General features: G+C 52.7%; 37 protein-coding genes and 1 non-coding gene across 38 annotated transcripts; 17 read left to right on the forward strand and 21 right to left on the reverse strand.

Annotated features, from left to right (window-relative positions):
* The first annotated feature begins 226 nt into the window (after positions 1-226).
* Positions 227-1176, forward strand: P170DRAFT_441106 (putative alanine--tRNA ligase). Its single transcript, XM_024850231.1, has one exon. The coding sequence runs from the start codon at positions 254-256 to the stop codon at positions 1076-1078; it is 825 nt and encodes a 274-aa protein (XP_024698951.1). The 5' UTR covers positions 227-253; the 3' UTR covers positions 1079-1176.
* Positions 1177-1354: 178 nt separating this feature from the next.
* On the forward strand, positions 1355-4087 carry P170DRAFT_369717 (ankyrin repeat protein; the record flags this gene model as incomplete). The annotated part of the gene is made up of 7 exons (XM_024844925.1): positions 1355-2829; positions 2900-3272; positions 3325-3585; positions 3632-3712; positions 3765-3794; positions 3846-3968; positions 4019-4087. 7 exons carry the CDS (start codon positions 1355-1357, stop codon positions 4085-4087), a joined length of 2412 nt encoding a protein of 803 aa, XP_024698952.1.
* A 762-nt stretch (positions 4088-4849) lies between these two features.
* P170DRAFT_459297 (polyketide synthase) lies at positions 4850-13059 on the reverse strand (the record flags this gene model as incomplete). The annotated part of the gene is made up of 18 exons (XM_024851859.1): positions 4850-6418; positions 6452-7988; positions 8022-8257; positions 8297-8966; positions 8997-9355; positions 9386-9474; positions 9517-9641; positions 9699-9827; positions 9858-9929; positions 9963-10184; positions 10215-10789; positions 10843-11479; positions 11557-11713; positions 11772-12208; positions 12255-12523; positions 12590-12734; positions 12790-12965; positions 13002-13059. 18 exons carry the CDS (start codon positions 13057-13059, stop codon positions 4875-4877), a joined length of 7437 nt encoding a protein of 2478 aa, XP_024698953.1. The 3' UTR covers positions 4850-4874.
* Positions 13060-13691: 632 nt separating this feature from the next.
* Positions 13692-14566, reverse strand: P170DRAFT_430692 (uncharacterized protein; the record flags this gene model as incomplete). The annotated part of the gene is made up of 3 exons (XM_024847969.1): positions 13692-14365; positions 14428-14446; positions 14525-14566. The coding sequence occupies 3 exons, from the start codon at positions 14564-14566 to the stop codon at positions 13692-13694; spliced, it is 735 nt and encodes a 244-aa protein (XP_024698954.1).
* Positions 14567-15331: 765 nt separating this feature from the next.
* On the forward strand, positions 15332-16790 carry P170DRAFT_513988 (uncharacterized protein). Its single transcript, XM_024855165.1, has 3 exons — positions 15332-15713; positions 15772-16222; positions 16294-16790. The coding sequence occupies exons 1-3, from the start codon at positions 15500-15502 to the stop codon at positions 16700-16702; spliced, it is 1074 nt and encodes a 357-aa protein (XP_024698955.1). The 5' UTR covers positions 15332-15499; the 3' UTR covers positions 16703-16790.
* A 1189-nt stretch (positions 16791-17979) lies between these two features.
* P170DRAFT_368643 (NRPS-like enzyme) lies at positions 17980-21353 on the forward strand (the record flags this gene model as incomplete). Its single annotated transcript, XM_024844872.1, has 5 exons — positions 17980-18276; positions 18345-18583; positions 18652-18814; positions 18885-21110; positions 21174-21353. 5 exons carry the CDS (start codon positions 17980-17982, stop codon positions 21351-21353), a joined length of 3105 nt encoding a protein of 1034 aa, XP_024698956.1.
* A 388-nt stretch (positions 21354-21741) lies between these two features.
* Positions 21742-24409, reverse strand: P170DRAFT_459299 (uncharacterized protein). Its single transcript, XM_024851860.1, has 4 exons — positions 24170-24409; positions 23373-24109; positions 22778-22888; positions 21742-22723 (listed from the first exon to the last, which is right to left on the reverse strand). The coding sequence occupies exons 1-4, from the start codon at positions 24375-24377 to the stop codon at positions 21821-21823; spliced, it is 1959 nt and encodes a 652-aa protein (XP_024698957.1). The 5' UTR covers positions 24378-24409; the 3' UTR covers positions 21742-21820.
* A 22-nt stretch (positions 24410-24431) lies between these two features.
* On the reverse strand, positions 24432-27814 carry sey1 (dynamin-like GTPase SEY1). Its single transcript, XM_024850232.1, has 4 exons — positions 27405-27814; positions 26823-27257; positions 25010-26754; positions 24432-24953 (listed from the first exon to the last, which is right to left on the reverse strand). The coding sequence occupies exons 1-4, from the start codon at positions 27503-27505 to the stop codon at positions 24664-24666; spliced, it is 2571 nt and encodes an 856-aa protein (XP_024698958.1). The 5' UTR covers positions 27506-27814; the 3' UTR covers positions 24432-24663.
* Positions 27815-28003: 189 nt separating this feature from the next.
* On the reverse strand, positions 28004-28955 carry P170DRAFT_441116 (uncharacterized protein). Its single transcript, XM_024850233.1, has one exon. The coding sequence runs from the start codon at positions 28856-28858 to the stop codon at positions 28169-28171; it is 690 nt and encodes a 229-aa protein (XP_024698959.1). The 5' UTR covers positions 28859-28955; the 3' UTR covers positions 28004-28168.
* A 116-nt stretch (positions 28956-29071) lies between these two features.
* Positions 29072-30939, forward strand: P170DRAFT_417907 (kinase-like protein; the record flags this gene model as incomplete). Its single annotated transcript, XM_024847185.1, is given in 3 exon segments — positions 29072-29197; positions 29246-29948; positions 29966-30939. 3 exon segments carry the CDS (start codon positions 29078-29080, stop codon positions 30937-30939), a joined length of 1797 nt encoding a protein of 598 aa, XP_024698960.1. The 5' UTR covers positions 29072-29077.
* A 198-nt stretch (positions 30940-31137) lies between these two features.
* On the reverse strand, positions 31138-32040 carry P170DRAFT_480618 (uncharacterized protein; the record flags this gene model as incomplete). The annotated part of the gene is made up of 1 exon (XM_024853796.1): positions 31138-32040. One exon carries the CDS (start codon positions 32038-32040, stop codon positions 31138-31140), a length of 903 nt encoding a protein of 300 aa, XP_024698961.1.
* A 666-nt stretch (positions 32041-32706) lies between these two features.
* On the forward strand, positions 32707-32778 carry P170DRAFT_t202. Its single transcript has one exon. It is a non-coding gene; the product is annotated as a tRNA-Ala (tRNA).
* A 164-nt stretch (positions 32779-32942) lies between these two features.
* P170DRAFT_468451 (translation elongation factor Tu) lies at positions 32943-34891 on the reverse strand. The gene is made up of 5 exons (XM_024852556.1): positions 34656-34891; positions 34566-34594; positions 34230-34492; positions 33476-34155; positions 32943-33401 (listed from the first exon to the last, which is right to left on the reverse strand). Exons 1-5 carry the CDS (start codon positions 34819-34821, stop codon positions 33223-33225), a joined length of 1317 nt encoding a protein of 438 aa, XP_024698962.1. The 5' UTR covers positions 34822-34891; the 3' UTR covers positions 32943-33222.
* Positions 34892-35146: 255 nt separating this feature from the next.
* On the reverse strand, positions 35147-36347 carry P170DRAFT_441118 (putative translation initiation factor IF3). Its single transcript, XM_024850234.1, has one exon. It carries the CDS (start codon positions 36013-36015, stop codon positions 35299-35301), a length of 717 nt encoding a protein of 238 aa, XP_024698963.1. The 5' UTR covers positions 36016-36347; the 3' UTR covers positions 35147-35298.
* A 360-nt stretch (positions 36348-36707) lies between these two features.
* P170DRAFT_430700 (guanosine diphosphatase) lies at positions 36708-38344 on the forward strand (the record flags this gene model as incomplete). Its single annotated transcript, XM_024847970.1, has 3 exons — positions 36708-36822; positions 36883-38227; positions 38287-38344. 3 exons carry the CDS (start codon positions 36708-36710, stop codon positions 38342-38344), a joined length of 1518 nt encoding a protein of 505 aa, XP_024698964.1.
* Positions 38345-38736: 392 nt separating this feature from the next.
* Positions 38737-39026, reverse strand: P170DRAFT_441120 (uncharacterized protein). Its single transcript, XM_024850235.1, has 2 exons — positions 38997-39026; positions 38737-38926 (listed from the first exon to the last, which is right to left on the reverse strand). Exons 1-2 carry the CDS (start codon positions 38997-38999, stop codon positions 38744-38746), a joined length of 186 nt encoding a protein of 61 aa, XP_024698965.1. The 5' UTR covers positions 39000-39026; the 3' UTR covers positions 38737-38743.
* Positions 39027-39042: 16 nt separating this feature from the next.
* P170DRAFT_441121 (uncharacterized protein) lies at positions 39043-39976 on the reverse strand (the record flags this gene model as incomplete). Its single annotated transcript, XM_024850236.1, has 1 exon — positions 39043-39976. A coding segment is annotated over exon 1 (506 nt), but the record flags the coding sequence as incomplete, so codon positions are not given.
* Positions 39977-40003: 27 nt separating this feature from the next.
* P170DRAFT_441122 (eukaryotic translation initiation factor 4E) lies at positions 40004-41359 on the forward strand. Its single transcript, XM_024850237.1, has 2 exons — positions 40004-40850; positions 40963-41359. Exons 1-2 carry the CDS (start codon positions 40391-40393, stop codon positions 41199-41201), a joined length of 699 nt encoding a protein of 232 aa, XP_024698967.1. The 5' UTR covers positions 40004-40390; the 3' UTR covers positions 41202-41359.
* Positions 41360-42469: 1110 nt separating this feature from the next.
* P170DRAFT_468456 (BOD1/SHG1 domain-containing protein) lies at positions 42470-45098 on the reverse strand. The gene is made up of 2 exons (XM_024852557.1): positions 44866-45098; positions 42470-44765 (listed from the first exon to the last, which is right to left on the reverse strand). The coding sequence occupies exons 1-2, from the start codon at positions 45079-45081 to the stop codon at positions 42594-42596; spliced, it is 2388 nt and encodes a 795-aa protein (XP_024698968.1). The 5' UTR covers positions 45082-45098; the 3' UTR covers positions 42470-42593.
* Positions 45099-45250: 152 nt separating this feature from the next.
* P170DRAFT_441124 (putative NADH-ubiquinone oxidoreductase 14 kDa subunit) lies at positions 45251-46039 on the forward strand. The gene is made up of 2 exons (XM_024850238.1): positions 45251-45408; positions 45508-46039. Exons 1-2 carry the CDS (start codon positions 45375-45377, stop codon positions 45741-45743), a joined length of 270 nt encoding a protein of 89 aa, XP_024698969.1. The 5' UTR covers positions 45251-45374; the 3' UTR covers positions 45744-46039.
* A 173-nt stretch (positions 46040-46212) lies between these two features.
* Positions 46213-47065, reverse strand: P170DRAFT_441125 (uncharacterized protein). The gene has a single exon (XM_024850239.1). It carries the CDS (start codon positions 46998-47000, stop codon positions 46623-46625), a length of 378 nt encoding a protein of 125 aa, XP_024698970.1. The 5' UTR covers positions 47001-47065; the 3' UTR covers positions 46213-46622.
* Positions 47066-47103: 38 nt separating this feature from the next.
* P170DRAFT_417917 (cation efflux family protein family) lies at positions 47104-48876 on the reverse strand. The gene is made up of 2 exons (XM_024847186.1): positions 48450-48876; positions 47104-48356 (listed from the first exon to the last, which is right to left on the reverse strand). The coding sequence occupies exons 1-2, from the start codon at positions 48762-48764 to the stop codon at positions 47286-47288; spliced, it is 1386 nt and encodes a 461-aa protein (XP_024698971.1). The 5' UTR covers positions 48765-48876; the 3' UTR covers positions 47104-47285.
* Positions 48877-49006: 130 nt separating this feature from the next.
* On the forward strand, positions 49007-51729 carry dscA (ubiquitin-protein ligase dscA). Its single transcript, XM_024850240.1, has one exon. It carries the CDS (start codon positions 49195-49197, stop codon positions 51595-51597), a length of 2403 nt encoding a protein of 800 aa, XP_024698972.1. The 5' UTR covers positions 49007-49194; the 3' UTR covers positions 51598-51729.
* Positions 51730-51751: 22 nt separating this feature from the next.
* P170DRAFT_441128 (glycine decarboxylase subunit H) lies at positions 51752-52841 on the reverse strand. Its single transcript, XM_024850241.1, has 3 exons — positions 52688-52841; positions 52536-52598; positions 51752-52422 (listed from the first exon to the last, which is right to left on the reverse strand). The coding sequence occupies exons 1-3, from the start codon at positions 52827-52829 to the stop codon at positions 52106-52108; spliced, it is 522 nt and encodes a 173-aa protein (XP_024698973.1). The 5' UTR covers positions 52830-52841; the 3' UTR covers positions 51752-52105.
* A 205-nt stretch (positions 52842-53046) lies between these two features.
* P170DRAFT_441129 (mitochondrial 37S ribosomal protein bS6m) lies at positions 53047-53712 on the forward strand. Its single transcript, XM_024850242.1, has 3 exons — positions 53047-53124; positions 53186-53217; positions 53335-53712. The coding sequence occupies exons 1-3, from the start codon at positions 53101-53103 to the stop codon at positions 53642-53644; spliced, it is 366 nt and encodes a 121-aa protein (XP_024698974.1). The 5' UTR covers positions 53047-53100; the 3' UTR covers positions 53645-53712.
* A 579-nt stretch (positions 53713-54291) lies between these two features.
* Positions 54292-59980, forward strand: P170DRAFT_450874 (acyl-CoA thioesterase; the record flags this gene model as incomplete). Its single annotated transcript, XM_024851150.1, has 7 exons — positions 54292-54531; positions 54589-55396; positions 55826-55903; positions 57616-57705; positions 58981-59081; positions 59306-59887; positions 59939-59980. 7 exons carry the CDS (start codon positions 54292-54294, stop codon positions 59978-59980), a joined length of 1941 nt encoding a protein of 646 aa, XP_024698975.1.
* Positions 59981-61368: 1388 nt separating this feature from the next.
* Positions 61369-62347, forward strand: P170DRAFT_430713 (uncharacterized protein; the record flags this gene model as incomplete). The annotated part of the gene is made up of 2 exons (XM_024847971.1): positions 61369-61468; positions 61659-62347. 2 exons carry the CDS (start codon positions 61369-61371, stop codon positions 62345-62347), a joined length of 789 nt encoding a protein of 262 aa, XP_024698976.1.
* A 5315-nt stretch (positions 62348-67662) lies between these two features.
* P170DRAFT_59523 (uncharacterized protein) lies at positions 67663-68653 on the reverse strand. The gene has a single exon (XM_024855292.1). It carries the CDS (start codon positions 68500-68502, stop codon positions 67990-67992), a length of 513 nt encoding a protein of 170 aa, XP_024698977.1. The 5' UTR covers positions 68503-68653; the 3' UTR covers positions 67663-67989.
* A 387-nt stretch (positions 68654-69040) lies between these two features.
* P170DRAFT_480636 (uncharacterized protein) lies at positions 69041-70196 on the reverse strand (the record flags this gene model as incomplete). Its single annotated transcript, XM_024853797.1, has 2 exons — positions 69041-69167; positions 70114-70196. The coding sequence occupies 2 exons, from the start codon at positions 70194-70196 to the stop codon at positions 69041-69043; spliced, it is 210 nt and encodes a 69-aa protein (XP_024698978.1).
* A 1891-nt stretch (positions 70197-72087) lies between these two features.
* Positions 72088-73795, forward strand: P170DRAFT_441135 (chitin synthase export chaperone). The gene is made up of 3 exons (XM_024850243.1): positions 72088-72602; positions 72709-73280; positions 73334-73795. Exons 1-3 carry the CDS (start codon positions 72365-72367, stop codon positions 73517-73519), a joined length of 996 nt encoding a protein of 331 aa, XP_024698979.1. The 5' UTR covers positions 72088-72364; the 3' UTR covers positions 73520-73795.
* A 1024-nt stretch (positions 73796-74819) lies between these two features.
* On the reverse strand, positions 74820-76605 carry P170DRAFT_441136 (uncharacterized protein). The gene is made up of 3 exons (XM_024850244.1): positions 76506-76605; positions 76217-76365; positions 74820-76125 (listed from the first exon to the last, which is right to left on the reverse strand). The coding sequence occupies exons 1-3, from the start codon at positions 76545-76547 to the stop codon at positions 74979-74981; spliced, it is 1338 nt and encodes a 445-aa protein (XP_024698980.1). The 5' UTR covers positions 76548-76605; the 3' UTR covers positions 74820-74978.
* Positions 76606-77328: 723 nt separating this feature from the next.
* On the reverse strand, positions 77329-79934 carry P170DRAFT_369525 (arrestin family protein; the record flags this gene model as incomplete). Its single annotated transcript, XM_024844912.1, has 3 exons — positions 77329-77997; positions 78070-79133; positions 79196-79934. The coding sequence occupies 3 exons, from the start codon at positions 79932-79934 to the stop codon at positions 77329-77331; spliced, it is 2472 nt and encodes an 823-aa protein (XP_024698981.1).
* Positions 79935-82901: 2967 nt separating this feature from the next.
* On the reverse strand, positions 82902-84000 carry P170DRAFT_430717 (uncharacterized protein; the record flags this gene model as incomplete). Its single annotated transcript, XM_024847972.1, has 3 exons — positions 82902-83678; positions 83752-83877; positions 83935-84000. The coding sequence occupies 3 exons, from the start codon at positions 83998-84000 to the stop codon at positions 82902-82904; spliced, it is 969 nt and encodes a 322-aa protein (XP_024698982.1).
* Positions 84001-84896: 896 nt separating this feature from the next.
* On the forward strand, positions 84897-87184 carry P170DRAFT_59620 (nuclear and cytoplasmic polyadenylated RNA-binding protein pub1). The gene is made up of 5 exons (XM_024855293.1): positions 84897-85472; positions 85561-85665; positions 85734-86381; positions 86457-86589; positions 86658-87184. The coding sequence occupies exons 1-5, from the start codon at positions 85095-85097 to the stop codon at positions 86825-86827; spliced, it is 1434 nt and encodes a 477-aa protein (XP_024698983.1). The 5' UTR covers positions 84897-85094; the 3' UTR covers positions 86828-87184.
* Positions 87185-87859: 675 nt separating this feature from the next.
* P170DRAFT_441142 (PIG-Y family protein) lies at positions 87860-89439 on the forward strand. The gene has a single exon (XM_024850245.1). It carries the CDS (start codon positions 87998-88000, stop codon positions 89168-89170), a length of 1173 nt encoding a protein of 390 aa, XP_024698984.1. The 5' UTR covers positions 87860-87997; the 3' UTR covers positions 89171-89439.
* A 4-nt stretch (positions 89440-89443) lies between these two features.
* P170DRAFT_450879 (glutamine amidotransferase subunit DUG3) lies at positions 89444-90831 on the reverse strand (the record flags this gene model as incomplete). Its single annotated transcript, XM_024851151.1, has 4 exons — positions 89444-89763; positions 89866-90598; positions 90661-90756; positions 90817-90831. The coding sequence occupies 4 exons, from the start codon at positions 90829-90831 to the stop codon at positions 89444-89446; spliced, it is 1164 nt and encodes a 387-aa protein (XP_024698985.1).
* Positions 90832-91309: 478 nt separating this feature from the next.
* On the forward strand, positions 91310-94715 carry P170DRAFT_393580 (dynamin-related GTPase MGM1). The gene is made up of 3 exons (XM_024846026.1): positions 91310-91737; positions 91806-93830; positions 93889-94715. Exons 1-3 carry the CDS (start codon positions 91440-91442, stop codon positions 94326-94328), a joined length of 2763 nt encoding a protein of 920 aa, XP_024698986.1. The 5' UTR covers positions 91310-91439; the 3' UTR covers positions 94329-94715.
* Positions 94716-95412: 697 nt separating this feature from the next.
* On the reverse strand, positions 95413-97851 carry P170DRAFT_59972 (alternative NADH-dehydrogenase). The gene is made up of 4 exons (XM_024855294.1): positions 97300-97851; positions 96851-97189; positions 95818-96786; positions 95413-95760 (listed from the first exon to the last, which is right to left on the reverse strand). The coding sequence occupies exons 1-4, from the start codon at positions 97637-97639 to the stop codon at positions 95687-95689; spliced, it is 1722 nt and encodes a 573-aa protein (XP_024698987.1). The 5' UTR covers positions 97640-97851; the 3' UTR covers positions 95413-95686.
* Positions 97852-103390: the final 5539 nt, after the last annotated feature.

The raw sequence follows: 103390 nt of genomic DNA on the forward strand, positions 1-103390 counted from the left end.
AGTCCCAGGTCAGATTTTGTTGTGGATTAAAATATATTTACCGAAAAAATAGCAATAACAATGGTATTAAAGAAGATAAGAAAGAAGAGAGAAAAGAAGAAAAGAAAGAAAAAGAATAAGAAAGAACATGGTTCTACACGGATACGCGTGGTGCCAAGTCCAAGTACGAGTACGAGCGATCAAAAGTTCGCGCCGAGATCCTCCAAGCCGTACTTTCCCCTCATCAGCCATCGTCAAAAAAATCCTCATCGCCATGGCCGCAGCAACTCGCACTTTCCTCGCCTTCCAGCATAATGCAAAACTCCACCATCTACAGACCGTGGTAGCGAGGGTTCAGTCGTTTGCCTCACTCGAGGAGTCCAACCGTCTGCTCTTCAAACAGGGCGGCGACGAGGATCATGTCGTCGTCACCGAACAGACCATTTTTCATCCGCAAGGGGGCGGCCAGCCTTCGGATGTCGGCGAGATAACCAACTCGTCCGGCGTCTCCTTCGTTGTGGCGTCGGCGCGCATGGATACCGTGCACGATGGTCAGGTGCTGCATTTCGGTCGCTTCAATCAACCCCCGTCGTCTCCGACCCCTCGGTTCTCCGAAGGCGAGACCGTCCAGCAAGCAATTGACGTGGAGAAGCGCATACTCTACTCGCGCTTTCACACCGCGGGGCATGTTCTCGGCTCAGCGGTCCGGCAGCTTCTGGAGAAGGAAGTGGCAGACTTTGACGAGTTGAAGGCGTCGCATTTCCCCGACTCCGCCTCGTGTGAGTTCCAGGGCCTCATCGAGGGCAAATGGAAGGAATCAATTCAGAAGAAGGTGGACGAGTTTGTCGCGGCCAAGATGCCGGTGCAAATTGAGTGGTGGGATGAAGACGATTTCCGGGCGCGGGGCTTGGAAAAGTTGATTCCGGATCGCAGTCTTGTGCCAGCCGGCGAAAAGTCGCGCGTGGTGAACATCGTGGGCGCCGAGGTGTATCCCTGTGGAGGCACGCATGTCGACACCACCGATCTCTGTGACCCTACGACGGTAAAGAAGATCTCGAGGAGTAAGGGGACATCAAGGGTGAGCTACACGGTCACATGAGGAGTCGGCCAGGAATTTGGAAGTACATACCTACATAAAGAACCCAGTACATACATACATACGGAGTACATATCCAATAGAGCACAGGTAGAAAAAATCACTCAATTGATCAGAGAAACACTTACCGAAAGAGGATGATGACCCTTGGCCTCTCTGCCAATAAGCAGCCCGCTTCCACGAGGCTGAACGAAGGCTGACAGGCCAAAGGATTCAACCCCCTTGACCTTCCGGCGCAGGCTTGGCTGCACGTTCAGTCACTGCGAAGCGAATCGAAACATGAAGGAGATCGACTCCGTTTCATTGGCGCTCGAGGCTCCCATCAGTCGGTTAATGCAAGCGGCGCAACGGGGGGACATCCACCAGGCCGAATCGCTCCTCCACGTTGTGTCGGCCGACGTCAGAGACCACACGGGCCGGACCGCGCTTTCGTGGGTTGCGTCGCGCGCTCAAGCCCATTCTCCCACCATTCGGGACCGCGCCGAACAGCTCATGCAGTTTCTCTTGGATAAAGGCGCGGACCCAACCCTCGCCGACCTGCATGGCGAGACGCCCTTGCATTGGGCGGCCAAGGCCGGTGACCACCAGATGGTGGATGCGTTCTTGCAAAAAGACCTCATTCCTCCCGATTTGGTGGATAATCGAGGTCGCACGCCCTTGTCGCACGCCGCTGGAGAAGGCCATCATCGGGTGGTGGAACTGTTGTTGGCAACGGACAGAGTTGATCCCGACCGCAAGGACGCGCGCGGGAGAACGGCACTATCGTGGGCAGCCGAACACTGGCACTTTAAGACGGTGACTGTGCTGATTGAAAACGATTCCAACGTCGACCTTCACGATGATGAGGGTCAGACCCCTCTAGGCTGGTTTATAACCAGCACGTCGAAAAAACATGGCGTGGACCCGAATCCACGCATGGCACAAGTGGATTTCCAACGGTGGTTCAAGGCCTTGGGTCCGACAAATGGCACAGAACCTATGACCAGGACTCGCCGGACTTTTCTTTCCTGGGCCTGCGAGCGAGGCGATAGTCAACTGGTAGAGCGTCTGCTGCAGACTACCTGGGCGGACCCTAACTCCATTGACCGGTACAGAAAGACCCCGTTGATCTATACCATCGAACAGAGTCACTACGAGATTGTCGATTTGTTGATAGCAGGAACGGAGAGGAGCCAGAAACGGGATATTGTGTCGTTGCGAATTATGATCCAGGAAGGCCGTGCTCGCTTGTTGAAGCCATTCCTGGAGCGATATAAGCCCAGCTTGGAGACCGAAGATGACTATAGCTCGGTGCCCTTGATGCGCATTGCACTGCAGCAAAGCGACCGAGTCACAGTCACAGTACTCCTGGAACATAAAGCCAGTATTCAGGATTTGGAAAACGGGGACTGGTTCGGGCCCTGCAGTGCACATAGGCCAAACACCGATCTCTTGAGGTCCCAATTCGATTTCTCGGCCAAATCAAACAACTTGGGCGCCAGAAATGGCGCCACCTCTGTTCCAGTGATGAAAATGGCCATTCCGGACGACGACCGTCCTGTATTAACGGCATTGCTAAACCATCGCGCCCGAATCATGGACCTCCAGGAGGACGAGGATGACTTTGCACAGTATAATAAAGGCACTGAGCCCAGTATAGCTGTGAAGATTGTGGCTCTGCGTGACGGACGCAGAAAGGCACACTGGATCTTGGGTGATGATTTGGATGAGGAGGTCAGGAACATACCGAAAACAACAGAAGAGACGCATCTTATGTGAGTGACTTCTCGTGCAGTTTCCATTCTCGACGACCCTGCATTCTCGTTCTGACTATTCTCTGACAAGCCTCTTCCGAGAAAATTATGTATGGAGAACGCACTATCAAAACGGCCATCAACCCAACGAGTTGCGGTTCTCGTTAGGAAATAGAAGTCCATGTAGGACATTCACTCTTTCCATCCAAATGAATCTCAAGATGGCGAACGAGCATACAAACAAGCACGATGATCAAAATTCCGACGGCAATGAGGAATATAGCACACGACTAATCCAATGGTCAGTTTTGGAAGCACCGACGAAATCAATACACTATTTCAGCAATCTCCCATACGGCTATATCCCGCAAAATGATATGGATCTGGTGCAACTTTTCCTGCATACATGGCGTAAAGATTGGATGACCTATTGCCAGGACGCGCGGCGTCATCTGGCACAGCTTGTCAGTCTACCTAACAAGCCCGAGTCATGTTTCGCGCTAACCACCACTCCAGCGCTCTCATCAATTGACAGCAAGGGGCAAGGACGAGTTGCTAATTGACACCGTAGCTGAAAACATGCTCCGATGGACTCGTATCCAAGGCACATTGGCTGAACAACTCAACCAGGCCCGCGAGTTTGTATCGCAATATCAACGGTTTAGCGAAACCCGCCAGTTTAGCGAGCAAATAAATCGGACAATCGATTCGCTAGAGCGCGAGGTCTCAAATCAGATTGACAAGCTCGAGCAGACCTTTCGTGACCTTCTCCAAATCGTAAGTGATATGTTACGGATGGAGATAAGCAGGGCTAATGGGATAGGAATTTGCCTGGACATCGATCAACGAAGCGCACCGGTCAACGAGCCTCGCAACTAGTATGAAGAGGCTGAGTTGGATAACGGTTCGATTCCCGCCACAGATTTGAGCCTAGGATTGTGACTAATGATTCCTAGTTTATCTTCCTTCCGTTGACTTTCGCCTCGGTAAGCCGTTGAATCCAGTGAATCCAATTGCGACATTTCTAACCTGCATAGAGTCTATTTGGCATGAATGTGGACATTCTAGCCGACAATCCGTCGTGGCGCTGGTATCCTCTTGTCGGGGGGACTCTTTTGCTGCTGACAGTAGCTACCTGGCTTGTCTCTAAGTTCACCCACGTAAGGAATCTCGTCAGAAACTGGGAGTGACACCGACTAACAGTAGGCAGATGGACCGATGGGTGGAATCGAAGGCTCAAAGGCTCAAAGAAAAGTCGGACTTGGTGCCACAACGATAAACGGTCTGTTCTCTGATGTCTGGTACGATAAGATTATCAATGAACTTGGCGTGCTATATGGATGAGATGGATGTGTGTCGAGGAGGCTGCAGCCATTCCCCTCAGGACAGGCACTGACCCACTTCTGCCGAGTACAGGGCAAACGCCAGCCCCGGGCACGTACCTATAAACTGGTCTCTCATTCACCCTTGCGACGCGTCGACGCGCTCTACGGCAATTTTTCCCATTGGTTCTGTTAAGGGTGGTGGATTTTCGCGATTCGCTGCAATCCAGGGTTGGCTAGTGACACTGATTGGTCCGTTCGAGGGCAGTCACTGTCAGGGGACATTTAGAGTTGATCCGGGCTTTTCTAGAAGGACTATATGTAGATTTAGTCCATACTTCTCTTCTGTGGGAGAGTGAATCTCTACATAGCTTTCCACACGCATCCTTAACCTGACCCTATTTGTCCTGGGATCTGAAAGGCCACAATATGCAGACGACCCGACACGTTCCATGCTAGCTACACCTTCAACCACTGCTTCTGGGTGCAGGTGATAGGCAAAATGCTCACAGAATACGGTCAGAAACTTGAAGAAGGAAGGACGTAGATACTGTTGCTTGAATATTGCCACGATGCCAAATGACCGCGGTTGGGGTCTCTACCAATCGGAATCCATGGGGTACAAACAGTGTTTGCGCGCAATTAGAAAGAAAGTCTACAGCATCAGGCTATTCATGGGGGGTCCTTTCGCTAAATCAATCCAGTCCTTTCATTGATCTGCTAAGGTACAGCATTATTCATAATTCAAACCCATTCAGGATGCTTGAGTTGACTTCGCGTCGCCACCAGGATATCCACCATCGCTAACGTTGCGCCTCCCATCACTTCCAGAACGGCCAGCTCAGCCACAAACTCCTTTCTGATCCAGTTGCACAGTTCCACTGCCAGGAGCGAGTCAATTCGGAAGGTATGAAGAGGCGAATGTATGTCCACCTCCGCATCCTCGGGGATGACCTTGTAGGAATGCGTTAATTTATTAATCAAGGCCTTCGCCACGACCTCTCGCCCTTCCTCGAGCGAAGTTGCTTCGGAGAAAAGCTTCTGGAATTGGACTTCTACCTCTTTCGAGGTGTCATCGGTGGTGATGTTATCCATTTTCAGGTGATTGAACAGTGGCTTTTCCAGGAGTACATTGCCCACAAATCCGTCACCCCCAGGGGCAAGGCCAACAACCACCTGCGAAGTCTCTGGGGTTAGAATGGGTCGATCCGGGTTGCAGTAGTGGTCCAAGAGACCCAAAAACTTTGGACGAGAAACAGGTAACAGCGAACCGTTGCCGTAGCCGACGACTTTCTCTAGTAGGCCGGGTGTCTCCGCTAGCAATCCGTCGTCGCTCATGACCCCTAAGTCTAGTGAAACAGCCTTTTGTCCTTTGGAGACGCGGTATCGGGCAAGTCCATCGGAGTAGGAATTTCCGGCGCCATAATTCGACTGACTGGGTATGCCAAGCAGGCCGTTGGCAGAGGAAAGTAGGATGAAGAAATCAAGGTCCTTTGGAAGATTCATTTCGAGGTTCCAAGAACCACGAACTTTGCAGCCAACCGCTGTTTTCCACTCCTCGTAGCTCATCCGCTCGAATGGTTGGTCTCGAAGAACCATCGAGCCTTGAATGCAGCCCTTGATTGGAGGCATTGTCTGCGCCACTTCGTGAATGACACGACTGACAGATGCTGGGTCGGCCACATCACACGGAGGTGTTTTAACTTGTACGCCTTGTGCTTCAAGCTCATCAACTAGGGCGAGCGCTGCTTTTGTTTTAGCTCCTGAACGCCCAAGAAGAACCAAGTGTTTGGCGCCCCGAGCAGCCATCCAACGCGCAGCAACTCGACCAAGGCCTCCCAGACCACCCGCAACAAGATATGTAGCGTTTGCGTTGAGATTGAACGAGGCCCTTGTGTCGAGGATGGTTGGTACACGTGCCTCCGGGGAAATCTCTAATACCAGTTTCCCTATTATGCCGCCACTCTGCATCAAGTGGAAGGCGTCTTCAAGGTTGCTGGCACTTTCGAGTTGAAGTGGTTTGTGCAAATGCAGTTTTCCTTCGGCAAAAAGATCGAATATCGCCTCGACTCCTCGTCTTGCAGCGTCGGGTCTCTCGTGCATCCAATTCAAACTGTCAAAGTATGTGAAAGATGCTTGTCGGCCAGGCTGTGCCATGGGAAGGCTCATCGAAGACAAAGAGTCCCTGCAACCGAGGTCCACTAATCTTCCGTAATTCCCAATGCATTCCCAAGATGCAAGAAGAGCTTCACCAGCCAAGGCATTGAGCACAACATCCACGCCACGCCCTTTTGTCTGTCGTATCACAGCCTCGGCGAAACTTGTATCTCGACTGTAAAAGATATGATTCGCAGGGATTTCGTAAACGTCGGTGAGGATTTGCTTCTTCTCCTGGGTACTTGTGGTGGTGTAGACCTCCGCACCAATATACTGGGCGATCTGAATGGCTGCCTGGCCAGTACCGCCAGCTCCTGCATGGATTAGAATACTCTCACCCCTTTGAAGGCGAGCAATTTCGACGATAGCTTGCCAAGCCGTTCCAAACTGAGCTGGGATGCTAGCTGCCTCAGTCATGGAAAGAAAATCCGGGATCCTGCATGTCGAATTCACTCCACTCTTGACTGTGGTTTTGAACTTTCCTGGACCGAATGCCACGACCCGATCACCCGGCTGATACCCAGAGAACTCACCTGCTCTGGTTACTGTTCCTGCGCACTCCTGCCCAAATGCCGTCTTGGGATCTTTTCCCAGAGCAATCTCACAATCGCGGAAATTCAATCCAACTGCATCCACATTCATCTCCACCTCATGCGACTGAATTGTCTGCTCTAGGTACTCGTTGCTATCGGACCAATGCAATGTTTCCAGGAGACCTGGCATTTTATACGCGAGTTTGACGGATCCGGCATCACCCAGCGACTTGGTTGCAGACTGGCGCGGAAGAGATGCTGCATGAAGGTCATCGGTCAAGGATTTGCTTGACTTGACGCGTGTCACATGAAGAATCCCCTCAATCTCCATAAATTCAGGCTCGTAATTCGTCTGCTCAAGGTCAAGAATTTCGTGTGTGAGAACACGCATAATATGCGATACCGGATCGCTGCTGATTTGGTTGTCCAGATCAAGAGCAAGTGTAGTCATGCGCAGGTTCTCATGCTCAGCTCGCAGAGTTCGAGCCCATCCATCCGCCATGGTGTATTCAGGCTTCTTGGAGAAGCATCCACCACCCGCAGTTACCCAGAGGATAGAAGTGCAGTGGGTTACCGCATATTGAATTTGAGAAAATGCTTCCTGACTCATACCATCCAGCAGCGGGGTCTCCGTCTCATGAATGAAGATCAGTGTCGTGTTGACAAAGGACGGGAGTGCAATACACTTGCTCAGGTCGCCGCCAGCGATGTTTGACTCCGACTGCTGTGCCTTCAGTGACTTCGTAGTCTGTTCGTACAATCTTCTTTGTGCCGTAGAACTCTCATCGAACACGAAAAAGACGTTCAGAGGCGCCCGTAGGGTTTCATTAGAAGCAGTGGTAACCAGGACAGAATTTTCTTGACATTCTGCGTCGAGAAATTCTGGAATCTCCATATCCGCTCCCGAGAACCCTGTGTCCTTAAAGGTTGTATCCCATTGCGTGCCCGTCATCGCCGGGCTCCAAATCCTGTTGTCCTCTTTTCCTGCCCACCAACCTTCCATCAAACCGGCAACAAATCCAGACCGAATAATTTCTGGGCGGGTGATCTCAAACAAGGTCACTTTTCCACGGGGCTTCAGAAGCTTTCTCACGTTCCTCATTGTCGCACAAATATCAGGAGTGGCATGCAAAACATTTGCCGCTACCACCAAGTCGTAAGATTCTAACTCAAACCCTTGGGCAGTCAGATCATCCATTACATCAAGAACCCTGAAATTCATGCGTGGAAAGTCTTTGAAGCGCTTGGCGGCGGTGTCGAAGAAAGCCGGGGAGATATCGGTGTAGTCATAGGATGCGTACAAGGGGCTACCAGGAGAGATCCCACTTCCCTGAGACAAGGCCTTCAGGATATGGGCTGTTGTTCCTCCCGTTCCGGCCCCAATTTCGAGAATTCTCATGCCTGGGTTCAGCTGTGCTTGAGCCCTGAGGTAGAACCCTAGAGTGTCAAAACATCCGTCCCGATCATTGGACTCACGATAGAAGTTGCTCATCATGTCATCCTTCCAGAGAAACTGTATGGGATCCTGCTCCCCGCGCAGAATTGGAAGCAGGTTGGACCCTGTGTGTACAAACGCATAACCCTGGGCGTTTGCGACAGACAGCCGATCACAGGCAGATTTGAAGTACTCGGTATCATGTAAAAGATACTTCCATTCTGGGCGACTAAGTGGAAGCTCACCAGCCTCAAATTTTGACCGCTGAAGTCTCGCCCAGTCGATATATCGTTGTATGTGGGGTAAAACTTTCTCCGGGTTCACATCGCCCAAGTTGTCTAGCGCTTGACTGAGGAATCTGAACAGAACAAAATTCACATCTCTGAAATATTCCAAGGGCGCTGGGCCGTCCGGCCGACTTTGCGCACAATATCTCGCGAGCCGGTCAGGGTCAAGTAAATCCAGTGCTGGGAAATGATGGAGATGGTGAACGGTCAATTTATCATCATTATCACCAAAAGACTCCCATGGGCTATCTGCAACAATTGTGGACTGCAGACCGTGGACCTTTGCAAGCACCCGAGTTCTTTGCTCATCCATAGCACAGATATCAAATTCATGTCCTCGGCTATGGAGAGACTTGACCCAGGTAGAAGCATGAATGACAGCGGCAGAAGGATGACTGAGGCCCTCTTTGGCAACCCATAGATTCTGGATGCCTGTGGGAACAGCAGTAGGAACTCTTGCTTGTCCACCCTCCGAAAGAGCCGCAGCAGTGAGATGGAGGATGCCATCTAGGGTTGTGGGATGAACTATGTGAGGCTGTGGGTGCTGATCGGTAGGCCAAGAAAAGATCTTCAATGAGGATCTCGCCTGGTGTTCCTTGCTGCATTTGCCGTTGAACACGGTCTGGAAAGTCGGTCCAAATTCGAATCCACTTTCCTTAAGGCATTTGTACATTTTCTCCTCGCTGAACTCCATGGCGCAGGCTTTCGAGAGCCGATTATCCTGTTGCATGCAGTCCGCAAATTGTTGGTTTTCTTCTGAAAAGTCATCACTCATCGTTTGATACTTGACTTTGATAAATCCGTGGCAGTTGTCTTGCCAGGTGTCATCGTCGGCCAAGGAACAGAGTCGAAACTCTAGCCACGGAAATGCAGAGCTGGTACCGTCTGTCAATGTACGGAGATGCAGGTTGGTCTCAACCCCGTCAGCTGTTCTAGGAACTGTTAGAGCACATTGGAACTTTACGTTGCGCAACTGAAAAGCTTCAACCTTCTTGCCAGGACTGGACATTTGGTTAGCAGCTTCGATCGCCATGACAAGCATGCCCGCTGCTGGGTAAATCAAAGTTCCATTGATGACATGATCTTCAACCCAGGGCATCTCTGAAATTCGTATATGATGGCGCCATCGAGCTTCCAGTGGATTCCAGTCAGTTACCGGCTTTCCAAGAAGATCTAATTTCCCTTGATCCGCGATTCGAAGTCGTCTACTGACTCGGCTTTCACGCCAGTAAGAGGTTGAGTGGTTGAAAGGGTATTCTGGTAGGTCAGTGAGCACAAGGGCGTGCTTTGACCCAGGGTTGTCCAGTCGGTTAACCCTCCCAAGATCCACTGGAAGGCCAAGGCAATGGAGGCGGCCTAACGCATCCAGAATGTTATGGGCCGCGTTCTGGCCTCGTCGAATAGCGGGACTATAGCTAACTTCCTGGCCCCACGAGAGGGTCTCAAGCAGGTCGCGAATTGGACGTTGCAGAGTCGCTTGGGGTCCAACCTCAAGCAAGACGTTTACTCCGAGCTGTGAGCGATGACTGCCGTCGAGCTTCTTTCTGATCTTCCGACCGGACTCGGTACAGATCTGAAGGAGCGACTGGGCAAACTGCACGGGGGAAGTGAGATTATCAACCCAGTATTGCGGTATGCGCAGCTCTCTAGAGACAACTTTTTCGCCCGTGACTGAAGAAATCATGACACAGCCATTGGAATTCTTTTCCATGGGCTGAAGATCATTCATCTGTTCTTTGTAGACAGAAGCAATTCGATCCATATGGTACGAATGGTAGGCCACTGGAACTTTCAGTTTTCTAGAGAAAACGTTGCATGATTCGAAGAGATCTTTGAGGGTGTCGACCTGGTTTTCATCTCCAGATATTGTCACGCTCTTTTGGCTGTTTATGCAGGCTACTTGAAGACCACATCGGCCATGCACCTTGGATACCTCGTCAATATAGCCATGTGCATCCGCCTCGGATAAACTGGCCGCAATCATCGATCCGGCTAGTTGTTGCGTCTTTGATAGCTCCGTAGCACATACACCTCTAAAGTATGCAATGCGCATAGATTCCATCGTTGAAAGAGCCCCAGCCGCATACGCTGCTGCAATCTCACCAGATGAATGTCCAATCGCTACGGCAGGATTTATTCCCACACTGTGAAGCAGATCGACCAGTGCAATTTGCAGGGCGGTGTTCGCTGGTTGTGCTATCTCAGGATCGTTGATTCTGGATGATGTGTCTTCGCGAAGGAGTTCGTCTGTTGTTGTTCAGTGTCATTTTCAAATGCTTTGGGTGAGGGGGGTAACTGACCTTGCAAGGACCAAGGACATCCAAAACTTTGGAGATCATGGCCACATTGCCAGATGCTATTTCTGAAGACAGGATAGTTGAACAGTTCACGGCCCATCCCAGCCCACTGTGAGCCTTGTCCTGTGAATACAAAACCCAGCACAGGCTTCTCGATGGCTTGGTAAGCCTCACTCGTCTTCCGTCCCACATCCTGGAGGTCCTTCAAGCTAGACGCTGTCCAGAAGCTTCGATAGGGTAAGGCGCTTCGGCGGGTGTTCAGAGTGTGAGCTAAGTTTGCCGTATACTGGCAAAGCTCATCTGGCGAAACTTCAACGGTTTCAAAGTATGATTTGTATGCAGCAGCAACATGCTTGACCCCAGCCTTGCTCGCGGATGACAGCACCAAAAGCTTCGGCAAAGGCAAGGTTGTTGAGGGAGAAGCCACCGAGGGCTTGTCCAGTTCACTCAATGCACCGTTTGAAGATTTAGGTACCGGAGGGTAGTCAACCGTGGTGTGGTTTCCGACAAGGCCATGACTTCGGAGGTAGTTATAAGCATCGTCCAAGACAACGTGGGCATTCGAGCCCCCAAAGCCAAAGGAGTTGACAGACGCACGACGCAGGCCAAGCGTGGGCCATGGCGTTGGGTCATGCGGCAGCTGCAGGGATGCGTGGATGAGTCAGCCGCCTATTTCCACTTCGTCCGCTCTCCTTCAGAAACACCAATCCACCTTACCTTGAGGCCCAGGAACTCCAGATCAATCTTGGGGTTGAGCTTCTCGAAATTGGTATTGGGCGGGATCAAGCCGCTCTCCAGAATGAGTATCGTCTTGATGACGGCCGCAATACCACTCGCACCCTCCAGATGGCCGATATTCGATTTCACCGCGCCCCTAACAATTCGAGGTTAGCAGGAACCCAAGGCAAAGATTCGATGTGGCTTATACGTACAAAAAGAGAGGGTCTTTCACAGTACGAAACCCACGGAATGCATCACCTAGTGCATTGCATTCGATCGGATCTCCGACCTGCGTGCCAGTGCCGTGAGCTTCGAAGAATCGAGTCGGCTCCATGCTCAGACCAGCCCTGGCGTATGTATCACGGATCAAATTGGCCTGCGCGGCGCCGCTGGGCTGCATAATACCAGATGGCGTGAGGCCATCTTGGTTCGATCCGGCCGAGCGGATGACAGCGCGAATGGTGTCGCCGTCTCGAATCGCATCCGCAAGGCGCTTGATCACCAATGTTCCGGTACCTTCACCTCGCCCGTACCCATTGGCACGGTGGTCGAAGCTGTAGCTGCGGGCGTCTGGCGATAGCATGTTGACGTTTGAAAACGCCTGCATCATGTCGGGTGATAATATGAGATTGGTGCCGGCCACAACACCCTGGATTTCGTTAGCGACGGCGTGGAAACGAGCTTGGGCTAATTACCATGTCTGTTTCTCCGCTCCGTAAACCCTGACAAGCCAAGTCCATGGCTATGAGGCTGCTCGAACATGCGGTATCTATATTCATACTTGTTCCTCGGAAATCGAAGAACCAGCTAAGTCGGTTTGCATTCATGCTCATCTGCATGCCGACCACGTCATAATCTGCAGTCATCTCTACATCCTTACATGCCATCAGTCTGTAATCGCCGTTAAAGCAGCCGACATGAACGGATGTCTGAGACCCCACTGCCTTTTCCATTGGAATGCCCGCTATTATACGGTTAGTGCAAATGAACTCGAAGCATGGTGTCTGAAATCTCCCAGGAATTACTGTACCATTTTCCAATGCTCTATATGTGACTTCCATGAGATGCCGATGCTGCGGGTCCAGCGCTGCAGCTTCATCTGCGGAGAGAGAAAAGAAGGGGGCATCAAAGAGGGACACATCTTCTTTCAGATAATGACCTCCTTGAGCGGAATACTGTGGTCTGGTCAGCAGCTGAAAATCAATGATCTGATTGCACACCAATCCATACCTGTCCTCGTCTCCTGCCGTCAGGATGCTGCCATTGGGAAATACTAATCCGGTCTTCTGGTGTATCTGACACGGCGCATCTTTTCTCCATCATCATATTCCAGAATGCTTTGGAGTCTGTTGCGTCTCCGGGAAATCGAAAGGAGTACCCGACAATGGCGATGGGGTCCAGCCTATCTGTATCCCCGGGGTTTACTTTGCCATTAAGGTCACCTAGACCATTGTGCAATGCATCTGACAGGTCACCATAATCTAACATGATAGGAGCCATATTGAAGTTATGAGGAAGTGCAAGGAAACGTTCATGTGCAATGGTTACAAACAAAAGACCCCCGAGGTGGCCAGGGAAGAACAGGCTTTAAGAAGGAAAGAAAGATACCAAAAGACGTCCTTGCGCCTTCACTCCATCGTGAAAGGACCAGCGCGTACTCAGTGCGGCTCATTCAACAATTCAGCCGAATCAGTCGCCTCCACTCTATACTACGTATGTACCTACTAGGCAATAGTCCTGTGGCTCTTGCGGGGACTACCATCGGGTCTCTCGCCCGTCACCCGTTGCGTTTTCCGTCCGCAGAACGAGATTCGATGTCCAATCCGATCTTCATGAACCTTGGTGAATTGTTGTTAACATCTACTCCGGAGTAGAACCATTCCCCTAAATCCCACCACTAACTTCTCCACCGCGGCATATGCTGGCTCGACCGTTAGACGCTAAACCCTAGCGTTGCGCGCTAATTCATTAACTATCGGTTAGTGACATGAGTGGACCGACATTTCACCTGCCATCGGCATAACTTCTTCGCTGATCCCTGGAACCAGTGCAGTACCGAGACCCACTTCCATCCACTACAGGTTGAAAGGGCTTATCAATGGGGCTATTTTACACTGACAGACTCTACTCCGTTATGCCGCCATCACCGCCCTTCCAATGGTTCTGCGAATTACCCTGACGCTTGCCAACAGTTCGTCCTTAGCCCTTGCGGCTGGAACGGCATGGCCTTCCTCATGGAGAAACACCGTGCGTTCTTTCGGATCACACAGCGCAAATAGCGCCTCGCTCCCTCGGCAGTATGCCATATCAGCACGGCCCCAAATATGTGCCGTAGGAAATCCCGCCAAGAGTTGATCACCGTCTCCCTCCGCGTTCAGTAATCTAACCTGGTCGTGCTCCAGCCCGACGGGGTCAATCGGGTTTGCACCGGACAGGAATACGGCGCATTTGAATGGCAGGTGCTTTTCTGGGTGGCGTATGGCTTGCTGGATCAAGTAGGTGGCCGCCAAACTAGCACCCATCGAAAAGGCCATGATACCGTCGTAGGGACCCTCTGCCTCTACAAAGCTCGACAAATCTTCCAAGGCCTTGCGAACGCTTTCCGCTGATTCAACGGAGAAATAGTCGAAGTAGGTTTGCCTGGCGGGGAAGAAGGCCCGAAGCTCTTGCTTGCAGATCAGTTTTCCGAAAGTAAACCAATGTGGAGAATGGCCGACAAACATACCAGGGGCCAAAGGAGCGGGGATGGTTCCCTCGACAAAGTCGTAGGTGTGGACACTGTTGTCGAGCTCATGCCTAAGAGCCGCTGCGAAAAATTTCAGTCACTGACCTTGGTGTGCAGAACAATAGATGACAGGGCAAACTCACCGATCTGGGACTCCAGAATCTGGGCAATTCACCTTCGCTTAGCTACTGGTCTTGTACAACTTTTCATAAAGGGGGGGCCCAAGGGTTAGCTGCCTACCTGGCTGGTGGTGCCTCTACCGTGGAAACAAAGGAATCGCATCGTGGTTGAAGGATGAGTATTGGGGAGATGAATGTTCAGGCTCAATTTCTCAACATCTGATGTCTGAAATAGGCGCCCACAATAGCATCTATTAAGTTTGATTTACGATGAGTTCAACTGAAGAACAGCCTCAACCACGAGTTCCACTGGTGATTCCTCCTTGCTCCATACGGACCAAATCCACCCGCGGGTGGAGCCGGAATTGTTACCCAGTAACCCAACGGGCTAGTCACTGCGGTGATTCCGAAATTTGAAGCTGCAGAACCCCGGCCCATCGACTATACTTGCTAGTACTACGCCATACAAGGTAATGATCTTTTGGCCCCTGCCTCGCCGTCTCCGTGCGCCTCCATGGTGTACGGAGCAAAGACCAAGGGGTATGGAGTATACTATTCCCAGGCGCTTATCTACATTTGATAATGATTATCTCTTGCCTTTCTCTGAAATTTTGAACCACCCACCACCAATGTTGATCGGTCGGTTTGGCCCCTTGCCCTGTGCTGAACGCGCTGAAGAATTTATAATAATGACTAACAAACCACGCACAGCCTGCTCTGGCTATGTCGATTGGGCTCTGGCTATTGCGAACATCTTGCCAAGAGGCAAGAAAAAGGAAAGAAACAAAGCAAGTGCGAGAAGCCTCCTCATTATTGACTCGACTGGCCCCCAAACTCGCAATGCCTTAGCGTAGGTGCGAGTGAGGGCAGGGGATACCATTGATCCCATACATTTTCGCCCCATTATCTGCTGCTGACCTGCGGAAAGCCTGACAGAAGTCATGTCGATCAAAGACGCGATTCAATCTTATTCCTAATCAATGGGATATGTATCTTTTCTCCCCTCCTCCTTGTACGCACCCATCTTTTCTCTCTTCCTTCTCCCCCGCCTGATCGATCTGGGATTATCCCTGGCCGATGATTTGAACCTATCACTATGGCTAGTGCCACGAAATTCTCGCCGGGGTATCTGCAGGAGTCTCAACAGGGAACCATCCTCGGTGTCACCGTACTTTTCATCATTCTTGAGACACTGGCGGTCACATTCCGAGGCGTCTCCAAACTGATCGGCCGCCTGAACTGGGGTTGGGATGACGCGTTAATTGTTCTTGGGTTCATCCTCTGTACTGTGATCAATGGTTGTTCCATAGGTATGTTCGACTCTTCGGCTAGCAGAATCAAGGCGTGCGCGGGCTAATTTCTATCCAGCGGATGTGCACCATGGCGGCGTCGGCCTTCACATCCAGCGCGTTGCCAAGGAGAGCCCCGAGAAAATCCCCATCCAGGGCAAATTCATGTTCGCCTTCCCACTCATCTACTTCGCTGCCGTTGTCCCTCCGAAAATGGCGATCATATACCTTTACCTCAGTGTATTCACACAAAAGCCCTTTCGCGTCATCTGCTACGTGGTGACCGGCATTATGATTGGAAACTGGATCGGAACTACCGTTGCCTCCTTTTTGTCTTGTCAGCCGCTGAGCTACTACTGGACGCAGGAAGGAACTTGCTTCGATATCAACAGCTTCTTTCGCTGGGGCGGGTTTTCCAACATTGTCACGGATGTTATTATGATGGTCCTGCCGATGCCGGTGGTCTGGGAACTTCATGCATCTACTCGCCTGAAGCTGGGTATTCTGATCACCTTCTTGCTTGGTAGCTTGTACGATATCCCCCCCCCCCTTCTCCTCTACTCTCTGCTGCGATTGCGGTGCTGACATGTATTTACTCCAGGGGTCTCATCGCCTCGGTCATCCGGTTTGTCAAATTCTACGTGACCGACGCACAAAAGGACTTGACCTGGGCCGGGGGTGATCTTGTTCTCTGGACGGTGGTCGAATGCGGTGGCTACTTGATCGCCGGATGTCTGCCCACATACCGGCCATTGGCGCGGTTTGTCGGACGTAAGCTGCATCTTACGAGCGACGGGAGCAGCGGAGGAGATACCACCGCCCAGCACAACACGAGTGGCAGCAGCCGACGACAGACTAGCAAATTCCAGCGCATGGTCAACACCACTGACGATGAAGAAGATGCAATTGGGCTGGTCAGCGTGTCTCAAGGGAACGTGCTGGCGGGGAAGCACGATGCCACAGGTGGTCCGGGACAGATCGTGGTCAATCACCATATCGACGTTCGATAAGGTCGAGGAGATGAAGGATATTTCTCTTTCTTTTTCTCTCTCTCTGTCTCTTATTTCTCTTCTTTCTGTCAATTATTTTCTTTTGTCTGGGTTGGATTCGAATAAGTATCGTAAATCCCAATACAAAAAGTCTATGTATACCGACTGGACCAAACTCAAGAGACTGTCTTCCCCTTTTTCTTTCTCTATCTTCGTATCTCTCCCCTGATCCCTCTCCATCAGGATTCACTACTCCGTACGCGAGAGAGGTCAGTGTCGATCGACAGGGCCTCAGGTGTCAGTCACCTGCAGGGGCCACAACCCTAATTGGAGCCGAGGATGTCAATCTTTCCCTTTCTTTCTCTTCCACTCTCCCTCGCCCTTTATTCATCCTTTCGATTCTCTTCTTCTCGTCCGACAGACTAAGGTTGTCAATAATTCGGACACTTTCCTTCCGTTGACCCGCCCCTTAATCTTGAATGGGGTTTGTCCGCCCGAGCCCCAGAAAAGGTCAAGCAATGGCCCCCAAACCTCTAACGCAGGCGCGTTTTCTCTAGCCCAACTGTCTAAGGATAGCCGAATGGTGCCGTTTCTTAGCGGTACTTGATATCATTGGGGTACTTTACGGACTACTATGAGGGTCGTCCGGGATTAGAGTCCTTTTAGGATTAATTATAGCTGGGGGGAGCTGAAAACGAACGCCAAAAATCCTGGCGATGGCGGTGGATCTCAAAAACATCCTTGTGAGCTGCAACCTCACAACCAACAAGTGGGTCCGAGATCCACTACTAACGGCGCTAAAACAAAGCCTTGCTATCCTACTCCAGATCCCGTTACGGAGTGGTCCCGCGAACTGGTCGTGCTGGCAGGCTGGCAGGCTAGCACGCTGCCTGTGCAATCTCAATTCTCGCCCCCAAAATTAGCGATGCCTTCTCAGTGGGCCGATCGTCACTCCACGGACGGTGCGGATAGCAGAGGGCTGAGCCATGTCCTTTGTATGAGTTCCGATTCCGCGCCAAATTCATGCTGGCGGAGCTGAGAAACGTTGGCCCCTAGTTACCGATGCAGCAAATAATCCATAATTCCAGTCGCATCATAGAGGGGCTATGCTGACGGACGGAGGACACGGCCGGCTTTGACGGTCGATGAACACCTGTTATTGTGCACGGTCATTATAAATATCCTCTCTTCGCAGCCAAGTTTCTTGGTTGGGAGATTAAGCATCTGCTCCTCACGCCTTCCCCCACTTTTCATTCCTTCGCTGTATATCCGCCTTTCATTTTCCTTGGTCAGGTACAATGACCGCCCAAGATATCACCTTCAATCCCCGAACGGAGCTCCTCCCCAATATTGTCGACCACTATGCCAAAGTGAAACCAGACGCGTTATATGCAGAATATCCCAAGTCTCCCTTGACCTATGAGCATGGATATCGCCAGGTCACCTTCCGAGACTTGGCCAATGCGGTCAATGGCGTGGCCGCCTGGTTGACCGAGAAATTGGGACCTGGGAATGGCGAAATCCTGCCATATGTCGGTGCTAACGACGTGAGATACCCGGCCCTCGTGCTGGGTGCTGCCAAGGCCGGATATGTCGTATGTGAATCTATCCCCCCCTCCTCTCTCTCTGTCTGTGAGTCCCGACAGATAGTTGACTTCCTTAGATGTTTTATACGTCTCCTCGAAACAGTGTCGTAGCCCATGAGAGCCTATTCAAGGAATTAAATTGCACTAAATTCCTATCACCTACCCCGCGTCCTCCTCCAGTAACTGCCATCCTGGATGCTTTCAAGATGGACGTTCTCGAGGTGCCGAGTGTAGATGAGCTGTTGAACACCCCCTACCCCCATTTCGAATTCTCGAAGACGTATCCAGAGGCGGCCGGGGAAAGACTTGTGGTGGTGTAAGTTGCTCCTTTGTTAACATGGACAATCTCTTGAAACCTGGCTGGATTCTTAACTGCTCCTCTAGGCACACATCAGGCTCGACCGGCATTCCCAAGCCGATCTTTTGGACCCATGACGCTGGCAACAAGAACATGGAGATGGGCATTTTAGACGCACCGGAGGGATTTGAGGCCCAGGATCGTTGGATGATGACCAAGAGGATCTTCTCGGCACTACCACCGTTCCATGTAAGTGAAACTTCTTTTACTCTCCCAGCACACAGATGAGTCCATGTCTGCAGGTCTGACGAACTTTCAGGCGGCAGGCTTGGCCATGCTATTGTTTCTTGTTATGCCTGTAGGCGGCACGGTCATCTGTCCGACATCCGCTGGTCTCCCATCCGCGGCAGGTCTGGTGGAGGTCATGAAACACACACCCGTTGAGGCGGCCTTGGTCGCTCCGTTTATGGTCCTGGAGCTGGCACAGAGCCCAGAGCTTCTCGAATATTGCAGTCAGCATCTAGAGCTCCTTGCGTATGCCGGCGGAGATCTACCCCAGGCGATCGGCGACGCGGTGGCATCCAGGGTCCGCCTCATCAACCGATATGGAGCCTCGGAGATGGGCCTGCTGAACCTGGTTCATTCCGACACCTACCGAGACCGGCTCAAGGACTGGAGATACATGCACTTTCACCCTGCCCTAGGAGCCGAGTTTCGCCATGTGACTGGAGACGAGTACGAGCTGGTCTTCGTGCGCTCTCCTGAGCGGGAGCCCCATCAAATGATGTTCACCCTGTTCCCAGAGCTACAAGAGTATCACACACGGGACCTCTTCATCCGGCATCCGGATGAAAGCAAGGCTGACCTCTGGCGCTATAGCGCCCGAGCAGATGACGTGGTAGTCTTCCTCAACGGGGAGAAGACGAATCCCGTCTCAATGGAGCAACACATTACTGCTTCCAATTCGGAAGTGACTGGGGTTCTCGTTGCTGGTGCCCAGCGGTTCCAGGCCTCTCTCATGATCGAATTTGGTGGTAAGGATCTAAACCCCAGCGAACGAGCCGCTGCTATTGAAAAGCTCTGGCCGAGTATTGAGGAGGCCAATGCCGTCTGCCCGGCACACGCTCGCGTCGCGAAAACGCATATCTTGTTCACCACGTCTGAAAAGCCGATGCTGCGCGCCGGCAAGGGTACAATTCAACGAGCTGGAACTTTGGATCTGTACGCGCAGGAGCTTGAATCCTTGTATGCGGACGCAGATCGATTGGCGTCCCACACAGATGGCGAATTGGCCGGTCCGGGTCGAGTCAACGATGCGCAAGTGGTGTCGGACTTCATTCGACAGTCCCTAGTTTCCATCGCAAAATGGGATAATCTCAGCGACGAGGACAACTTCTTCAACCTGGGATTGGACTCGCTGCAGGCCATCACAGCAGCTCGATGGCTCAAGCGCGGCTTAGACTTCCCCAGCTTTACCACGAATCTGATCTATCTCCATCCGTCAGTTTCGGAACTAACGCAGGCTGTTCTTCAGCTCCAGCAACATCACGAGGCTTCCGAGGAAACCAAGAAAGATGCACAGCTTCAGGCTAGAAGCAGCGTACTGCAAGAATTTCAAGACATGCTCAAAACCTCCGAGGCCCAGACGGTGGTCCTGACGGGCTCCACCGGCACTCTGGGTACATACCTATTAGACTCACTGCTGAACAATCCCTCAGTGGCCCACGTCCACTGCCTGAACCGAAGGTCTGACAGCCGTGCCATCCAGCACGAGAAGAGCAGTTTCTATGGCTTGGGCTCTTCCCTCGATTCTTCCCGCGTCAGCTTCTGGACTGCGGATCTCTCGCAACCAGACCTCGGTCTCAACGCCGACGTCTTCAAGACCCTCCAGAAGACCACAACTCTCGTGCTCCACAACGCCTGGGCCGTCAACTTCAATCTTTCCCTCTCATCCTTCAAGCCCCACTTGGCAGGGGTCGTGAATCTCGCCAACTTCAGCTCGTCCGGCACCCAATCGCCCCGTCTCTTCTTCATCTCCTCCATCAGTTCCGTAATGGGCCATCGCACCGCATCTGCTGTGACGCCAGAGGAAGTGATCCAAACGCAGGGGCCGGGCCCTAACAGCTACGCCGACAGTAAATATCTCGCAGAGCAGCTGCTGGACAGCGCCGCCCGGGAGCGTGGTCTCCCGGCCTCAATTGCTCGAGTCGGCCAGATCGCCGGCGCAGCGCGGTCCCCCGGCCTCTGGAACAAGTCCGAATGGTTCCCCAGCTTGGTCCTCAGCTCCCTCCACGTAGGCGCCATCCCCGACTCCCTCGGACCCGCCCTGGACCGAATCGACTGGGTGCCCATCGACCTCCTCGCCGAAATCCTGGTGGACCTGGCGCTCCAGAAACCCTCCTCCCGGGGTCTCGTCGATGTCGCCCACCCACTCAACCTCTCGCCCACAACCTGGGAGGAAATCCGCCCCGTGGTCTCCGACGCTCTCTCCACCTTCGCCGGAAAACCCCTTGACGTGGTCCCCTTTTCGGAGTGGATTTCGCGCGTCCGCCATAGCATCGAAAGCACCGGCGGAAGCCACAAGTCGCTCGATGCCGACGAACTTCAGACTCTGCTGGCACAGAACCCGGCGGCCAAGTTGCTGGATTTCTTCGAGACGTCGGCGTCCACCTCCGAGCCGGGCAATGTGCTGGACACGCAGAAGACAGCGCAGCGGAGTGAAAAGCTACGGGCTGTGGACGCGATCAAGCCTGAATGGATCCGCAAGTGGGTTCAAGAGTGGTTGTAAAATGCCTTTCTCTTTATCTCATGTGATATTGGCCACAGGGACATGGTTTACAGACCCAAATGGTGAGAATAGGGTTATGTTTGATAAATAGGTCGATGGATAATTTAATAAGTCTAGCGGACTCAGCTTGGTCATTTGGATTTGCGCACCAGTTTCGTTTCATTCTTCAACACTGTAATCAAAGAACGACACATGCAGTGACATCAGTCGTATCATGGATGAAACCATCTTCTTGAAGTGCCCTATCAATCCATGTTCAATCTGGTATTTGTCCTGGTTTTATTGGCAATCGAGGTTTATCGGGAAGGGACCTAGTGCCATGTCAATATCGTCTCTTGATCGAGCAAGACAATTATATATTCACTTTCGATGCCAAGAAGAAAAGGAAGAAAATAAAAAGATGGTAAAAATCAAAAGTAATCTCATTATATACATGAAAAAGAAACTCTCTCCCCAAGGAAATCATTCTATCGTTCATACTCCTCATGAAGCAGGGCATCCGTGTTGGCAAACCCCTCGACCAGCTTCAGTCCGCGCAATCTCTCCTGCTCGATGCGCTCCCACGGCCACTCGTCCGCATCCCACGACTCGACATTCGCCTTGCGTTCCGCCTGCAGCGTCTCGCGCGCCGTCGGCGCCCCGTCCTCCAAATTCAGCACCTCGCGCACCAACGACCCGTCCACACCCGACGCCGAGGCCGCAAGACCGTCGCCCGCCGGCGTCCCTACCCCCGACGTCCCCGGCGTCTCCGACACAGCAGACAACTCGGTGCCCTCCGGACGTGGCGGCAGGAAGCCACTAGCGCGCATCACCCGCTCAGGGGGAACCGTCAGCCGACCCTTCTTAATGACATATTTACTCAGCGCAGACGCAAAGAGCGTACGCTTGCCACCCTTCCGCGGGGCCGGACGCAGGAAGAACGTGAGGATATACATCCACTTCTGGTCCCAGGCGACGAGCTTGGACTCGATGTCGTAGCGCTCGAAGGGCTTAATTTCGCGCTTAAAGCTGCAGTACACGGAGCCGAGGGCGATGTAGATAGCCTTGCGGGTGGGCGCGGGCTTACCCTCGATGCGACTGGCGGCGAGGAGCTCCTCGTCGAGCTCCTTGCTGACGATGGTGGAGCCCGGGGTGTAGAGGCGGGTGGCGAGCGCGGTCCGCGCGATGTCGAGGTCGGAGAAGTAGGTGCTGTTGGACTTGTGGAAGTTGTAGTCGGTCTCGAGGATGGGGGCGCGCGAGCTGATGCCGTAGGTCGCGAAGGCCGGGTGCGTGGGCTTGCCGCTGTGGCTGGCGATGGGGTTGCCTTTGGGGAAATGGGGGTAGCCGGCCTTCCAGCGGATGTTGGAGACTAGGTGGTGCAAGATACGGATCTATGATTGAATTAGCATTTATCCCGGAAGAGAGGTGTCATGGGTTAGACTTACATGCCATACAAAAGGAAGGTTCTTCAAATTGATGATGGCGAGCACCAGGGCCAGCGTCTTCCAGGACAGGATAGGCGGCAAATTTGATAGGAGCTCCTGCGGGCTCAATGACTCTAGAAGACCCATTTTTGAAATAGCAAAAGCGCCAACTTGTATAGATTCAATGAATTATGAGAAAAATCGGGATATGCGCCGAATCCGAGCCCCTGACCGCCCTGCTTGCGACAATAATGTTTATTTGTCCCCGCGGGGATCCGTTCGGGGTGGACAAAGACAGCGACGCGAACAGGCAAAAGAGCGACACGACTACGGCAGACCGCAGAATGGCGAGCCAACAAAAAAGGAGCGACGAGAGCAAGAACGAGGCCAGAATGCGGAGGGAAAAGAAGAGAAAGTGTTGGGAAAGTCAAATCCCCATCCAGGCCGAGGTCCGTCTCACGTGCCGATAGCTTATCGGTGACGCAACCAATGCAGAGTGACTAACTATACAGACAGTCTCGGTTGCAAAATAAACACATATCGCTATACAATCTCGCTGGAAAACATCCCCTCTCGGCCCTTAGAATAACGCCATGCAGTTCGGAGGGCTAGAAACCCCCTGCGCATGATTCAATGGGCTGCTCGACACGAAAAACGTCCACCGCCCCAATTGCTTGCACGTTTCCGCCAACCCGTCGAGATCGAACATCTCTCCGATCGCAAGACCCCAGCCCGTCAGCAGGTGGTGATGCAGGTCAAACTCCGGGTTCAATGGCGGGAATACCTCGAAGCTCACCGCATCCGAGGCCACCGCCGCGAAGTGATTGTCCCACATGAAGCGCAGCACCTGTTCACTCTGCTCGATCCCGGCATGCTTGGGCATCGACTGCTGGCTGTATGCGAGCTTCTGGCCGTCGTCCATCGAGTTCCAGGTCTTGGGGAGGCCGACTCGGAGGAAGAAGATGTCGCCGCGCTGAAACTCGATCTTGCACTCGCGCGCGATCTCCAGGACGTCGTCCAGCGACACCGCATGCTGGCTGAGCGCATTGACGGAGATGCCTTTCTTTTCGGCCCACGAGAGGTAATCAATCAGCACGCCTCGACCGGCAATGCCCTTCTTGGCCCAGTGTCCGATGCCGATGCGCGACGAGTTGGGGTCCTGGATCTCCTCTGCCGTAGTCCCGCCGTAGAACACCCGCCGGCTCGGGTCCTGGTCCGTCGGCGCGGGTGCATTATGGTGGCGCAACCCATCCCACTGGGATGACTGCTGGGGATTAAAGTGGTATTCATCGTCGAAAGCGACGCCCGGCATAACCCATTTAATGCGGTGCTCAAAGGGTTTGCGGCCGAAACCTAGAAAACCGGTGAACAGACAACATCCAGCGCATCATCCGTCCAAACAAAGCAACCTACCTGGTGGGTTCAGGTTCTGAAGATCCCAGTTCAAGCACACCCGTTCCCCCGTCAGGATCTGGGTCTGCGCTGCTTTGGCTACGATCTCGGGCGTGAGAATGCGCAACATGCCGAGTCCCTCCTCCGGCGACCCGGCCGGAGCGGGCCAGTATCGCCGTTTGTCAGGCAGGTCATCGTATGTTGCCGGCAGGTCGTTGATTCCGGACATGGTAGTGGGCTGTCTAGAGATGGTGGGGAGGGGCAAGAGTAGAAGAAGATGACGATGAAGAAGAGAAAGGAGGAGAAGCGAAAGGCGTGAAGTGGGGAACAGCGGAGTAAGTCCGACGCCAACGCCTCACATCTTCTACACATGACGTCGATTCCATTAATCTCTCTCTATCTGCGCAGACAATGAATGCACCGCTTCTACTCGGTCAAATGCTAAAATTCCAGCAGGTAAACAATACACAGAAAAGACACGATCCCGACCCTTATACAGTTCTATTCATCGCAACTTACAAGTCATCCTCCTCCGCCACCTTCCCCTGCTTGTTGAGGTTCGACATCTCGTGCTGCTCCCCTGCGCGTCCTGAGCTGCCTCCCGGGGTCGACATGGCAATGGCCTGTCGCCCCGTGTCTGACGACTCGAGGAACTCTCGCAGGCGCTTCTTGCCCTCGGTCAAGGCCTGGTTCGACGCAGCTTCGGTCATCTTCATGATGGGGCCCCACAGGTTCAGTTGGTAGGTCACGTAGGCTCCGATCGCGCAGACAAAGAGCAGGAAGAAGTAAGCCGGGTTACGGAGAACTGGTCGATGTCAGTAAGTTTCCTGGATAGGGAATCCAGAGGGAGAAAAGGCTTACCAGTCAGGATCTCGTTCCAGCCGAGGGCAAGGAGAATACCGTAAAAGTACAGGGGAACTTGCGTCATGCCGCCGATGGCGCTGCGTTTCGCCTCGACGTACACGCCGTCTGCGGCCTTCTTGAACCGGACGGTGAGCTCCTGTCGCTTCGCATCGCTAAGGATGGTCATCTCTTCCTCCAGACTCTTGCCCTCTTCTTCATCAACTCCGCCAATGGGCGGCAAGTCTTCCTCGTCGGCCGCGGTGGCAGAGCTGGGCGTATGTCCAACCCAGCGGTCCAGCGGAGGTGCAGCAGACGTCTCGGCCAGACGGAATTTGGAAAGGAGCGGGATCAGGGTGAGGGTCGATTCACGAGCGCGAGTGTAGATGCCTTCGATGTCGTCGGTGGGACGCCAGATTCTGGGGACTCCGGCCTCGTCGTAGCGGAACTTGTCCTCGAAGTTCTCGCGAAGCTTCAGTAACAAGTTACCCTCGATCATCTCCTCGTCGATCTTCGCACGCAGTACGCCCCACGACTTCCTTCGGAGCCTCCAGAGACCAACATCGACCTCCTCCAAGCTGGCATCGAAGCTGCTAGCGCGGTCGGTGAATCTGCGCTCGGCGTCAAGAACCGTTTCGACAAACACGTTCCACACCCGATCCCAGAACTGCTTCTCGATCGGCTTGTCGCCGGCTTCCGGAGCACCGCCACCAGCCCGACCCGAGCCCAGCGCGTTGAACTCGAGGCCTACAGACTCGCCCAGGCGGGAATGAACCCACCGCTCAACCCGGGTCGCCAGGCGTCGCATCTCATCCCGTCGCAGCCGAGCACTAACTTCGGCGAGCTCTTTTTCATACAGGGCCAATTCCTGCTTGTAGTCACTCCAGGAGGTACCCTCCATCACGGTGGCACGTGCAACTTCTTCAAATTTCTCCATTGCCTTCTGCGTCTCCTCGTTGACAATCTCGGCAAAGTCGTAGCCAGTGCCCTTCTTCTGTCCTGACTTGACTGCCGAAGACACTGCCTCGCTGAACTCGCTGATGCCGGACTTGTGGGTTGCGTTGAGCTGGCCTTGGAACAGTGCCTTCAGACGAGTATCGACCTTGCCTTCCAGTTCGGCCCGTTTGCGCTGATAGACGCCCTTGTGGTACCGACTGGCGGCAGTCTCGAAGTTCTTCAGGGCCTTGGATCGCGACGATCGCATCGCAGCTCCTAAACCTCCAAGGATCTCGGGCTCACCGAGACGAGAGGCTTGAGACTGCTTGTCTTCGAACGGAATGATGGCTTCATCGAACGCAACCATAACGTCCCTCAGGATCTCGTCGCAACGGAATTGCGCCAGTAATTCTTGCTGTGTGGGAAGATCTAGATCCTTATTGTGGACGATTTGTTCCCAAATCCCCTCTGCGTATCTTGAGAATCCATCCGCCGGGATGCGTCTGTGATACTCCGGGAGGAACACGCCTCCTTCGGAGAACTCGCCCTTCTGGGCATCCAAGCTGGGGTCCTTCTGGCCGTCCCGGAAGCGCAAACTTAGCTTCTTCGTCTCGGTCACAAACTGCTCCGGCTGGTAGCTTTTATGCGGAAGGCCATAGAACTGGAAGTCGAAGTATTCATGTACGTTCGCATTCTCCAGGCCGGGGGGCTTGGATATCGAATCCCACAAGCGGGACATATCTTCCATCAGGGTCTTTTCCAGGTTCTTGAGTGGTGTGGTGCCGACGAAGTCACGAATGACGAAAAACAGGAGGGATCGGTGGGTGGTACTAGAAACCGAGTGTTAGTACAAGTAGCATACGAAGCGCCGCGTTTGCACATTCAGGGGTCCACATACTTCTTGTCCTTCAAAAACAGCTGCAGGTTGACCTCAAACACAGTTTTGAGTAGTCCCATGTTTGCGCCTTGGTACAGACCGACCTGGTGCTCCCAGATGTTGACAATAAGGACTTCACTTGTCGCCAGCGCAAAGAGGGCGGACTTGCGCTCAAAGTCCTGGTCCTCGCCTCTCTCGCGGCCATCAGTACCCTCGACATCCATAACTAGGATGTTGTCTGCCATCGTGGATTCATCATTCTTGTTCTTGGACATCCAGATACCCTTGGTGGTCTGTCGTCTCTCCAGCTCGGACATGACCGAGAAATGGGTGCCGAAGAGATGGTTGAGCAGGGTGGATTTACCGGTCGACTGCGAGCCGAAGACCGAGATAAGGTGGTAGTTGAAGCCGGCGGGGGTGACATTCTCGATTCCCAAGTACTGGGACAAATTCGGACTGGACGTAAGCTCATATTAGCTCTGGGTAAGAAAACCCCTGGAAATTGACAAACCCCCAGTCGCATCATTGCGCTGCGGAAGCAAGCCCCAAGCAAGGCCAGTGGATCAAAAATAAAAAGGGGACAATAGTAAGAGTGAGGCATACTTGAATTCCTTGTCCCCGTCGATCACTTGCACGCCATGCTCGTAGGCCGTCTCATCGCTACCTTCGACCCCTATGGCGGCAAAGTGGCCATTGGTTGCCATGTTGGCAGGGTGGCCGTCGGGCTCCTACCTAGTCGTAAGGATTTCAGTGTTGAGAATAACCTCCGTTCCGAACACTCGAGGTGCGAAATTCGTGGGTCGCGAGGAAAGAAGCACTGTCCGCGGCGGATTTGAGGGGGTTGATTAGGAATAACGTCAGGGTGCGGAAGTGGCGAAGTAGAGATGGGGCGAGGCCGAATGAATGTAAGGGGAATCAAACGAAGCGACGGTAAGCTGTAGGCCGAAAAATGGGGAGTAGAAGCGAGAATCACAAGACAGCTGTCGGCAATAATGATCTGATCTGGTGGCCGGCGTCGTGTGGCCAGACAGGAGATCGTTGTCCGGGGCACGCCTCGTCGCCTGAGCGTCCAGGCCCCGACTCCCGACGCTCCTTCCGCTTCAGGACTAGTGCGCCCCGTGATCGTATCAGGTAAGGCGTGTTGTCGCCAGATTAATCAGGCACTCCGTGTTTCATCCATACAGTGACGGTGGATGCACTTCTTTCTCCTGAGATCTTCTATTTGAATCCTACCGTGCTTGCCTTTATCGCTTTATACTCATACATGATAAATTTCTATCTACAACAAATATGACTGGGAACCTTCCAGAACCATCCCCTCCAATTCACTGTCCATGCACAGCTGTTTGTCGGGACTATCCATTATCTCAGCCATCCACATTTGCACGGCTGAAGAATGGACTGGAAATATAAAACGGGCGCTCGGATGTTTCCTGAGAGCTGGACTGCTGGCCCTGTCGATTACCCAGTAGCGACTGCATTCGGGCCTGAAACATCGGGTTCTGCGCCAGCTTTCCGACCTGAACTGTAGTCTTGTCGTTGAATCGTGCATCGGGCTCGCCTTCGAATGTCGACTCAGGGCCAGCTACCCAGGTTCGCCCGGTCCGAAGACAACTATCTCGCATCTCGTCGGCACTTGAGTTGACCATGCCTCTCCAGAAAGCCCCTTCACCCTGCTTCAGGAGGCCGGCCTGTTCCAACATCAAAGCCGCCGCAGCCACCCAGTCCTGACAGTTGCCAATCCCGAATTCAGGAATGTTGGATTCGTCGTTTCCAAAGTCTGTAAGGAGACGGATCACACGCTCTTTTGAGTCGTTGGAGAAAGTGGCAATCTCACAGCGGCCTCTTAATACCGGATCTTCGAGTGGTTGGGTGCGTGGGTCGTAGATGAAGTCCGTGTCGTTTGGGTTACGAATGTGATGCATTTTGCAGGTTGGGGAGCCAAACTCATATACTGCAATCCCCATGTGAGATGGACCGTCACCGAGAGTGGCGTCTCCACGTCCGTAGACATTGATGGACATGCCATGTGTGGCTGTGGGGGTTGAGGTGTCCATGAGCGATATCGTAAAACAAGAATGCTACCAGGGTTTGTTATAGCTCACTGCGTGAATTACTCGAATTGAAAAGAGTGTGTTTATGCGTACGCAGTGGAGGTTGGCACTGGGTTAAATGCAGAGGGTTGCCTAGTAATATTACCTACCCCTCACTTATTATAGTGCGGCGTAGGCAATTGGCAACTTACTTCCCTCGTGTTTCTTTCAACGAATCCTCGAATGTCAAAATCTTGGATGGGAAGCATAGATTCAATTGTCACCAAAGCTGGACATGGCGAACTTTGGGGCTTCGACTTGCGGAAATGTGATCGCAAGGTGCTGGAGGCCATTATCCAGAAGGTAAGTGGGATGGACCACCAAAACAATCATAAGGACTGACTGGTGTAGTATCGAGACTGCAGTTCCACCATTCCTTCATTGCGGGATTCCGGGGCAAAGATCCAGCTTGCAGAGAGCCTAGAATGGCGACGCTACTCATATCCACGACGTGTCCTTGCTAAGACAAGATCTTTTCTACTAGAACTGGGACTGTTCCGTATCACTCTCCATCAAGGTAGCTATGTGATGTGGGTCACAATTGATGAGGACACCCTGAATTCATCTGCGCTCTTGAATTCAAATCTAGCGTCATCTGAAGGATTTGTGAACTTGGGCATTACCGCCATGGAACTGCTGGCCGACATCCTCTTAGGCCACCCACCTAGTGAATCCTCTGCAGATGATCATCGTGCTTCCTGTGTGGTTGAATTTAACCTACGTGATATTCCCAAAAGCCGTGACATGAAGTACAGCCTTCGAAATAGGATACGCACAGCTATAGCAAAGATGGTGTCTCTAATTCGTTCTTACTACCCATCCTTCATTAGCAAGGCATACATCATCAACCCTTCCGAAGAGTATCTTGCGTATCTGGATGTTCCAGAGCGTCTTTTAAGGGAGACTGTACTGTTACAAAGCCCCAAAGATCTTGGACTCCATCTTGGATCGCAGGTACCACCTGAATATGGCGGTTTCGGGAAGTCATTATCGGAGTCTGATTGCCTCAGGACCTTTTCTCTTGACTCCAAGATGCACGACAGTACAAAGGAAAGTGCAGAGTCTCGGGAGAGGCGAGCCTCTCAACGATTGCCACCGAAAATGAAAAGGATGGAACGGAACCACTGGTCTCCAGTGGTAGCATCGCCCAAACCACAGATGATCCAGAGCCGGAGGAGCCACAACTACGCTTGATCTACTCAGAAACCATCGGCCCACCCACCATTGTTCTCGATCCGGAGGACTTGGAGGCGAGTGAGGACCTCTGTCCCAACAAGATGGGTGCTCGTCTTGTACTCGCAGATTCTGACATGCTGGTGAAATTCGGGCATGGCGTCCGGTTAGCAGAAGCCGAAGCTTTACACCTGGTATCTGTCCGCACGGCAATACCAGCACCGAAACTTTTGAGCGCGTATATCCTAGACGGCACTGGTTATATCGTCATGTCTTATGAAGCCGGTGAATCTCTGGAAAGTTACTGGGACCACTCCTCGAGCACGGAGCAAGAGGATATCATACAGCAGCTACATAGCTACGTCAAACAGTTGCGCGAGATTAAAGGTGACTTCATTGGGGGAATCGATGAATCTCCTTGCCGTGATGGGATCTTTGAAGCAGGTTACGGAGACTACAGACAATACAGCTATGGTCCATACTCCTCGGAGCAAAGCTTCAATGAGGGAATGGTCCAAGCTCTGCGAGATCGCCTGCATCCCAAAACGCTTGAGCGTAACGATGATCCCGAATCTGTGTTTTTCACCGGTGAATATACCCTCTACCAGACTGTTAGGGCACTAAAGGATCATGAAATTGTTTTCACTCATGCTGATCTACACCCGGGCAATATCATTGTTCGGTCTGATGGTACACCGGTTATCTTGGACTGGGGCCTAGCCGGCTTTTGGCCTGCGTACTGGGAATTTTATCGTGCCATGCACAATCCTACCTGGAGGAGATCGTGGGATCGAATGGTGGAAAAGTTCATTCCACCATACTATATTGAATATGGCGTCATGGGTAGGGTGTTCTCTGTCGTATGGAATTGAGAACTATTTCTACTAGCTCTTGAAATTCTAAATCTTCCTTCAAAACTTTTCTTACTCGGGATATCTAAGAATAACAATCTTTGGTTTCAATGTTGGTAATGAAAAGAAACAAACCAAAATAAAACAAAATCCTAGTACCATTTGTAGTAGAACTAAGGCGGCATCGACCTGAAACATAATCGAGGCCGCAAAAGCCACTCAAGCAGGATGATGACCCTCATCCATCGACTCCAGGTATTGCGAGATGACCGGTGGCAGGGTCTCGTCGAGGAGCGGGTCTTCAGGCATCTGGGGGGGACGAAATGGCTTATAGCGACCCTCTAGGGTACCATCTCTGACCTCTCGATAGTGCAATAGACAATCCCATCGCACCATATCCCGCAAAAGAACCACGTTCGCCAGGATGTCGAACAGAAGCTGTCTGTATTCTTTGGGGATCTGGTGTTTGAAATACCAGGTCCCCGCCTCCTCCGTTCTATGGAACTGGGTGGATAGAAGGATGGGGATGCCCAGTCGCAACGTATGTTGATCTTGTTCGAGATCCAGCCACTTCTCGACAGTGCAGATGAAATACTCATGCAGACGCGGGATCAGATGTCTCAGGCCAGTCCCTTCATCCTGGAGGGAGTACTTGTATTCTGCGGCGGAGAAAATCAACACGTTGAAAGAAACCAACTTGTCGAGGTATTTGGCCTTCCACTGGCTGGAGCAGCAGAGCGCCTTTGTCAGCACTGGTACTTGGGCTGGGATGGGAGTACGTAGCTTCGCTTTGATGCTTCCGCCGGGTCTTGTCTCGAGAGGGATGTAGCCATTATTCTTCAGGACCTCGGTGGCGCGCTCTGGATCGGACACCAAAACAGGGAGCTCGGATTTATCTGACGGGAGGCCGGGGAAGTCCTGGAGGTCATGGCCCCAAATCTTGCAGGGTATGCCGGCCTGACGGAGCAGAATACATGCCCTGTAGGGGTGTTGTGGCGACGATTCATCCAGTTTGCTATACTTTTGGTCAGCGTGGGCAAGATCTCGCAAGGACTTCCAGGCTGGGTGGAGTTCTCGACGCCACCTTGGCGAGTCATCTTCTGAGAGGATAGCAGGAGGCATGGCGCTTCTTGGAGAGGGCGACAAACAATGGTTACACTGAAGTTATGCTCGAACGCCTTGGTATGGTGGTTTGACCGATATGGAATTGCCGGGGAGGGTGTATACTTATATTGTTCTAAGAGAAATAGGATTTCTGGTACTGACGGGGATTTCCATCTAGGATTCTTTGATCTTACCGAAAGATCCCTGGCGTTATTGCCGGATTCCACTCTGCCATGGGAAGCCTTTGTTGCTTTTGGACATAGTTAACTCAACTTACCGGTACGAAATAACGATGCACGCACGGGCTCCCTCGGAGCCAGGAGCTGCTTGTCTGAATGAGGGGTATTTGCATGATGTGCATAGATTAGCTATTAGACCTGGCCGAGTTCTAAACCGGCCGTATGAGCTGGGATATATACTCCCGAAGGAATATAAAAAGTTAGCATAGAAAGCCCTAAGCCAAAGTTTGCATTCCCAAACCGCAAGAACAAGCGCACATAACCGTAACCCATGCGCAGAAAGATAACAAAATGAACCGAAGGTAACTTTCCTTGCATCCTCTTTCAACCAAAACTATATAGACCACCGAGAAAGCTATCGAGCACACTGGTCTTCCCAGACAACATACGCCAACATTAAGTGTTGCCTCATGTATCCCTTACTAGAGAGGTCTTTCAAGCAATTGGGGATGTGGTTTAGTGGTATAACGTTCGCTTAGCATGCGAAAGGTCCGGGGTTCGATTCCCCGCCTCTCCATCCCAATTGATTTTTTGTTTTTGTCTTTCCGCTTGCCGGTGTAATTCATAGTGGATCGACATCTTTTTTTGCGGTTCGTGCCACGGGACCGAAAGTTGTGCATATCGTCATTCCTGTCTATCGTCTTGACCTACACCTCCTAATACTAAAACCAAAACAAGACTATTCAAGATCATTTGATTCGTATTCAATGATAGAGCTGAAATAGAGGGGAGATATAACAAGGAAAAAAAGAAAATTCTACATGTTTTTAATACAATACATAGATCGACATCACTCAAAGAACTCCGGTGTAGTCCACGGTCGTGGTGTATCAACATTCCCCGGATGCCTTCGCTCATTCCCGCGCTGCAAAATTAGAGAGACCCAGAAAGAAAAAGCCGGTTTTGGTTCCATATTACATAGCAGCCAATTAGTCGGTGCAGTCTAACGCAGACTGGTAATTTAAATCACACGGGTGACCAGACCAGTGGCAACGGTGCGACCACCCTCACGGATGTTGAAGCGCTGGCCAGCCTCGGCAGCGACGGGCCGGAGGGTGCTGAGGATCATCTCAACGTTGTCACCGGGCATCACACGGCGGGACTGATCCTCGCCGACGAAGGTGAGATCGGCAGCCTCGTCTGGAATGCAGAGTTAGCCAAGCTTCACTACACTGACAACGCAGCGGGGAGCAAGCAAAGAAGTAGGGACTTACCAGCAGTGCGGATGAAGACCTGGGGACGGTAGTTGGAGCCGAATCCGGTACGGCGGCCACCCTCGGCCTCGGTCAGGACATACATGGACACAAGGAACTTGTCGTGAGCCTTGGTGCTGTTGGGGGCAGCAACGACCATTCCACGGCGGACATCCTCACGGCGGACACCACGGAGCAGAAGACCGGAGTTGTCACCGGCGCGGGACTCGTCGCAGGACTTCTTGAAGGTCTCAATGTCGGTGACCTTGGTCTTCTTGGCATCCTTGCTGTTTCCGACAATCTCGACCTCGGTATCCTTTCTCAGGACACCACGCTCGACACGGCCCGAGACGACGGTACCACGGCCGGGGATGGAGAAGACCTCCTCAACGGACATGAGGAAGGGCTTGTCAAGGTCACGCTGGGGGGTAGGGATCCAGGTGTCGACGGCCTCGAGCAGGGAGTCGATACGCTCGGTACCGATCTCGGGGCGACGGTTCTCCAGAGCACACAGGGCGGAACCGAAGATGATGGGGGTCTCCTCACCCTCGAAACCGTAGCTGGTGAGGAGCTCGCGCATTTCCAGCTCGACGAGCTCCAACATCTCGGGGTCCTCGACAGCATCGACCTTGTTGACGAAGACGACGATCTTCTGGACACCGACCTGACGGGCAAGCAGCAAGTGCTCACGGGTCTGGGGCCTGTTTGTGGATGATTGTAAGCATGAGTTCTGCGCCCGCAGTTTGTGCGGAGTTTCGGGGATCTCAAAACGTACATCTGACCGTCGGAGGCGGCAACGACGACGATGGCACCATCCATGTTGGCAGCACCAGTGATCATGTTCTTGATGTAATCAGCGTGACCGGGACAGTCGACGTGAGCGTAGTGGCGGTCCTGGGTCGAGAACTCGATGTGGGCGGTCGAGATGGTGATACCACGCTTACGCTCCTCAGGAGCCTTGTCAATGGCACCATACTCGAGGAAAGTAGCAAGGCCCTTGGAGGCCTGGTACTTGGTGATGGCGGCGGTCAAGGTGGTCTGAATTGGAACGTGTTAGGGATGGGAATCCGGATCATTTCGGGGAATTCGAGCGAGACGTCGTGGTCCTTACCTTGCCGTGATCGACGTGACCAATGGTACCTGTAAAGTTTCCGTTTAGCAGGTCGGATCGAGATATCGAAGGGGAGAAGGGGATGCCTACCGATGTTGACGTGAGGCTTGGAACGCTCGAAAGCAGAAGCCATGCCACGGGCAGCCAGCCTGTCTTTCATGAAAACATGCTGAACAGGGTTAACAGCACGAGGGCGCAGCAGGGAGGCCCTGCTGGAGCGCAGGAGGAGGTTGGCGGAACGGGAGATGTTCGACATATTGACTGCCCTGCGATGAAAAGACAGACGACGGAACAACCAAAGGAAACGCGATGGAGTGGAAGAGACGGAGCTGGACTGATCGAAGTCGAAGAAGTCGAGACGCCGAAAAATTTAGGGGCGGACGCTTAGTCATCACCACCGCCAATCAGGTCCGCGGAATTGCGGAGCCAGGTACCTGAGGTATCTACCTTCTCCAGGTGGCCTGCTCAAGGTACAATGTTTGGGGTTCAGATTGGCTCTAGTTCGCAGTGAATTTTTGATATTCATTATCATATCAACAAATTCGGAGTGGTGGTGAGCTTGAGACTACAGTAGTATGCATTGTCTGTCCGTCTGGCCCGGGCCGCCGCGACCATAACAATGAGACCGACCTCTATAGAGTTTCGCGTCGCTATGATATAGTTCTTTTGCTTTGTGTGGAATTGTTGCAAACATGTACAGTACATCGATTCACCCAAGAAGACACCCTTAACCTCAAGTATCCTTTTTCTTCACCACGAGAAGAACATGCTTGCCGGGGTCTCCCTCCATCGGCCGAACCTGCATGGCATTCGCTTCCTTGACGGTCGTAATCACACTGTCCATCAGATGCTTGATCTCCTCCACGTTGGGAGACCTTTTGCCTCTCTTCCGGGTCAAGATGATCTCCACTTTCCGGCCCTTGTCCAAAAAGGTCGTCAACTGCTTCAGCCGATGCGCGAGATCATGCGCATTAATGGCCCAGTTCAACTCAAGCTGCTTGGTCGACACCTTGGCAGCATGCGCGGCTTTCGCCTTTGCTCGTTCATGGTCGCGCAGTGCGATCCGGTTCACGATCTTGCAGACGGTGGGCCGGTCAGGCAGCGTAGGAGACACCTGCAGGAGGAAATTCTCTTTGCGGTTGAATGACCTGAGCACATCGCGGAGTCTGGCGGGAGGGTTCAGACCGCCCGCGTCATTCACCACTTGGATGATGTCGGCCTCGATGGCTTCATCCCTCAATTGATCTCCTGGGTCTTGATTGGGAGGAGGAGAAGTTGGCGACGACCGTGCAATAAATGGCGACCGAGGGCTGGCGTGGTAGAGGCGGGATTGGTTGAGAGTAGGGGCCGCGAAGTGACGGAGAAATTGGGATCGAGGCACTTGCAGCGGAGTAATAAAAACGCGGCGAAGAGCCTGCGTCGTCGAAATGAGGTTGCGCATGTGCTTCATGATGGATTCGAGGGGACCTGCCCGGTCGGGGATATCAGAGGGAGGGACGGGGGGTGCAGCGAATCCTCCGTCGAGAGGGCGAGACGATCAGGGCGAGACGGACTGGAGCAAGGGCTGGAGTGGAATTGACAGTTGTGGAGGAGAGCGTTAAGCGTGCGATCGTTGGAATGTTCGGAGGAAGCTCAGGAAGAGGAGCAAGACGCAAGCGGGTCAGCCACCGACGGGGCCTGCGCCACGGCGGATCCAGACTTCCAGACTTCCAGACGGACGCTCTTCTCTCCTGACACTCCACCAACTTTCTTCCCCTTCGCTGTCCTTGCCGCTTCTCTCTTCCGCTCCTTTGTTGGCCTGGTCCGGAGGCTTTTGAAGGATCCATGACTCCGTTGCTTTTCGGTCGTTAATTGATTTTTCTCTCGCTGCGTTCTTTCGGTCGATTTCGCCCCCCAAAGAATAAAAAAGTTTAACACTTTCCCCCACAAGGCGCTTCTCCGGTCGAAACGCCACATTGCCCTGTACTTCGTCTGGCTCGTATGTCGACTGGCGTTGACGGTCGACATCTTCAAGACACTCATTCTTTTCCGAACCCGCCTTCTAGCGCAAGTAGGCGCCCTGCGTCGCGGGCTCTCGATCCTGCAAACTCGCCGGCCAACGGTTTACCCAACAAACCGCCACAAAGTCCGACCCAGGTGACCATGGCTCAAAGTCAGAGATCTCGGTACCTGAAGACAGGAGCCATTATTGGCGCCCTGCTGTTGATGATCCTATGGCTCTCGCCCTCGAGGCCAGTAACGACCAGTCTTCCCCAGGGTGAGTAGCCGATTCTTGCCGGGTGAAACTTGTACTATGCTAACGAACGAGGGATGGCAGAAAAACCATCGAGCGGCGTCGCGGGAGCGACGGAAAAATGCTCGAAGCCTTACGACTCATCGAAGCCTTTGATCCAATATGCGCTCATGATCGATGCTGGCAGTCAAGGCTCTCGTATCCACGTCTACCGATTTAACAACTGCGGCCCTACCCCCGAACTTGAGCACGAAGAATTCGAGCAGACTGAAAAGAAGGCGGGTGGCTCTGGCCTGAGCTCGTACAAGGAAGATGCCGAAGGAGCGGCCAAGAGTCTTGACCCTCTCATGCAGGTGGCCATGAGAACTGTCCCTGATGAATACAAGTCTTGCTCCCCGGTCGCCGTGAAGGCCACTGCCGGACTGCGGATGCTTGGACCAGAGATGAGCCAGAACATCCTGGAAGCGGTCCGGACCCGTTTGGAGACTGCCTACCCCTTCCCCGTTGTCTCCCGTGAGAAGGGAGGTGTTGAGATCATGGATGGCTCCGACGAAGGTGTCTACGCCTGGATCACCACCAACTACCTTCTTGGCAAGATTGGCGGCCCCGATGAGACCCCCACCGCTGCCATCTTCGATCTGGGTGGTGGATCTACTCAGATCGTCTTCCAACCCACCTTCGAGAAGAGCCAGTCTGGTGGTATGCCAGAGCACCTGGCCGAGGGTGATCACAAGTATGACCTTCAGTTCGGCGGACGACACTTCGAACTTTACCAACACTCCCATCTCGGATATGGTCTCATGGCCGCCCGCGATTCGATTCATAAGTCCATCGTCGAGTCGATGCTGGCCGCTAGCCCCGATGATTTGAGGTGGATCAAGCAGCCCATCCCTAACCCCTGTATCGGCCCTGGCATGGAGCGTGAGATCAAGTTGACCTTCTCCAGCGAGCACCGCCTCGGAAAGGAGGTTACTGTCAAGATGATGGGTCCGAAGGAAGGAGTGTCCTCGGCTGCGCAGTGTCGCGGGTTGGCCGAGAAGCTGCTGAAGAAGGATGCCGAGTGCAAGCTGGCCCCCTGCTCCTTCAACGGCGTTCATCAGCCGTCGCTCGAGAAGACCTTCGCCAGAGAGGATGTGTACATCTTCTCCTACTTCTTTGACCGCACCAAGCCTCTGGGTATGCCCGACTCGTTCACTCTGGAAGAGCTGCACCAGCTCACCTCCACCGTCTGTGGCGGCGAGGCGCAATGGGGCATCTTCGAAGGCATCGCCGATGCGCTGCCCCAGCTGCGCGACCGGCCGGAGTGGTGTTTGGACCTGAACTTCATGCTGGGCCTGCTCCATACGGGTTACGAAATGCCTCTGTCGCGTGAGGTCAAGATCGCCAAGAAGATCAAGGACAACGAACTGGGATGGTGTTTGGGTGCCAGGTAAGATTTCTAATTCTGATTTCTCCCATTCTTTTTCTCTCATACTGACAAATTGCCAGTCTGCCCTTGCTGAGCCAGGAATCTGGCTGGACCTGCCGCGTGAAGGAGATTTCCTAAGGTCGAACGAGACCCGGCGGCCCGGTGATGTATAGCTATTTAATTACCCTTGGATGGTCTCTACCATCTGACTTTCCCCTTTCCATGCGAATATAGGCTAGACCATGCGCATGTTTGCATTTTTCTCTCTCTTTATTTCTGCTGTGCAATAGACTTCTTTATCCGGTCTGTTTTGTGTGTATGGTACGGATTCAATGTGATCAATGTCTTGGAGATTGCTGCAGGGCGAAACGATGCAGACGAGGATATAATCGAAAGAAAAACTTTTATATGGTACACAGTCGACCTGAAACCAAGGGATACTCGTACAGATAGACTCTGTACCCCGTGTAGATAAACCCAACCGATGAGCGCCGTTCCATGCAATTTATGTAGTCTACCACCCCGATCGATAAAATTCTATAGTTCTTGGATCGTCGGCTTCTTCGACGAGGGCTCCTCGTCGTTGCCCATTAATGTATCCATGACGTTCGAGTCCGATTCTTTCGAGCGCGACTCCGAGTCTTTCTTGGGCCCTTCAGACTTTTCGCGCTTGTCCTCATCGTCGGAGTGCTGCTCTTCCAAGACGCCGAGACCTAGATTCTACCCCAGACCGAACCAGATTAGCATTACCATCCATAAGAGACCGACAGACAGAAAAAAAAAGACACACCATCTCAATATACCGGCCCTCACTCTGGTCGTCGACCTCATCGAGCCTCAAATCCATGCCCCGGCCGGCGTCAATCTCGCGCTGCAAATCCTCGTTGGCGGACTTCATCTGCGGCAAAAAAGCCGACAAGCGCGACATCAGGCCCTGGTCGTCCTGGACGCGATGAATCCGCGGCTTCGCGCGCCCCGAGACATGCGGCATGCGCTGATCAGCGTCAGCACCAGCACCAGCACCAGCACTCGCATCCCCGTCGTGGCTTTTGACGTCACTGTCTAGCCGCCGGGCGTGCTGGTCGTCACTGCGCTCGGCATCGTCGCTGTCGTCGCCGTCACTATCACTATCACTTCCCGAAGAGGAGGTGTAATCGTCCTCGTCGTCGTCGTCAGCAGCGCCGGGGTTAGCGCCGTGTGTGACGGGGTTGGCGCTGACGGCGGCGTCGCGGGGGCCAGAGGAGGGCGAAATTTGGCGCCGGGTGTGCTGGGCTGTTGGCGGCGCGCGAGTGCGGTGGGCAAGCGAGGTGGAGGAGGGTGATTGGCGCTCCGTCTCGGACTGCGGGCGCTTGCGAGCGTCGGCCATGATGAGCGTGCGCCAATGACGAGAGCCGGACAGGGAGGGAAGAGAGGGGAGGAGGGGGAAAACGGGGGACGAGGATGTCGCGCAGAAGGATTTCTTTGGCTTTTCGGAGGGATCGGGCGAAACGCGGCGGAGGTGGGTTTTGGGTGGGGATGGCAGGTGGATTCGATGCAGGAAGACGGAGGGAGGATGAATTCTGGCGAGTGGAATAGAAATGAAATGAAAGAAAAAGGAAATGGAAAAGGAAAGGAAGGGAAAGGGATGAAACGAATCACGCAGATCGAATCGCCGTCTGTGCTGTGATTCTGTGACGGCGGGAGGTTTGTTCAGCCCCGCCAGCAGGGAAGAGCGCAGTCACTCTGACGGAGGACTATATTATATCGACGCTGTCTCTGTTCCGGACTCCCTGTGCTCTTCCCTGTCAAAGAGGTTGGGTTCATTCACAGTGTCATTGTCTGGTCCTCCATTGAAGGTATGGCCTGATTGTTCGTCCCGTCCTATACTTCCTTCATACTTGGCTCCAGCTCGCTCCACCACTCTTTCACTCGTTGTTGTCCTCGTTGCTTTGTGTTTCTTTATGTCGACTATACTATATAACACCATGACTCAAGACTGACCTCTAATCGCAGATTTGCTTCTCGTTCCGTGATACGCCTCCATCCCACCTCCTGAGCTGCACCTCCATCGAAGGGCCAACTGGCATGAGCATCGAGAACCACATCACCAGCTCTAGACTCTATACAACACCCTGATCACAAGTATACTCTCTTTTTTCGAATATCTAGAACCAAATCCCCCGCCAACCACAAAAAAAAAGGACAATGCCCCTCCCCAAGCTCCACATCAACGACGCCAGCCCCGTCACCGACGAGCTCGCCAGCCCCGAAGAGCCCACGATCACGCCCATCTCACGCAAGTCCCTGCACCAGAACATCTTCGGCAAGCTGCGCCCGCTGCCCTTCCAGTACCACTGGACGGTCTGGTACGACAAGCACTCGGACCCGCCCGGCGACTACGAGAACCGGTTGTACGTGCTGCACGAGGACGTCGCCGACATCGCCACCTTCTACCGCGTCTACAACAACTACCCCTGGAACAAGGTGCGGCTGCGCGACACCGTGCACATCTTTCGCAAAGGCGTGCGTCCCGTCTGGGAGGACCCCGAGAACCTGAAGGGCGGGTGTTGGCGGTTCCGCGTGCCCAAGAGCAAGGCGCAGGCGTTCTTCCATGAGATTGCCATCCTGTGCATGGCGAATGAGTTCCAGGCAGTGTTGGAGAAAGGTATGTATTTGTCTCTTCTCCCCTTTTTCCTTTTCCTTTTCGCTTCCTCGATCAGCGATTGTTGCAGGTTGGGGGCCGGCAGAGTGACGATTGGCTAATGATGGATATCCAGAACATGACCACGTCCTGGGCGTCTCGACCTCCGTGCGCTTCAATTCGCATCTGATCTCGGTCTGGAATAAGCTTGGGTCTAATGAGAAGTCGATCAAGGTCCTGGAGCGCACCATTCTCGATCGGCTATCGCCTGACCTGCGGCCCACGGGGTCCGGGTCCAACTCTTACTTCTATAAGCGGCATGATGAGAATGAAGGATATCAGGAAGCCGTGGAGCAGCTGGCCTTGAAGAATTGATAGTATATGGTTGTCTGTCGAGGTTGCTGAAGCTGATTGACGGATGGCTGTTTGTGTTTGTCTTTGTTCCCTTCTCTTCATCATGCATCTTTATCTTTGCATTTCTCATCCGAGATTCTTGCGCGTTACTGTATTAGTAAGGGCCTTATAAATTTCACAATGAATATATATATTTAGATAATTCTTATTCATAATCAGAAAAGTAATCTCCATGACACCTGGTGATACATTCAAGACCATGAAGAGAAGACACAGGCAGATTAATTCGGCCCATTTCAAGACCCTGGACTGGGTGTGGGATAAACCAAAGACAAGCTTCTGCCAGTGGCTCGAAGAGTGGGGCGAGATATACTAGATAAATGGCCGAGTTGGACTGCCTATCTCTTCTATCCTGCACTGCTAATTATGTTTTAGGCCGGGAGTGGAAAATCTACTGGAGTCTGTCAAGCCTCTTCCTTTAGTGAACCTGAGCTTTCTTGGGAAGGAGCCGATGGTTAGAGACTATGCTTTCGACCAACACGTCCAAGCAATCACACCAGATAGTCTATTGGATATTTGCCAGACTTGGAGGCCACGGCTGCAAAATAGATGCGGTGACCTTTTAATTATTCACGCCTGCGCGGGAGCTTCTTGCCAGCAAACTCACCCCAAACCAGATGAGATATCTAGATAAGGTAATGGGAGAAGCTCAGTTGCGAGCTTAGAGCACGAGCCAGGGCTGGATCAAATGGGTTGGCTAGATGACCGCCGGTAATCCTAGCTGAAGGTATTTCCTCCCAAGGTTGGTATAAGAAAGTGAGGCATACAAGTGCATGTTGCTTGCATAAATTGAAGCTCCCCAATGGGAAATCTATACCTGATTCTATCGTCCCGGAACTGAACATAAGCCAGACGGGTTTGAGACTTCTTTGGAATCCTTTCAAGATCATCATCCCTTCGGAAACGCATCTGGAAAACGATACCAGCCTCATAGATAGGCCCACTCCTTGTCCTAATCGATGTGCCGTTGAATCTCAACATTGAGAGTAAGTGCCTGATATGACAGATTGTTATTACCCTCAGGCGATATGCAAACGACGGACGGCTTAATTTCAGAAGTTGAGAGGGCTCCACAGGTCTGCTGTCGTTTCCTCCAGATGTCTCTTATCTTCTTCTCATTTTTCTTGTAGGTAATCCTTTGCTCGTTCTTACTATGCATAGGGCATGTGGATAGTCATGAGCTTCAGAAAGCGAGGATGAACGTAATCCATCATTAGAATTATAATTCGGTACTTCCATATGATACAGATCCCAATCCCAATCGCTAAATAGTGTACATCCAATAAGAAAAAGTACAAGACATGTGTGCCGACTAAGCGGTTTCATCGAATGGCCCTTTTTTTTTGGTGCTGTCTATCGGCTGCGACTCCTGCGCCGACTGGGACTTCTCCTGCGCGGTCGTCGGTCGTCTGCGTCGCGATTGCGCTCCGGTTCCTTGTTGTCCGGTTTTCGATCTCGTTCTCCTCGTTCTCCTTGCTCTCGCTCCCCGCCGGGGATGTATCGATCGGCTTCCCCGTAGCGCGGCCGCTCTTCGCGCTCTCGTTCCATGCGTTCGGGAGATCGTACGCGACGACGGGGAGATCGGCTGCGGTTGCTAGTCGGGGGCACGTAGCGGTCGATGTCGAGGGTGCTGGGCGATCGTCTGGGCGATCGTCTGGGCGATCGTCTGCGTGATCGTGATCGACGGCGCGAGCGTGATCTCTTTCGGGGTGAAGGGGATGGCCGTGAGGTCTCAGGTTCACGATCACGATCACGATCACGGGTGCGTTCCCGAGGGTCTCGATCCCTATCTCTGTCCCTATCCCGGTCCCTATCCCGGCTGTCTCGATTGTCCCGGTTGTCTCTGCTGTCCCGGCCGTCTCGATTGTCCCGGCTGTCTCGATTGTCCCGGCTGTCTCGATTATCCCGGCTGTCTCGATTATCCCGGCTGTCTCGAGCGTCTCGGTTGTCTCTGCTGTCTCTGCCGTCTCGATCCCTCTCGCGATCCCTATCTCTAGGTCGGTCCCGCTCGCGCTCGCGGTCACGGTCACGGTGATTGGAGCGAGAGCGAGTGCGTGAGCGATATCGAGGACGAGATCGGGAGCGAGCGTAGTCGCTGCGACGGCGACGGTAATCATCGCGATATCGGTCCCTATCCCTATCCCTATCCCTATCTCGGTCTCTGTCTCTATCCCTTCGATCCCTGTCCCTATCGCGGTCTCGACTGCGATCCCGGCGAGTGTCGAACCTTTGATCCCGATCATCGCGATTGCGATCTAGATCCCGCTTTTTATCCTGATCATGGCCGCGCGTAGTGGATCGGCTCCGACTGCGCCGAGCCGGTCGGTAGCTGCGATCGCCATATCCCCCTCGGAAATCACGGATTGCAAGTCTATCGTCGGTGTCGCGGTCCCGGGGTCGATCGGACGCGTCCCGCGAGTCTCGACGACCCTCCTCGAACCGAGATGTATGCCTCCGCCTCGAGCGGCTCCGACTCTCGTCCCGTTTGCGAGTAGTTTGCGGGCGCTCGTCTGCCACCGAGCTGCGTTTGTGATGCGTGACAGACTCGCCCGAAATGCCTTCGTCCTTCGCCGAGGGCATGGTGTGTTTGGTTTCGGAGGAACTCTTTGGTCGTGCCGAGGCCGTCTTGAGTCCGTTTTCGATCGCTTCGGCTTCCTCGAAGTCAAACTCTGGTTTCTGTCGGGCTTTGGCTGCCAGCTCTTCGCCTTCTTTTAGAAGGAGCTCCAGAGCTGCTTCCTCCAAAGACTTCTCATCCACCGGCGGGGCAGGCGCGGCAGTAGGGAGTGGGGCTGGCGTGGGCTCCTTGGGGGTTGCGGAGGTGTCTTTTCGGGAGTCGCGATGGCGAGGGGAGAGTCCGCGGTCAGAACGGTATCCGGAGGAACGATCGCGACGGTATCGGTCTCGGTCTGAGTCTCGGTCTCGAGTGCGACTGCGGTCACTATCGCGATACCGATCATAGTCGCGGTATCTGTCGCGATCCTCTCGTCGCCGCCGCTCATATCGTTCCTGACGTTCTTTCTCTCGCTGCTCGTCCAGCAGCCGTTGTTCGGCGCGGCGTTTTTCTTCGCGCTCTCTTCGGCGGGCGCGGTCCTCTTCTTCCTTTTGGCGCTTGATCTCGCGCTTCTTGCGGTCTTCCTCCTCCTTGCGCTGCGCCTCCTCTTCCTCGATTTCCTTCTGTTTGCGCAAATACTCCTGCCACTCCTTTTCGCGCTCGTCTCGTTTCGCTTTGACCTGAACGGCGTAATCCTCGTCGGTCTTGTTCCCGGCGCGTTCCTCTTGGGCAGCAGGTTCCTCGCCAATTTCCTGACGTCGGATGTCGCGCACAGAATCTAGAATCGTGGGAAGGTGATTGGAGGCCAGCGCATCAAGGGAACGCTCGACGGATTTGTAGACATCGCTGCGGTCCACGGCACCTTCGATCAGGGTCGCGGCTTTCCCGCGTTCACGAGATAGAAGCTCGGGTTCGCGATCGATCTCCGATTCTGCTAGTTCGACCAGTGATTTAGTAAAATCCGCTTTACCCTCCTAGAAGCGAAGGGCATTAGCGCCGAGACCGTAGATCGCGATATGTAAAAAGAAAAGAAAGACATATCAATCCAGATTGATAAAAGAAAAGCGAACATACCCCTTCTTCGAATTCCGCCCACACTTTTTTTCGAATCGCATCAAAACCACCTTTCTTCTTGAACGCGTGCAAAAGGTGATCAATGGCGGCGTGTTGCGCCGCGGACAACGGCAGCTCCTCCGTCTTGAACTTCTTCCGCTGCAAACCATCCAGATCCACGGACGGGCGCTTCAAACCGGCAAGCTGCACATCCGGGATTTCCTCGGGCTCCGCCATGACGAGGAAACAGCCCGACTCGAAAATAGTGGAAGCTGGCAGGAACCCGAGGGAAAGCGAAGACAATCAACGGCAGAAACCCTGCGGTCGGGCGAACGATGATCCGGCGGCGATTGGGAACTGCCGCCCCGTGATTCGAGGCTGAGCGAGACCTCATTTCGACAGGTTCCGCCGACCGATCAGTCCCTCTGCTCCCTCCAATTGTTCTACGTCGTTGGCTTGAGCTGCGATCCGGTTTCTCCCTGCGGTGCCCTCGAGAATACCTTTCCCCCGCACGTTCCCCGTCTGCCATCATGGTCCACAAAGTCCTCTTCTGGGGCGGCTTCGGTATGTCGATGCAAGTTCCTGCTCCGTCACGCCTCTCCAGTCCACCAGGATTCTAGACACCAATCGAACTCCAGACTAATCTCCCTTCTCTCCCCACAGGCATCGCCGTCCGTCTCTGGCAACTCGGCATTGAAATGCGTCCCATCCTCGCCAAGGAGTCCCTCTGGGTGTACCCCCTGTTCGCCGGAGTCGGCGGCAGCTTCGGATACTGGCTGCAGGGCGTTGAGAGCCGACAGCTGAAGATCCTCGCACAGCGCCGGGAGGCCATCCTCGAGAAGCGCCGGAGAAGAGACGAGAAGGTGGAAGAGACGGGTTCTCTGGCCGCGACGTCGTGAAAAAGGTGTGCGCGTGTGTGTTGAGTTTACGAGTGTTGAACCGGGGTAGAAAGAGACGAGCGAATCGATTCGAGATTTTGTTTCTATATTGCGTACCTGCTGGGTGTGTGGAATTGAGACAGGGAGCCCAGTATACCAATTACTTGTACTAAAATTCCACGGGTTCTTTTTTTATGCTCGACTTGATGAGAGGAAAGGAAGCACGAGACTTGGCTTTGAGCTTCTGTCTGAGAGTATGGAGCTTAGATTATTCTTATTTTTGTTTTGCGTTTCAATGGCAACTTGATTGATCTTCATCCCCGTTCAATCCGACCCAAGTATACCTGGATATCTACAAGATGAACCAGCCCTCGCAAACTACACTTTCACCTTCTCATAAAACCCCCTCATCACACTCGCATACCCATCCAAATCCCTCGCGTCCAGAACCCTCCCTTCATCATAAACCTCCTCCCGCCGCAACCCCCCATGAAACCTCTGCCCGTCGAGGATCCTCGCAATAACTTCCTTCTCGTCCCTAGATACCCCTCTCACCTGCACCTGCGCCGGCATGCCATTCACCCAGCGCCGAAACCAGCCCCAGCCCAGCACCTCGCCCGCCAACCGACAACACCCCTCGACACACGTACAATGCCTCAGATCGACCATCAGCGAAGCCAGCCGAAACATCTGCCGCACAAAGGTCAGCGTCCGTCCCCACAGATATTCCTTCATACTCTCGACGTGGCGGTCATGCGACATCGAGGGGGCGGATTCCATAGACACGGTGCTGGATGATCGCGAACGCCGGAGCCCCGACGACGGGAAGTCGGCGTGCATGACGCCCAGGGCGCGCAGGGCCGCGACTTTCAAGTAGCTCGAGGACTGGGCGTCGATAGCCTATGAGATGGAGGGGAGCTGCTCGGCCACGAACTGCGAGAAGTAGATGTAATCGCGGCAGTCGAAGACGAGCTCGAGGTGGCGGATGGAGGCCAGGTTGTGGGCAATGCGAGGTAATTCGCGGCAGGCGGCGGCGAGGAGGTCGATGTGGACGATGGAGAAGGTGTTCTCGCGTAGGTAGATGGGGGTGGCTTCGTGGTGGATTTGCTTGCAGACGGAGAGGAGAGAGAGCGTGGGGGAGCCGTAGGTTTCGACGCGGTTGGGGTCGAAGAGATAGTCCATGGAGATGAAGGGGCGCACGAAGATGCGGGCCATCACTAGGACGTAGCGGTAGATTTGCTCCCTGATGGGACGGGGGAGGTTGAGGAAAGTGATCATTTTGTTAGGTTGATTGTCTGCTGTGATGATGGGTTTTAATGCATGGAGTAAAGGAAGAGGATGGGAGGTTTGAGTTAGAGTGATGGAGATGAGCAGTCAAATGGTGAATGTGAGAAGGATATCAGGACAAGACACTGCTAGAGAATGGAATTTCAGATAGATGATGGATGTTTCAAGGTCCGTGTCAATGATATGTATTGATGCAATGTTAAGTAGATGCATAGCCTATTCATGTACAGATGTTGGTCGCGTCATGCCAGCAAACCAAGCTGGTCGTCGTGTCAATCATGCCCTCTCTATCGTAAACTGCAGGGACACTTCCCATCGTTGGCCACCAGACCCGTATCCTCCGCCCAGCCGGTTTCTAATCAGGCTGGAGATGCGCTCGCGGAGTCTCGTCAGATTTTCTTCAGTGCCGGACACCCGGAGCTTCAGATTCGCCATGCAGAGGCCATAATGAACCTGCCAAAACCGAGCGTCGTCGATCCCGAATACGCAGGGATCCGCCTCGATGTCCCGGATGACATCGTTTACTCCTTGACCGGAGTAGGACATCAGCAGCATCGACCCCAGCGTCTTGACCAACCGCACGCCAATAACGCACATGGAAATGGAGATCGTCACCGACAGCAGCACGTCGAGCCAGTTGTACAAGCGAATGGACACCAAAGGAAGGAGCAACAAAAGCGTGGAGCATGACAGTGTCAGGAAATGGGACGGGTTGCTGAGCACCGAGGGGAGGGACTCGATGTATCCAAACCGCATCGCCTTCCCTATCCGTCCATGGTTCTTTAAGCCGATAGCGGAGACCAAGGTAGACGAGACGGCAAGCACGGCAGTGACGTCCACACTGCCCACTGTCACACGATCGTGGGGATGCGAATGGTGAGGTTGGTGGCCGGATGATTCGAGAAAGTGTTGCAGGTTGTGGGAAATGAGGTCCATCCCCATGAAGAGCAGGAGGACGCACATGGCAAACCCTGCCAGCACTTCCGCCCGTTCCAATCCAAAGGGATGCCGGATGCTAGATCGCTTCCAGACTTCGAAGTTGCTCAGGACATCCACGGCCACGCAAAGCATTGCACCCAATGAGTCGAAGAGGATCAGATGGGACAGGGCAGTCATGGCCAATGATCCGTGCGCACTCCAGAGTGTATACGCCGCAACAAACATATGGCATACACTCCACCAAAATCGCGTTTTCTGATCCTTGGACATGCTGGCACGGCACTCCTTCAGGGTTGGGATGGGTAGCGAGTTTGGCAGCGCCAGGGGTGCTCTTGGGGGCGGTTCTAAGAAGATCTGGTGCGAGATACTACTGTGTTTGTACTTGTGTCCGCGACGCTGGCCAATGTTCTATGTTCGCAGGTGGTTAGCATTGTTTCCTGCCAATGATTTCACACCGCTGCGAATGAGGTGTAACAAGACGCTTAGCATCCAAACACATACGGATTTGATCACCGGGCTCTTTGCCATCGTTGCAGTCTGGAAATTGAATGGCCCGGGTGGATCAGGGTCGCTCTGGCCATTCTGCACCGAGGAGTCGGACGGGCTGAGATTGAAAGTCGGTCGCGTAGGACTCAAATGCTTGAGACCTCCCGTCTCCGGGCCACTGCGCGACTGAGCAAACGTGTCTACCAGCGGCGACAGCGAGTCCTGGTCGAGAGCCCCTGGATTGGAGCCATGGTTGGGGGCGCTCGGAGGGTCATCGACAGGCGGAGTGGGAGTGCGCGGAGGGAGAGGAATGGGGAGATTTGACGCCATTGGAGGCGCCTGACGAGACAATAACGGGCGCCTGCGCCGCTTGGGAGATTCAGGAACTCGGTATGTGACAGGGCAGAGTCAGGAATGGAGGAAAGAAGGAGGAAAGGCAAGCTGACCTTCGCCCGATCGACAAAAGGAGAGGCGGCGAAAGGGCCAAGGCGGGGGCTGGCCTGAGGCCTCGACTCACTCGTCGCATCATCGACTCCGCCTTTCGCTCTGTCTTCCTCGGTCTTCCGATCATCTATCAACTCCCTCACTCCTTCTGCGCGGGATTTAAACTTCTCCCACTCCCCTCCCCTCCCTTCCTGATCGCTTGTGTATTTCCGCTGTCGAGTTGCGCCCGTCCACGGCCATGCGACTTTCAACTTAGGCGCTATCATTCTTGAGGAGGCCCCCAAATTCCGATGCCTACATCGGCTTGGCATTATTGATGGATCACCGCGGTTCCTTCTTCTTCCTCCTGGTCGTATTCTATCTTCTCCTCAGCTCCCAGTCGCATCCCCCGTTGATTGTTCAGGATCGAGAGCATCAACGGGAAGTCGCCAGGGAACGCCACGCGCTGCGCTTGCTGAACGAGTCCAACTATGGGGACTTCAACCCGCAAGAGGACCGATGGCTTCCCTTTCCCGGGGTGAGGAAGAACGATAGTTACGCTTGGGAGCTGCTCGGGGATGTGCAGGATAGAGCTCGTTACCAGCTGCAGAATGCCATTTCCAACGCCGGATTAGAGCCTCCTAAGGGGCTCCTGGACCCCAACGCTTCGCCCGCTCTCAACCTCTCCCAATTGCTTCTTCCGGTTTATCGCAACTGCACGGGCAAACTGCGTGGGGAATGGGTACGTCGTAAGCAGGATAAGCCGCATCCTCCACTAAATACGACTGCAATCGCTCTGGAGAACGAATACTTTACGCATGAATTTAGCCAGAATGTCACCGGGGAAAGCGGGACCTTCTATCTAGATCTACGGGAGGGAGGTGGTGAAGAGCTCCGCCTTCGCTCCGGCCATATTCGAGAAATCCGAGCGAGTCTAGCGGTCGAAAGTGGCGACTTCTGGGGGAATACCTGGTATTTGTCTTTATTCGGGGTGCATTTCCCGGAGACAGGAGGCATCCTTTTGAGCACCACCAGCGAGAAGTTTGGGGGCGTGTTCTCTCTTCCGCATTTGACGCTCTCGTCCGACTCCTACGACCTCGCCCACCAGTTACTTCTCAAGTCACTTTCCGACACCCTATCCGAAAAGCAGAATCGCCCGCGGACGCTCTTCCCCTGGTCGTCGCTAGTAGGTACCGAACAGGTGGAATTCCCTGCACCGAAATGCGAACACATCGTGTATTTGCAGCAGCATCCCGTCGCAATTAACGACTATCTTGCCGACCGATTGCTCATTGAGCAGATAGAGCAGGAACTAAGGTTCCCCATGGGGGCCCCGATACCGTCTCCGCCGCTCATGACCATGTCGGCTTTGGTGTTCTCGCCTGACTGCGGTTACATCCTTGAGACCAAGGGGGCTCCTGACTTCCCTCCCACCGACGCGCTGTATCTTTCGGGGCCCAAGCTGGAGGAGTTCGGCAAATATTCTGCCCGCATAATCTTCGTGATGGCTGGTGTTTCCGTCGCGCAGATTACGCTGCTCCTGCGCCAGGTGAAGGAGGCTTCCACGCCTTCTACTCGGAGTCGAATCAGCTTCTACACCATCGCCCTGATGGCATTTGGCGACGCCTTTGTGCTCGTCTTCATCCTCCTGGAACTGTATCCCGCGGTTTCATTCTTAATAATGACCACGGCATCGTTCCTCACTTTCCTTTCAGTCAGCTACATCGGAATGAAGTTCATGATGGAAATCTGGGCTGTCCAAGCTCCGGAACGCAGGGAGCAAGAACGCCGCTCCAGACCTCCGCCGAATCCTCGGCCTGGCAATCTACCGCTCCCCGCGACGGCAGCACGCATAAGAGATACCGGCGCAACGCCGGTTATTCTGACGCCCGATCAAGACCCTCCCGACGAGGAAGAAGAGCCGACCCCGACCCGTGGTGCAACTCCCACCGCCCGGGAAACTCGCAGCGATGTCGGGGCCATGTACGCCCGGTTCTACTTCGTGTTGTTCGTCATGCTCATTATCTCCATCTGGTCGTTCCTGTGGCCGAACCGACTCGGAAAGCTATACGCGCGGACTCTCGGGTTCATCTATGTGTCGTTCTGGGTCCCGCAGATCTATCGCAATGTCATGCGCAACTGCCGCAAGGCTCTGCGATGGGACTTCGTGGTGGGCCAGAGTTTTCTTCGACTGTTCCCGTTCCTGTATTTCTTGACCGTACCCGGGAACGTGCTGTTTGTGCGCTCCGACACAACCTCCGCCCTTGGACTGGCCGGCTGGGTATGGATCCAGGTCTGGGTCTTGGCCAGCCAGGACATCCTGGGCCCGCGCTTCTTTGTTCCTCGGGGCTGGGCGCCCCCGGCCTATGACTATCACCCCATCGTGCGGGACGCGGTTGATCCTACGGGTGATCTGGAGTCTGGCGGAGTCTTATCGATCGGGGCTCTGCGGGCCGACGAAAGGGACATCAGCGAGAGCAAGGATGATGACAAGCATCGACATAAGGACAAGAAAAAGGCCATCTTTGACTGCGCGATTTGCATGCAGGACATCGAGGTCCCCGTGCTGGCCGGGACCTCGGGCGGCAGCAGTGTGACGGATGGGGCGACGAGCATTCTCAGTCGTCGCGCATACATGGTGACACCCTGCCGACATATCTTCCACAGCACGTGTCTGGAGAGCTGGATGCGACTCCGTCTGCAGTGTCCGATCTGTCGAGAGTCAATTCCTCCTGTATAGAATGTTGCTAGTACATTTGGGCGCAAAGGGTAGACCGTTCGGGATTGAACTTCTTACCACGTATGATTATAGCACGATGTACATGTCACATTCCACGGTAAATGGATATGAACGGATATATGAGACAATTCATCTGTATTCAAATTTCAAAATGCTTGTAGTAAACCCATCGGACGGGCTCCGGAGCCGCACGGTAAACCATCCCCACATTACATCATCGACCACCCTCACAGACCACAGTAGATAATCATCGTATCATTGTATATTGGTAAAGGCCTTCGCTGTTGAACAGAAAGCCCGAGGCCAGTGACGGCCCAGCACAAGTCTAACATTTTCCTCAGACAGATATAAATATAAACCGGACAAATGAAATAAGAACCCAATTCTCATAGAACGAACCGCGCAAAGTTGAAACAGCTCCAACAGTCCAAACCCGAATAAAAAACAAAAGAACCAAACCCTCACACACGCACCGCTATATCAATCAACTCGAGCCGGGTCCGAACATCTACTCCTCATCCAGCGACTCCTTGTAGGCCGCAGCGTCCAGCAGGCCATCCAGCTCAGCCGCGTCGCTGACCTCGATCTCGGCGATCCAGGCCTCGTTCTCAGGGCTCTCGTTGATGAACTTGGCCTTGTCCTCGAGGATAGCGTTACCCTGCACGACCTTCCCGGAGACAGGGGACAGGACGTCGGAGGCAGACTTGACGGACTCGACGGCACCGACGGGCTCTCCGGCGCTGACCTCGAGGTCCTCCTGGGGCAGCTCGACGAAGACAACGTCGCCGAGGGACTTGGCGGCGTATTCCGTGATACCGATCTTAGCTATTGAGCGAAGCAATTGCGTTAGTCCAGATGGTAATGAATACAGCTCCATCCATGGGAAGGGCAGGGAAAAGAGGAGGACGGAGAGGGCGAGATAGGGAAAGGAAACTCACCGGTCTTGCCGTTGTCGGCCAGCTCGATCCACTCGTGGGACTCGGTGTACTTCTTCACCTCCACTGCAGCAAGAGAAGAAACAATTAGCTTTCCAGCACATCGAGAAAGGCCTCAATGGCCTTCCGGAGGGCGAATTGGGAGGGAATCGCACTGAAGGGGCTCTGCGAGAAGCTCCTGATACTTCCCCGCGGGAAACCCATGACGGGCGAAACCCTGCGGGCGGCGGCCAGCGGGAGCTTCTGGGAGAGGGCGCGCGAGGCGAAGGGGCGGATGGAGCGGGCGACGGCAGACATTGTGGCGGGTAGAGAGATCGGGGAGGTGGTGAGAGACGAGGAATTGGAAAAGGAACGAGGAGGGGAGAGAGCAGTTGGAGACGATTAAGTAGTCGAAGGGGAGACGAGGGAAGGGAAAGACGAATGACGGAAGACGGAAGACGCTAAAACTGATAGCGACGCCAAGACCGCGCGATAAGAGCCGTCGAGGTCGGGAAAATCTCGTCGGTTCCCCATCCTCCGTTCTTCTTCTCCGACGCCTTGTGCCCATCCCCACTTTCGCGAGCCCCCGATGCTGTACGAATTGATTGCTGTTGTAGGTGCTTCTGCTTTCGGTGTCTTGCCGCGTCGTCTGCTGTGCTAATTATCCTGACCAGGTCCGTCCGGGCAGTCTCAATGAGGTCCGAGAGTACGTGTTATCACCGTCCCCCGTCGATCGAGCGCTTCCTCTCCTTGCACGCCCACCATAATCGCCATCGACAAATGCATGTTGGAAGAATGATGGAAAAACTGACGATGTCTACAGCATTGCCCGGAATGCCGGTGTCCAGGTCCTCCGGTCAGGCGGCGTGATCCGCGGCTACAACAACTGGGGCACCTTCCGACTGCCCCGGCCTACCACGAAACATCAGGCCCGATACAGCGAGGGCCACCACTTCGTGATGCGCTTCGACGCCGCGGGCCCCGTCCAGACCGCTGTCCGACGAACCCTCGGCCTCGATCCCCGGATGATTCGATTCTCGGTGGTGAAGCTGGGCGACAAGCTCGAGGAGATCAAGGACAAAGAAGGCCATATCAGGTGGAACCACAACCGCAACATCTCCGAGTCGATCTAAAACAGCAAGGATGATGGGAGAGACTTGGAGGCGCTCCCCAGGGGTCCGGGTTTGGTCTTTTTGGTTGGGACATGGATGATGTATTATTCATTGTATTCTTTGGGCACGGGAGCCGTTATTTTGTACTATCATACCAGCATCGCAGGCGCACATATACTGTTCTTTTTTTCGGATCTGTCTTGACTTTCAGATTTTGCAGCTCGAAAGCGCTTCGGAATCGACTCCGACACGTGACCGCGGTCATCCTAACACCTGTGGAGGCTGGGATTCTCGTGGAGGATAGAATTCGAGTCATTGCTCGACGGTGTAGAACACGAATAGCCCGTTATTTCAGTGTAGTTGAAACGAGACTGGACCGGTACCGGTGACAGCGTCTGAACATGACAGATGCAGGACCGGTGGACCGAGGATGTCGGCTACGATCACCACCACCCGAACTGGACTTCGCGACTTCAGCTCCCTGCATTGCATCTTCCCTATTCCCTATCTACCCCGTACTGTTCGTACCCTGTAATATTAGGATATCCCTTTGAAACACATCTGATCAGATCCACTCCCAATATCCCCGCATCTCCGCTCCTCGGCAGAAGACCCCAAAACACTATACAGCGAATTGACAACACCAACATCAACAGTAGCAGACAACCATGGCGCCTAAAAACGAGGAGCCCAAACTACGCACCTCGCTCGATTTCGCCGGGTTAATGGCGCTACGACAACTCGACAGTCCCGAACAGACCGCCTCCCACCCTGAAAAGACCGAGCGATTCCAATCGCTATCAGTGCCCTTTCCCCCTGGCGAGCGCGATTCAGCATTCGGCGGCCACGTTTTCGCACAGTCCGCCTTTGCCGCCTCCAAGACCGTCGACAAGGGCTTTCTAATCCACGTAAGTTCCATCCCTCCTCCCCGACCACGGAACCATACTAACCACTCCCCCCCGCAGGATATAACGGGGACCTTCATCCTCCCCGGCCGTCTGGACGTCCCGTACATCTACACCGTGCGCCACCTCCGCGACGGCAAAATGTACTGCACGCGGGCGATCGACGCGCGACAAGACGGCGCCATCTGCTTCTCGAGTCTCTGCTCCTTCAAGCGAGACGAGAGAGGCGCAACGGTCAGCCACCAGCCATCGCCAGCGCAGGAGCGATACGCGCGCATCCTCGCTGCAAAGCGACCAGAAGAGCAACCCGTCAGCGCGGGCGTCGACGTGGACTGGTGGATCGAGCTGGTGAAGAACGGCGACGTCGTGGAGACGGAGTTCCCGGGGCTAGACGTCCGCAAGGCCGATATGCAGGGGTACAATGAGTCCGCGGAGGTGAAGCAGCGGCCGGAGAAGTATCGCCAGCTGAACCTGTACGCGCTGAAGGGTCTACCCGAGGAATCTGGGGCGGGGGTCTGCAGGGCGGAAATGCGGAGACGAGAGCAGTCGGCGGAGTATGATAACCTGTATGCCTGTGCGCATATGTATGCGAGTGATCGCAACTCTCTGCTGCTGATTCCGCGGGCCCTGGGGCATGGGAGTTTTGTGGCGATGGCGAGCTTGACGCTCATGGTTGTGTTTCATGAGCATGGGGATGCGCTGCGGATGGTGGATTGGGAGGCGGCGGAGGGCCAGGGGGAGGGGGAGGTGTCGAAGAAGTGGTTTGTACAGGAGGGCTGGACGCCGCGGTCTGGTGAGAATCGCGCAATCCATGAGAGTTGGCTGTGGAGTCCGGATGGGACGTTGCTGGCGACGAGCTATCAGGACAGTTTGCTGAGGCTGGCGAGGCCGGAGCCTCAGGGGAAACTATAATACCTGTAGATATGCATCAGGATTTCAAGAGTTTATAGAAGACGAGCATATAATGTCAATAGCATCCTAGTCTTGTACTCAATTCCAGTTCACTATATAATTATTTCGTCCATAGTGAAACACTCCTAACCGATCCTCAGTCTCAAAACCCCTGGCTCGCAAAAACATAGATCAAAAACACCACATCTACAACTTCGCCCGTCCCTCGAATCCACCCAGCAGTCTGGCAGTCTTAATCTCCGGCTTCTGCGCCAAAGCAGGTCCAATTGCCTTAGAGAACTGCTGGAACGCGGGAGACGTAACATGCGCCTTCACGCTCGCTTCATCCTTATACCTGAATTCATGTGATCAGCCAGACTCGACATATACATTTATCACATCAAAGCACAGAATAGGAGAAAAAGAACTAGACTCACTTCTCCACAAAAATCAACTCCTTCGAATCGCTGGGCTGCACGGCAAAGTAGGCCTGGGTGCCCGTCTCGTGGGCCTCGATGTACTGGACCAGGGTTTTGAAGGCTTCGACGACCTGCGTTTGATATAAGTTTCCAATCGCGAGCGTGAGAATCCGGAAACTAGACGGCATGATAAAGTACGCACCTGGTCGAATTTATCCGGCTGAGGAACCAGCTTCACGACGCTGTAGATCTCGCCGGGCATTTTCAATGAGTCGGATGGTCTGATGTTCAGCGAGTGTGGCTTCAAAAAAGAATTGGAGGTTTGAGGAGCAGTAAATTGGCTAAGATGTATGGTGAATATGCCTTTGACTGAGGGATGGATGGATGCGACGAGGGCAGCTTCTCGGGAAGGTTGGAAGTCACTGCGGTGGAGCCGAAGATGCCGAGGATATTCGATTATCGATCACCTCATCAGTTCGAGAGTTTTCCTTTCACGTCTGTTCCACCATTTTTGTTTGATGTTCGATCGGTAGTTGGGAAATGCCCACGGCTATTAATGTGTACAGGGCTAACTAGAAATAAGAAATATATTTTGTCGTAGATGTTCTTTCAGGTATAGGACTGAAGGTTAAGCCGTCTAGCAATTAAGCCACATGTATGTATTGGTTTCAGTATAAGATTAGAGGTAGGATAAAATCGTCTAAGAAATGTGAAAGAAATGTGAAAGAAATGTGGAAGCTATGTATATATGTAGTCGAGCTATACTCTGATGGAATGAGGAATCATGCGACTGAACTGTGCCATCAGTTCGAATATGCAGTTTCCCAGTCTAGTTAGCAGAGCAAGTCTCCTTGGCGTCGCTTAGAGCTGCGAGGAACGCATCAAAATCCAAGAAAACCTGTGGGAAGGCCTCGAGGGCAGTTTTGACGTCGTCGGTATTGGGATCGCAGTCTGTCCGGAGAGTTTCCTCCACGACCTGAAAGCGATGACGGATTAGTCCCGACTAGTCACGCCATCAAACAACGTAGAATTGAAGTGACCACTTACCTCAAGAATATGAGGCTGGGGTGTGATCCGACTTCCGAACTCAGGGATCTTGCTTTGAAAGCTGGCATCACACAGGACCTTGTCTTCCTGGACGATTTGGAACAAGTCCGAGAGGCTGCTAGCAAACTACAATGACCATCACCCTTGTAAGCTTTTTTGTCACTTTCTTGACATTGAGCTCAAATCACTTACTCCTCTGGACACCCCAGCAAGTGCGGAACATTGCTCTGCCTACCGTTCAACATTGCCATTAGTTTAATCCAATTCATTGGGCCTTTAGACCCCATGGAATTGAAATCATACGCTATTCTGGGAACTCTTCTGGAGGGCTTTCTCAATAGCCACGGAATCTTCCAACTTCTTCACCTCTGCAATCATGGCGTCGCCCAAGTTGGACGTGGCGAAGGTTCCTGATCTTAAGCCATAGCTCCACTCTCCGAGGACCGCATATTCCTTGTCGATCTGTTCGATCGCCGAGGTGTCAAAGGCCAGGCAGGTGGTTGCGAAGGCAGAGACAGAGAGGATTTGGATGAGCTTCATGATGACAGGTGTGACGGAGATCAATGCAATGAGTTGAGAGGAATGTGAGTGGGTGTCTTTGAAGGCCGACGAGAGACCATATATATAGAGGCCTCAACGATCTGCAGACTTTTATTCTCTACTCCACAGTAAATAAGGCATGCAAGGAGGCAAGACTATTGAAATTCTCGCCTCGTTTTGGGTGATCCAGCTTCTCTACCTTCAGACTCTTTCATTTGTTTAACTAATGTCCCACAACACAGAATCAATAGCTCCGGGAATACGACATGCACTAAGATACGTGCGGTGGCTGAGAGATCAGGCACATACTCCGCATTTCTAACGCAGATGCCGATCAATCTGCTATGTGACGTACCTAAGAATACTGTGATTGATATCAAAATTCAACTCGTGGAAACGTAAAACCCCATTAGCTTCTATTATTTCCTTTGCGCCCAAAACTCTCGATGGCCATGTCCCAATCTTTTCTCTAAGTACCATCTTTGGAGAATACTTGCCCACCTTGAGTAGCATTGCTTACTCCATAGTAATGCCGCAGAGCTAAATTTCAAAGGACAATCGAATCGCCAGCCAGCCACTTTCACAGTGAAGACTCGGAAATTAAGTGACAGTCAATCTGATTGGACGACCAGGCCATACTGATCTACATCCCGCAGAATCCGCAGTTCAGCTGGAGTCGATAGTCAATTTAGTGACTTCTTGTTTTGATTTTGTGTGAGAGTTGGATTTCTTTGTCTAGGAGTTATATTTCTTCTCAATTTTCATCATCCGAATTGGAATATGCTCATGGCTCTCGATATGTGCCGTGTGATCGAAAAGAAACTATATACAGAAAGCAAAACGATTGGACCAGCCGGCCAATGCTCCATACTTGGATTGATCTATATTTAGACCGTCAATTTATCATCGAATCTAAGTCTATTGTCATTCCTCGGAGTGCCTGAGCTTGTTTCAATCTTGTGTTCGAGATTAGGTGATGGGATTCATGATTAGAATGCACCCGAAGCTTGAAGAGACTTCTAGTTTGATGCTTTAGAATAAATGAATCAGTTCAGAAATGGCAATCTCCATAATGAAATACAACCTATTCATAAAGGTTCAGAGCTAGTAAGCCGTATAAGCCAGCTAGAGCAAACCTCTCGAATTCGAGCTGATTGCATCTAAACTTTGGGAGGACCGAACAACCGAAAGTTTGATCTCCATTCCTGACGATTTATGCCAACTCAGTCAGGGCGGATTGCCTCAGTGACTCGTCAGATGCCGAGATGACATGGTTGCAGCACCAGCGGTCAGCTCAAACTGGACAAAAGCATCGTCTTTCCTGCTGCCTGAGACATGGATCACGTGGCAGTCACGGGTCGGCCGGGTTAAAGCGGCCGCATCCCCAGAAAACAATAAGAGATTCTCTCATACCAACATCATCGTGTATGCGAGGAGCTCTTGTCTTTCCATCGCCAACCCACCAACCACTTAGTTTCCAACTGCTTGAATGAAACCACACTGTTTAATCATTCTTCCTGCAACCTGCGACCGAAATCCAACATGACCATCGAAGTGGTTCCCCTCACGGAGGCAGACATTCCTGGAGCGATCGAGGTCATCCAGCAAGCATTTGCCGAAGACCCATATTTCGAGTGGGTTTTTGATTCCCCCAACGTGAGTCATGTCCCTTACCATCCGGCCCGGTCGACTGGCCCGGCTCGATCGTGCGCTTTGATACGAAATGCTTTCACGTGGGCGGGCTCTAGCCTCGAAGCGAGATCACGAAACTATAAGCGATCGCTTAGAAGCATGATGCTAACATGATCAGCCCCCATGGCGCCGATCGAGATCTTACTCGATCGGCGCTTGTGAATGCCGCGTGGCTGAGACGAATCTAGTTCAATAAACAAAGAAACCATGACTCTCTAGCTGTTCGCTGCCTGTGGGGCATCAACAATGCCCTGTTTTATGTCGCGAAGGAGACAAATGACGGCGCGAAGGGAGAGGCAGTGGATCGCACGGATCAGAATAGTGCGAACACAGGTTCCTCGCGTATTGTGGGTGTCTCGTGCTGGCTGCCGCCCCGTGCATCTACCGAGCCGGAAAGCTGGTACAGCTGGTACCAAGGGTGGGTGCTCTCGTTCCGCCAGCTCATGAATAATTTGTCCCACTGGGGCCGGGGTGGTCTAATCTCGCGGCGATATTGGATCTGGAAGGAAAGGCAGGCGGAGGCCCAGGGCGCGATCTGGGACGATCCCAAGGGATATTATTTCTGCAACATCGTGGCCGTCAAGCCCGATGCCCAGGGCGGCGGAATCGGAAGGAAGTTGTTTGAGATAGTCACCGACCAGGCTGATCGCGAGGGCGTGAAATCGTACTTGGAAAGTTCGCGGAACGAGCCTAACGTGCAGATTTATGAGAAGATGGGATTCGAAATGAAGCGGGAGATGGAATGCCGAGATGGGGACGATGCTTGCATGGTAGGCGGAGAACGATACCTGAGCTCACATACTTTGGCTAATCAATCGCAGCTGTATTGTATGGTCCGCGAGCCCCGGCCGCAGAAGCAATAACGGTTGTGAGTGGACGTAGATTTCTTTGACTGCTCTTACGAGGTATTTAATAGCGAATTGGCTTTTTGGATTTTGTTCATTTCTCGTTCAATCGATGCTTGATCACAAATTATGACTAGCCAGGATCTAGGCGAGCTATGTTAGATAGCACTGGATGAGCTTCCCGAGAGAATCAAAATATTCAACAACAAACGTCTGAAGACTAGACAGGAAGTCAAGGGATACCACCGCCAAGATGATATAGCATATGCCGAATGATCACTGGACACCGAACTCGGACCAGAGTCCCCGAAAGTCGTCGGTTCCAAACTCCTTATTTGAACTTTCGGCCCCAACGGCGTTTCAGAATGCGTTCTTAGCAAGGAGGACGAACTGCAGCCAGCCAGTCACTGAATGTGTCTACGAAGTAGTCTACCACTGACGAGTCGTATCCCAGGCCGGAAATATCTAAATGAAACCCGGGGTAAGGGATTGGATCCACCAGGGCTGCCATGCTAACCAGAATTTTACAGTTCCACTCTCAGACTTCACCCTACGCCGTAACTTCAGAGAAATCCGCATGCGCATTCTATATTACGTCTCATTATTATAACTCTTCTCTTCTTATAAGGGATGGTCGATCATCACGAAAGTTTCACCTAACCGGACACAATCCCTCCCACGGATCGCGTGAGCATGTACGCGAGCAATAGCGCAACTCTAACACGTAATGGAATACAGGTTGAGGACTCAACCAAAAGGTGTCCCAGCGACCAAGGCGAAAATTCTTCCTAGCGCGAACGGGGCCTAACGGTGGGCAGTTCGGCGTCGCTGTTTCATCGAGTCAACATCCAGCACTAGTCGGGTAATGCGTGGGCCTTAGCAATGCGATGAAACAAAAAAGCGGCCGGGCCGGCGTTTATGGTAGATTGTCGCGGATAAGGTTAAACGGGAGGCACGGAGCTTTCCCATGCTTTTCGACGTTTCAGGGGACCTCCTGACAAGCTGAATTTAGAAGTTTCTGACATGACAGGTGGAATTGGCAGGCCTCGCATTGGCTCTCGCGTCGTTCCTTTCTACCGGTTGCCTCAGTAAGAACTCCGCTGTCTGTGGTGCCTTGGTGCAATGATAATATAATAACAGGGAATGTGCCTGGGAGAACTGGGCGGCGGGTCTTCTCTCAAAAAATTCCTTCTTTTATTATTATCATATCCGAACTTTATACACGCTCCTTGGAAATACCCTCACCTAATTAACCAGACCCCCGATTCCCCTCATTATATTGCCTTAATTCTAGTGTTTACTGTTTAATTCCCGACGCTCATTTAATATTCCCACCCTATTCTATTCGGATTAATTTAAACAAAGAGGAAGATCGTGACGAAACCATGCCTTAGCCTAGAACGATCATGACCCAACCGATCCAACAACCCTCCAACCTTCATTTCCGCTCCGAATCCAACACTCTCTCTCCGGCGGGTAAAGTCGGCCTCATCCTTGGTTTAATTGGTAAGTTTCCCCTCCTCTCGTTCCTCCAGATACCGGGCAAGAGAAGGGGGTTGGTCTCCACCGAGATCACCCATCCTTCCATCCCTCCATCCATCCCTCCATCAATCAAAACCGACAAACCCAAGTCCCGTCCGGTTTTCAAGCCCGCAATCCTTGCTCACGTCCAACCCCAATTCCAACCAAACAGCAGGGGTCACGTTGATCGTCCTCCTTGTCATATTCACCGTGCTGCGCCTGAAACGCGGGCCCGTCATCACGCTCAGCTCCTTCCTCCCACACCCCAGCAGGAAGTCCGCCTCTCTCCGGAATCTCCCGTCCGGCGATATCGAGCGCGGGCTGCGCTCGCGCTCCAGAGCGACGACAGATCGAAGCGGGTCCCGAGCCACGACTACTCGAACGACTCGGACGACCGAGAAAGACAGCCTCGTCGGTGGCCGCAACAGCCGACACCAGACGAGTTCGCCTGCGAATTCTCACCGCAAGGCCACCGCCGCCGCAGCAGCAGCAGCAGCAGGCCACCCCTCCTCGCTGGACAAGGAGATAGGGCTCGGTCGGAGCGCGGGCGGAGACGGCAGCAGCCGCGGCAGGGTGAAGGTGACGACGCGGGACTTCCACGCCGATCCGCAGGGGCCAACGAGGCCGGTGAACACGAGCCGCGGCGTGAATCACACGGTGGCGGTGACGATGCCGGTGTCTGCGTATGCGCGGCCGCACGAGCGCATGAGAGACCCCCCGGTGCGCGTGCCGCCGAATCCGGTCCTGAGCCCGCGCATGCCGCCCAGCCCGGCGTTTAGTCGCTTGACGACGAGCACGCGGTCGTCGGCGGCGCTGCCGTCCGTTCGGTTCATGCCTGGGATGCGCAAGAGCGAGGAGGCTTGATTTTGGGGGGCTTGGGTTGGAGTTTGCGGATGGGAGTTAAGAGTGCATTGGTCAGGGTATGGTCGGGTAGGGTATACAGAACTACCTGGTAGATAGTTAATAGGTTAGTTAATGGGGGGTTGAAAAAGTTGAACATGGATTAGAATCTATACCGGAGAAATTCCAAATCCCGACAGAGAAAGACTGCCTCAGGCACACACACACTAGACATGAAACGGGCAAACAAAGAAACGAGAACAAAGAAGCCTCGACCTTAGAACGGAAAAGTATCCGCCAAAGACCTTGTACATACCTAGTAACTACCAGGTAGTATATCCGACGTCACCCCGAGACAAGAATTCCAAATCGCTGCCCAAACAGGCAAAACATACGAAGACATAAAAAAGAAAACCAAAACCATGAGCAAACAACCGATCATTAAACCCATATCACCCTATCACATAATCACACTGGCTCTAATCCACGGCGCAATGTGATCCTCGGTGCCGTCAGACGCCAATCTAGGGATCCTTGCTAGGCCGTCACCACGGTTCCCCTGCCGGGACTCGACGCACTCCACCATATCTGTCCTGTGGTGTCTGTGCCTCTCGCGAAAGGGGCAGGAGGGGAGAGAAGAGTGCAGAATGCAGAGTCCAGATCGCGGCCGCAGCAGCCTACCCGCGTACAGCGTACAGAATACACCCGTGGCTCTCGGTTAGATGGTCCCCGTGCACGGGGCATAGGGTGGTAGGTAGGCCACTAGGCCTAGAATACCCAGGTGCAGGCCATGCAGGCCGGGCTCAAGGGAGTAAGTCGGGACTTGCACCACTGCAGGCTAGGACGGCGGATGTAGGTTAGCAGCATTAGCGACGGAGGAGTGCACGGCGTGCTGCACGTGCCGGATGACAGGAGAGTCAGTACTAAGTGATGTAGCTAACTCCTAGGGTAGGTAGGTAGTTATCTAGTGGCGGTTCATTTCCGTCATGCAGATATCCGTCATGCCTGGGGCAGGGCGAGGCAATCCAGCGGGACAGGAGGAAAAACGCGAATCCGTTGATGGTCCATTGGCCCTAGTCCTACGCGTAGACTACTGGGACCAACTACGAGGGGACCACTACCTACTGCGGAGGTAATCAAAATAAATAAAATAAATGAATGAATAAAAACCGCTGGATCCGTGCTAGCGCCTGAGGGGGTGCAGGGGTCCTGATTGGCCGGAGGAAAAATGCGGGTGGCCCCGGTTAATCAATCCTGCATTTTGACTGGAGGTGCCTTGTGCTGTTCATTTGCAGCCGGACAATGACATGTCCGCTTGGTTCATTTATTCTTTGTTGGTCGATTTCGATGAATGGTCCCTAGGGGCCTGCCTGCGAAGTACCGTACATGTATTCGGTGACGCCGTGCGATCCTGGTTCGACATCCTCGTCGTTGGTGTGATTCGGTGGGATTTCGATTAATTAACTGTACGTCGTTATCGTCCTTACTACCCGCTTACATAGCTTGATTTTCCTGATCGTCAGCCAATATGCTGTCGCTTGGAATGCTTGCATTATGAACTGTCTGCTTATGTGAGATGCAGCAGAGCCTTGAATTAGGGCTACAGCATCTGGAACAGGTAAGCGGACAGGTCGACAGCGGAAGACAATTTCGAACCAAAAATGCAGTCAAAACGAGTACCCACGCGATAACAAAAACCAACAACCCAAAGACCGAAATAGCACACTCGGCATAATCCGACCGAAGGAGTAACCTGTTTAGCGCCCCTGCAAGCCCCCCCGGGTTTCGCTACATGCCTCTTGTTTCCCTTCCAATGAGACACACCCAGCTCCTCCCCTGGTCGGACCCGACGGTTTCAGGACTATCAGCGTCGACCTACCGTGGCAAGCTGTGCAGATTGAACCATCTCGCAAGACCCACTACTGCCGAGATATCTGCATGACCAAAAATGGAACTGGTCGCCCCCCGGTCGAGAACCACGTACGCACCGTCCGGGATGCGATCCCATCACGACGGTTTCATCTGGCCGAGGATGAGCGCGTAGGTTATGACGATAGCTCCGGCCGAGTGTTATACGCCTTCTTTCAGCCGAGACGGATAATTAATCTCTCCATACGAAGTCTGGACCTGAACTAACCTCCCTCTTTTACCTAGGCAATACGTATACTTCCCTATCTCTCCAGACGACCCGGGATGGCAAAGAGCCAGTATCGCCATCAATCCCGCGTCGCAAGAGCAGCAAGCACATAGATCAGATGAGCCAATCAGCCATACCCCATTGCATCATTCTTGCATCATACCCCCATGATCGGGGCTGATTGATTCTAGGATCCTGACCCGGATCGGCACCCTTCATGTCATGCAATAAAGGCAGAAGGGCGGGAATCTCCACCTGATGGGTTCCGAGGGCCGAAGGGAAAGCGTCCAATTATCGGCAGGCGGAGAGGGAGTGTGGACAACTAGATAACGGATGCGGATGCTCCACACGGAGTAAGTAGGTCTATATGCGTAGATACAGCGTACGTAGGGTAGGGTAGGTAGGCACTGCGTAGAACTAAACAGCCTGGCATCAGGTCTGACCTCTGATCATTTCTTCGGTTATTACGGTTGTTTCAATCTGCGACAGGTCAAGCTAGCTTGGCCCGCGGAAGGATCACACATCGTAGATGACTTTCCATGCCACTGACTCAGGACCATTCACCATCCTCCGCGGACCCCTGTTCTGGTCGTCGGCTGGGTCGTGTGGCCGTCGACTGGGGGGGAGTAAGGGAGATGGTAATTTAATTTTGGGTTTACGTGACGTTGAACCAGGACGACTAACAGCAACCCACTGGTCCTTGATTGACTGATTGATAAATTGCAGTGGCGAGGTCTCGAGACGGGTCCCGAGGCAAACTGCGCTGGGGGGAATTGCCGATGCAGGAGGCATGGCAAGGCATGGCAAGGCATGGCACGGGCGTTAATTTCAATCAGGCGCCTGCCTACCCACTCCGTCATAGTATTCAGCGTCCAGATATTCACACAATGACATACATCGGCATACGCATACGTAGTGCTCCGGACTCCGTCCAGGGAAATCTACCGGGCTGACGATCGTCCAGGATGTGAATCCTATTCTGCCAGAATGACGGGACGCGCGCGAGGGAGGAGGAGACCAAGACTCAGACCAACCGCAACGAAGGACGATGTGATGATCGGAGGCCAAAACAAGGTCCGATGCATGTTAGCCGTTGCCCTCTACCTACCTATCCTTCGTGGGCCCTGTACCATGTGACTGTGACTGACCGTCAGTCGGGTCCATTGTGTCATGGCCACAAACGCAACAGGGATGACGAGGAAAGGGATCGACAACTAACCAACCCAACCGCTCGATCAGTCTTGTCTTCCAGTCTATAGTGGCGTGTGGATATGACATTATCCCCCAGGGTCCTTCCGCTCTGGTAGATGATAATCGTTTCGTTTCACAGACGATGGACGAGGTGTTAATACCGATCCAGCACGGATTCGGCGCCCACCTAGTAAGTAACCCAGGAGAGTAAGCATGCATAATATACAACATAAGACCAAGTAGCGGTAATAGAGATCATCATGAAACACACGAGGATCCGGAACGGGCAACAGAGACAGCAGAAAAAGCAAAAAGCACCAGGGAAAAAAAAAAGAACGCCATTCCCGTCCCCTGACGTGTCCATCGCAACCAAGGGTTCAAGCCATTCGGTTCCCATCTCCAGACTTGATCCATGGTACACACAGCGGGTAGAGGGAGTAATTCGCAGGTCAAGTTCGTAAGAAAAGGTTTAATTAAACCCCCCCCCCCTCCCCGCGCCCACCGAGCTATAAAAGAAAAGAAAAAGAAAAAGCCATTACAAAGGCACAGGTCATTCAGCATTCAGCATGAGCCAACAAGAACCAGGGAAGGGGTGGAAATACCCCCCGCTGCAAGCGACTCCGATCGAACCACATGTTCCTCATGATGGGCTTGTGTCAGCGTCTGCAAGCCCGTTGAGTGGTCTCGAGTCTACGCGAGGGCGGAATTAATCTATTTCCCCGATGGTCGCAGTGACTACTGTAGGTCGATGGGGAACGCAGAGGGTGGGTCAGGCATTATTGAATGATGGAATGCGCCGTACGCTGTAGTGTTCACTCACACTGACAACTCCGACCGGACTGTGGTAAGACGAAGCGTCGGAGGGAAAAGAGACCCACTCCCTCCCCTTTACCCACCTTGGGAAGCGAGCGTAGTGGACCGACAGACGGTATTCGTAGTTAAACTCCTGCCCTGCAGCCCAGATATGCAGATTCGGCCCGAGAGTGGGTGGGACCAGATTAAAAGAGAGGAAATAAATAAAGATAAAATTAAAAAAAGAAAGGACGAGGGGATCGGGGGGGGAATTAAAGGCTGCATTATCAGGGAACCGGATGACCTCTGATTTGTTGCACAAGGGTGTCAAAAATAGCACGCTGCGTGCAATGAGGATTGGCACGGTATTTGGTATTCATCTGAGGATACCTATGTAGAGTCGAATGTAAAAGGAAAATCAAATAAAATAAAACAAGTAAACCTAAAATCATCTATCCGAACATACCTGATCGTTTACTACTACTCCGTACGCATACAAAAAGAAAAAAGAAGAAAAAAAACATCCGAAAAATACTCGATCTCCACCCGGAAACGGAGCGGGGCCGCCCCTCCTCCTTTCATCATAGTCCAACCTCCCTCTCTCCGACGGGCTTTCTAGTCGAGGGTGTCCAGAGTCCACTATACCACCCTCTCCGACGATTTAGCTCTGGTCCTTGACTCGCTAGCGCCCAATTGACTGCAGTCCAGGATTCCGTACGGAGCCTGTCCTACGTAGGACGCACAGTCGAGAGTACGGAATCTGTACGCAGTATGCATCCCCGCGGCGGGCGACAAGCCACATGGGTCTTTTGGTCAAAGAGGGGGTTAGATAGGTAGATAGGGAGTAGGTCCGTGGATCTAGGCTGTGGGTTCGTTTAATTCCGGGGAAGAAACGAGAAAGACGAGGAGGGGCCCCGGCTACAGGTCTGGTACTTGTGGACGTGATGCCGCAGAGGTACATCCAGCGCATAAGTCGTTTATGTCAGGCTAGATAGCCAGATAGAGCGACGGGTAAGGCAATAAATTGAACCCTAGCGACCAATTGATCAAGCACCTAGGAAAGTCTAAAAGAAAAATCTGACACGATCAACGCGAATACGGCCCGTCGGCCAATGAAGAAAATACGATTAAGAGAATTTCACACGGGCAGGAGAATTAAAAGTCAAAAAAAGAGGTCTGGGCAGGAAAAAAAGAACGCACTAAGGGAATTGAATAAAGAGGAAAGAATAAATGAAAAGCCAAGGAAGCAATAATTAAATCATAAAGAATGAATAATAAAACATGAGTAACCACAGGACTAAAAACGACCACGGTTCGCCGGTGCTAAACCACGCTCCGGCTTTTTTCAAGAGCCAGACTAAGGCCACTAATCCAGCGCAGACAAACAATCATTCCTGATTCCACATTTCGGCCGGGCGCTCTAGAGCGGAGGAGCACAGACTTCATCTGGGCCTCCATCGATGCAGCACGAGAGGTGCTTGGCAGGCAACGGGCCATTGCGTCAACGGCCTTCAAACCACTCCTTAGTGCTCTCTTGATAACAACCTCACCTTGTTCCACATACTTTAGTATTCACTAACCCTCCGGGCCCTCCCAGCATCAGTGCATGGTTCCCCGAATCAACGGTCAAGGCGTGCTTTGTGGTTGAGAAAAAAAAATCCGTCGGTATTGCGACTACTGTCCCTTCCCCTGTCCCCTGTAGCCTGTCCCTCCCCCCCTTTTTCCCCACCCATTCCGCCCGGATGTCCTCTATCTGTCTGTCTATCTCTCTTTTCTTCAGGGCCAGCTGGGCCCATTTATTTCCGGAAGAAGCGTCCGACATGTGATGCTGCTGTTTGCAAGTTGCAAGCCCAAAGGTTGTCTTCGGGGGTTTCGGATACAAACGGGACTGGTGGTTCCCCTCTTCGTTCTCAAACGCAGTTTCATATCGAGACATACTCCGTAAGGTACTTGCAGGCTCTAGAAAACGAGAATCTCCGATCTTTTTTTGAGTGAACGCCCGGGCCAACGCCGTCTGTACAAAGGTAATTCCCGACTTTGCAGGGGGAGAAGGATGCATGCTTATGTCCAGTTTTGCTTAGAATGCAGTAGTATGGAATAAACAAATAAACGCAAATGCCGAATAAAATAGAAAGTACAGAGAGCTTAAAAAGAAGAAAAAAATAAATCAATAAATCAATAAACAAAAGAAAGAATAAAATAAAATAAGACAGCCAAGAAGAGAAAAAGAAATTGTCAAGAATTAAGAGGGGCCGCTTGTGCTCGGGAAGAAACAAAAAAAAAAAAGAAAACAGGAAAAGTCAGCCGTCCGATAGCCATCTTCCGAAGTATAAAAGATCAACACAAGGAGACGGAAATAAAATCAAATAAAGTGAAATAGAGTGGAAACAAGGAAAGAAAGGTAGAATCGCAAGGTGACTTTTGTTGGGAGTATCACCCAGGTAATCGTTCCGGATTCGTTAATAAGGCCGTCAAGGTGATGATATCCCCATACACCTGCTGGATTGGGAAAGGGATTGGGTGACAGTCGTAGCGGCAGTCGGTCCATGACGCGGAAGGGGGGTTTGCTCTCCACTGGACAAAGGAATTCGAGATCGCTAGCGACATAGGCGACATTTCCCAACGACCACGATGAATCGGTCGTGCGGGCTTTCGCCGCATCGCCCATCCTTGGAGCCGTCTATCGAGGTGCGGATGAAATGCACGCTGGGCTCGCGACAGGTGCTGTAGATGTAGTAGTTTTTGAAGTAGTTGCACATTGTCACAGCAATCGAGACCCGTGAGCGCTTTTGGACGGATCGGACGGTTCCACGGGGCGAATGAAGTAAAATAGAATAAAAAACATCAAAAAAGCTCGAGGGAAGCGAGGGAGAAGCGCCGTGGGTGGGAATAGAATTAGGGTCCGACCAGATGAAGATTCAAAATCGGTCGAAGACTAAAGTTTAAAGACGCCAGGAGTATGGAGAGGAGTCTCGGAGAATATATGCACAGACGGAGGGCCAATATACGAGCCAGATGAGGCAGAGGGAAAGCTCATGATAATATATATAGGTCGGTACCTGCTCATGGCGGGCAGTTACAGAAGGGTGTTTGTCAGTTGGGGGAGCACCAGGGTTTGGGGCCCATCACAAGCCTAGCCAGGGGAGGTAAGGGTGTGGGCAAATTCAGACGATTTTTTTTTTCTTGCATGAAATTTAATAAATAAATAAATAAGTAGATAACAAAAAAAAGAGGAATATTTTAATTTGACAAATTGGTCAAAAGAAAAAGAAAATTAAAAACAAATCACCGCAACGGTCCACGAACCCTTTTCTTCATCTCTGTCAACGACCCCTGTAGATATTGCGGGTCCGGCGTCATCGAGCGTCACTGGAGCCACAACGGTCGAGACATGGCAAGGGGATTAAAAAAAAAAAAAAAAACCAGTAAATGCCGCGGGTGCTAAAGTTGAAGGAACGTCGGTGGGAAGGAGTGTCCCACCGTGGGCAACTCAGGTCTGATCGGGTCAATGGGAGATCGACGCGGTCCCTCGCAGCCGTTGATGCTTTTTACCTACACGTGGCGCTAACTAGGATCTTCATGCAGGAGACAAATGGGTGATGCCATGGACGTTTAATCCTGGGGTCGGATGGGTATACGTGATCGAGCAGAACGAGTCTAAAAAGCAAACATCTCGGGGTGGAGGCTAGGAGGAGCCACTGCCGACGTAATCGGCATGGAGCCGGGTCGAAACGGTCGTGCCTTTGCGCGCATCGTGGGGGAACAGCACCCCGAGGTTGTCCGGTCATTGGCCAGGATCACTAATCTTGATCGATGAGAATGCGATTCAGCCAGTTGATCTCAGGGCATTGGCGGGATTTGTCCGGAGGCCTTGATTTAGCTCCGTTGGTTGGAGTACAAATGTCCGTTTGGACAGAGACTTGGACCAACAGAAGGGGACGAGCCTTGCGCGCCAACAAGTAGCCAACATGTAACGTCACTTTTTTTTTTTTTTTTTTTTTTTCTCCCGGTCCGGGTTTGACTTTTATTTTTATCCCCCCTCTTCCTGTCGGAATTTATTCAATCGTATCGGGACCGAGATAGTGGAGTGAATTCTCGAGAGAGCTAATGGAAGGTCCTGAACTGCTCCTGCAGGTGATTGGCTTTGACCCTGGATGTATGGAACCCTGCAACAAGTGATGGAAAGGATTGAAAGGGGAAAAAAGAAAAAGAGATAACAAGACGGGTACAAACCCTGCCATTTTTAGGCTTCGTCTTAATTAATAACATTGCATTCTATTGCAGCCTTTCATATGAAATGGCCTCAAACCCTAGGGATTCGCGTAATACAAAGCAGGTGCCTCGGAGGACGGGCACGGAGTAGATTCGGTAGGGCGCACCAGATACCATGCCATCCCTAATGCGACGTGTCCACTCCAATGGTGCCATATCAAGGAAGGTTTCGGCTCATTACCGTTTCGACTCGAACTCAGAATCGCGGTTACTGAAAATTCGGAAAGTTTATCAGGGACAGACGGAGCAGGACATGAATCGCCGTGTTTCGTAACCGGATCAGTCCCCGTTCGTCAGCCGTCCCAGGGCGAACAATTATATTCAATTCTAATAAATTTATGGCTTGAATGTGCGTACAAAAACCGAAGCTTTTTATCGAAAGAAAAGATCAACCTGGGAAATAATAATCGTGGTAGGAATATTAAACGACATCGGAAGTATGTCTGAAACAGCGCTGCCTCTTTTTTTTTTTTTTTTTTTTTTTTTTTTTTTTTTTTCCCTCTTCGCTTGCTGATTATGACGGACGGTCATCTTCAGGAGACGGACGATCCCCTTTCTTCCCCCTCCCCCCTTAACCATGGTCAATAATGAACACCCAAGAGTGATAGTACCAAAAAGACCGGGTTGCCTGCTACTAGTTCGATCCTGGCGGGCCAGCGTTGTCAGGCTCGGTTTTGCCCGAGTTGGTTGGAGCCCGAGACGTTTGACTTTAGGCCTGCCGTCAATCATGTGGCGCCGGACTCAATCGGAAGATGTGGGCCATGAAGACAAGTTCCCGTACTGCATCCAGTCTAGCGCCGCGTTCCTCGCTAAACGGCGTGGAATCTGAATACGGAGGACGATGGCAGCCTCCGAGAAACGGTCTCTGGAATGTGGGCTGCGGGATCCATTGGTATGATGGGAGCATGCACGTACTATATTCAACGAGCCAAAAGGTGGTACTTTCGGCTGGCGTGCTGCCATACTTGCATGACAATGCTTGTCTGTACGAAGCCTTCTTCACCCCAAGGGCCTAGGGACCGGACGAAACAGCGGATATCCATGAAGCCGTGCATCAATACCGAGTGACATTATAGTTACTGAGACTATACCTCATAATATTATTATTATTAAGTGATTCCATTCCTGCTGATCTCAGGACTAGTGTACAATGGAACGTCACCCGCTTCCCCCTTCCGGGCCTAGTGTTCCTGATAAACATTCTTCCCAAAGAGGCTTAGCCTGGTCCGGTTTCCGGGGGAGATGCGCTAGTCCCAGAATAGCAACGGCGCCTTCCAGGAACAGGCCTTCCCCGATTCGGACCTAGCGCTTCCCGTGATCGCAAGTCTAGAAGCCTCAGGCCAGAGAAACGTGCGAAAACCCCTCGTCCGACGTTCGTCGCCACGCGCTGTCAGTCGTCCGCTTGCTGTCGCGCCTGTCGCAAACCACTACACTCGCTTTTCTTTGAACGCTGTTCGACTGTACACATCAGACTCGTGTCGCTCGTTGAATTCTCGGAGACTTGAACAGCACGGGGCTCTGTTTGGCTCGTTCGACCCAATCTCCATCCGTCGTTGTGGAGACGGTGTTGGCTCCGCTCGCTCTGATATAACTGAACGACCCAAACAGTCGCCAACTCCCCGACTCGTCGTCCACCATACGTCGACACGATGGGTTTCGGTGATTTTGACTCGATTTGCGCCAAAGCAGCGCTGCCGCTGTGCTCCTTGGTGGGCCCGGCGTCCTCCATATCAGGCGATACTGGCATCATCCCCAACTGTTATGCCCGTAATATCGAACTGGCCAATACCATCATTTTCGAAGGCGCAGCGTCCTTTCTCCATATCATCGCGCTTGCGATGACAGTGATCATGATTTTACATATCAGGTCTAAATTCACTGCTGTCGGTAAGTCATTCGTGAGACAATGAAATTGACTTGGATGTCAAATGAGAGGAAAGAAAAAGAGAAACAGAGAGAGGAGTAGTATTGACCAACCCAACCTTTTTAATAGGCCGCAAGGAAATCATCACGTTCTTTTACATCTACATGCTTTTGACCGTGTGCTCCCTGGTTATCGATGCCGGTGTTGTGCCGCCGAGAAGCGGTCCGTTCCCATATTTCGTCGCCGTTCAAAACGGATTGGCCTCGGCCCTATGCACATCTCTATTAGTCAACGGCTTTGTGGGGTTCCAGCTATACGAGGATGGAACTTTTTTGTCTGTTTGGCTTATTCGACTGACATCTGTGATCATGTTCGCGGTGTCCTTCCTGGTATCCCTTTTGACCTTCAAGTCCTGGGGAGGCCTTAGTCCCACCAATACCGTCGGTATGTTTGTGGTACTTTACATCGTGAACGCAATCTGCATTGCCGTGTACCTCGTTATGCAGCTCCTACTGGTGATGAACACTCTCGAGGACCGTTGGCCGCTGGGTCATATCTGTTTTGGTCTGCTTGTCTTCATCTGCGGCCAGGTGCTCCTCTACGGATTTAGCGACACCATTTGCGAAAATGTCCAGCATTACTTGGATGGTCTTTTCTTTGCCACCTTCTGCAATCTCTTGGCTGTCATGATGGTCTACAAGGTATGCTTTCCATCTCCCTTTTCTCCAAATTGCTGGACTAACGCGCTGCTTAGTTCTGGGATTACATCACGAAAGAGGACCTCGAGTTTTCTGTTGGCATCAAACCTAATACCTGGGAAGTCAAGGAGCGTCTGCCCGAAGAGGATCGTCGTGCAGCAGGCTACCAGGATACCAACTCGGAGTATGCCGGCAGCATGTACCACCACCGTGCATCGACCTATAATGCCCACAACTATTAATGCGGGTCTTTGACTTTGCCTTAGAAATGACGCCTTCACGACTTTTTTCCCCGTTTAGTTTCCGGTTTCTGGTTAGCAGCGGAATTATTATCGGCATTGTCTATTAATCGCTTGTTATGATCTCTTGGCTTTTTCTTGGTATAATTGATTGTCATCTTTTTGGCCCTTTTGTGTTTTTCAACGTTACATTGTATATTGGCGCTGAGGTCATCCTCTAGCTTAGTCCTGTATTTAGATTATAAAGAATGGTAGTTCAATGAAATACATACGTCAGACCAAGCACTGTTTGAATTTTAGTTCATGGTGTTCATGATGACAATGGAGCGCAGTTATAAATGGTGGACCAGAAGCCACGGAGAAACAATTTTATCGAATTGTCATTGAGAAGAAGTCAATTGGAATAGACCTGCATCAGTGCATGTTCACTGATTAGTGATAGGAGAATTCCCAACAAAGACAATGAAATTAAAATTAAACATAATAATAAAACGTTAGGTAGATATTTCATTAATCAAACAAATAAATGATAAAAAAGAAGAGACATCCACAGTACCAATCCCAGAGGGAAACCAGGAAGCGAGTCTGTAGCTAGGGCGTAGCCTGGGTGCTAGTAGGCAGTAGTCTAGTTGTTCATAAGGAAAGGAACGTGCCCGATAGATATCCAGAGGATATGGTTTCCGCAGGACCTGATTCGCCGACGATGTGATGTTACTTCCACTCCTCCACCCCGGCGGAAGGAAGGAATCCAGTGACTTAGTCCGGAGTGCTAGCTAGCTAGGTAGGTAGGTACCTTATGGAGCATGCATGCGAATGCCCAGGGAGTTTATTAATATAAATGACTGGCGCGGTCTCCTTCTTTTAATTGACCTTGCTAGTTTCTTATTATTCCCTGAAGACGCGCGAGGCATGCTGTGTGTGATCGGGAACGGACTTGGGACTACAGCGTAGACGGCACAATGACGGTCTCCACATCCATTCAGAGTGACGAATTGTCGCGGGTTCTCAGGTCGAAGGAGCCATGCATGCGGGCGATCGGGCCCTTCTTGACCTGATCACATCGGCATCGAGCCACTTGGATTGTGAGGAGGGGCGTACTACCGGCCGACGATGATTCGAGTAATGTAACCTCGGAACGTGAGGAACAATTTGACAGGCGTCCTGGGAGTGCAGGTGCATGGCTCGCGCACCAACGGCCGCCCGTTAGTCTAAGTCTAAAGAAAGGGGTGGCCGAAGGCTGTTGTTGGTTTTGGTTTTGTCTTTTTGTTTTTTTGTTTTTTTTTTTTTTTTTTTTTTTTTCTCCCTCTTCCCCATTTTTTCCTCACCTCTGTGGACGCCCCCCCTCCACACTTGCGTCGTCCTCGAGCCGGTCACGGTCCAATGGAACTTGGAACGACGGAGATTAGCTTTTTATGGTTGAGACATGACATTGATACCCGATCGTGGAGTTTAACCGTTTATCTCATTCCACGACCACGACGTCGTCTCCGTCCATGAATCCGCTATCGGTGCTCGCCTGGGCCTTGCCGTTCTCGGTCTGTGGGATTTCTTCGACTGGGATTGTAGTGGCGCCGGCGTACCAACCCTTGTCGACCGATTTGACTAGCACCCTGCATGCATCGTTGACAAGGTCGTAGAAAGCCGGGTTGTCCGTCGGTAGAAACATGGTGACGTGCGCCTTAACCTCGTCTCCCGCCTTGTCATTCGTGGCCCGCGCCCATCCCAGTCCGGGTGCCGGGAGGAACCGCATGTCCTGACCCTCGAGCTCGGTCGGGAGGGTGCAGAAGGTGCGATGTTTGGATCGGATAATCTTCTGGCTGAAAGAGGTCTTGGCTTGGTCGCCTTTCTCGACCAGCGAGCCGGCGCCTTGACCCAGGCATGTAAAGAAGTTCGTGCAGCCAATCCCGCGCTCCTCGTGCACCTGGGACAGAAGGACCAGGCGCTGGCGCAACTCAGCCGGCCGTGCCAGACACCCGACGAATGCGAGATGGGAGGACACCCATCCAAATCCATCGGTCAGGCGGTCGCGTTGAGAGTACATCGCAGCGGCCCCGCCTGCCGCCACGGCGCCCGCAGCCCCTGCAAACATCGCATATCGACCCCATCGCTGCCATGACGGCGTTGCGGCCGCATCGGCAGAGGGTGCATTGCTGCCGGACTGAGAGGGCAAAGCTTCTCTGCCGCGCTTAGCCTGGCTTGCACCTGCACCCTTCGATGAAGTATTGGCCCCTCCCAAGCCGAATATGCCCGCTACCTCGGAGATGGTATTGTATGCTGATGCTGCGTTCCTGTAGTGTCCTTCAGCACCGTACGACACCACTCCGGGCGCAATCCCTAGGAAGGGGGTATCGAAAGCAAGCACCCCCTGGATGTGTGGAAACATGAACGAGCCCGGCTCTATCGCAGGCGCATTTTCCGCCGTTCCCGAATCCACTAGAGGATCGGCGTGCTTGGGAGGGATCGGCTGTTCTGAGGCGACTAGAAGGAGCGTTTCGGCGGCGACGATGCCACCCATCGAGTGGCCAACGAGGAAGACATGGACGGACGGATCAACGGTAGGGGAGGCAGTTCGGTTCTCGACTTCCAGATCGATGACCTGGTTTTGAAGCCTACACGAGACCGAGTCAGTACCGACCTTGATAAGCCTGTGAATCGAAAACAAAGGAATGCCAATTCATGGAATTTTCAAAAGGAGCATACCATTCGCGGAATACGCTCACGCATTCTTTGAGATCCCCTCGGGTCTCGTATTTGGGGTATACCGCCGTGGCGACCTTCACGGAGGGGAGCGAGCGGCTGACCTGCGCGCGGAAATGCTCTGGGAAATCTCCGAATGTATCATCATCTCCCTATGAGTGATTGGTGCATGTTAGCCTGACTGATCGTGCCCATCGCACAGCTCCACGAGCTTCCTGGAATCAACCAACGTGAGGGGATTGCCATGAACCTGAACTAGTATCATACTAGCATGAACATGGGGAGAGCCTACCTTGAAGCCGTGGATGTAAACAATCAGAAGCGTTTTTCTCATTTTCAGACACCGACTGGATCTCGAAGTTCCATTTCGCGATGGACAGACAGTCTGGACGGTCTGGACAGTCGGTCTTGGGGAGACGAAAGGAACCGATGGCGCTGCGGCCCGATTCGGAACGCCTTACGTCACTGACACGTGACCCTTCTCGGCATGTGACCGTGGCCTCAGAAATGAGGAATCCAGAATCAAGATCGTGGCAAACACATTACTCCGATTACTCTGTGGGTCAGAGCACTCCAGCTCCAGAGCAAAAGAGGCTCGGAATCAAGGCTAGCATTCTGGTATCTTCGTTTATGTAGGAAAGTAGATCATATCCAAAAGAACAGCCTAGAACGATGTATCCAAAAACAAGATAGACATGAACAGGCCATATCTATAGTGGTATGTATGTGTATAGATGGGGAATACAAGATAAAAACATGATCGCTCGTGATAAACAATGCCATCCAGATAGCGCCTGACAGGGGGAAACAAAAGAAAAAACAAGAAATCCTCAATCCCTTTTCGCGCCCTTCTCCATGAAACAGAACCGAAAGGGCATAATGAACCAGGACATAGACACATAGACGGTATCCCCTCCCTCCAGGCCTCCTGAAAATCTAACATACAGCGCTATTGTAAGAAATCCATCCAAAATGTACCGAGTGTATCCCCGAGTTTATATTCAACTCCCAGTGCCACACCATGTTTTGAAAAACAACAAACAGATCCGAAGCAGTAACCGATAGTATCATTAATCGTGAATCCTTGAGTCGACCCGTTCAACCAAGTAAGCTGATTAAGTGGCTGACTGGTCCAGACGGACCCATTCTCGGGGAACGTCCATGCTGCGATTTACTCGCCCGCCGGGAGTCAAAGGCACATCGACCCGTCCGCGACCTCGTTCGTCGTCGGCGGTGTCTTCGTAGGTTGACAGCCGCGAGAAATAATCCTCGAGGATCGTCTCGCGGTCGTTGTCCCCGACGATGGTGGTGTACTCCGGAGGCGGCGTCACCAGCGGCGGCGGCGGAGGAATGTCTTCGAAAGCGGGAGGTGCAAAAGAAGGAGCTCGCAGGAGATGCATGGGCCGTGGTGCCGGTTCGGGTTCAGGCCTCCGTTCGTCCGGTTCGTGGGCAAGATGCGCCTGGGGAGGTCGAGCCAAGCCACCCGAGCCACTTGTGAAACTCCGCGAGACAGCCCGGCCGGTTGGCGGCTCCTCTCGGTCCTCCTGCGAGCGCGCAAGGCTGCTAGAGCTGTCTCTAGATACGATGGGCGCGCCGGGGCACCCGCACTCGTATTCCATTGCTTGGGGCACCGGGTCCGAGTTGGGTGACGTGTACGCCGGCAGGTAGATGTTAGCCTGGGTGGCCTTGCAGGAGAGAAGATGGAACGGAGAGTCGATGGAAATCTCGAAATGCCGACGCTTGTTAGGGTCTCTTTCATCCGGCTTGGAGAGACGCAAAACGATCTGAAAACAAAGACCAGGTCAGTTTCAGATCTCACAAAACTAGGGTTCTGGGATAGAAAGAAATCATCATACCTTGATCCAGTGGTTGATCTGGATATTTTCATAGGTGGTGTCAAAATGCAACCGCTGGGACTCTTCCCGGTTCCTCATCTCATGGCAGCTGGGCAGCTGGACATTGAACTCCATCTCGGTCGGCCCAACGCCGGCATCGGTCGAGAGATCTCCGAGAAGGTTGGTTCGATTTCGATCCACGACTTCCTCCCCTCTAGCGGCAGCCGCACGATGGTCGTAGGCAATGCCACCGCCCGACATGACTCGCATCGAACTTCCGGGATACGTGCTGGAACTGATGGAATCGGCTCGCTTCTCAAACAAAAGCACCTTCTTAGCCGGCGCGAACCGGTGAACAGACTTGTCTGAAGTCCAGTGCTGAGTGTTTTCGGTCACGTAAACTTTGATCCGGTGACATTCCACTTTGGCCAAGGGAGTCAGTTTGAACGCAATGGGAACCTGGGTGCCTAGAGGGAAAGATTTTCCGGAGATCACAATATCATAGTGCAGCTGGTCTTCCCAATTGCGAGAAATAGCGATCGGCTCAACCTGCTCCAGCGAGCCTTCCGCCGGGGTGCGAATCACAGGCACCTCCAAGTTGCCCAGCAGGTTAGGGCGGAATGCACCGGAGCGTTCGACAATGGCCTCGAGATCATACCGAACAAACCCCAGATCCGTTTTTATGGTCTCCGGAAGGGACCCGTCGATCGGGAATTCGAAACTGTACAAGTAATCCCCCACCGGGAACAAGCGATAGTTGCGCTGCGGAGCGGGCGGAACGATGGGAGGGTCGTTTTTGCCGAAACTGCGCGACTGGTTGGATTGCAGCGAGAGTCGCTTGAGCTCTCGGCTTGTCGCCTGTCCGGTCTGCAGCGAGACCGACGATCCACTCTTGGAGAAGATCTCGCGAGTGACCGCGGTTGGGCCATCCTTGCCCGCGACGGAGGTGATCGGCTTCGCATGTTGGTAAAAGTGAGCACCGTAGTCATTCTGCATCAAGGCAGTATCGCCATGGTTGAAGTACATGACTCCGTGAGTGACCAGATCTTTCTTGTCATGGAAGTGGATTTTCCGGGGTGGAATGCCTATGGAGACGACAAATTAGCATGCACAGTATAACATATACGATAATCATGTATGAACGTACCATCGGGCCAGTCGGTCTGCGCCTGACCACGGAAGCAAATCGAGATCTTCTTGATCTTCACACTCTTGGTGACCTTGAGATGCAATTGCCCGCGCAGGATGGCAGACTTTTTGGTGCTGGGATCATTCTGATCGTAGCCCTGGAGGTATAGGACGGGCTCTGTCAGAGCGATTCCCACCGAAATACCACTGCCAGACGCCACAATCTTTTCGTTTCTCAGCGTCGGGAAGGGTACCGCGGGATCCGAAGAAGCCGCGTTGGTATGAGTCGAAGCCGAAGAGGAATGGGAGACGGATGCCGTCGGCGAGGAGCCGGCGCGCATTCTCCCCGTGGCTAGATTCGGAGCGGCGAGCATTTGTGCATCGTCCGGCGAGAGCACAATCTCGGAGACAGGACGTGGACGGCGAGTTCGTTGCATGGGGCGGATGGGTGGCGAAGACGGAGAAGGCGAGTGAATGGGGGCCCCCAAGCGGAGCAGGCGCTTTGCGTTCTCCCGTGGTCCCGCCAGCTTTCTAAATATCGAGCCCCGCCAATTGTTGCCGGGTTTAGCAAATTGTTCCGCTTCGATCTCGGCGCCAATGTTCGCCCCAACTGAACGACGGTCGGTTCGCGAACTGGATGAGCTGGAGAATAAAGATAGAGACTCGGGAGGCGCGCAAGGCAGCTGGACAGCAGGACTCGTCGTCACGGATCTCGACAGGTCCTGCGGTAAGGGAGAAGAAATGTGAGCGGTGGTCATCGTGCGCAAGGCCGAATCCGGAGCATAATTTGTACTGCAGGAAGGAGAAAAAAGGGAGAACAAAGTGCAGTCCAACCGATTGCCTTTTGTATGCGAGGGAAAGGGAAAAATAGAAAGGGAAAAAAAAAAGGGAAAAAACAAAGGGTCGCAGAAAAAATTAACTAGAATAAAGACAGGAAAGAAGAAAAATAGAAAAGAAGAAAAAGCTTAAAAAAAAATACAAATTAAAAAAATAAAAGAAAATAAAACAACAGGATAAAAACAGAAGACCCGGAGTGGGGAGAAGGGAAGAAGTGAAACGGAGATCTGAAACCACAGACCGGTTGCTCGGAGAGAGTGCGCAAGAGAGATGGGGAAGAAGAGGACGAGAAAGAGGACAGGCCGATAGAAAAGAGCGAAAAGAAGGTGAACGAGCAACGCAACGCAACGCAACGCATGGGAAATCCAAATGTGCAAGTGACTTACCCCGTACTTGGCGGCTTGAGATCCCAGCTACTTGGGATATAGCGATAATTGATTACGACGATGCCGGGATTTTCTTTTTTCTCTTTTCTGTTTTGCTTTTTTGCTTTTTCTGTCGGTGCCGCGTTGGGCAGATGATCGACGGTCCAACGCAAGGAGCAGCTCAGACCGATGTGGCGGACGAGGGTTGCAGACCGAGTCGTGCAAGAGTAAACGACGGCGTGAGATGGGCAGAAGAGAAGGGCGACAGTGAGCGACGACAGTGGCGGGGATGCAATTGGCAAGCAAACAGGGAATGGCCAGAAGGGCCCATGGATTGCGGGGAGGACGAGAAAAAAAAGGGCTTCAGACAACCGGAATGTCTCGACTTGCAAATGACCGAAGAAAAGTGGATGCCCGCGGATGACGGCGGCGACACGACGAGAAGTGAGGCGGTGCGTTAAGTTTCTTGGGCGCAAACGAGAGCGAGGGAAAGCGAGAGACGGCAGGAGATGGAAAGAGGAACAGAGAAGAGAAGAAGATGAAGAAGACTGGAGGAACCGGAGAAAAGACGATGATGACGCAGAGGTTCATCCCATCCGGCGATCCGTGGGCTGCAATTTTGGGGGGAAAGGATTTATTCTACTTATGACAGTTCTGATGATTTATTACTATTATTATAGTTAAGGTATTCCAGCGATTTGGCTTTTCTTGTTGAGAAACAGGTTTGCAGAACAGCCACCAACCCTACTTCTGACTATCGCCACGAGCATCATTCGTAGAATATTCCCCCCGTTTCAACTTCCTCCCCAGTGGTGGTTCCTACCGTCCTTCATAACATGGCCTCTCCACCGACAATCCTCGCCATGACTCTGGGCCATGTGATGGCGGTGCATGCGCACACCTCCTCGTCGGTACATGTCCTGACAGCAGACACTCTCCAGTCTACACAGCCCGTCATCCTCGACGGATTAACCCGTTAAGGCTGTTAGTACCGTGAGCGACTCCCCTAGTTCTAGAGAGGCCCAAGTCCCTAAACCAACTTAGCGCCCGTCAACTAGTTGGCTCCGTGTGACGTCGGATCTTCCGCTGGTGCCGAGCGAGTCGAGGCGTGAGACTGGAGGCAGCTAGAATCTGAGGATCGAGCGCCTCGTCCAGAATAATCATTGAAGCAGCAGGACTGGAGGCGGATACTCCGGCACGCTCTTCCTCGCCGATTCAAGCCCGAGTTTGTTCCTTGACCGCAAGAGAAAGGGAGCCAGTCTCGCAGACCCCAAGGCAAGGTCGCGCGACGACTCGTCTGGCTAATTTTTCCAGTCCCCAATCCCACCCCCCGACCATCCCTCTCACGGGCTTAGTGTGCGGGGATCCGTTTGTCTAGTGTCGGCCTTGTGATGCTCGCCTAGAAAGTGGTGATATCATAGACGGCCCGGCAAAAGTACCCGCTGATGGTCTTGCTCTGCGTCGTGGTTCCAAGAAAAAGAAATTGAAGGATCGACCATCCTTATCTTAAATTCCTTGGGAGGAACGGTGAAAATCAAAGTTAAACTTCCGGGTTTGGATCCCAGACAGCAATGAATAAAGATCAAAGAACCTTCCTTGTTCCTTTCCGGGGCTCCATCTGGGCTGATCCGGTGGGTGCAGAATTGGCGACCAGTTACTACTCCGGAGGAGGGACGCGCAATAGTGACTTCCCCGTCTTACCTGATAATCAGGAGATGGGACGATTTGGATCCGCCGGCAGCTCTGGACCGATCTGGTTTTGAAGATGGCGTTGAGGCCAAAATCGCGCAGGACGGAGCGATGAGGTCATCGGCCGCTTCTCCGAATTTGGTACCTGATGGCAGCCTGACCGTTGAGGCGGTCGACCGGCCGCCTGAAGAACCCCATCTTACGCTGTAGAAGACTAGATCCATATCGAGATTCAGAAACATCGCTACCCCTTAATTTAAAGCTCTTGTCGTTGGCTCCCAATGGTTTGTAAGGCACCATGCAGAACATTTCTAGAACGCTTGCAGCCTGTTCCCACCACTAGTCCTAACTCTAGTATGTAGAAGCATCTCGGGTATGATCGACCGCAGCCGCATTCCCTTCCCCGGCATTCCAGGTCGAGTTAATCGGCATAAAGTTGAAGAAGTATCAGATTGACAGCTTAGCCCTCCCTTCCCTCACACCCATCCTCGTCGGGAGGAGGCATTTCCCCGATCCACTCCCTTGCCTTGCGTCATTTGCGGACTCAGGTCCCGAGGGTCCCTTGCATCAAACACGTCTTTGGGGCCTGGGCATCTGTCCCATCTGTCTGCATCGGGCTGGCAAGGTCTTCTAGAGATGGGTCCCATCGTGGTGCTGAATGGATGGTTGATTGGTGGGGAATTGATTGGCGGATCCGTCAGAACAACCTTTCCCACATTCGAGCTGCTTATCAAGGAGCCGCAATAACGTCAACTCGGTCCGAAACGGCCCCCTCTATTAATTTCTGAATGCGTATATACCTTCTGCGGCCTCCCACCATCCATAGAGTGCAAATCAAGTAAACCAGTTATCGTCAATCTCGTTGATGTTCATCAGTCCATCCCCTTCCAGCAGACCGGGGTCCCCACCTCCCTCGCCCCCAAAGTTCTCGCTTTCCATAAACAGATCGTCGAAGCTGGATTCTCCAGGCACCATCATGTCGTCCGTACCGCCACCGAACATGCCATCTTGAGCGCTGTTGGTGCCCGAAAGTGCCTCGGCCTTTTGTAATTCCAGGTCGAACGCGTCCCCGCCCGCTGGGAGGTTGGCATTCTGGTTATCGGTTCCGGGCAAGTCGGTCGTTTCGTTGCCAGGGAGATTATTTCCTTTCCCCTGGTCGGTGACGCCAGCATTCGTACTGTCGATATTGGATCCGGCGAGGAAGTTGTCGTTTCCAAGGTCATCGTCCCCGAAATCCAAGTTAAGATCAAATTCATTCGCCCCGCCCCCGGAATCATCCAGCACGGAGTCGAAGTTGATCTCTGTAGGGATGTTTTGGTCTGGAGCTGCAGATTTCGGCTCATCGGGCTTCTCTGTTTTGACGGGAGTTTGAGTCGGGGCCGGTTGGGAGACTTCTGCGCTCGACTGTGGTTGTGCCGAAGCGTCGTTCGGTGCCGGTTTGGTTTCAGTCTGGTTTTCACCCACTGCAGATTCTTGGGGCTGTGGCGCAACCTCCGGCTCTTGCTTGACGACTGGTTCTTTCATAACAACATCCTCGATGGGTTTTTGGAGGGCAGCTTTTCTAACCTTGACTACATCGTAATCCCTCTCCAGAAACGCTTTGGCGATAAACTATGATAGGTTAGTATCGACGGTGGCATTGCAAGGGGCCCCTTGATGCAATTTCTGCTGCAGGACTACCTACTATTTGTTCAGACAGGTTGTCCAGCGCGGACTGAAACTGCTCCTGAGCAGCGGGAATAGCCCGTTTCAGCTGGGCGCTGGACTGCGACGAGCCTCTGGAGTTGAAGAACCGCCCAGCTTCAATCAACTGCGAGGGTTAGAGAACTGATTGGACGAAATCCTGCTGCTGGCGGAGATCATTTACCGTTTGATTCATTGTCGTCGTTAGAACATCCAGAGACTCCGGGTTTGAATAATCGGAAGTACCCATTGTCCAGGATACGGCTGATGGAGCGATGCAAACGCGCGGATGCAGCTCCTGGGTGGGAGGCGAACAAGGAGAACCAACCAATGGAAGCCGAGAGGGCTAGCGACGCAGGCAAGGTGGTGTTGAAACGTGGTAAGCGCTGGGCATGCAAACGACAGGCTCGCAAGGCACTACGACAGAGTCGCAGGGAGACAGGAGAGACTGACAGACAATAATCCATAAGCGCCCACCGCCGACGGACGAACAAAAAAGGGCCAGGCGGCGCTAACGCCAAGCGGACTAGCGTCCCCCACCGGCGGCGGCTCTTGACCATCCAAAGCCCAAAGTTCCAAACTCCTCGTTCTTTTCTCCATTCAATCTTTCCCGTCAAGTCAGATCCATCGCAGCTTTTCTCTTGTTCCCCTGTGTTTCCGTCTTGTTGATTGATTTCATTTCATTTCAGTTCCATTTCCATTTCATTTCCTTCCGCTTTCTTTCTTCTCGTCGCTCCCCCCCGTCACTTTTGTGTTTCCTCTCGCAGGTGTTAACATTTCAGTGCTTGGGTGTTTCCTCTATTCGTCCCGTTGTCTTTCGTCACCTTTCGTCGATTCTTCGTGTTCTTTCGACCTCGTCCACCTCCGTTTGTGATTGTTGGGGTCGTGACAGCAACTGTTTGAGTCGCCTGAGTCCTAGCGCTTTTTTTAATCACCAAAGCTACCATTTCTTCACCGTTTGTCTTCTATTTTTTTTCTTCCTCTTCTACTTTTTCCTTTTCTGTCTTTTTCCCCTCGTCGCGGTCGTTCTAAACGACGGTTAATATTGAGCTTTATTGTATGATCTACCACCTCTTCTTTTCTTTTCTTTGTTTTTCTCTTCCTCTTTTTTTTTTTTGTCCTGATCCCCGCGTCACTTTCCGCCTTTCGACTTCAGCCAATTCTGTGACTGCGTAACGCCCTGCATCGTCCCGTCCCTCCCCCCAAAAAAATAATTGTCATATTTACCCCGAAGCACCCGTCAGAAATCGTCTCCAGCATCTATTGACCTGTCCGTTCAATCATTTCAGTGATCAGTTTTTTTCTTCTCTTCTTGTGTATACTGCAGCTTGTGCTCTTTCGACAATGGCCGACAACGTGCCCGCCTCGACCTCTTCTACCCTCCCACCTCCGCAGCCTTCGACTGCTGCTTCAGGCCAGCAGTACGATGCGTCTCAGGGCAATGGTCAGGCCAATCCCTCCCACATGCCCCCTCCTCCTCGTCCGCCCGTTGTGATTCCCCAGAATACCAACCCGATTCCAACAGCTATCACCTCTCCAATGTCTGGAAACATGATGTCCCCGACCAGCGCGGGTGGATTTGTTCGTCGGGCTGCCCCCGAACCAAACAAACGGGCTCTGTACGTCGGCGGTCTCGACCACAGGGTCACCGAGGATATCCTGAAACAAATCTTCGAGACCACCGGCCATGTCATCAGCGTCAAGATCATCCCCGACAAGAACGTGAGTATAACATTGACTGTGGCCTTCGGAAGCGTTCCCCCTCGGCTGAAGGCTGACCTGGTTTTCTTTTTCGTGCTGACTCCCACAGAAGTTTAACAGCAAAGGATACAACTACGGCTTTGTTGAATTCGACGACCCCGGCGCCGCTGAGAGAGCCATGCAGACTCTCAACGGGCGCCGCATCCACCAGTCGGTATGCGAGCGCGATATGGTTCTTCGTTTACTTTCCCAGGAGGAAGCTGTTCTGATCGCTGTTAACAGGAAATCCGGGTCAACTGGGCCTACCAGTCCACCACCATGACTAAGGAGGATACTTCGAACCACTTCCACATCTTTGTTGGCGATTTGAGCAACGAGGTCAACGACGACGTCCTTCTCCAGGCCTTCTCTGCGTTTGGCTCCGTTTCCGAGGCTCGGGTCATGTGGGACATGAAGACCGGTCGCTCTCGCGGCTACGGTTTCGTCGCTTTCCGCGATCGTTCCGACGCCGATAAGGCTTTGGGATCGATGGATGGTGAATGGCTTGGTTCTCGTGCGATCCGCTGCAACTGGGCCAACCAAAAGGGACAGCCTTCCATCTCTCAGCAGCAGGCCATGGCAGCCATGGGCATGACTCCGACCACGCCTTTCGGCCATCATCATTTCCCCACCCATGGCATCCAGAGCTACGACATGGTCGTCCAGCAAACCCCTCAGTGGCAGACCACGTGCTACGTGGGCAACCTGACCCCTTACACCACGCAGAACGATCTTGTCCCGCTTTTCCAGAACTTCGGCTACGTCCTCGAGACCCGTCTTCAGGCGGACCGTGGCTTTGCATTCATCAAAATGGACAGTCACGAAAACGCTGCCATGGCCATCTGCCAACTGAACGGGTACAACGTCAATGGCCGCCCCTTGAAGTGCAGTGTACGTTCTCAAGCCTCCCCCTACCCTCCCCCCCCCTTTTTTGTTTGTACTCGTGTCACTAATGGAGCCCTACAGTGGGGTAAGGATCGCCCCCCCACCGGTCAGTTTGACAACTTCTCCGGTCAGCAGGGCAACTCTCCCTTCAACAACAGCCCTCAGCCGTTTTTCCCCCAGTATGGCGGCCCGGGCGCTCCCATGACTCCTCAAGGTAAATTATCCTTTTCCCGGGTCCCTTTTTCTTCGGCCATGGGCTTGTCTAATTCGTCCGACTTCTAGGTCCGAACCCAGCTGGAAGGGGTTGGGACCAGGCTGGAATGGCCGGTCAAGGCTACGGCCAAGTGCCAGCAAACGCCGGGTACGGCCGCGGACAGGCTACCCCTAATTCTGGCTGGAACCAGGCAAACAACGCCAATTTTGGCAACGGCTTCGGAAACTATCAAGCTTAGGTCGTTTCCCGATGGACATTCGCTACACGGCGCACCTTGCCCTCCCCGCCTCACCTTGGATCGTGGAGTGTGAGTTCAGTCATCTACGGCAGCAACAGTGATGAAGAAGCCTTTCCCTTCTCTTTCCTCCCTCCCTTTCTCTCTCCTTTTCCTACTCTCTCCCCCTTTAATATTTCCTTATCTTCACATCTTCCAGTTATCATTCTCTTTCGTATCTCTTACTCCTGTTTCTTTCTTATGATTGCCTTAAGTGAATTTCTTTTTCTAAGCGCATCTCCCCATTCTCCAATGCTTTCTTTCTTGAAATGAAATTTTTGTGTGTTATCGTACACCCAATACCCCAAGTCCATCTTGTTGTCAACCTTTCTATGCTCTTTTCCTTCAAGTGTGCGCAACTTTGATCAAGAGCTTCTTGGACTTCCGATTCAAGCGTTCTGCCGGAATTAACTAAAAGTTTTCGTTCGCTTCTGAACCCGCATTTTGGATCATTATTTGGGAAATTGCTTGCTCCCAAGTCTGTATCGTATCTTTCTAAGTTTGTATGCGTGGCCTGTTCTGCGATTTGTTCCGTCGCCTGCGGCGCGAGACCAACATCTGTACCGGGCCTCCTTTGTCTGATAGCGCTCTTTTTTCTCTGTTCATCTTCCCAGACAACGTCGATCAACCAGATCAACTCGTTTGATTTCTGCTTCCCAGTATCTTCTTTTTCTTTTATGATACCAAGTCATCTGCGACTTCATGTTCTGGCGTTTCGGACAATATACCTATTTGCTTCTACCATACTTTTGGAATGTCGCCCGAGCGGTTTATCTTGAGTAGCATTCGTTAGCCTTGAATGGTGTATTCAGCAGAACTCGAGACTACGGAGTAGAGGCAGACACTCCACGATGTACTCCGGAGTAGCAGCGGCAGGAACGGTCCAATGGCGACGGTGCGGAGAAGGAGTCTAGAAGGCGGCAGTCCCGAAAGGGCGCCACCGCCTTGGCTTTTGGTCGCCAACTAAGATCGCACCTAAACTCTTTGACCTCCCCCTTCCTGTCGCTCTCGTGTCGATTTTAGCTGATGGGTTTCCGACCCGAAAATCCAGGGACGACGGCGCAATCCTGATAGTGGACCTTCGGATGTGGGCATGCTAACGGCCAGCTGCGCTAGCCGTGCCCATTGCCGCCAATGGACGATGCTAGCGACGGTAAAAGCGTGGCTCTGTCATCGCTAGGCGATGACGATCAACTCGCAGGCCGGACTCGCTCCGGGAGCGCCAGCAGTGGACACAAACGCAGCTCCTCCGGCTCTTTACTTTCCAAGCTCTCCTTTCTGCGGATGATCCAGGCCACCCAGAACACCCCCGAGAGAAGCCATTCGGGCCTCGACCGACCCGATGGCGACGATTTCGGCGCCAGCTTACGGGGCGGCAGCAGGGCCATGTCGAGTGCCTTGCAACATCGGCGAACGCGGAGACGGAGGGGCTCGCTGAGAAAGGCAGCCTTACTGAGCACGAGACTCGACTTTCGCGACAAAAAGACCAATAGAGCCCCGGTCGACGTCTTACGTGCAGACGAACCCTCCGAGCAGCACCACCGACCACAGCACCCGCATCTTTTCCCTCCGCATACACCTCCGTCGCTCCCTTCAAACTCCACGACGCCATTGCGACCGTTGGCCTCGCCCATTTCCCCCGAGCACGAAATCACTCCTCATGAACCCTCGTACCGGGAGGCAACCAATTCGGGAGAGAATTCGGAATGGAACATGATGAATGCGCCCCAACGATCCCTCTCCACCTCCTCCCCTTCCGCTCCGCGACACCAGCAGAATCCCTCGAAAGACAGCCTAGGCGAGATCACCACCGATGAGGAGGATATCATGTCGTTCCCCCGAGTCAAAAATACCAACGCGGCCGTTGCTGCCGCCGCGGGGTTACATCTTCCGGCTGCGTCACCGAGCTCGGATTCATACTATGCGCTCCAGGCGGACCCGAAATACCGGGCCATGCACCGGGCGAAATCGCCTCTCGCAACGCATCCAGCGGACATGACGACCAGCCAGGAGATGGTGTGGGACTACTCGGAGACGGAGTGGTGGGGCTGGATTATCTTGATCGTGACGTGGCTCGTTTTTGTGGTCGGGATGGGAAGCTGCTTTAGCGTCTGGAGTTGGGCGTGGGATGTAGGCGAGACTCCGTATGCGCCTCCGGAGCTGGAGGATGATCCCACCCTGCCTATCGTGGGGTATTATCCTGCTCTGATCATCCTAACGGCGGTCATGTCCTGGGTGTGGGTGATCATTGCGTGGGTAGGGATGAAGTATTTCAAACATGCGAATATATCTGGGGAAGATATATGAATGTGGTGATTTCATCTGCCGAAATGCTTTCTTTTTGCGTTTCATTCCTATGCACATGCCTTTGGCTCCACTATCCGATAGATGTAATTTCTAATGCAAATCCACAGAAGCCCCCGTGAGAAGGCTATATTAAATGAAATATCTCCATATTCCACCCAAATCAGAAAGGGAAAGAAACGATATAACCCCAAGATAACTCCATATTTCCCGACTCCGATATCAACCCGTACATCTAACCGCTGCCCTATATGATTCAGTTCGTATATCTCCCCATTAATGTGATACAGCACATTGGTTCGCGCATGCTATTCGGTGTTGCGCCATCTGCGCACTGAGGTCGTCAGGCCCCCAATTTTGCGCGCTCGCAGCCGGCGCTGGCAATTCGGGCTCTGCTGCTCTGGTAGAACCATCGACGTTCTTTGGGTGCACCGTTGTTCCCGGTGCGGTGCTCACGAGACCCTTGGACACGGCGTAGCAGGAGGAGCGGTCGTGGTTCAAGTCCTCGCTGTAGAACTCATCCAAGATGGGATGCAGAAGTACCGTTTGCTTGTGAATCGTGACAATCGAGTTCGCCGGGACCGAGACCCAGTTATCTAAGAGCACGAGGGTTAGCGAATATTCAAGATCATCGGAATCCACCGCCATCAAATCTCCAAGGGGGAAAACAAGGGAAGAATAGAAAAAGGCCATCTCACGTCTCTCGAAAGTAATCGGCTCGCTTGCCACCAACACAATATCCGCACCCTTATCATGCCTCTCCATCTTGAAGTGCCCCTGATCCTTCCCCTCCTTCCACTTCGTCCCGGACGAAAAGTACAGACTCGCCGGCTCATCTGTCTTGCTACTGATGTACCGCGTACAAACCACTGTATGCCCATCCGTCACCGCAAAGTTCAGCAGACTGCGCGTCTCCACCCCGGACACATTATGCCGCTTGGGGATGTCGCGAATGAACTCGTTGATCTTCGCGATAGTCTTCACCATGACTTTCCGCAGCAGAGCTTGCCCAAACCCTTCCGGCCCGGGGTCACAGCTGGGATCGACGCCCTCCTTCTCCAGGAGGTCGAGGAACAGCGCGAAGGCCCACTCGCTGTCGGTGCCGCCCTTGACGCCCAGGTACCAGCGGTCCGCGAGCGAGTCGGCCAGCATGCGCTTGATGTAGTGCCAGCCGCCAATGCCGCCGTTGTGCATCCACATCAGCGTCTGGTGCTGGAAGGGGTGGCAGTTGTTGTCGGAGAGCGCGCCCTCCGTCGTGGCGCGCACGTGCGCGAAGATCAAGTCCGAGCACGTCTTCGACGCCAGCCGTTCCAGGTTCTCGCAGTTCCAGGCCGGCAGCGTCGACGTGAAGATGCACGGCTCAGGCCCGAGCTTGGGGTCGGTGTAGAAACCGACTCCGAAGCCATCGCCGTTGACGGGACGGCGGTTGTCCTTTTGGGGCGGTTAGATGGACATGATGCAATGGAACAAAGGATGCGCAGTAGGAATCTCACGAGTCTTAAACGAGAATCATACGATTGAGTCAGAATCGAGTGACTCGGTTCTGTGACTAGCTTGCTGAGACGGATCTCATGGCTGCCTTTGTATACCTAACGTGAAGGAGCGGTCAGATAGTTCCATGAATGACATCAATACCAGCATCAACATACCAGAAAGCGACACATAATGAACAATACAAAGCTCCAGTTCACGGAGCTAGTTTCGAGACCAGGCCGAAGACTTCCAACAACAGAGTTCTGGACCAGCAGAATTCAGACGCAAGAATAAGTAGAATATTGGTTTTCGGCGGCCGAAATCGCAAAGCTGATAAGAGAGTGACGGAGCTTCGTTTTTAGTTCTCCGCGATTGGAGGGCGCAACGGCCACAACGTTCAACCCAATTCAAGTCACCCCGATGGATGGCTTCGCGACGAGTTGATTGAAAGGAACGACGAGTTTCAGAAAATCAAAGAAAAGAAAAGTATTTGATCAGCCGCTGTTCGTCGCAGGCCGCGACAATGTCGCCATCTGACCACACGTGACTCACACCGACTCGCTACGGGCGGCGCAGCGGCCACTTGCGCAGGTCACGGGGTGTCCGCCTGAGGCAGCGATGACATTCGATTCGCTCCGCCTTTTTCTCTCCGGCATTCATCTTCATCCGCATCATCTTCCCACACCGTACCTTAACCTCCCAGGATCATTTCCCAGAGAGATTCCCGTGGCTGACTAGCCCGGGAGATGACCATCCCTTTCTCCCTGATTGATTTGCGGTGCATGACATCTCTAGAACCATGAGCGGGAGAATCCTCTCCCACCGTCTGGTTCCGCTGCTGCGGACGGGTCTTTTGGCCCGCCATCTTCACAACGCCGGTGCCAGGACTGGCGGTCTTCTACGGTCTGATGGAGGTGCTGCTCTCCGAGGCCGGGCCTGGCCCGTCGGCGCCAACTCGATTCACAATGTCCCCGCGGTGCGAAACATCTCGTTTGCCCGCATTCTCCCTAAATTGGCCATGAAGCTAGTCCGCGTGCCGGCCATGTTTGGAGGGGCTATGGTTGCCGGGTTGGCTTATTTTCAGTACCAGGCTACGCGTAGGTCTATCCCATCGGTTCCTTTCCGCTCGAGTCAAACTAATGATGGGGTTTTTGGTGTGTCACAGAGGCCGGTAATTATGCTATTGACGTTTTGAAGAGAGCGGGGGAAACGGCGAGCGATACGGCTTCGACCCTGTTCGTGGGAATTTCAGGTATGGCGGAGCAGACACAACGGGGCTGGCAAAAGACGAAAGAAGATGTGGAACTCCCGGAATGGTTACAGAAGATTCTTCGAGTCGATGAGGATTCACAGTCGGGCAACGGTGGTTCCTCAGGAGGAGGGGGCAAGCCTCCACAGGAAAGCAGGGCCGGACTCGGCGCCGCAGCTGCGACCGGAACTGCCTTTGGATACGATTCGGACGAGGAAGATATTCGAACTAGCAGAGAGGTTGCCGAGGATGACCAGATGATGCTTCTTACTCGGAAGATGATTGAGATTCGGAACATTTTGTCGTCGGTCGGGCAGTCCAACACGCTTACTCTGCCGTCGATTGTGGTCATTGGATCGCAGTCTTCTGGTAAAAGCTCTGTTCTGGAGGCCATCGTGGGGCATGAATTCTTGCCGAAAGGCTCAAACATGGTCACTCGTCGACCCATCGAGCTTACCTTGGTTAACACCCCGAATGCACAAGCCGAATATGGTGAATTCCCGGCCCTTGGGCTGGGGAAAGTTACCGACTTTTCTCAAATCCAGCGCACATTAACCGACCTTAATCTCGCTGTCCCGGAAAAGGACTGCGTCACCGACGACCCGATTCAACTCTCTATCTACTCTCCCAACGTTCCTGACCTCTCCCTTATCGACCTTCCCGGTTACATTCAAGTGGCCGGACAAGACCAGCCGCCGGAGCTGAAGCAGAAGATCTCCGACCTCTGCGACAAGTATATCCAGGCTCCAAATGTCATTCTGGCTATCTCTGCGGCAGATGTGGATCTCGCCAACTCGACAGCTCTACGAGCAAGCCGACGGGTGGATCCTCGCGGTGAGAGGACGATCGGTGTCATCACCAAGATGGATCTTGTTGACCCAGACCGTGGCGTCAACATTCTTTCGGACAAGAAATACCCTCTGCGCCTGGGATACGTGGGCGTGGTCTGTCGCATTCCTCAGACTACTGCTTTGTTCTCCAGAGGAAGTGGCAACATCACGAGCGCGATCCTGAAGAACGAGAATGCCTACTTTTCGGCCCACCCTCAGGAGTTCGGCTCCCAGTCCGACCTATCGATTGGTGTTACGACTCTGCGCAACAAACTGATGCATGTTCTCGAGCAGACTATGGCATCGAGCCTAGCAGGCACTAGGGATGCTATCAGTCAGGAGCTCGAGGAAGCGACGTACGAGTTCAAGGTGCAATATAACGACCGTCCCTTGAGCGCCGAGTCATATCTTGCCGAGAGCTTGGATAGCTTTAAACACTCCTTCAAAGCATTTGCCGAAAACTTCGGTCGGCCTCAGGTTCGCGAAATGCTGAAGAACGAATTGGACCAGCGGGTAATGGACATCTTGGCCCAGCGATACTGGAACAAACCCATTGACGACTTGGCTCCTATACTACCCGAGCTGGACCCTCTCAGTGACCTCCCCAAGGCGGACCTGGATTCCCAGTATTGGAACCGTAAGCTGGACGGGTCGACTTCTTCACTGACGAAACTTGGTATCGGAAGACTCGCCACGACGGTCGTCGCTAATGCAATCCAATCCCACGTTGACCGATTACTGGCCAACTCTACCTTTGCCTCCCACCCCTACGCTCAAAAGCAGATCGTGGATGCCTGCAATAGCATCTTGAATGACCGATTCTTCAGCACCAGTGATCAAGTCGAGAACTGCATCAAACCATACAAATTCGAGATTGAAGTTGAGGACCCGGAGTGGGTCAAGGGACGAGAGAATGTTAGCAAGGTGCTGAAGGATGAACTTCGAGCCTGTGAGGCCGCTATGCGGCGTGTCGAGGACAACGTCGGCAAGAGGAAGCTTAAGGATGTCATGGCATTTGTGGACAAGGTCCGCAAGGGTGAATTCCTCCTGGAAGGTGACGTTGCCAGCACTGCTGGTGCTGGCGGATTCAGTGCCGCCCTCTTAGCTACCGGTATTGTCCCCTTTGCTTCCCTTCCTCTACCCTACCCAAGCTAATCTGTATCTTTCAGGCCGCGAAAGCGTCTTCCTCCGAGATCGCGCCGATCTCCTCAAGATGCGCCTGCTCGCCATCCGCTCCAAGCAGTGCGCCTCCAAGAAGAACAAATACTACTGCCCTGAGGTCTTCCTCGACGTCGTGGCCGACAAACTCACCTCGACCGCTGTCCTCTTCCTCAACGTCGAGCTCCTCTCCGAATTCTACTACAACTTCCCCCGTGAACTAGACATGCGTCTCGGCCGCCACCTCTCCGACGCTGAGGTCGAACGGTTCGCGCGCGAAGACCCGCGCATCCGCAAGCATCTCGACGTGATCAAGAAGAAGGAGCTGCTCGAATTAGCCCTGCAAAAGATCGAAAGCATCCGACAGCTCGATGGACGCAGCAAGCACCGACGAACGGACCGTCCTTTGGCCACCAAGGAGTCGAGGAATCGCGGGTGGAATCTATTCTAATCAAGCTCGTCTCTTTCTACTCCTTGACCCCATTCGTTAGCCGTCCCTTCTCTGCTTTTCATGCATTGCATAACTACATATACTTCGTTCTCCCCTTCTCTACTACCTCTTCTCTCTTTTTCCTCATTCCCCTTTTATCTCCTTGCGATCAGCGTCTATCCTTCCCCCCCTTCTTTCTCCTGTATACCAAATGTCTCAAAACTCTAGGGAATTGTTTATAGTTCAACAAGATCAGGATAGGCGTTTATCCACTCACAACAGCGATTGCTTTCCTTCTACTTCTCCTTCTCCTGCTTCTTTCTTTTCACCTTTTACCTCTCCCGGTATTATTAATCGTTAGATCGTGGCCCAATAGGATCTGTTGGTTATTTTCTGAATCAGAATGACTGGGCACCTACCTAAGTAGTTCCGGTAATGGGTCCACCATCCGTCCATTCGTCTAGCTCGGAATTGTAATTGTAATTGTCTCGATGGAGGTAATCCGCAGGCAGAGTGGAGTAGGATAAAAACATTGAAACGAACACTAGTGGTAAACAAAGAATTAAATAAAATAGAGTATAAATAGTAAGTATAAATAGTAAGTAATAAGAAGATATCAAATCCAACCAATCGACCAAACACCAACAAGAGCAGGGATTGAAATTTAAAAAATGAAAATAAAAATGAAGAGATAAAAATAACAAAAAAGATAATAATAATTAAGGCCTTCCGAACTAAAGACCAAAACAAAAACCAATCTAACGAGGAAAAGTCTAAACGCAAAAAAAAAAGAAAAGAAAACCCCGGTCTATCTAATCCATACACACACATACACACAAAGAAAAGAGAACTAGTAAAAACAGACACAAGCAGAGAGAAAAGAACGACAAAGAAATGGAATTCAAAGAACAAGCCGACTGAGTTCAAAAGAAATGCACGCTTTTTGTTGTCTCTCGAAGGATGATCCAACCGTCTCGAACACGAGAGGGCTCGAGTATACAAATCCCTGTCCCGATGTTTGTCTGTTCTCGGTTTGGAAGAAAGCGACGGAGAACCAAATCACCAATAAGCAAGATAATCAAATCAATCAATCAGAGGGAAGAAAGCCCGTCTCGATGGATATAGAACAGAAAAAGAAAAAAGAAAATCAAAGGATAGAGAGTGATTGAGGTAAAGGTGGTAGTCATGTAAACGGCGTCAAGTAGAATAGGTTCAAGGTGAGAAAGAAAGATGAAAAATACAACAATCAACAGGTGAAAGGGTAAAAAGAAATGAAACAGAAAAGCTCTCGCTCCGAATATTCATAGACATCGCATCGCATATCTTGCTGGTGGTGGTACAAGGATTCCGCATTCTATCCAATATTGGGAATCATCTCTTTACTCCCGAGACACGTCACGGCCGAACAGCTTGGCCTTGATCCAGTCGACAGCGACCAGGACACGGTTGCGGTCTAGAGATCAAAGTTAGATAAACAATCAGTAAGCTAGTGGGCAAAGAGGCAACTTACTGCTGAAGCACATGCTCAGATAGGCACTGCGCCAGAAGAGGTAGGTCATGGTACCACCGCTTGCGATGTTGCCGCTCAGCCAGCTGATGTCCGCAACCGCACGCTCCTTTCCGATGTAGGCCAGACTTCCCTGGTGCGAGTACTGGAAGGGACCAATCTGCTTGGTTCTCCGCAGCTGGCGCTGGCGCTCACGGATCTCGTCGAAGACCTCGTTGCGGTCGTCACCCTTGGCCTCGGCCTGGGCCTCGGACAGGCGCTTCAGCTCCTGCTCAACAGACTCGGTCTTGGCCATGGTGTTGAACAGACGAGCCAGGAAGGCACCTTCCTGGCTGGCAACCTGGGCAGTGGGAGCGTAGTTGGTAATGGCGCAATCACCGACAGCCCAGACGTTCTCGGTTCCGTTGACAACCAGGTATTCGTTGACGGCGAGACCGCGACGCGAGTTCTTCTGGGCGGGCAGCTGGTTCATAAGGTCGCGAACGACGTTGCGGACGGCGTTACCGGTGGCCCAGACCAGCAGACCGTAGGGGATGGTCTCGATCTCCTTGGAGCCGTCGGGCTTGGTGACCTCGGCCTGGATGTACTTGTCGGTGACGTTCTTGACCATGGTCTTGGCGCGGATGGAGATAGCCTCCTCCTTGAAGGTCGACTCGGTGTAGTCAATGAGCTGCTTGGAGAACATGGGGAGCACGTTGGGGAGGGCCTCGACCAGGGTCACATGGAAGTGCTTCTGGATGTCGGGGATCCACTTCTTCAGGTCGTCCTCGAAGAAGTCCTGCAGCTCACCGGCGAATTCCACACCGGTAGGGCCACCACCGACGACAACCATGTGCAGCAGTCGCTTGACCTCCTCTTCGGTCTGATCCTTGAACATGGCGGTCTCAACGCAGTCCATGATGCGCTTACGGATCTTCTGGGCGTCGCCGACCTCCTTCAGGAAGCAGGAGTTCTCCTTGACACCCTTGATACCTATATGCCGGTGCGGTTAGTCGCGGGTTTACGATCGAACGAGGCGAATAGAGGGGTTCCCTACCGAAGGTCGCGTTCTCGGCACCGACACCAACGACCAGCATGTCGAAGGGCACCTCGGTGTGGGAGATGTCACCCTTGATCTCGGAGTCGTCGCTGATGTACACGACGCGCTTCTCGTAGTCGATCTTGGTGGCCTCGGCTTCGTAGAACTTCACGTTGGCCTGCTTCTGGCGCAGGATGTTGCGAATGGGCTCCATGATGGAGCGGTGCTCGATCAGACCGGTGGTACACGAGGGCAACAGCGGAGTGAAGAGGAAGTAGTTTCGGGGGGAGACGACGACGACATTGTAGTTCTCAGTGTCGAGTTTCTTGAGCAGAGAAACGGAACCCCATCCAGTACCTGAACGCGAACAAACAGTGGTTAGTAGGGGAATGTCGCGACTGAAACTGCGACCCAATCCGTCATCACACGGAAGCCAGCAGCCGGAAGGAAAGACAATCATTACGTACCCAGGATCACCAGGGTCTTCTTAGAAGGGTCAGGTTCGACCTGATCGATGGGGTGACGCAGCTCGTAGATGTTGTAGGCCAGGTTTCCGGTCAAGGCGAGACCGGTGAGCCAGGTCAAACGCCAGGTCCATCGCAGCCAGCGGAAGCCCTTCTTCTTGGGCTGGGGAGTGGGAGCGGCGTCGGCGTAGGTGCGACGAGATTGCCGGGCGAGACCGGATCGCACGGGGAATGCGGAGCGAAGGTTGGGTCGCGTCGAGAGCGACCTGCGCGACAGCGACGACAACTGCATGGTGGATGGAGATACCATCTTGGAGCGCATGGCCAGCGTACTTCCAACCATTGTCGGTTGATGGGGTCACCCAAGGGGGATTGGAGGGGAGAGTGTCGGAGGGTAAGGAAGGGAAAAGGGAAAGGAAAAAAAGAAAGAGAAAAAAAAAGGAAGGAGGTGAGTCAATTGACCAACGAAAGGGGAGTTCGGTCAATTGACGACGGAGATAATTCTAATTGTTTGGTGCCGGAGGGAAAAAAAAAAAAAAAAAAAAATGGAGATGACGATAGCGAAGGGACGGAGGCAGTTAAGCTGTTTTGGGCGAATCGGTGTGTTCTGGCTTTTCTGCCACTCGCCGTCGATGATTCTTCCGCGGTGGAGTCTTCTTGAAGGGACCGAATCCAAGGGATTTGGAGAATGAGGAGAGAACTCGTGAGGGGAGAAGACAATTCCTGAGGGAGGAAGTTTAAGCGCCGATGGAGACGCGTGAGGGGCTTTACCTCGAACTCCGTAGCTCCTCCGAAGTATGACAGTATGACTCTGACTCTTCCAGTTCCATGAAGCCGTCGCCTGCCAAGTGGATCCCGTGAAGGTGAGGAGAAGCTAGGGTTTTGAATCTTTTTCCAACTGAGCTACTCCGTACAGAGGACTGGCAGAGTGACAAGTAAACAGTTAGGGGTTCCGACTTAGCCCGAGCAGCTTCATAATCCCGAATATCTGAAATACTATGAAAATAATTAGGAATAGGATAGGAAAAGAAGGAATATGAATGTAAATCTCCAAATCCCCTCATCACTGCTGAGTCATCCTGCCCTACGGTCCCTCCCGATCCTGCCGGCTTCACCCGCATCGACGGAGCTCTGCACTTCATCCACTTCGTCCACCGACTACGCATTACGGAGTATGGCTCGATGGGAATCCGGGGAACCCAGTGAGCTCCACTCGGCCCTGCTGTTCGATTTTGCCCTTCTTGTCCTGTGTTTTCGTCCCTCCGACTCCGTTCATCCGCTGCGTAGAGAATGCCAAAGCTATAGCAACTGATATCACAGATTCGGACTATGTGCCGTCATAACAACTTAGTCATGGTTCAACTCATTGTGGTTGATGCAAGTCTCCGTGGGTTTAGTTGAGCCAATCTATTGGGTCTGTTATTGCCAATTATCGAGGTATTATTAGAGCTGCTACTTTATACTTAGTGGAAACAAGTAGAGAGTCTATCCGAATATATAACACCAGGCCAATGTCGAATTATACGTTCCCGAATTCCACAAAATGAACATACTCTTCTACCCAAATTCGAAGACACTTAGTACGAATAAGATTAAGAATCCATCTAATATAGTCACAATTCACAGAGCGAGAAGAGAACCAACAAGGCACAAAAGCAAGATCCTCATCAAATCCAACCACTCCGTCTACCAGGCTCGTCCAATCCAAGTATGTATTCTCTTATATACGTATTCTCAATATCAGGAGACATATTCTGTCAACCAACCAAGCATAAAACAGTTAATGGGTGAACCCCTGCGCAGATAACTTCAATAATTTAAACCTACAAAATGCTAACCAGCACCAAATAAAGACACACTCACCCAGCAATATATCTATCTACATATACACAGGTAGCATGCATATACCAAGTTCCCTTGAACTCGGGCTCTGGACAAACACTCAAGAATCTTCTCAGAGGCCAGAACCAGCACCGACGCATGCCCATGTCCATGCACACACAACGTCCGTGAATATATACACATGCCATGGCATCATCAAAGCAAGACACGCTGCACACCACCCACCCAATCATCCACAGAATACTTCACACTGACATAAGAAGCACATCCCCAGACACCTCAAAAGTCCTAATCCAACAACCCAAGCGCACCACGTAAACCCAACACCCAGGAACAATATGACGCATCACATCCACTAACACATCCACCCATCAATGCACAGCGCATACAATACATAATTACATATCCTCTGTACTTAGTCTGTACTCTGTCCTCCGAACCCAATTAAGCCCAATGAAACCCCTCCTCCCGCGCGTAAGAAGTACCATACATACATACAGACATACATAGGTACGCACGACGCTCCGAGCAAGAATCTGCCTCGTCAAAAATCCAAGCAAGCCAGCTGCCTTTCAGCCTTAAGTATATACTTACGCAGCGCTACATAAAACTATTGGGAGTGCGCAGATGCACGCTTGTTTGCCCAAGTGGCTTGACTACGGGCTTTGCTTGCTTGGATCTACGGGTCTAAGGGCGGGAAGTGATAGGTCAAGTTGGATTTTTTTTTTTCTTGGGTTCTGGGCTCATGGCTCATGGTTTCATTAACTACTGCGTATGTCTACTTATGTCTATATCCAGGTCAAGAGAATATGTATGGTAGGGAAAAAAGATAGGCGAGAGAATGCAGATTATCGATCTAACTAACGAAACAAACATCTCTTTCCAAGATTCAATAATGGCCAGATCATGCATACATACGCGGCAGATTCATCGAGAAGGGGCCGACAGAGCGGAACAAACTCGATCAGCGCCCCTATTCGATCAAATCGACGGGGCGGAAGATTTGACAAAAATAGCGTTGGGTGGCTTCGATTTGTCGTCCATACAAACAATAGCCGCGGACTCGATCAGCGCCATACAAACAGGTTTATGTCCCCCTCCTGAATGACGGAGTCGAGGCGGGCTTTTGGGATGCAGCTCCGGTGCAATAATATTGCACAGGATGAGTGCATATCATGTGTGGGCAGCAATGGGCAGCTTCAATATCCTAAGCAGGTATGTGGCATGTGAATGGGTACTCCGTACATACATATGCATCGTATTTTCTATCCGTCGTCGGCAACCCCGTGTTCCCTGTCCATGGCCGTCTGGATCTCAAGGGTTCCCTCGCTTTGCTCGACCTGCCGACCTACCTTGCGTACATACTCCGGTTCACCCCCGTTTCCTGTCGCAGTTAACATCTGGTCAATCTGCGTGAATGATGCGGTGCGGTTGGAATTCCTCCGGCTGTTACATCTCCCCAGCCCAGAACCAGACGCATCGCAATGTTGGTAGCTTGAGAGGGACCCGCGGATGTCCTCGTTCAAAAGTACCGGACCTACCTGACCATCCGGACCCAACATTCGGCTTTCATTTCGGTCTGGCCTGCCTGATCTTGACCTAACCTGACCTGATCCCGGCCTGAAGAGTGGAGTGGTCAAGGGACAAATCCAGTGTAAGGTGACACTCCGCATGTCCCTCTCCTCTTTCACATCGCCGATCTATAGCCGAATCCCCCGAGTTTACAGTAAAGTCACGGTACGATAAAGAAAGTCAACCGATTCCAGCCGCCCATGCAGCCCGCCGCCAATGACTCGTCGGACGACGGCAGCAATTCCCTCATTGTCCCCCGGTCCAAGGACTCGACTTTGCCATGCCATGCAAGTCTTCGTGACAATGGGCGACATGAGGAAGTGGATCTCGAAACACCTAGCGGAGTAGTGGTTGCGGTCGCATTTTAAGATCCTCCTCTTTGTGTGACCGAGCTCTGTGCAGAACTGCGCAATGCGATGGACGTAATGTACTTTTGGCCCTTGCGGGCGGCCGGCCATCATCCTACCGGCAGCATAAGGAAGGAAAAAGAAAAGTGCTGCCCATAAGCGCAGAAGTATCAACGTTGCTGCTCTGTATCACTTCACTGGGCGCAAGAAAGTTCGATACATAGATAAAGAAAGGGGACGGTCCAGGTCTTAGGCTGTCCGCCTGGCGATTTTCGACAGGACCGTCATTCTGGATTGTCTTGCCGGATCTATTTGAAATGTGTACAGCTGATCAGCGTTTGAAGACTGTAGGACGGTAAGCGACCATCATTATCCAACGTTGCCAGCGTACCATGGAATTGGTGATACCGAATTGCGCCCGCTTTGGCTGTTGTGTTTGCTGATGAAAGAGGTTGGATCAAGGATATCGAGATCCTGGACAACGCGCATGCTTTCTTCTTCGTTCTCTTCTTCTCCTTTGTGCGACCGCTTGGCCCGTCCAAGAAATCGACCTGTGCTATGATAAGCTGACGGAATGTTGGCGAGGCTGATGATCCTTCACCAGGAGGGGTTCTTGCGGCCTTTGTGTTGTACACAAAAAGACAAATATGTGGCTTGCAGACGATATCCAAGATTTATGCTAGAGCCGGATCCCCTGTCATCGGTTAATTGCAAAGATACCAAATTAACGATAATTGATCACCGCGTCGAGTAATTTCGACCTTCCGGATGGTTGGTCCAGGAGGTGTCACCGTTGAATGGTAGTATTGAAACGCAATAAGATGCAAGAGGTAGGCTATCAATGGGGAATGAAGGGTTCAATAGCCCCAACGTTATATTGTTCAAAACAGCCATGCTACACAGCCATCAATAAGGAATTTGTAATGGACGCAAGTTGGTCGGAAGCATCTATCACAAGGCAAGTCATTCTGCAATAGCAGGAGCGCCACCAAGCCCCTGGCGTGGCAAGGAGCCAAAGTACGAGCGGGTCGATACGAAAGCGTCCAGGAGTACGATGAAGAACGGACGGACGAAAGAAAGAAAGCACGCAGGCACGAGAGAGAGGGAAAGATAGAGAGAATGAAAGAAGGCCGTGATTGAAGGCCGCATCGGGAAACTCCTCGACCGCCGGCGCTAATCCCAATCGGGCCATATTGAAATTGGTCCCCCGCGCGCCTTTCGTTCAGACTCGTTTGGACCGCGGGGCTTGACGATGAGCGCTGTGAGAAGCTGCAGACTAAAGTTCCGGGTTCGCTGGCGTTGGCCGGCGGTCTTGAACCCAAATGGCTCGAGGACACTGGCTTGCTAGGGGGTCTACGCACCGCCAAATCACACAGGGCGGGTTTTTTGAGACAGGCCATGCAAACTACAAGCATGCATGCGTGTGACTGGAAAATGTGATCTCGTCTCTGGTCCCTACCAGAATGTGGCAAAGGCACAAGGCTGGCAACGAAAGCGAGAGCATGATGACCGTCGTGGTGACGACACCGTCGACGACGACGATGATGAATCATTTGAAGATGGCAGGATGCATACGGGTCGACGCTAGTTGGCTGTTGGATGATATTCATCAATACCTCACGGCTGTTGCGGTTTGTTTTTTGCTTTTTCGATATACCGGCCAGGGGAGGAGGCAAGTATCGACCATTGGAAGTCCTGGATAGAGTACAGAGTCGCTTCGCTTGGATCCCTGACCCGGCATTAGGGGGGTTTTTAGTGATTAGCAGCAGTTCCTGATTCCTCCCTGCCCCCCTTTAACCAGGTGAGGAGGTCAAGAGGTCAAGTTCGCTCAGGAAGGATCGGATCGCACCCTCTTGCAAGCTGCGATGAAAATGGCGATTCCGGCAGAATTCCGGTCCATGTTGGCCTTGGGCCCCGGAAGATCGAAAGGAGCAGTTGGTTGGAGTGGTTAATGGACTACGCATCGTAGTACTCCGTCAAGGGAAAATAAAGTAATCATGACCTAAACGCCAGGATCGTTTATGATAAATTATTCGCTCAGTGTTGAATCCACCGGCTCGCTTCGCTGTACTTTAGTAATTTTCAGAATCCTCCCCTCTACCGCGTCGTTAATTGTCTTCTGAGCCCCGAATTGTCATCACAGGCATATCCACAATCCACATCCACCCCTTGAACGGAGCTGACCACTCCCCCCCTCTCCAGGGGTCCTTCCATAGCCCGTGGGCTGTCTCATGGGCCGGTCCACGGGAAAGCAAAACGATCGAATAGGCAGGCAACATTGAAAGCAAGAAAATGACTCGGCGATCCTGGTTAAGGGGGACACGTCCCAGTCA

Source organism: Aspergillus steynii (assembly GCF_002849105.1).
Source record: "Aspergillus steynii IBT 23096 chromosome Unknown P170scaffold_10, whole genome shotgun sequence".
NCBI classification, from domain to species: domain Eukaryota; kingdom Fungi; phylum Ascomycota; class Eurotiomycetes; order Eurotiales; family Aspergillaceae; genus Aspergillus; species Aspergillus steynii.

Bases quoted from the DNA above. Each gene is read 5' to 3' on its own strand.
- P170DRAFT_441106 (XM_024850231.1), top strand. From the start codon at position 254: ATGGCCGCAGCAACTCGCACTTTCCTCGCCTTCCAGCATAATGCAAAA.
- P170DRAFT_513988 (XM_024855165.1), top strand. From the start codon at position 15,500: ATGGCTAGTGCCACGAAATTCTCGCCGGGGTATCTGCAGGAGTCTCAA. The intron at 15,714-15,771 runs GTATGTTCGACT...ATTTCTATCCAG, and splicing joins GATCAATGGTTGTTCCATAG to CGGATGTGCACCATGGCGGC. The intron at 16,223-16,293 runs GTACGATATCCC...TATTTACTCCAG, and splicing joins ACCTTCTTGCTTGGTAGCTT to GGGTCTCATCGCCTCGGTCA.
- P170DRAFT_459299 (XM_024851860.1), bottom strand. From the start codon at position 24,377: ATGTCCGGAATCAACGACCTGCCGGCAACATACGATGACCTGCCTGAC. The intron at 24,110-24,169 runs GTAGGTTGCTTT...CCGGTTTTCTAG, and splicing joins TCAGAACCTGAACCCACCAG to GTTTCGGCCGCAAACCCTTT. The intron at 22,724-22,777 runs GTAAGTCTAACC...ATTCAATCATAG, and splicing joins ACCTTCCTTTTGTATGGCAT to ATCCGTATCTTGCACCACCT.
- sey1 (XM_024850232.1), bottom strand. From the start codon at position 27,505: ATGGCAACCAATGGCCACTTTGCCGCCATAGGGGTCGAAGGTAGCGAT. The intron at 26,755-26,822 runs GTATGTGGACCC...CTCGGTTTCTAG, and splicing joins CTGTTTTTGAAGGACAAGAA to TACCACCCACCGATCCCTCC. The intron at 24,954-25,009 runs GTAAGCCTTTTC...GACATCGACCAG, and splicing joins CTGGAACGAGATCCTGACTG to TTCTCCGTAACCCGGCTTAC.
- P170DRAFT_441116 (XM_024850233.1), bottom strand. From the start codon at position 28,858: ATGGACACCTCAACCCCCACAGCCACACATGGCATGTCCATCAATGTC.
- P170DRAFT_468451 (XM_024852556.1), bottom strand. From the start codon at position 34,821: ATGTCGAACATCTCCCGTTCCGCCAACCTCCTCCTGCGCTCCAGCAGG. The intron at 34,595-34,655 runs GTAGGCATCCCC...GAAACTTTACAG, and splicing joins CAAGCCTCACGTCAACATCG to GTACCATTGGTCACGTCGAT. The intron at 33,402-33,475 runs GTAAGTCCCTAC...TCTGCATTCCAG, and splicing joins GGTCTTCATCCGCACTGCTG to ACGAGGCTGCCGATCTCACC.
- P170DRAFT_441118 (XM_024850234.1), bottom strand. From the start codon at position 36,015: ATGAAGCACATGCGCAACCTCATTTCGACGACGCAGGCTCTTCGCCGC.
- P170DRAFT_441122 (XM_024850237.1), top strand. From the start codon at position 40,391: ATGCCCCTCCCCAAGCTCCACATCAACGACGCCAGCCCCGTCACCGAC. The intron at 40,851-40,962 runs GTATGTATTTGT...ATGGATATCCAG, and splicing joins CCAGGCAGTGTTGGAGAAAG to AACATGACCACGTCCTGGGC.
- P170DRAFT_468456 (XM_024852557.1), bottom strand. From the start codon at position 45,081: ATGGCGGAGCCCGAGGAAATCCCGGATGTGCAGCTTGCCGGTTTGAAG. The intron at 44,766-44,865 runs GTATGTTCGCTT...CTTCGCTTCTAG, and splicing joins GGGCGGAATTCGAAGAAGGG to GAGGGTAAAGCGGATTTTAC.
- P170DRAFT_441124 (XM_024850238.1), top strand. From the start codon at position 45,375: ATGGTCCACAAAGTCCTCTTCTGGGGCGGCTTCG. The intron at 45,409-45,507 runs GTATGTCGATGC...CTCTCCCCACAG, and splicing joins CCTCTTCTGGGGCGGCTTCG to GCATCGCCGTCCGTCTCTGG.
- P170DRAFT_441125 (XM_024850239.1), bottom strand. From the start codon at position 47,000: ATGATCACTTTCCTCAACCTCCCCCGTCCCATCAGGGAGCAAATCTAC.
- P170DRAFT_417917 (XM_024847186.1), bottom strand. From the start codon at position 48,764: ATGGCGTCAAATCTCCCCATTCCTCTCCCTCCGCGCACTCCCACTCCG. The intron at 48,357-48,449 runs GTATGTGTTTGG...CTGCGAACATAG, and splicing joins AGAGCCCGGTGATCAAATCC to AACATTGGCCAGCGTCGCGG.
- dscA (XM_024850240.1), top strand. From the start codon at position 49,195: ATGGATCACCGCGGTTCCTTCTTCTTCCTCCTGGTCGTATTCTATCTT.
- P170DRAFT_441128 (XM_024850241.1), bottom strand. From the start codon at position 52,829: ATGTCTGCCGTCGCCCGCTCCATCCGCCCCTTCGCCTCGCGCGCCCTC. The intron at 52,599-52,687 runs GTGCGATTCCCT...CTCTTGCTGCAG, and splicing joins CTTCTCGCAGAGCCCCTTCA to TGGAGGTGAAGAAGTACACC. The intron at 52,423-52,535 runs GTGAGTTTCCTT...TTCGCTCAATAG, and splicing joins GGCCGACAACGGCAAGACCG to CTAAGATCGGTATCACGGAA.
- P170DRAFT_441129 (XM_024850242.1), top strand. From the start codon at position 53,101: ATGCTGTACGAATTGATTGCTGTT. The intron at 53,125-53,185 runs GTAGGTGCTTCT...TATCCTGACCAG, and splicing joins TGTACGAATTGATTGCTGTT to GTCCGTCCGGGCAGTCTCAA. The intron at 53,218-53,334 runs GTACGTGTTATC...CGATGTCTACAG, and splicing joins AGTCTCAATGAGGTCCGAGA to CATTGCCCGGAATGCCGGTG.
- P170DRAFT_59523 (XM_024855292.1), bottom strand. From the start codon at position 68,502: ATGCATCCTTCTCCCCCTGCAAAGTCGGGAATTACCTTTGTACAGACG.
- P170DRAFT_441135 (XM_024850243.1), top strand. From the start codon at position 72,365: ATGGGTTTCGGTGATTTTGACTCGATTTGCGCCAAAGCAGCGCTGCCG. The intron at 72,603-72,708 runs GTAAGTCATTCG...CCTTTTTAATAG, and splicing joins GTCTAAATTCACTGCTGTCG to GCCGCAAGGAAATCATCACG. The intron at 73,281-73,333 runs GTATGCTTTCCA...CGCGCTGCTTAG, and splicing joins CTGTCATGATGGTCTACAAG to TTCTGGGATTACATCACGAA.
- P170DRAFT_441136 (XM_024850244.1), bottom strand. From the start codon at position 76,547: ATGAGAAAAACGCTTCTGATTGTTTACATCCACGGCTTCAAG. The intron at 76,366-76,505 runs GTAGGCTCTCCC...AATCACTCATAG, and splicing joins TTTACATCCACGGCTTCAAG to GGAGATGATGATACATTCGG. The intron at 76,126-76,216 runs GTATGCTCCTTT...GGTCTCGTGTAG, and splicing joins GTGAGCGTATTCCGCGAATG to GCTTCAAAACCAGGTCATCG.
- P170DRAFT_59620 (XM_024855293.1), top strand. From the start codon at position 85,095: ATGGCCGACAACGTGCCCGCCTCGACCTCTTCTACCCTCCCACCTCCG. The intron at 85,666-85,733 runs GTATGCGAGCGC...CGCTGTTAACAG, and splicing joins GGCGCCGCATCCACCAGTCG to GAAATCCGGGTCAACTGGGC. The intron at 86,382-86,456 runs GTACGTTCTCAA...GGAGCCCTACAG, and splicing joins GCCGCCCCTTGAAGTGCAGT to TGGGGTAAGGATCGCCCCCC.
- P170DRAFT_441142 (XM_024850245.1), top strand. From the start codon at position 87,998: ATGGACGATGCTAGCGACGGTAAAAGCGTGGCTCTGTCATCGCTAGGC.
- P170DRAFT_393580 (XM_024846026.1), top strand. From the start codon at position 91,440: ATGAGCGGGAGAATCCTCTCCCACCGTCTGGTTCCGCTGCTGCGGACG. The intron at 91,738-91,805 runs GTAGGTCTATCC...GGTGTGTCACAG, and splicing joins TTTTCAGTACCAGGCTACGC to AGGCCGGTAATTATGCTATT. The intron at 93,831-93,888 runs GTATTGTCCCCT...TGTATCTTTCAG, and splicing joins TGCCGCCCTCTTAGCTACCG to GCCGCGAAAGCGTCTTCCTC.
- P170DRAFT_59972 (XM_024855294.1), bottom strand. From the start codon at position 97,639: ATGGTTGGAAGTACGCTGGCCATGCGCTCCAAGATGGTATCTCCATCC. The intron at 96,787-96,850 runs GTAGGGAACCCC...ACCGGCATATAG, and splicing joins TGCCGAGAACGCGACCTTCG to GTATCAAGGGTGTCAAGGAG. The intron at 95,761-95,817 runs GTAAGTTGCCTC...TTTGATCTCTAG, and splicing joins TCTGAGCATGTGCTTCAGCA to ACCGCAACCGTGTCCTGGTC.